Source organism: Garra rufa, chromosome 17 (genome assembly GCF_049309525.1).
Source record: "Garra rufa chromosome 17, GarRuf1.0, whole genome shotgun sequence".
Classification (NCBI taxonomy): Eukaryota; Metazoa; Chordata; class Actinopteri; order Cypriniformes; family Cyprinidae; genus Garra; species Garra rufa.
Genome location: NC_133377.1, coordinates 38,792,803 through 38,936,981, shown reverse-complemented (window position 1 = coordinate 38,936,981; position 144,179 = coordinate 38,792,803). Strand labels below are relative to the sequence as shown.

Sequence of the window (144,179 nt, the reverse complement as noted above, 5' to 3'; positions counted from 1 at the left end):
CACTTTAAGTATTACATTAACAATCAACAATCAAAATTACATTAATCAATTAGGCTGCATTAAAATAATTTACGCCATAACAGGTGAAAACAGCTACCTTTATTGCAATATTTAAATTGACTAACAAAAAAATTTAAATACCACCCTGATTAACATTTATGTATTTATGTTCATATTCCAGATCTTCCAGAAGTTGCCTAAATTTTTATTTAAGACCTTGTCAGTTATTGAACTAAAAATAAAGCAAGATGTTCTGTATTTTTTTTTAGAACAATATTTACTCAGAAACTGACTTATTGGTCAAGTTTGCTAAAGACAGTAGTCATTTTGATTTCAGTTACTTTCAAAATATAACACAAGAAGACATACATCTAGAATTTAGATAAAACTATAAACTAGATTTGTTATAAACAGGAAGGAGTTTTCAAGATCTCACTTCGGGCAAAGACAAATGCAAGAAGAACAAATCTTTTCACACATTTCTCTGTTTGGGAGTTTTGCTTGTCTGGTCTCTTCAATATTTTAACAGATTCAATCAGAAAAGTACTGCAAGCGGCTTCAACATCCCCAACTCCATCATTAACCACTTCATCTTAACTTCAATTGTCTACCTTAACTTTGACTGCTACTGAAGAGCACCTCAGCAGCTGAGAGGTCCCCAAGTTCTGCCTCATTCCCTCTGAGCTTTTCAAAGCTCAAGCTGATTAAGGCCTACTTGAGGTCTACCATGGCCCAAGAGCGTCTCAGTAGAATTTCTATTAACATCATTTGATGCAGTTATTGACGACTTCGTTACAAAGAAATCCAGGCGTGTTCAGTTTTCGAAACTGTTCTGCAATTCTAAATATAATAGTATTTTTTGTACTTTTTTGTCGATTTGCACTTTAAGGTGAGACACTGCAGCTGAATAGGGTAAAAAAAAGTTTTCATCTTATCCAGTTGATTGGTTACATTGATAATTGCAAAAATGTTTTGTATTACAAGTTTTCTAAAATGTTATGTCTAATTATGAAAATGAGGAATTATATAATGAAATATGCACTTATTTGCATACATTTCTAATACAAAAATCAAAACGCTGGAAAATTCTACAAAATTCTTGTTAATTTTTTTTTACATATTAGAGTCAAATGTTTTTACAGAAGGGATTTTGGGTATCTTATTTTGTCACTCCATAATTCAAAATAAAATTCGTACAGACTGAAAACAATATATATTTTAAAATTTTGGGGGGAATAAAATCAAGACAATTTTATAGGAACACATCCCTCTGTAAAAACTTGCGGGATATAGTCAGGAATAAAAATGCTGAAGTTTGGTGTGTGTAAGTGTTACTGAAGTGGATATTTATGGCTCAGTGTAGGAGAAAAACTCATTTTGAGAAAACGGCCTTTAAAAATATGTATTGTAAATTAAATCTATTGACAAAAATAGATAAATTGCTATAAAAACCATGTCCTTTGGATGTTTTTTTTTCACTAATCTGAAAAGACACAACCAAAAAGCCCCAAATCTCAAACTTCACAGGTGCATAAAAAAAGTGTTTTTGCCTGCAGTGTCTGCATTTAATTTCTAATTAAACTTTTGTGTGATTCTTCAGGTAAGTCAAATGTATTTATTATTAAAAATTATTTACTACTTACTTATGTTAATACTTATCAGTATGTAATGTTATGTTACGTTATATTCCCCTTCAGTCGTTTCACTATGACGTTACATATGGGAACTCGCCTGAGAGACCAATCAGCTCTGAGCTTTATAGAAAAGGTCAATGAGAATTGGCGAGTGGAATTTGCATGCAACGCCACTCCCCATACATACGGGTATATGAGATGGCGGCGTGCATCCACTCATTTTAGCTTTTTGCTTCAGAGCCTCGACTCACGAGCTTTCATTCATAAAAAGAAAACTACTACCACTACGAAAGAACACTGTTCTACGCTGTTGCTGTTATCGTTGCAGCCGGTCGGAAAGAAGTTTATGCTGAACTGCTGCCGCTGTCATCACCAGCTGATCCTGTGAGCCGGCTAGACCAGCATTCTTGCATTCCAATGAGTTTATACTGAGTGCATGGTTTCTAAAAGAGCAAATTTCTCTCACACGGCTGTCTAGAGTATTCCCTCGGGATGTCTTTCCGGCCGTGTGTCTCTGGGTAGTGGTGACTTTCTCACTTCTCTGTTACGAACATGATCGCTGGCTCGTGTGTTGCTGCAAGCGCACTCTGAGCCGGCTTTTGTGGATGGTTCGCACATTCATTACGAGCATATGAACCATGGCTGCGAGAGATCCCTCCGCTCGTTCGCAAGACAGCAGCCTTCATCCTCTTCTCGGCAGTGGCCAATCTCGCGCTGTTTCCAGAACTCTCCGCCGGGCAACCCCCCGTGGACTTCCAGATCTTCACGCAGTCTCGTAGAGCTATCAAAGCATGACGCTCCCTCATCAGCGTGGCAGGCATCCCTTTGATGCTCCAGAGGAGGACGGAATGTTTATCACAACATCAGAGGCGGGGCAATCGGCTGTTGAGGCGGACGACCCTGCTGAGCGACAACCCTTCGCGGCTGCCACACTGTTGGGAGCGAACGCTGAACAGTTGGCCATGTTTCTCTGGACTGCCTGGGAATTTGGGTTGGACATGTTAAGGCATCTTCTCCCATCAGGCTGGATGATTGTTTTTTTAGGGGGTGGAACACCGCACTGCCACATCCCAATGAGACCTTTTTCCTCGGAGATGCATGAGGAGCTATTTAGGATGTGGCAGCCCCTCACATGGTTCGCTTTCGTCCTTGCTCCTCACCCCTCACTACCCTCGTTCGCGGATGTTCGGAGACATGGATGTTCCTCTCGTGAAGAGTGTGGTAATAAGGCGATGTACAAGAGGCATCATTGTGGAAAAAATTATTACTCATCATTTATTTACATTTGAACAAAAAGTGGCATGTCCAAAATTACTCATACCCTTCTCAATAATCAATAGAAAAGCCTTTATTGGCTATTACAGCAATCAAACGCTTCCTATAATTGCTGACCAGCTTTTTGCATGTCTCCATTGGTAATTTTGCCCATTCATCTTTAGCGATGAGCTCCAACTCTTTCAGGTTGGAGGGTCTCCTTGCCATCACCCTGATCTTTAGCTCCCTCCACAGATTCTCAATTGGATTTAAGTCAGGACTCTGGCTGGGCCACTGCAACTGTCTGCTAACCATTTCTTCACCACTTTTTCAGTGTGTTTTGGGTCGTTGTCATGCTGAAATGTCCACTAGTGCCCAAGGCCAAGTTTCTCTGTAGACTGCCTGATGTTGTTGTTGAGAATTTTGATGTATTGCTCCTTTTTCATGGTGCAGTTTACTGTGATTAGGTTCCCTGGTCCACCGGCTGAAAAACACCCCCAAAACATTAGGTTCCCACCACCATGTTTGACAGTGGGGATGGCGTTCTTAGGGTTAAAGGCTTCTCCTTTTTTACGCCAAATGAAGGCTACATCATTGTGGCCAAACAATTAAATTTTTGTTTCATCTGACCATAAAACAGAAGACCAGAAATCTTCTTTTTTGTCCAGATGAGCATTTGCAAAGGCTTTGTGTGCCTTATCTGGAGAAGTAGTGTCCTCCTTGGTCTGCGTCCGTGGAACCCATCGGTGTGCAGTTTCCGTTGGACTGTCTGCCTTGAGATGTTGCCACCAGCAGAGCCAGATTCATCAGGATGGTCTTGGTGGTGATCCTTTGATTCTTTTATACTTTTTTACTATCCTCCCGGCCAGCACAGGTGTCACTTTTGGCTTCCAACCACATCCTCTAAGATTTTTCACAGTGCGGAAAGTCTTGTATTAGGATGCTCTAGAACAGCTTGGACTATTTGGAATGATACAGAACTTTGGATTTTCCCATAGACTGTGACAGTTTGAATAATTTTGGACATGCCATTTTTTGTTCAAATGTAAATAAAAGCTGAGAAATATTTTTTTTTTACAGCCTGAAGTCTGGAACTCATAGACATCACCAGATTTTGGGTTTCATCCCTGGTGATGCTCTGCCAGGCCTCTACTGCAACTGTCTTCAGTTCCTGCTTTTTCTTGGGGAATTGTCCCTTCAGTTTTGTCTTCAGCAAGTGAAATGCATGCTCAAATGTACTCAGGTCAGGTGATTGCCTTGGCCATTACATAACATTCCACTCCTTTACCTTAAGAAATTCTTTGGTTGCTTTTGCAGTATGCTTTGGGTCATTGTCCATCTGCACTGTGAAGCGGCGTCCAATGAGTTCTGAAGCATTTGGCTGAATATGAGCAGATAATATTGCCCGAAACACTTCAGAATTCATCCTGCTGCTTTTGTCAGCAGTCACATCATCAGTAAATACAAGAGAACCAGTTCCACCACCACTACCACCACTATGCTTCACTGATGAGGTGGTATGCTTAGGATCATGAGCGGTTCCTTTCCTTCTCCATACACTTCTCTTCCCATCACCCTGGTACAAGTTGATCTTGGTCTCATCTGTCCATAGGATGTTGTTCCAGAACTGTGAAGGCTTTTTTAGGTGTCATTTGGCAATCTCTAATCTGGCATTTCTGTTTTTGAGGCTCACCAATGGTTTACATCTTGTGGTGAACCCTCTGTATTCACTCTGGTGAAGTCTTCTCTTAGTTGTTGACTTTGACACATACACCTACCACTTGGAGAATGTACTTGATCTGGCCAACTGTTGTGAAGGGTGTTTTCTTCACCAGGGAAAGAATTCTTCGATCATCCACCACAGTTGAAAGTGGATTCATCCTTTTGATTCTCATTGAATCAGACTAATTCTAAATGTACATTAAATTATTGAACTTTAATTATTTTTGCAATACATTTGTTGTTCTGTTCCGTTTATCCTGGGGATTATTGCTGCTCTTTCTGATGTTATCATCATCAGGGAGTTGCCGAGAACAGAACGATACCACCAATCCAAACTGTATGTTAATTGTCAGTCATTTTTTATAATAGTGATCCTGACAGAATTATTTTTAAATCAAAAAGAGAGTTTATGAGGAACTTACCACTGACTGGTTTGAAGTCTGAAAAACAACCAGAGAAATAGATTTTGAGTTAAGCAGTTTCACCCATCAGAGCAGCAAAACACAATATACTCAATATAGTCATGATTTGCTACACCTTAAACACAACACCAATGACCACCAACAACACCAATGGAAACAGAATCTGAAGAATATGATCAGATAAAACATCAGGGCCCGTATTCACAAAACATCTTAAGGCTAAAAGTAGCTCTTAACTCAGCGATTTAGGAGAAAATCTTAAAAATAATGGGTGTGTCAGTCCTAAATTTAGGACTCCTACATTTTTGTTCTAAGAGTATTTCAAAAAGCATTTTAGCGCTAAAACTAGCTTCTAAATCTGGGAAACATTAGGAGTAGTGAAGAGGACTCCTAAGTCACTAAGACCAAATTACAAACTAGGCTTATCCTCTCTCCTAAAAAAAAAAAAAACATCACCGAAATTCTAATTGTTTCCACTACAAAAACCATTACAAATATTACAAACCATCAACTTTTAACCATTAAAATCATAATAGTTTCCTGTACTGTTTTTTGGGACATATTCCATCAGAATTTAGTGGTTTTACCAAGTCACCATTAGAAGGTGACCAATTATCAGTAGAGATTAACACAGGCACCATTACAGTTACCATTAAAACCAATGGAATTTCTATTTTAACCAGTAAAAAACTGACAAAATTTTGTAATGGTTTCCTTTTTTTTTTTTTTTTTTTTTTTTTAGCAGGGCTAAAGTGGCTGTTGCCGGCTATCTGCCTTGGATGTAAACATTTTAGGCACATGTTGCATTTATTGGCACACCTTTGTTTTTCCACGTGTCTTTGTTTTAGTTTTGGAGGTTATCCATACTCAAAATTTTCCATTGATTACACCCTTGTTTTCATTAACATGTTGGATATGTTCTTGAGTCCAATTCGGTTTTCTTTTATGTTTGCATGTCTTACTATCAGCCATGATTATTCTAGGCGGTCAATTAAAATGTTGATAATATGCATATCTAAATTGTTTATAAGAAGCACACATGTAAGAGGCTGACAATTAGCTAAACATATACTTGTTTAATTATTGACACTAAATGACATTAGTGGCAACATCTTTATTTTTCAACCTTTATTTGAATATGGCAACATAATATCGCCCTCTACAATATTTTATGAATAAATCTCTGACATAGACTCCTCCCCATCAGCCAATCACTGTGTGCATAGTTAGTTAGCATGCTGACATCATCCATGGCAACAAGGTCAACTCCGTCCTTACTCTTAGCTTAAGACTTCTCTCTTTTCCTTAGTAAGAGTTTGTCTCAGCAGCTTTGTGAATAGGTTTTAAGACAAAACTCTTAGCTAAAAACTTTTACTGCTATTTAGGAGAACTCTTAGTGACAAGATAAAATGTTTTGTGAATACGGGCCCTGATCATTAATCAACATTTTTGAAGATACAAAAACATGACATATTATGTTTGCAGAAGTAAAATCAAAATAAATGATCTCCACCAATGTTGTTGATGGTCTTCTCATCGAGACTCATCAATCTTACCATTATTAATCACAATCATTAATTACCATCTGTCACTATCTTTCTAAAGGTTTTGCCCTGGTGTTCGACCACACAGCTGTACTCATTCTTCTTCAGATCATCAGGTGTAACTCTGAGGGTGCTCATCCTCTGAAAGGTTCCATCTTCATTGGGAAGAAGTTCACCAAGATCCACATCCTCATCATGATCTTGTCCATTTCTCTGCCAGGAGATTGTTACTGCTTTGGGGTAAAAACCAGTAGCATGACATGTGATTTGAGACGAGGAAGACTTCTGCTGCAGAAACACCTGAGGAGAAACTGAAAGAGACAAGATGATTAACCCTCTGTTTGGATTCCTGTTACACCTTTGATGTTCCCAGACAAAAATGACCAGACTCCAAACAACTGCTTACAAATCTCTCATAATTCTTTTTTATCACCAAATATTGCATTCAATCTTTTTGTCAACTTGTTTTCTTTCATTTAGGACTGGTTTTGTGTTTCTATGTGCATCTGATTAATCATAGACCTCATTTGGTACCTCATTTTTTTGAGTGAAATAATATTTTTTGCACTGTTTATCACACTAGTGTGCTTTAATTTTAATTGGGAAGTTTGCTTTTAAATGCTTTAATTTTGTACAAAATTGCACAAAGTCACACTTGTCAAAAATGGCTGGCCATTGAAGGTGAATGGGGAAGAATGAAAGAGAAACAACTAGTGTTTAGGAGCATGTTGCACTTGCAAATAGAAAGGCCTTGGACCTGTTTGTGTGCTGGTGTTTTTTTGTTTTTGTTTTGTTTTGTTTTTCTGTCACAATGGTCATATATAGGGAGGTCAGGATATACAGTGCCTTGCAAAAGTATTCATACCCCTTCATTTTATTCACATTTTGTTTTGTTGCAGCATTATGTTAAACTGCTTTAAATTAGTTTGTTTCTCCACATCAATTTACACTCCATAAACCGTAATAATGACAAAGCAAAAACCATATTTGCAAATTTTACAAATTTATTAAAAGTAAAACACTGAAAAGGGTACATTGCATAAGTATTCATACCCTTAACTCAGTAAATAGTTGAAGCAGTTGGAGGCTACATGCTTCTGTGAACCTTCAATGCAGCAGATTCCCTAGATCATTGCCTTAACGCAAGTCTATCGCTGACCTCTACAGGCAGTTATCTTGACCTCAGGACTTGGTTTTTGCTCTGATATGCATTTTCAGATGTTAGACCTTTTCTGAGAGGTGTGTGCCTTTCTAAATCATACTCATTCAAATGAATGTGCCACAGTTTAACTCCACTCGAAGTGTAGCAACATCTAGAAGCAATATTAATGCTCCTGAGCTGAATTTTGAGTGTTCCAGAAAAGGGCATGAATACTTATGCAACTGGAATTTGCAAAGTTTGCAAAGTTGCAAACCTGTTTTGTGCTTTGTCATTATGGTGTATGAGATGTAGATTGATGGGAGGGGGGGGGGGGGGTAATTTAAAGCAGTTTAACATAATGCTGCAACAAAACAAAATTTGAAAACAATGAATGGGGTATGAATACTTTTGCAAGGCACTGTATATATAACTGAAATATAGCAGTTTTGGTTTGTTGTAGCATGAAATGTTATAATGTAAATAATCTTAATGTGTTTTTGTATGTCACGATGGTCAGATTTAACAGGGAACAGCATAAGTGTTACTTTGAGCCCCTTTTCAGAAAATAAAAGTATTTCAAATTTGCTTTTGTGCAATTTTGTACAAAATAAAAGCATTAAACATTTAAAAAACAATAATGAGATAAACAGTGGAAACTTTCATATTTTTTTTTATCTCATATCTTAAAAAGTTTGCATAAAAATGCTTTTTTTTTTTTTTTTTTCAAAAAACGAGGTACCTACTTTCAGATAAATGAGGCCTACGATTAATCAGATGCAAATAGAGACACAAAACCAATCATAACTAGTATTTCTTGGGGAAAAAATATATTCCCTGAATCAATTTGATCTGAACACAATCGGAGGGTTAAAAAAGATGAAGTGAGATCAGACAAAGCCTACAAAATTCAAATAAAATAATTTGCTTTACATGTCTTCTTATAATCTGAGCACAGTTCATATCAATAGCTTTATCAGATCATTATAAAAAGCTAATTTTAAAGTTTTATTGAAACCTTATTTTCTCTGTGTTCATAAAAAATTTATTCTTAAGTTATTTTGGATTATTGTTTCACACTCTCCAGGCTTCACGATTAAATGAAAATTCAATTTGCTTATATGTTGAGTTGTTGTATGATAAAAAGCCCTCATAAATTCCAAATTATGTATAATAATATACTATTCTGCTGAGAAATACATATGTTCACTTTATTTTGGATTACCTGTTTTCTGGCAGAACACTAGATAATGTACACAGACTCCCAAAATGTAAAATATGCAGGTTTATAACATAAATATCTCCTGCATGGTATTTACATTTTGTTCTCATTTTTAAGCAGATAAATGTTGTGTACTCTATTTCTTGCTAAAAATCTGAATGCAGTTATGATAAGCATTGACTATACAGTGCTACAGTGATCCAGCATCTGATATTATTACCTTTTCTCTTGTCCTTGCCATAACCCACATCCTTCTGTAGCCACAATCTTAAAGACTTGTTGATTAAGCAGAAAATATTGCAGTCTTCTTTTCCTACACAAAACCAAACATCCACATGAAGATGAGAGCAATTCCTAACTAATGGAACTGGTTGGTACTAATAAATACAAGCATCCAGGAAAAGTGAATAGACAAATATGACGGCATACACAGTGGGGCACTTAAATAGATGAGAGAGGCCTGTAATTTTCATCTTAGGTATACCTCAACTATGAGAGACAAAATTAGAAAAAAATCCAGACAATCACATTGACTTTGTTTGTTATTTATGGCTGATTTTTAAAGAACTTATTTGCAAAATATGGTGGAAAATAAGTATTTGATCACCTACAAACAAGTAATATTCCTGGCTCTCACAGACCTGTAACAATCAGTGTCACATCTGACTAAAAAACATCATTTTGTGTTGCATTAAATGCAGCTTTTCAGACACAGATTGCTATGCGGTTGCTCAGCGTTCTGTATAGTTTCTAAGGCATCGCTAGGCATTTGTACTTTGAAAAGCTTGCCTATATGGGTTTTAGACATGAAAAATAGATCAAGTGAGTAATCTCAACTCTTTTTAACTTGCCCACAAACAAATTAGCTGAAAAAAATTTGTGAAGATATGCTCATGGATGGAGCCTAAAACTAAGTACAAGTAATTGAGTAAATTTACAACTGCTCCAGTGCTACCTTCATTTCTGCACAAACAATTACAAAAATGTTTGTGATGATGCAGCATAAGATACATTATCAACAAAATATTTAAGCTAATGTAACATTAGCTAAATGGCACATTTTATAAAGTTCATTTAGTGTTTTATTTAAAAGTGTCACAAGATGATGTCGCTTTAATAATTTGTTACATAGATTAGGTCCACTTTAATGGTCTTGGTCGATTACATATTGGCGCAGAATAAACAGCAGCCAATGCGCATGCGCTGTAATCACACAGTGAAACCGAAAGTTGACCGAAGCTGTACCGATGTTGAAAAGACTCATCAATCTTCCCATTATTAATCACTCTTACCTTCTGTCACTATCTCTCTAAAGGTTTTGCCCTGGTGTTTGACCACACAGCTGAACTCATTCTTCTTCCACTCATCAGGTGTAACTCTGATGGTGCTCGACTTCTGAAAGGTTCCGTCTTCATTGGGAAGAAGTTCACCAATATCCACATCCTCATCTTGATCTTGCCCATTTCTGTGCCAGGAGATTGTTACTGCTTCGGGGTAAAAACCCGTAGCATGACATGTGACTTGAGATGAGGAAGACTTCTGCTGCAGAAACACCTGAGGAGAAACTAAAATAATAAAATAAAATAATTTGCTTTACATGTTTTCTTATAATCTGAGCACAGTTCATATCAATAGCTTTATCAGATCATTATAAAAAGTTAATTTTAAAGTTTTATTGAAAACTTATTTTCTCTGTGTGCATACACAATAAAGTCTTAAGTTATTTTGGATTATTGTTTCACACTCTCCAGGTTTCACGATTAAATGAAAATTCAATTTACTTGTATGTTGAGTTGTTATATGATGAAAAGTCCTCACAAATTCCAAACTATGTATAATAATATACTCTTTTGCTGAGAAATACATATGTTCACTTTATTATGTATTACCTGTTTTCTGGCAGAACACTTCTTAAACTAGATAATGTACACAGAAATGTAAAATATGCAGGTTTATAACATAAATATCTCCTGCATGGTATTTACATTTTGTTCTCATTTTTTTAAGCAGATAAATGTTGTGTGCTCTATTTCTTGCTAAAAATCCGAATGCAGTTATGATAAGCATTGACTATACAGTGCTACAGCGATCCAGCATCTGATCTTATTACCTTTTCTCTCCAGAGTGTCCTTGCCATAACCCACATATTTCTGCAGCCACTCAATGCATGTATTCTCCAGATATGCTTTCAGTTGCATTGCCTCTACTCTAGTGGAATCCCATTTGATTTTAGTAATCATAGCTTGAGGAACAGCAGCAATCCAGGTGAGAGTGCTCTTATCCAGGCTGATGAAGTCTTCTCCATCATAACCATAATGTATGTATCCTCGTGTGGAGCCATCATCATCCAGTTCACAGCCGTACATCAGCTGGAGTGTGTGAACACCTGAGAATAGAAAATCAACACATATTATTATATCACACTCACCATTCCTCATTTCCTCTAATTCAATCTTAAAGACTTAAATATTCCAGTCTTCTTTTCCTACACAAAACCAAACATCCACATGAAGATGAGAGAAATTATTATGAAGCAATGGAACTGGTTTCTACTAATAAATACAAGCATCCAGGAAGTGTCTGCTTAAAAACAGCTTTTCAAACACTGCTGTGGTTGCTAGGCATTCTGTATAGTTTATAAGGCATTCCTAGGAATTTGCTATAATGACCTGAATGGTTGCTAGAGTGTTCTGGTTGGTTGCTAGGCAGTTGCTATGTTGTTTTATTCAATAAGTGGATGCTATGTGGTTGCTAGGCAGTTGCTAGGGTACTCTGGGTGGTTGCTAGGCAGCTGCAAAAAGCGTAAAGTTTGAAGTAGTTCTAAACTTTAATTGCTTTTAAAATCTTGAAATGTAACTCTTCTTGTATTTTTTGAAGGAATTTCAAGGTACTAATGAATATTTATGCTATAATTACAATCAATTTTTCCCATTGAAAAATAATTTTAAACATCTAATATTTTCATCTTATCTAAAGCATCTCTGTTCACACATTTCACTTTTTTTCTCATGTTTCTAAAGTAGAACCAGTTCATTAATCTAAAAAAGACTGGATTAAAATGACTGCAAAGACAAACTTTATGTTGCTTGAGAAAGCAGTTTAAAAAGTGTGAGGTTTAAAGTTGTTTTAAATTTGAATTGGTTTTATAAGCTCAAAGTTTGAACACCTGAAATTGAATTTATTTCATTTTCACTAAAATCAATATAATAAATTTTTATCTGATTATACCTTTTCTTTTATATTTTGAGGGAATTTCATGGTACTAATGAATATTTATGCAATAATTATGATCTATTTTTCCTATAATAAATAAAAAAGTAAACATTTTCATCTCATCTAAACCATCTCTGCTCAAACATTTCACTTTTTCTCCTCTTTTGTTTTTAAAGCAGAACCAGTTCCTTTTTTTCATAAATATTTTGAGCCATAAAATAAGTAAATTGTAAAAGATTATCAATGTAAAATGTTAAAAAAAATATTACTACCTTACTATACAACAAAAAAGACAAAATTAAACATTTCTGTTCTTAGTGGATATTGTGGTAGGTTTGTTACCAACTTACCTGTTGACTGGTTGAAGCGTACCTGTGCGACTTGGATGTTGTTTTTGAAGATGTGATGCTGTCTAATATCAGTCTGAGTCTCTCTGTCCCAGTAATCTGCATCCACATTCTGTCTGATCCACTCTGTCTTTGGCACAACTTCCTTTGTGTTGCTGTCAAAGTACATAAACTGCAAATCATCAACCAGACCAACCACAGTGAACTCTGGGAAGTCAATGTCTCCAGACACAGCAGTGTAGAAGTATTTCAGAGAGTGTGTTTCTGGGGAAAGAGATACAAACAGAGAGAATTTCAGTCATCATCTCAAATTCACATAAAGCCTAGCTGTTCAAAATTCACACTTTAAGTGTTACATTAACACTAAAAAAAATAATTAGGCTATATTAAAATAATTTACGCCATAACAGGTGAAAAGTTACCTATATTCCAAAATTCAAATTGACTAACAAGAAAAATGCCACCCTGATTTACAAAAGGATTATAGCTTTAGTTGTTTGTTGTCCCTGTAATTATGTTCATATTCCAGATCTACCAGAAGTTGTCAGTTATTGTACTAAAATTTAGCAAGATATGCTGTATTTCTTAGAACAATATTTACTCAGAAACAGTCTTGTTAGTCAAGTTTGCTAAAACACAGAAGTAATTCTGATACCAGGTACTTTCAAAATACAACACAGGACATACATCTGGACTCTAGATAAAACTATAAACTACACTGTAAACAAAAACTGTAGAAATTACAGTATTACTGGCAGCTGGTTGCCAGTAACTTACTGTAGATTTAAATTTATGCTATTTACTGGCAACAGTTTGTTCAAAGTTAATTGAACATTAAACATTAACAAGTCTTTATCTTTACAGAATAAAACTAAAATAACAGCCTCATGCAAAGCATTCTGGGAACCAAAATCTGAAGGAAAAAAAACTGAAAAAGGTTGATGAAGATTTCTGGTTCCCAGAATGCTTTGCATTAGGTTGTTATTTTATAGTTTTATTCTGTAAAGACAAAGACTTGTTAATGTTTAATGTTCATTTAACTTTGAACAAACTGTTGCCAGTAAATAACATAAATTAAAAATCTACAGTAAGTTACTGGCAACCAGCTGCAGAACTACAGCAAATTTTTTACAGTGTATGGATTTATTATATATAGGTAATTTTTCACTTCAGGCAAAAAGAAATTCAAGAAGAACAAATCTATTATTGAATATATTACTTGAAATATCTCCAACAATAGAACAAAGAAAGTCAAGGCTATAATAATTATTTGTACTTGATTCATCTATTTAACAAGAATATTATAATTATTATTATTCATTTGTGCTACAGATTCAGTCATATGAAAGGAATTAAATGTAATAAGATTCTGGCATTGTAGGTCAAGTAAAAAAATATTGCTTTCAAATTACATGATTTTATGCATAATAGTAAACAGAGAACAGAAATGTTTAAACAGAGTAATTTTACACTTTTATCCACTAAATGAGCTCATTTCAAACTTGATGCCTGCTACAGGTCTCAAAAACGTTGGCACGGGGGCAACAAAGGGCTGAAAAAGAGAGCCCTGCGTCCCAATGTTCTTAAGTACTATTTTGGTTTAGAAAAAGTACACACTTCTGAGTGTGTAGTAGAAGAGTAGGCAAGCTTTGGGACGTACTAACACGTCACACAACTTTGTCTTTACCCTGTCACAGAAACTGGCCTGTCAATTATCTTGTCAGAGTTAACATCCTCCACATTTAATATGCGGTCCTCGGGAGATTTCTGGACCCTGAATTTCATTTGCTAAAATTTAAAAAAAAGTTCCCTTTGTCCAAATGGTATGAGATTTTGTAAATCAGTCAACAAATAAAAAATTTAATTGGAAGGATAGCTTGATTTTATGTTTGTGTGAAAAAATACTCAGGTTTGTGGTCTTTGGGGACTCCGAAAACAAAATGCAATTTTGTAATAAAATAATAGTTAAAAAAACAAAACAAATGTTTTCCTGTTTATTCCTCATGTGTGCAGTTTTTGGAGGATTTAGGATATTTTTAAAATATATATAAATTAATAAATAAATATTTTTTAAAGGATTTTATATATATATATATATATATATATATATATATATATATATATATATATATATATATATTTTTTTTTTTTTTTTTTTTTTATTTCACATGGTTTAGTATAAGATGTTTGCCCATCTTTTGGAAAATCCAGTTTTAAATGTAAAAAAAAAAATAATAATACTTTTACCAGTATGTGGCTGCAGAGCTTGCTTTTTGCTATTTGAGTTTTTTTCAGTTGAGTTCATATCTACATATTATGAAACACACAGGACTACATTTGGAGACCATAAAAACTGCTCTCTTTTAATTTGTCAAAAAAAAAAAAAAAAAACAGATGTTGTTGTTGTTGCACTCTTATGTTCATGTTGTGTACTGCTACTCAATATGTAATTGAACTGGTTTTGTTTCAGTACAAAAAATGCTACACTTTGACAAAAAGTATTTTTAATTGTTATAATATTTTGTAATTTCATATATATATATATATATATATATATATATATATATATATAACATCTGGCAAATTCTGACTTGATGTTACTTTTATTAGAAATGCCATAGATGTCTCCCAGAAGATAATAAGACGATGCACAAGAGGCATCATTGTGGAAAAAATGATTAGGCCTACTCATCTTTTATTTAAATTTGAACAAAAAGTGGCATGTCCAAAATTATTCATACCTTTCTCAGTAATCAATAGAAAAGCCTTTATTGGCTATTACAGCAATCGATCATATAATTGACATATAATTGACATAATGACATTCTTGGAGCACTGGACAGTAAAAGCTCTGTGGTTTTGGTGTTACTAGACCTGACCGCTGCATTTGACACTGTGGATCATGCTGTCCTCATCTCACGACTTCAACACACTGTCGGACTGCAGGGCATGGTTCTCAGATGGTTTTCTTCATACCTCACAAACAGGACTTTTTCAGTAATGCTTAACGACCTCTCCTCCTCAGCCGCCCCTCTGTCATCTGGTGTTCCACAAGGATCAATTCTTGGTCCTATTCTGTTCTCACTCTATATGCTGCCACTTGGTCAACTCATCTCCAGTCACAATGTCCGTTTTCACTTTTATGCAGACGACCTTCAGATCTACCTTCCTGTGGTTCTGAATAACCGTTCTGCACTGGACCCTCTCCATAATTGCATCCACAACATCAGAGAATGGCTTTCCCAGAATTTCCTTCACTTGAATGATGGAAAGACTGAGTATATCCTGTTCACCCCGGACTCACCCAACAGTTCCCTCACTTTTGGTCCTCTTACACCTCAGTTTGCTCCGACAGTGCGCAACCTGGGTGTTATTTTTGACAGTGGTTTGATTTTTGGTAAACAAATAAATGCAGTCGTAAAGGCAAGTTTTTACCAGCTAAGGCTCCTCAGTAAGGTCAAACCATTCTTGTCCCGAGCTGACCTTGAAAAGGCTGTCCATGCCTTTATCAGCTCGCGGATTGACTACTGTAATGCCCTCTACACTGGAATTAATCAATCACTTCTTAATCGGCTTCAATTGGTGCAAAACGCTGCAGCACGTCTCCTCTCCAACACCTCCAAACGCTCTCACATCACCCCTGTCCTTCACTCTCTCCACTGGCTTCCTGTGCGGTTCAGGGTGGAGTTTAAGATCTTGATGTTCGTGTTCAAGGCCATCAATGGTCTGGCCCCTGCCTACCTCGCGGAGTTGGTTAAGGTCTACCAACCAGCAAGAACTCTGCGCTCCTCTGAACACATCGCACTAGTTACGCCCAAGTTCAACTATAAAAAGTTTGGAGGCCGATCATTTGCCGTCCAGGGCCCTAAGCTGTGGAACGCACTTCCGGCACAGCTTCGCAGTAACACTGAGTTGTGTGTTTTTAAATCACAATTGAAGACACATCTTTACAGTCAAGCTTTCGACACGTAGCCACTGACTCGATTGCTGCTTTATGTTCCTTTTTGTGCTTGTATTTATTGTTGTCTGTTGTGATTCTTGATCTTATTCTGGAAAGCGCCCTGGGCACCTTTCTGGCTGTTGTAAGGCGCTATATAAAGAAAAATTGATTGATTGATTGATTGATATAATTGCTGACCAGCTTTTTGCCAGCTTTTGGTATTTTTGCCCATTCTTCTTTAGCGATGAGCTCCAACTCTTTCAGGTTGGAGGTTCTCCTTGCCATCACCCTGATCTTAGCTCCCTCCACAGATTCTCAATTGGATTTAAGTCAGGACTCTGGCTGGGCCACTGCAAAACGTTAATGTTTTTGCCTGCCAACCATTTGTTCCGCACTTTTTCAGTGTGTTTTGGGTTGTTGTCGTGCTGAAATGTCCACACTAGTGCCCAAGGCTTTTGCCATTTGGCTTCCGTCCGGTAATACTAGTAAACAGCAATCTATTGAAATATATCAGCTAAAGTGAAAAGGAAACGCCGTTCTGACGGCGTCTTTCCATCCATTTTGACCGCTCCCAGCGATTAGACGCGCAAGAAAAAAAAAGCGGCGCTGGCTTGTATTTTCAAGACGCGGCATGACCGCAGTTCTGGACTGACAACTTTTACTCAAGTTAGAAGTAAGAGTGTTTTGCACATTAACATTATACACACACACACACACACACACACACACACACACACACACACACACACACAGACAGACAGACAGACTGATTGATAGATAGATAGATAGATAGATAGATAGATAGATAGATAGATAGATAGATAGATAGATAGATACAGATGCTTTATAATATTTCACAAACATTTCGCAGAAATATTTTGACTTCTACATAGCTCTGTTTCAGAGAATAAAAGACAATAAATTATAAAATTTAAATAATCCACTTACTTGCGAAGACAAGATGACACCCCATGAGCAAAAGCATTACGGTCCTCATGGTTGCTTTATCACAAGAAACTTCCCCCTAAGTTTTTTTTTTAAGATTAGTTAAAGTCTCGGTGGTCGTCGTCGACTATGAAGGGCGTGCACAACTACTTCCGTCTTTTACCCTGCGTCCCAATGTGCGCACTTACCACCCTGCCCCAAATAGTATTGAAAATCACTACTATCACAGAATTTAGGATAGACAGTATGCATACTGGGACGCAGGCTTAGCCTTTTGTTATTACTACTCAGTAGTGCACCGATGGTTAATTAGAAGCTCTGCTGTGGTATAGCCTATCTGATTTGGTAATTTAACAATTAAATCTAAAGCACAGATTTCCAGCTTAGTCAGAACAGTGGGGAAAATTATGGGTACTCCTGCTCCCCTTGACAGGAGCTGTTTGAGCAAGCCATAAGCAGACAAGCTCTCTGTTAGCACACATGTGCTTTACTCAGAATATAGGTTGATGAATTCAGGGTCCCATTGTGTAGGAACAAGGGTTCCTGACCAAACAATATGTTGGGAATGAGAACGTGTTGGTTGGTGAGGGCTAAATTACATTTATGAATGTTGGTATATTTTCATAAGGTAATCAAATATCACATACACATTGTTTTTACTTCAAAAAGCGTATATATATATGGGTTTTAGACATGATTATAAAATAGATCAAGTAAGCTCAACTTTTTTTTTACCTTGTACACAAACAAATTAGCTGAAAATAAATGTGTGAATATATGCTCATTGATGGAGCCTGAAAATACGTACAAGTACTTGACTGGCCCACTAGATTTACAACTGCTCCCGTGCTACCTTCATTTCTGCAAAAACAATTACAAAAATGTTTGTGATAATGCAATAAGTTAATTTTGTTTGATGAGCATTGTGGTATGACTTAAAAGGTGCTGCAATTATGCAGAAATATTGAATGAAAACAACAAACATTCTCTAATGTCACATTAGCTAAATGGCACTTTTTATAAAGTTTTGTACAAATCCATCAACTTATTAAGTTCTTCAATCTACACAAATTTCCCCACCTGAAAAATTACAAATACTATACAAACATGAATAAAACTACACAGGCTATACAGGTTTGGCTATCTCTTGTTACCACACTACAACAGAAAATAAAAGATGGTATTTCCCTGTGTCCTTATCTGCACTCTGTTATGAGAAACCACGTGATATCATGGCAAAATCCTGGCCTTCTTTGACACGTCTGGAAAATTATTGTTGGTTTAGAGCGCCACCTAGTGGAGACTAATAGCTAGAAGAACGGCTAACATTGGCGTGTTTAGGACAAATATATAATTTTAGTTCGTTTAATGTTTAATTGAAGAGATCACAAGATGATGTCTTATTAATAGTTTGTGTTACAAAGATTAGGTCCACTTTAATGCTCTTGGTCGATTACATTTTGGCGCAAAATAAACAGCAGCCAATGCGCATGCGCTGTAATCACACAGTGAAAGCGAAAGTAAAGCTGTACCGATGTTTTGGGGAAAACCCGACGGATCTTTATCACCCCAAACAGAAAGTCTACACACAGTCATCGTTTTAATAAGCAGAGCGACGATGTCTGACACTTCGACCATATACAAGATATCTATCATCGCATTTACATTGTTTTGTTGTGGTAAGTTTTGGTAATCGAGACCACTTTGTCTTTAAAATATTAAGGTATGTGTGTGACAACTGAACGCAATTCTTATTCTCGTCTCTTACTTTGCAGCTTCCGGTTCTGCATGTCCGGTTCTGGAGTGCTGGTTTGTGCAGGAGAAACCCGGTCATGGAGGAGGTTTCTCAGTACCAATGAGTCAAGAGAAATCTCTAATGTTCATCAGAACTGAAGCCTACAGTGAAGAGAGCATATCTGCACTTCATCCTCCTGCAGACATCAGCACATCCAGGATTTACTATGTGACTGGTCAGTGACAGTATAACGTGATTTTTAGGACTTTTGTGTTGATTTGTGGACTGTATAATATGCATGTAACTATATGTAACAAGGTCTTACATCAAGTCAAAGAGGATTTGCATAATGTTATACTTTAAATAAATACTGTAATAATGTTTATTGTAATAGTTATGGTATAGTCTTGTAATATATGCTTAGTATACACTGTCAAAAATTAAAATACTCTATTTAAATGCCTTTATTACACCACTCAGATGCAAAACTACAGCCACAGATGACAGTATAATAACAAGTATTAGATATCTAAACTTTAATGGACTGTTCTCCCTTTAGATCCAGCTGGTACGTTCTGCAGTGCTCCTCTGAATCCACTGAAAGGCTCTGTGAACAAACCAAAGTGTGAGATTAACCCTTTCATGCCTCACGCCTCCATGGTCAGATGGGCATCTGCTCTCACTGACTCCGCCCAAAGTCCAGTCTACCTGCAAGCTGATTGGTTCTCAGTGGCAGCACAAGGGCTTGACGAGCAGCTGACGCTGTCCAATATCATGCGAGCGCCATCAGGTTCTAAAGAGCCAAACGGTAAAGAGCCCAAATTTCTCAAATGTTGCAGAAAAAATGATAAATATTTCATATTACTGCATACTGCCAACGTTGGCCCTGCAGAGTTTTGCTTCAACCCTAATCAAACACACCTAAACAACTTAATCAAGGTCTGAAGGGTTACTAGAAAGATACTGGCAGCGGCAGGTAAGATTTAATTAGGGTTGGAGGCTGAGCTGAACTCTGCAGGGCTGTGGCTCTCCAGAACCGGAGTTCGCCACCCCTGATATATACTATATATTTACATGATATATAATAAATAATAATTGTATAGTATATCACTTTAATTTCTTAGGAGCTAAAAGGCTTAAACTCTGCTCAACTCTTCTAATATGTGACCCTGGAACACAAAACTAATCATAAGGGTCAATTGAGATTTATACATTATCTGACCAGATTTGAAAATCTGGAATCTGAGGGTGCAAAAAAAAAAAAAAATCGAAATATTGAGAAAATCGCCTTTAAAGCGGTATAAATGAAGTTCTTAGTAATGCATATTGCTAATCAAAAATTAAGTTTTGATATATTTAAGTTTGGAAATTTACAAAATATCTGCATGGAACATGATGGAACTCAATATCCTAATGATTTTTGTCATAAAAGAAAAATTTATCAATTTGACCCATACAATGTATTGTTGGCTATTGCTAGAAATATACCCATGCTACTTATGACTGAATTTGTGATCCAGGGTCACATATATTAAGGGTCAAACACTTTCTTAACTTAATCTAGAATTTTTCCTGTTTTTCTTCAAGTCATTCTGAGTGTCTCCAGCAAAACTCCTGTGGTCCGCTCTAGACTGGGAGAACCGGTTTTGTTAGACTGTGGGTTCTGGATTGATCCGTCTTCTCCAGTTCACGGCTCTGGATTCTCTATTGAGTGGCGCTATCAGTTCAGGGGTGAAGGACGGCTGGTTCTCGCATACGACGGCAAAAACGATCGCTTTGCAGAGACATCAGAGACCGGAGCTGATATTGACATCACAGGCCTCTATGAAACAGGAAATGCATCTCTGCTTCTGGAAGAATCTCAAGTGAGACACTCAGGAACTTATATCTGCACAGTGTATCTGCCACACCTGCTGGCTCAGGTAGCTGTGGACCTGGAGATAGTTGGTAAGATGATTATATGCTTAAACTATTATGCTTATGATGCAGTAGCCACCAAGTTTATCAGCTACATTTGCTTCTTTCCAGAGCCTCCATCTCTCTCCATCTACCCGTCTCCTCTTCCTCTGCTGGTTCCTGGGCAGGTGCTGGTGGTTCAGTGTGAGGCGTCTGGTTTTGCTCCTCACACTCTGGATCTGAGCTGGGAGTTCAGGGGGGCTGATGGGACGTCCCGCTCTCTGGGTCAGGGCAGTGTAACGGGTCACAGACAGGCGTCTGATGGCACCTTCAGTCAGAGCAGCCGTCTGGAGCTGGACTCGGGGAAGCTGAGACTCGGTCGTGGTGGAGACGTCACCTGTGTAGCCAAACATGAGGGAGGAACACGACAAGCTTCTTCAACACTCAATGTGATCGGTGAGTTACACTGTCATAGATGTCTTTGAATGGGTTATCTGAAGTATTTTCTCAGATTTCAATGCATGTTCTATTAGCATTTTCAAAATAATACTTACATCAGTTTGAATGTATTGCATGTCTTGATTTGATGTTTTGTTGATCTCAGGTGTCAGTGCTCCTTCTATTGAAGACTCAATGGCGATGGTCGCTGTTGCACTTGTTCTTTATGGCATGATAAAGTTTCTTTCCTGGACATTCAGCTCTTCTGGTAAGTCAATTCAGTTTGATGACTACAATTTTTTATTTGTTTTTCCTCGTATAACTGCTTTAGAATTATTTGTTTTATAGTAAAAAAAAAAAATACACTATGTTATAGTATGTATAGGCTACAATTGTGTTTCTGAAATGGTATGCTTTAGTTCCCTTTTAAGAACAAAAATGTACAGATAATTTACTCACTCCCTTGTCATTCAAGATGTTCATGTCGGTCTTCCGCCGTAAAGAAATTATGTTTTTTGGGGGGAAAACGTTTTTGGATTTCTCTCCATATAGTGGACTTCAATGGTGCCCCTGAGTTTGATCTTCCAAAATGCAGTTTAAATGCAGCTTCAAAGGGCTCTAAGATCCCAGCTGAGCAATAAGGGTCTGATCTAGTGAAACGATTGGTAATTTTCTTTAAAAAAATAATATTTATACACCTTTTAACCACAAATGCTCATTTTGTCTAGCTCTGCGATGCACTTGCGTACTCTTGCAGTTTGGTTCAAGACAGTTAAGGGTATGTCGAAAATCTCCCTTCTCATTTTTTCCTGTAAATTCAAAATCATCCGACATCACTATTTTACCCCTTTTTTTTTTTTTTTTTTGTTACGGGCATTTTATCTTTTTTGCACGTTCACATTGTAAACACTGGGTCAGTACTTCTGCAGCAATGTAGGGTGATTTTAAATTTGTAGGAGAAAATGAGATGGGAGTTTATCGACATGCCCTAACTGTCATGAACTGGAGCGCACAGAGTACCGAGGTAAACAAGATGAGCATTTGATGTCAAAAAGGTGTATACTAATTTATTTAAGAAAATGACAGATCATTTTGTTAAATAAGATCCTTCTTCCTCGGCTGGGATTGTTTAGAGCTGCATTTAAACTGCCTTTTGAAAGTTCAAACTTATGGGCGCAATTGAAGTCCACTATATGGAGAAAAATCCTAAAATGTTTTCCTCAAAAAACTATTTCTTTACGATTGAAGAAAGAAAGACATGAACATCTTGGATGACAAGGGGATGAGTAAATTATCTGTAAATTTTGTTCTGGAAGTGAACTAATCCTAAACATTCACTAAAATGTGAATTTTATTTATGATTTGTTTGTTTGTTTTCATACAGACTCCGGCGACACAGATAAGGTAAATAACGTCATCTTTTTTGCTAAACTGCAGAAAACACTCAAAATGTTAACATTTCATTCATCTTTAGTTTTCATGTAAAACTGTCTGTTTGCTTATTGTTTGTCTCTCTCTTCTGTAGAAGGAGAAGTAAATCTGGACCTGAAGTTGATTTTAAAGGTTGAATAGAGTGAAGTCTTTGCTTCAGATTTTTAGACTGCTGTACATGTGTTTGGGTGGGTTTTGCTGTCCAAGTTTTAATTTAAAAGATTTTAATATCAGTTGTATAAAATGCTTGAAAAACAATTTGTAATGTAAAATGTAAATTGATTGTATTTTAAATACTGCAAGAGTGACGACTGAGCTTTGATAAACAGAACTTGTAAACTCAGTTGTTTACAGACATACTAGTTAGCATGGAGCTTCAAAGATGTAATGATCTATTTGTTAAGAATCATTAGGATGTTACCTGCCTTTCTGTTTCTTAATTCTTGAAGTCCCTGGAAGGAGATTAGGCAGCAGGTGTATTTTTTTTACTTTATGTTATAAACAGATCAAATAGAGGATATATGTGTGACACATCTGATCTTCCATTCAAAATCACTGTTTTATTACTTCATCTTCTCAAACTGAAGACCACGTTGCTACATTCTTTGTCATTTTTAAATGGTATTTTCTGTAACTGGTGCAAACAAAAAATAAAAAATAACTTTTTAGGTTCTAATGTCCTTATTTTCTAGGTCAAATGTGGTCCCTGTATTTGAGTGGCTTTATTGTGCGACCATGGTCTAAACATGACAAATACTGTTTATAAACCTGTATGATGTCAGAAAGGAAATTGAGGAAATGTCCCAATTTTGAACAGAAAGTGCAGAGCACAAAGAACACAAAGCCAAACAAACAGGGTGAACAGCAAAATTTAGGCATTTTATTTAAAAAGGTTACCATTTCATTAGTAAAAATTGATTTGTCAAACCAAGCAACATATGAAAATGGAATGAAATAAGCACTCTGCCGTGAATAATGTTGTCACCTTGTGGAAACATATACACTAACTGGTCAAAAGTGTGAGTTAGTATCTCTGAATGAACATAATCAGTCAAATTTCTAAGGATTTTGGGCCCAGGGTCAGTACTGATATCAAAAGCATATAAAGCTTAAACAAATCCTTCAAATCAATCATTGGCATTCTTGTTTTCCTCTTTGTCACTGAAGGGAAATATATACATTTCAAACATCTCAAAATGAACAAATGTCCATGAATGACTTTTAAAAACCTAAAAAGTAAAGGTTTTAGTTATTCACACTTTCTGTTCCCATTCCAGTACCTCAAGTCCTGTGTTTTATGTGCAGTTGCGTATGCACGAAGGACAGCACAATAAGCTGTCATAGCTGTCCATCCTCACCCCTTTTCTTCAGATACACCATATATCCAATGACACCAATGATGATCAACAGGACGACAGCAGAAACAATGATGCCAACAGGAACAGAATCTCCTGTTTGATCAGAGGAAAACATCAGATTACTCACAGACTGTGACTGGGTTATCGGCAGTACGTTTGTTTAGTTTAATAACATTTGTGACCCTGGACCACAAAACCAGTCTTAAGTAGCACAGATATATTTGGAGCAATAGCCAAAAGTACATTGTATGGTTCAAAATGATCGATTTTTCTTTTATGCCAAAAATAGTTAAGTAAAGATCATGTTCCATGAAGATATTTTGTAGATTTCCTACCATAAATATATCAAAATGTAACGTTTGATTAGTAATATGCATTGCTAAAAACTAAATTTGGACAACTTTAAAAGGTGATTTTCTCAAAATGTTGATTTTTTTTTTTGCACCCTCAGATTCTAGATTTTCAAATAGTTTCAAATAGTATATTGAACAATATTGTCCTATCCTAACAAACCATACATCAATGGAAAACATATTTATTCAGCTTTCAGACTGTATAAATCTCAATTTAAAAAAACTGACCCTTATGTCTTTGGTGGTGATTTTGTGGTCCAGGGTCACATTTCAAATGTGCAACCATATAAGAACAAGGTCTAAACATATACAGTTTACATGAGCAAAACAAATAATGTAACAGCAAGGTGATGATTATTTTTTGTTGGTCTATTATTTACTTTTAGATTATCTCCACTCTGCAGGTCAAACGAGAAATTACAATATCCTAACCTAAAATATAAATATTTTTTAAATAAACTCAGGCTGAGGTGTATGGCAGCAAACAATCTTGTGACCACACACACACACACACACACACACACACACACACACACACACACACACACACACACACACACACACACACACACACACACACACACACACTCACACTCACACTCACACTCACACTCACACTTCTCTCACCCCGGTTTGTTTTGATCTCTTTCTCTGACAGAATCTTTCTGATGGTTTGACCCTGGTGTTTCACCACACAGCTGTACTTGTTCTTCCATTTATCAGATGGTATTATGAAGGTGCTCGTCCTCTGAAAGGTCCCATCCTCATTGGGTAGAAGTTCACCAAGATCCACATCCCTACGATGTTCTTGTCCATTTCTCATCCAGGTGATTGTCTCTCCTTTGGGGTAAAAACCTGTAGCATGACATGTGACTGGAGATGAGGGAGACTTCTGCAACAGAGACACCTGAGGAGAAACTGCAGAAAGAGAAAATACAAATGATGCCAAGCCTCCAGCTGCTAAAATCATACAGAAAACAGACATGCTTGGTCTTCACTAAACATGAATGGACAACAGTAGCAGTTTCTTACAAGTTCAAGTTCATTTTATTTGTATAGCACATTTACAACAGCCACCAGGCTGACCAAAGTGCTTCACATAAAAGCAAGATTATAAAACATTCACACCAAAACAAACCCAGACATAAGTAAAAACAACCTGTTTAAACCCACTGTATTAACAGTAATCAATACACTAAAGATAAAAAAATAAGTTTTTAGCAAGGACTTAAAAACAGACAGAGAAGGTGCCGTTCTAATCTCTAAAGGCAAGGTATTCCAATGTCGTGGCCCTGCCACCGCAAATGCACGCACCCCTCTACGCTTGAGCCTAGTGTGGGAATACCAATAGAGCCTGTTCACAAGATCTTAGGCTTCTAGACAGAGAGTATAGATGAAGAAGTTCAGAGAGGTAAACATGGGCTAGGTTATGCAGGGATTTATATACAAAGAGGAAGTCTATTCTTTTTCATCCAAAAAGATTATTTGAAGTTAAGCAACTTGCTCAAGGGCAAAAATGATGATTATTAATGGCAATACCAGTTCTGAGTTTTAAACATTACAACACACCACCTTACATCTACATATAGACAGTATCTGCATTAACTCCTACTTTTATATCGATAAAAACTGATACTGCAGCACTTTTTATGTCATCGTTCTGTTGTAAAATTCCTGATTTCTAAGTCACTTTAGGTAAACGCCTCTGCTAAAATAATCTATTTAAATTAGTACTAGTCATCAAACAAGAATTCATGAGTTCTGTTTTCTTTTTTAATTATGTAATACAGAATAAATAATATAAAAAATAAAGCTGGGGTCGGGATGTTGGATGAATGGTGCTCTATAAGAAACATACAGTATGTCACAAAAGTGAGTACACCCCTCACATTTCAGCAACCTTTTTTCTCAAGGGACAATACTATAGAAATAAAACTTGGATATATTTTAGAGTAGTCAATGTGCAACTTGTATGGTAGTATACTGTCCTCTGAAAATTACTCAACATACAGTCATTATTGTCAAAATAGCTGGCAACAAAAGTGAGTACACCCCAAGTGATAACAGCAGTTTGTTTTTTAAGTATGCAAAGCCACCTTTCCTATTCAACATGTTTATGTTTTTGCTTGCTTGACAGGACCATACAAACTTGTGCATCTTGTATTAGAGAAGTTTAAATGAGGTGCTTTAAGTACAATTCTCTCATACTGACCACTGGATGTTCAACATGGCATCTCATGGCAAAGAACTCTCTGAGGATTTGAGAATTAGAATTGTTGCTCTCCACAAAGATGGCCAAGGCTATTAGAGGTTCAGTAACACCCTGAAACCACTAAGTTACACTACAGTAGTCAGGGTCATACAGAGGCTTTCCAAGATGGGTTTCATTCGGAACAGGCCTTGCAAGGGTCGATCAACGAAGTTGAGCACTCGTTCTGTGCGTCAGGTGCAGAACCGGGCTTCAAAAACAGATGCATGAGTGCTGCCAGCATTGCTTTGTAGAAGGTCAGCTTGTCAGTTTTCAGACCATACGCCACACACTGCAACAAGTTGGTTTGCATAGGCGTCGTGAGCCTCATCTGAAGCTGGCTCACAAGAAAGCCTACAAACTGTTTGCTGAAGACAACCTGTCCAAGAACATAAGAGACTATATGAGGCTTCATGAGTCTATAAGATAAACTTGTTTGGCTCAGATGGTGTCCAGCATGTGTGGCGATGCCCTGGTGAGGAGCACTAAAAAAATTGTGTCTTGCCTACAGTCAGGCATGATGGTGGTAGCATCATGGTCTGGGGCTGCATGAGTGCTGCTGGTACTGGGGAGCTGCAGTTCATTGAGAGAAACAAGGATTCCATTACGTACTGTACATTCTGAAGCAGAACATGATGCATTCCCTCCAGAAACTAGGCCGAACGGCAGTTTTCCAACACGATAATGACCCCAAACACACCACCAAGATGACAACTGCCTTGCTGAGGAAGCTGAGGGGTGGCCAAGTATGTCTTCAGACCTGAACCCCATTAAGCACCTGTAGGGCATCCTCAAGTGGAAGGTGGAGAAGCACCATGTGTCTAACATCCAGTAGCTCTGTGAGGAGTAGAAGAGAATCCCAGCAACAACCTGTGCAGCTCTGGTCAATTCCATGCCTAGGTATATAACAATGGTGCTAACACAATATATTGACACTTTGGACAACTTCACTTAGGGTGTACTTACTTATGTTGCCAGCTATTAACAATAATGGCTGTATGTTGGGTAGTTTTCAGAGGACAGTAAATCTATACTGCTATACAAGCTGCACATTGACTACTCTAAAATAAATATATCTAAATATATATTTCTGTAGAATTGTCCCTTGAGAAGATATACTAAAATGGTTGCTGAAATGTGAGGGCTGTACACACTTTTGTGATATACTATATATAATTATTTTCCACAAAGACCTTATGATTGGCAATGCTTCAAATAATCAAAGCCTAAAATAACAGAATGTGTTAATAAAAAAATGATTTAACACAACCTCTGGAGTACAATACTGTTTAGGAAAACATGCACATAATCACTCCTGAATAAAAATGGATGTACCTGTTTTCTCCAGGCTGCTCTTTCTGTACTCCACATATTTTTTCAGCCACTCAATGCACACAGTGCTGAAGTAATTTTTTCTACCCTCAAGATATGCTATGCTTATTATTCCACTTGTTCTGGGTGCTAAATCCTTGCTGCACTGGTGAAATCCATCTCATTTCTTTCAAATCCAGAGACATAAAGTCCTCTCCATCATAACCTTCCTGACGAAACCCATTTGTTACTCCAGTCTGATTATCCCACTCACAGCCGTACATCAGCTGGAATGTGTGGACACCTGAGGAACAGAGACAATCTATGTATATTGCATGAAAAACAATTCATAGAGTCACAGTCATTTTTGTCTCATTTAACAAAAAAAGAGACTACTCTTATTCTGTCAGCTAAACACTAACCATTTGCTTAAAAGTGAAGTTTGTTCTAGGGAAAAGGTCTAGCATCCTTTGTTTAACAGAGTGTTTTCACAACATCTCATCAGTCGGCCATATTGGAGGCACTGAATGTAAACAATGCCACTGAACCTAATGAAACTCACATATTTTGCAGATTATTGCTGCTGAAAATGGTCAATTATTGTCATGTTTTGGGCTGGACTAATCGGTCGGACCAGGAAAAACATTTGGAGTACTATAGACTGACAAAAGTTATGACAAATCAAAAAGAAAGTGCAAAAAAAAAAAAAAAAAACTGAGGAACAAAAGGCGTTTGTGGTTGGCAAACTGAACCAGTCAAGAATCTTGACAACATTTGTGTTTGTTCTCATCATTTCCAGTCAGGTAGGTGAAATATTAGGCTAATATCTTAATTAAAGGTTGTATCAGCGATTTCTAGGCTGAAAAACAAGGTGTCAATTTCAGCTGACCTTTCATCACGATCCGCTCGCTGCCTGCCCCATAAATTGTCTGTGAAAAAAACGCGTCTCTCTGGTCAGCCTAGGGTCCGAGATATGCCAAAAAAACAATCGGCACTACGAACCTTTCCACACATAAACAAACATTGTTCCAACCAATCAGCGTCAGGGGTTTGGTGTTGTGGACTTTCGCTCCGCCTCCCTCACATCCCTGCACCAGTAGGAAAGTCCACAACACCAAACCCCTGACGCTGATTGGTTGGAACAATGTTTGTTTATGTGTGGAAAGGTTGGTAGTGACGATTGTTTTTTTGGCATATCTCGGACCCTAGGCTGACCAGAGAGACGCGTTTTTTTCACAGACAATTTATGGGGCAGGCAGCGAGCGGATCGTGAAGAAAGGTCAGCTGAAATTGACACTTTATGTTTTAGGCTAGAAATCGCTGATACAACCTTTAATACTACTCGTACATATCTTTACCACCTATTATCTTCAGTTTGTTAAAATCTTGCACCCTTTTTTGCTTACCAAGTCCTCCTCTATATGATTTAACAGCTTCCACACACTTTTTCTCTGGTTTACACAGCATAAATTAGCAGTTTTCTTCTGTATCTAAAATGTCTAAATGAGTGTGTCTTCATGTTGAACATACCTGTTGAATGGTTGAACCGATCTTTTGCGACTTGGATGTTGTTTCTGAATACATGACGAGTTCCTGCTGCAAGCTTAGTTTGTGTGTCCCAGTATTCTGCTCCTTCCTTCTGTTTCATCCACTCTGTTTTCGGCACAACCTTCTTCGTGTTGCTGTCAAAGTATATAAACTGCTCTTCATTGACCAGACCAACAATTGTGAACTCTGGGAAGTCAATGTCTCCAGACACAGCAGTAAAGAAGTATGTCAGGGAGTGTGTACCTGTAGACCAAAAAATCTTCTTTAAATATATTTAGATAAAATTATAGGCTCCAAAACAAAACTGGACCCTACTGACCTCTATTATATGGAGAAAACAACAACAACAATAAAGAAAACAATATTCCATAGAGGAAAGAACGCCATACAGGTTTGGAATGACATGAGGGTGAGTACATTTTAATTTTTAAGTGAATTTTCCCTTTTTAGAACTAAATAACTGCAACAATCTCTGGCTACATTAGTTTTCAATATTGAATAAACAAATCCACAATGACATCAAATAAATCACACCACCACTTTCAGGTTACAAATGAAACTGACCTTGATTCTGAGACTTGTAAAGTCAATTCCAAAATATTATATTTTTAACATAAATTTATATTTGGCTATTAAATATAATTATTACTGGACTCCGTAGCTACTAAACATGGTTTTAGTGCATAGGTTTAAAACATCAAATCATACAGTTTGCTTAAACACAGTCGATTTTAAACTATTTACTCACTAGCACAGGTGAGAGCAACTTCAAGGAGCAGAAGAACTACAGACCACATGTTTGGACTTTGACTGAAAAACAGTTAGCATATGAAAATTATACCTTGCCTCAAGGTTGTCAATTCCAGCCAATAGATTTTTAGGACAAGTGGAACATCACCAATCACTATGAGGTTTTCTTAGACTAGAAAAAAACAAAACATTACACCTTTGACATATAAGTATGAATGGAAAATGTTTTGCACGAAAACTACCAATCAAAAGTTTTTTAACAGTAAGCTTTTTAATGTTTTTTTAAGTCTCATCTGCTCACTAAGCCTGCATTTATTTGATCCAAAATACAGCAAAACCAGTACAATTTGGAAATCTTTTACCATTTAAAATAACTGTTTTCTATTTGAATATATTTAAAAAAAAAAAAAAATTTATTCCTGTGATTTCAAAGCAGAATTTTTAACATCATTATGCCAGTCACATGATCTTTCAGAAATCATTGTAGTATTCTGATTTACTGCTCAAAAACATTTATTGTTATTATTATGTTGAAAACAGAGTAGATTTTTTGATGAATAGAAAGTTCAGAAGAACAGCATTTATCTGAAATAGAAATCTTCTGTAACATTATAAATGTCTTTATCATTACTTTTGAAGCATCCTTGCTAAATAAAAGTATTAATTTATTTCCCAAATATATTTATTTCAGATAAATGCTGATCTTGATGATGAATCATGAAAAAATATACTGTATTTCTACAATATTTAACTGTATTAAATATTGATAATATTATTAATAATAATAACAAATGTTTTTTGAACAGCAAATCAGCATATGATTTCTAAAGGATCAGGTGAAACTGAAGACTGCAGTAATGATGATGAAAATTTAGCTTTGATCACAGGAATAAATTACATTTTAAAATATATTCAAATAGAAAGCAGTTATTTTAAACAGGAAAACATTACTTTTGCTGTACTTTTGGATCAAATAAATTAAATATTACTGTTCAAAAACTTGACTAGTAGTGTACTAAATAAATATTTACTTAATGTGCTTATTAAGTACTTAATATTGAAATAATTCTGCTTTTTAAATCGTTAAGTTATTTGTGTATGAAGTTCCATTTTTATTTCCTTCCTTCACACAACTTGCTAATAAGGGGATTTCATCAATTATCAGTATCCAGAATTTATGAAACCATAAGGTGGTTATATCAAAGTGTTTTAATCCAACTAGTATGACCAATGAATGTAGAATTGGGTGTTTTCCAACTTTTACTAAAAAAAAAAAAATATATATTTGCCTGCCACAATTATTTACCAAACTCTCCAGCTTCTCTTTAATTGTGGCATGCTAACAACTGGTCTATTTAAGGGTTATTCCACGAAATGTGTCTTTTCCACTTGGAAAAACTGAAAAATAAAATGTTTAATATAAATATTTTTTAAAAATCCATGAAATGAAGACACCTTAAAATGAAAAGAAATTGTATTGTGCCATCTCAGGCTATGTAATTTATTATTTTATGACGATTTCCATAATTTCTACGTCCTATTTTGGTATTTTTGTCAACCCTGTTACTGAAACAAGAGTTACTTAATACTATTGTTTAATAAAACTCATATGCCACTGAATGATATAGGCATTAGCTCAATAATATAGTGAGTGTGACCTTTAAAATGTTTAAATTATACTCAGACAATCTTTAAAAACAGGGCCAAAGCTAATAAGTGTCAATGTCTGTTACTCACATGTCAGAACCTGTTATTCTAAAAAAACAAAAAAAAAACAAGTCACTTTTGATAAAAGCATCTGCTAAATGTAATGTAATGTTTTAAATTGTACATCTGATTATTTTTTAGGGACGCAAATGACACTGATTTCGTGGAATGACCCTTAAAATAAAATTAAATCTTTAGTAAGAAACCTACTTAAAAACATATCAAGAGAGCGGCTTAATAACATTGGACTACCTGTTGTCTGGTTTATATTATAAAGTTGCTAAAGTGAAACATACAACGTAAATCATAGAGGTCTAAAGTAAAAATAAGGTCTATAGACTCCTGATTACATTCATAGTGTTTCCAGGCTTTCTACATAACAACAATGAACAAATAAACATACCATAGTTACTTAAAGGAGTAGTTCACTCTCAGAGCAAAAATGTAGAGATAATGCACTCACCCCTTGTCATCCAAGCTGTTCATGTCTTCAGTTGTAAGGAAATTATGTTTTTTGAGTAAAACATTTCAGGATTTCTCTACATATAATGAACTTCTATGGTGCCCTGAGTTTGAACTTCCAAAATGCAGCTTCAAAGGGCTCTAAACAATCACAGCCGAGGAAAAAAGGGTCTCATAGCAAAACAATGGGTTATTTAAAAAAAAAAAAAAAAGACAATTTATATACTTTTTAACCTTAAATGCTTGTTTTATCTACCTCGGCAAGACGAGCATTTGAGATTAAAAAACTATAGAAGTTGTAAATGTTTTTTTTTTTTAAATAACCGATAATTTCGCTAGATAAGACCCTTCTTCCTTGGCTGGGATCATTTAGAGCTTTTTGAAGCTGCATTTTGGATGTTCAATCTCGGGGGCACCATAGAAGTCCATTATATGGAGAGAAATCCTGAAATGTTTTTCTCAAAAAACACCATTCTTTACGACTGAAGAAAGAAAGACATGAACATCTTGAATGACAAGAGGGTGAGTACATTATCTGTGAAATTGTTGTTCAGAAAGTGAACTACTCCTTTTAAGTAAGATCTCATCTTTAGATGGTCCAAAAAGACATGTTTTCCTGAAAAATAAATAAAAATAAGGATCTTACCGGCCTGTTTTCTTGCCCTTGACTCATGTGGTCCCTAGAATGACTTCAGGCTCCAGATAAACAGTTACTTCAAATTGTGACACAGGCTTAGCCTGAAACAAACAAATAGTAGGAACCTGATGAGTATCGGTTTTGTTTCTGTAGAAACAAAACACAAGATGCACATCTGAAGACAGGCAACGTTACGATTTTGTTTGATGCACATCATTTAACCGTTTACTGGAAAAACGTCCACCGAGTTTCTTCTGTCAGGGTCAGGGTCTCCTGTTCCCTGCGCGGCGCTGATAAGCATCCAAATTTGTTGCGTCGAAATCAGATCGCAGAAGAAACACGTCCCAGCGCTCAGCCAATGAGCGATCAGATTACTGGCCGCCAGCGAACCAGCGCGTCTCATGTTGAGCGGTACATAGATCCAGCGCTGAGTTTCAGGATCCGAGCGCGTAAGTTGTTTCTGATTGTCTTTTTATTGATTGATCGGCAACGAGGTTTTATGTAAATTATTTGATAATTGGTTTGTAAAGATAGCGAGGAACGTGAGGTGTTATGAAGTTACAATTCATGATTGATGTTTTAAGGCTTTTAACAAAACAACGGAAGGAAGCTGTAAGGTTACTGGCTTGACCGAATTAAAGAGCAACAGTCTCTAGATCAGCAGGCAATTTAAGCTAAAATATTATAATTGTATCCATATAATATCAGAATTTTAAGATGTCTTTGGCCTTAGTCATCTATTAAATATAGTTGCTATGAAATTAAATCAAAAAGGTACCATTGTAAATATAGTTACCGCCAAAACACCGTAGTCATTACATGTAATATTGTAAATATCATGAGTCATTATATGTCTCTTCTGTCTTTTGTTTGCTTTTAATTACAGTGGTGAGTAATACCACCCAAAACTTTTTAAACAACATTTTGTTTTCAAGTTTCTATGACATACCAACGTCTTTACGAATATTGATATTATTTAGCCATAATATTACGTTTATTAACACACGATTGTCTCAGGCATGCAGGTGTGTTACACTGATTCATATATTTTTCTCTAGGTACATAAGATTTTGGCATCTCAATTTGGACTGTCTTGGCCAGATAAATGCTCAGTGCTCAGGTATGTACAGAAAAGCAGAACACATAAATACTAAATACATTCATACATATTATGCAGATGTTGAAGTATTAAAATGCGTTTTGATATGCATTGTGATTTTAAATATAACCAAAATACACTACCAGTCAACTAGTAAGATGGTTATTGTTTTGTAAAGAAGTCTCTTCTGCTCACCAAGCCTGCATTTCTTTGATCCAAAGTACAGCAAAAACAGTAATACTTGGAAATATTTTTACTACTTAAAATAACTGTTTTCTATTTAAATATATTTTAAAATTTAATTTATTCCTGTGATTTCAAAGATGAATGTTTAGCATCATTACTCCAGTCTTCAATGTCACATAGAATTTATTGTTATTATGTTAAAAACAGCTGAGAAGAATGTTTTTCATGTTTCTTTGATGAATCAAACGTTCAGAAGAACAGCATTTATCTGAAAGAGAAATCTTATGTAACATTATAAATGTCTTTATTCTCATTTTTTATCATTTTAAGGCTCAAAGCTCATTTTATTTCAGATAAATGCTGATCTTTCTATTCATCATCAAGAATCCTAAAAAAAGTCCTCGACCGTTTTAAATATTGATAAAATAATAATAAATGTTTCTTGAACAGCAAACCAGCATATTAGAATGATTTCTGAAGGATCATGTGACACTGAAGTAATGATGCTGAAAATTTAGGTTTGACCACAGGAATAAATTACATTTTTAAATATATTCAAATATAAAGCAGTTATTTTAAATAGTAAAAATATTTCACGTTATTACTGCTTTTGCTGTATTTTGGATTAAATAAATGTAAATCTAAAAATCTTTTAACTGGTAGTGTATAAATATATCTATTCTGTTGTCTTGGTAATGGCATCAGTATTGCACAAAGAGTGGAATCATAAATAGTAACTGGTATGTTTCCAGGTATTGGTGTAGTTGAAATGCAGGCCTGACACCTCCACATTCGTTACTCCTCAGCAAATTCTTTCTCCTCCCTTCCGGATGGCCGGAGCAGTGATGGACAGCATTGTGATCCTTGACGATGACGATGAAGAAGCTTCCACGTCCTATTCTTGTGCTACAAACTGCCAGTCAAAAACGCCTGTGAAGAATCAGCCGCCGGCTCCAACACACATCACAAAGTCTCCATTCGCAAGCGCGAAGAAGGATGTTCATGTCCTGAAGGTGGAGAATGAAAAACTGTTTGCAGAGGTACTTTGGTTACAATATTTAAAACATTTATGTTTGTTATCCACAAATTAAGGCCAAAAAACACCATTAAATCAAGATACATTTGCACTACCAGTCAATAATTTGTAATGTTTTTTAAAGAAGTCTCTTCTGCTCACCAAGCCTGCATTTATTTGATCTAAAGTAGAGTAAAAACAGTACAGTTTTGAAATATTTTTACTATTTAAAATAATTTTCTATTTGAATATATTTTAAAATGTAATTTATTTCTGTGATGCAAAGCAGATTTTAAGCATTATTACTCCACTCACATGATCCTTCAGGAATCATTCTAATATTCTGATTTGCTCCTCAAATTTATTTTTTATTATTATGTTGAAAACAGCGGAGTAGAATTTTCAGGTTTCTTTGATGAATATAAAGTTCAGAGAACTATCTGAATTATAAATCTTTGTAACACTATAAATGTTTTTATCCAGGGTTCCTACAGGTCCTTAAAATCCTTAAAAGTTTGTGAATCTGAAAAAAAAATTCTAGAGCAGTTAAAGCGAGACACTGTAGGTGAATAGGGTAAAAAAAAACTAATAGTTATCACCTTACTTACCCGATTGATTGATTTACTTAATTGCAAAAAACTTTTTGTATTACAAGTTTTCTAAAACGTTAGGTTTAAATATGCAAACAAGCTATTATTTAATGGAATATGTGCTAATTTGCATACATTTCTAGTACAAAAATCTAAACACTGGATGAAGTCAGTTTCAAAATTCATTTAGTTTCTTTGACATATTAGAGTCAAAAGACTATATTTTTTACCATTTTTTTGGGGAATAAAATATAAAATCATGTAAATTGTATATGAACAAATCCCTCTGTAAAAACCTTCAGGATGTCGACAGAAATTAAAATGTAAAGTTTGGTGTGTGTAAGTGTCACTGAAGTGGAGATTTATGCCTCAGTGTAGAACAAAAAACTCATTTTGAGAAAACGGCTTTTAAAAAATATGCATTGTAATTGAAATCTATTGACACAAATAGATAAAGTGCTATAAAAGAAACCCTTAACAGTGTTTTTTTAATATGTTGTCTTTACACTAGTCTGAAAACCAGAAAGTCCAAAATCTCAAACTTAATAGGTGCATGAAAAAACAGCGTTTTTGCCCTTAGTGTCATCCCTTAAGTGTTTCCCACGGGAGGTACTTTGTGTTGTACTTTGCCATGATATTCACGCGCGCACAAAACTACTACGAAAGTATCTCAAAAATAGGCTGAAACCGCTGAAAACGTGATGCCTGGGAAATGCAAGTTTCAAGATATTTGGCTCACCAAAGAAGAAAACTTCATATTCATATATCTTAAAACTTCTGGTTTTAAGCTCTTTTCAATAAAATTCATGTTCTTCAGTTTTATGCAAGACAGAAATACGACAAATGGAATATCAGGGCCTGTATTCACAAAACATCTTAAGGCTAAAAGTAGCTTGTAACTTGCCGATCTAGGAGGAAATCTTAAAAACAATGGGCTGGTCAATCCTAAATTTAAGATTTAGAAGAAGAGTATTTCACAAAGCATTTTAGCACAAAAACTCCTAAATCTGTAAAACGTTAGGAGTAGAAGTAGTCACTAGGACAAACTCACAAACTATCCTCCCTGCTGAAAAAAAACAATAGAAACCATTACAGAAATTCTAATGGTTTCTGCTTCCTGTTGTGTGTTTTGTGACGTACTCCATAGTAGTTTTAACAAGTCACTAATAGAAGGTGAGCAATTACCAGTAGAGACTAACAGTTACCATTAAAACCAGTACAATTCCTATTATAACCAGTAAAACCATTACAAATTTTGCAATGGTTTCTATTTTAGAAACACGCTACATTTATTTGCACTTTTGGTTTTGGAGGTTAACCCAACTCCAAATTTTACTTTGCTTACATCATAGTTACTTATTCTTGTTTAACATATACATGTACTTGTTTAATTAGTGGCACGCATCCTACATTTTAAAATCTTTATTTGAATGTGGCAACATTTTTATTTTTAAACCTTTATTTGAATATGAAATCTCTGACAGAGACTCCTCCCCTATCAGCCAATCACTGTGTGCATAGTTAATAAGCAAGCATCATCCATTGCAATGAGGTCAACCCCACCCTTACTCTTAGCTTAGCTCTCACTCGAAATGTGTCTCCAAATTACACTCTTAAAAATAAAGGTTTCAAAAGGGTGTTTTTGCAGTGACGCTGTAGAAGAACCATTTTTGGTTTTCCAAAGAACCTTTCAATGAACATTTCCTAAAATAACCATTTTGAAAATTGACTATAAAGAACCTTTTCTGCATTTGAAAGGTTCCATGGATGTTCAAGGTTCATAGGAAAATTGATGCCAATAAAGAACCTGTATTTTTAAGAGTGTAAGTCCTTAAATTTTAGGGTATTGGACCTGGAAAGTCCTTACAAGGTCCTTGAATTTAAAGTTAACCAAGGTTAACAAATTTTTATAATTTCTTTCCTCCCAAAAATGAAACATTATACTGGCTCCAAGCGTTTAAATGATATACTGTACAGTGTTACCAAAGCTTTTTATTTTGGATAAATGCTGATCTTTGGATCTTTCTATTAATCAAAGAATCCTGAAAAAAATTACTCAACTGTTTTAAATATTGATAATAATAAAAAATGTTTTTTGGCAGCAGATCAGCATTTTAGAATGATTTCAGAAGTATAATGTGACACTGAAGACTTGAGTAATGATGCTTTGATCACAGGGATAAATTATTTTTTTTATTTGTTTTTGCTGTACTTTGGATCAAATGGTTGCAGGCTTGTTTGAGCAGAAGATACTTACAGTGGTATGCGGAAGTTTGGGAATCCCTTGTAGAATCTGTGAAAATGTGAATAATTTTAACAAAATAAGAGAGATCATACAAAGTGCATGTTATTTTTTTATTTAGTACTGTCCTGAGTAAGATATTTTACATCAAAGATGTTTACATATAGTCCACACTACAAAATAATTGCTGAAATTATTAAAATAACCCCCTGCAAAAGTTTGAGAAACCTTAGTTTTTATTACTGTGTGTGGTTACCTGGATGATCTACGATTGTTTTTTTGTTTTGTAATGGTTGTTCACGAGTCTCTTGTTGTTTGTCGGGGGGTGAAAACTTTTTGAATTTGAAGATCAAGGTAAATTGTACTTAATTTGTCTTCCGGGAAACATGCAAGTTTCTTCTGTTGCTAACGAAAGGCAGTACTAAATGGAAAAAAAAATCATATTTCAGCAAAAAAATAAAAATTTGCACATCTTCATTTTGTTCAAAAGTTTACACCCCCCGGCTCTTAATGCATTGTGTTTCCTTCTGGAGCATCAGTGAATGTTTGAACCTTTTTTAATAGTTGTGTTTGAGTCCCTCAGTTGTCCTGAGTGTGAAAAGATGGATCCCAAAATCATACAGTCACTGCTGGAAAGGGTTCAAATATGCAAAAGATGCTGGAAAATGAAGAATCTGCAGGACCTGAAGGATTTTTTCTGAAGAACAGTGCTCAGTTTAACTGTTCAAAACAAACAAGAGACTCGTGAACAACCATTACAAAATAAAAAAAAACAATCGTAGATCATCCAGGTAACCACACACAGTAATAAAAACTAAGGTTTCTCAAACTTTTGCAGGGGGTTATTTTAATAATTTCAGCTATTATTTTGTATTGTGGACTGTATGTAAATATATTACTCAGGACAGTACTAAATAAAAGATAACATGCATTTTGTATGATCTCTCTTATTTTGTTAAAATTATTCACATTTTCACAGATTCTACAAGGGATTCCCAAACTTTCGCATTCCACTGTATTTAAAAAACTTCAAAAGCTTTTGACTGGTAATGTACTTGAAATGGAAAAACTAAATTATAAATAGATTTTTGTTCTTATTTTAATCATAAACTGACATTATTTGGATTAATTTCTCAGTAAACAAGACTTATCTTATGTTATTTTGCTTCTCAACTAAATGTATCTTGATTTAAGAATCTTTACATTTGCACATGAAATACTTATGAAAAACGTCACTTTTTTTTGGAGTGAAATCCAAAAAATGTCAAGATTTCCATATACTAGTTGTTGGGAGTTATTAAAGCTTTAAGATGTATAAATACAGTTTGTTTTGTAAAATGAATTAAAAAGTAATGTAGATATGAAAAAAGTTCTATTTTCAAGGTTGGAAGCATTGCTAGTGCAAGAGATTTACATTTAGAGACCATACTTGGTCTTGATCTTTAAATTTACATTAAATTTACCATAAAACTGGCAGAAACACTGTTTTTACTTTTACCATATTATAATAACTGTATTTTTCTTCCTTTTTTCCCACTTCGAATCCAACCCAATGTTTGTCCAGTTTGTGGAACATTGCTCCAAATACTCCCAAGACCATCCAGAGGTCGTGACCTACCTCCAGACCAGATACTCGAAGGCCCTGCCGACTTTCCTGTCATCAGTGGAGTTCCGTAACACTCTTGGCCGCTGCCTCACACGAGCCCAGGCCAACACTGGCAAAACCTTTGTCTACATTAACGAACTCTGCACCGTTCTTAAACAGCACACGGCTCGGAAAAGGTCCTCCATACAGTCTGTCCCCTTGCAGACAAAACCTGAGCAAAAGAGCAATGGGACAAATTTAAAGGAGGATGTACAGGTTGAAAAAGAGGAGGAAAAGGAAGAAGGGGAAGAGGACACTAAGAAAACAAAAAGGGCTTCAAGGAGACAGGTATTACAGCAATCCATTCATTTATCTTAACACTATTGGTTTTCAAAAACATTGGTTCCAGTATTCTCTAAAGGGGTTTGAAAAAAAAAATCAGTAAAGAGTTTGCATGCTTTCATTTAAAGTGGGATGTGGGATAGTCCTATTTAAAAGTGTCTTTTTGTAAGAACGGAAATATTTGACATCATGTGTAATTTTATTGCCCTTTTTTTGAAGTAAATATTGTCCAAAGACTGTCCAAAGTAAATGGAATGCAAAATACGCCCTAAAGATACAATTGTATACAGTGTGTTTTATTTAATGAGGGAATGTACTATTCATCCAATAAAGAATGTAGCCAAATGACAGTACATACCAATATACATTGTTGTACAAAAATGTACTGGTAATTTTGACAGAAATGTACGTTAACCATAAAACAGAAGTGCAAATTACAGGTAAACCCCTATTTTTATGTATTTTTTACAGTGAATAAGTACCCAAGTGAAAAATAAATATACTCAAAATATAAAATTTTTTAATATACATTTATTTTATGCTAAGTATACTACAAATACATTTACATATTTATGTATACCAATACCCAATTGTAATTTTGGTATAGTAAACTGGTATGTGTAAAGTCTTTTAATTATGAACATCTAATTTTATACTTTATTCACTTTAATTGCGCAGAAGATCAGCGATCACACAATTCTCATAAAAAATATTAAACGTATTTATAGGCTTATTATTAGGAAAAAGTGCCTAGTCATACTACAAATAAAGTTCATTTATAATTTATAGTAAAACACGAGTGATATGTTAGTAGATATGTTATTGGCTTTGGACTATACTTAGTATAAAATAATTAGATATTTTATAATATGTGACCCTGGACCACAAAACCAGTCATAAGGTTAAATTTTACAAAACTGAGATGTATACATCATATGAAAGCTCAATAAATAAGCTATTGATGTATAGTTTGTTAGGATAGGACAATATTTGGCCGAGATACATCTATTTGAAAATCTGGAATCTAAGGGTGCAAAAAAATCAAAATCCTGAGAAAATCACCTTTAAATTTGTCCAAATTAAGTTCTTAACAATCCATATTACTAATCAAAAATTACACTTTGATAGGTAGGAATTTACAGTAGGAATTTACAGTAGGAATTTTACAAAAAATCTTCATGGAACATGATCTTTACTTAATTTCCTAATGATTTTTGACATAAAAGAAAAATCAATAATTTTGACCCATACAATGTATTTTTGGCCATTGCTACAAATGAAAGCAAGCGACTTAAGACATATATATTACATTTTTACTATGGTAGGCTTTTACAAAATCATATATCAATACTTACAAATATCTGTGCATGGGCATTGAAATGAGTGGAGAGATTGACTTTTACATTCAAAATGTGAACTATAATTTGTGTCTCATGTTCTGTTTCAGATTGCATACCTGGAAAACCTGTTGAAGGTTTATAATGAGGAGATCCGACGGCTGCAGGAGCGAGAGTTGAGTATAGACGATCTGGAGAAGGAGGACTCCACTTATATTCAGGAGCACAAGCTTAAACGCAAGGTAAGTCTGTTCATTCCTGCTTCAGCATTTCAAATTTGATTCATATAAATTGAAAGTTCAGGAAAAGTTGCCTTTGTACCTTGTTTTCAATAAATGGTCCTATATAGACAGAGTTCTGGAAGTTACTGTATGTTGTCAAAGTAAATCAAACCATTTTAATACAATAAAATGATTTTGAAGTAATAAGATTTTATTGCATATGGTCTTTAATGTTGTTTTGTGGTCTCAGATGATGAAGATCTATGAGAAACTGTGTGAGCTGAAGGACTGCAACACGCTGACGGGTCGAGTGATCGAGCAGAAGATTCCCTACAGTGGAACACGCTACCCAGAGATCAACAAAAAGGTTCTTCTTTTGCTTGAGAAATCACTTTACTCAAGATTAGTTCTCTAGATTCTTAGTACTCAAATTAATGCGTCATAATTTCCCTATTCCTCTTTCCCCAAGCCTATGATATTAAGGGAGTTTGCAAAACAGTCCAGTAAACAAGAAGTTAATGTTAAGTGACTAACCTTGTTTGATTTTTCATCAACAAAAATAGTTCAAAATAAAGTAACAGCTCAGCCGCTGCTGCGCATCTCTAAAAGCAAACATGAATGAAAATGCGTTAGAACTTAGTGCCACTGCTCTCAAATATTAGTCTGGAGCCCTGGTAATAAAAGTTAGCCATATTGAAGGTCATCTCAATTCTGTAATTGCACTGCAAAGAATGAGGAGTAAGGGGGCTTTCAGAAATGCTATAAACAGGGTGTTTCTTATCAAAAAAATTGATACAAATATAAATTCTCCTCCCCTTTTCTATCTCACAATCTGTAATCAATGTGGGCATTTTGCATTATTAATGCTTATGAATTTCTGAAATAATTAAGCTCCAACAGCATTAGGGCGTATCCCTTGAGCTCAGCTCTTGATGCTTTGAAGTCATACTTGCGTGATCAAGAATATTCCAATATACAAAAGTTTCTCAAGGATTCCTCATTTATGCATTGGACCAGAGATTGAGTGATTTGATTTATAAATTTGTTTGATTTGTTCAGTAGTCACTGATCACATGATTGAAACAGATGTTTGGTTGAAGAACCATTCTGTAAAGCAGGGCTCTACACTTACTTTCTTTTTTCTAACTTTATTAAAAGTATGTCATCTTTTGTCACATTTTTAAAAAATTATATTTTTTAGGCTTTTTAAAATTTCTAATTAAAACACCAGAATAAGAATAAGTTACCAATCAAATGAAATCAATATTAACAAAATTAATTATTTTCATGTTTAATGAGGCTCAGAGGTGGCATGAGTGCAATCAAATTCATAAATTCATGTTGAGATTAATGTTTTAAACAAAATTTTGAACACAGAAATATATACTGAAAATATACTTTAAAAATGAAACTAAATCTACCAGTAGGTGGCGCCAAGTCACTGATTTCATTACTGAATCATTCATTCTTTTAATTAGTTTGATTTGTTTAAAAACGCACATTCATTCATAAATGTAACACTGCTGTGTTTAAATGAAGATGTGCAGCGGCTTAGTTGTGATTTGTTTTGTGATATATTTTTGATGGTGAAATAGAGCAAAATCAGGCAAGTGTTATAGTCAAACAATGTAAGTCTCTTAATAATAACTTGTTTATTTAACTGTTGTATTAAATCAATATCTCATTTACAAACTCCCTTAAAAATAATTAAAAGTTGTCACTCAACTTTTAATCTCACAAATTTCCATTATATTCAACGAAGCACTCTATACTTCTCAATCAATCTCTTATTTACATTCTTTCTACAATTTGTTTATGAAAGGATTTGTGAGATATGTCTGTGATACATTACATTACTCAACGTTGCAAAAACACGTAGAAATCTTGAAGCTCACCTCAGCGCAAACACAAATATGCTGTTCCTAAATATTCTTCATAGTCGCCCACAGTACTTTTCGTTTGCAAATTCTCAGATTTCGTCAAGAATATCTTAATTTGTGTTCAGACGATGAACGAGAGTCTTACAGTTTTGTAACGAAATGAGGCTGAGTAATTATTACGAGAATTTCCATTTTTGGGTAAACTATCCCTATCAGATTTACTAAAAAAAATGTTTCAATGAAAAAATACACCCTTATAAAGGTAAAAATTGCTCATTGAATGAAATCTAGAGAGCAAATGTTACAAAAAAATAATTTTTCTTTTCGTTTTCTTGTCTTTACTGTTTTCTTTTCTCTTTGATTTGTAGATTGAACGCTACATTAACAGTCCAGAAGCTCTTCATAATCCACCGGACTACACAGATATGCTGAAGGTGGTTCAGCGTGCCAACGAACGCTACAAAATCCTGCTCAGCCGCAAACAGATAACACAAATCGCTCAAGAAGCCTTCAGAGAGACGGGCAACAAGCTGCAGGAGAGACGGCATCTTGATATGGTCTACAACTTCGGCTCCCACCTCACCGATACCTTCAAACCTAGTAATTCAATTCAGTTACTCTCTAATTCAGCTAGAAAACATAATCAAGTCATATTGTATTAGTCTTGTGTTTTACACTCACCAACGATTTCTGCACATTTCTGGATTGATATAAACATGGATGGACTCGAGGAATTTTTTGTGATTGTAAGTTCAGCATGTGAGGTGAATTTCTCTGTTTTTTTTCTTCAGCGTTAGACCCTGCACTCACTGATCCAGCACTAAATCGCAAACTCCGCTCAAACCGAGACGTGGCTCTCAGCAGCCTGGAGGAGGTGATCTCCAAATACGCTAATAAGCAGGAAGACATCGAAGTAGAAGAAATGAGAAAGAGACAAGAGAAAGACAGACTAAAAAAAGAGGTAAAAGAACAAAATATACTACCAGTCAAAAGTTTGGAACAGTAAGATTTTTATTTTTTATAAATCTCTTCTGCTCACATAGACTGCAAATAAAATCAGCTTTGAAATCACAGGAATAAATTACATATTAAAATGTATTCAAATAGAAAGAACTTATTTTAAATAGTAAAAATATTTCAAAATTGAACTGTTTTTGCTGTGCTTTGGATCAAATAAATGCAGGCTTGTTGAGCAGAAGAGACTTTTTTTTAAATTGAAAAACTTCTGACTAGTAGTGTATATTCTTATATTGTTTGTTTTGTCTTATAGTGATTCAAAGATTCATTTCATTGGTTTGTATCAGCTTCATGTATTTGGTTTATCTCCAGTAGAATCTGAAATGCCTTTAATTACAGAATTAAACTAAAATGTAAAATACTTAAAAGGTTGTCACATACATGCATACAAAAAATGAATATTAAAATAGTAAATATGTTTTTAAATATTGGAAGTAATTAGCAGAATCAAAATAAAAAAATAAAATATAAACCTTTTTCTTGATTCAAAGATACTGATGAAAGATATCATTTATAAATAAGATGAATATAAATAACAAAAATTGAAAATATTCTATTTTACATGTTTTAAAATATTTAAAAAAAATTATAATTAATTATCATACAAACAACAAATAATAAATGAACTTGTTTCTTGATGTAAATAATGACTTTATTTATATGCATTTATATTTTAAATAAACTATTTTTAAAAAAACACATACACTACCGTTCAAAAGTTTGGGGTCAGTAAGATTTGTAATAGTCTTTAAAGAAGTCTCTTATGCTCATCAAGGCTGCATTTATTTGATTAAAAATACAGAAAAAACAGTAATATTGCAAAATGTTTTTACAATATAAAATAATGTTTTTTATTTCAACATACTTAAAAGTAGAATTTATTCCTGTGATGAAAAGCTGAATTTTTATCAGCTGTTACTCCAGTCTTAAGTGTCACACGATCCTTCAGAAATCTTTCTAATATTCTGATTTATTATTAGAATGATCAATGTTAGAAACAGTTACCAAATATTTTTTTTTGAACCTGTGATACTTTTTTTTTTTTGTTTCTTTGATTAATTAAAAGTTAAAAATAAGCCTTCAATTCAAATGTTTGGGGTCAGTACATTTTTATTCTTTTTTTTTTTTTTTAAGAATTTAATACTTTTATTCACCGAGGATGTGTTAAATTGATAAAAAAGTGATAGCAAAAACTTATATTGTTAGAAAATATTTACATTTTGAAGAAAGGCTGATATTTTTAAGCTTTAATTAATCGAAGAAACCAAAAAGTATCACAGGTTCTTGTTTCTAACATTGATCATTCTAATAATAAATCAGCATATTAGAATGATTTCTGAAGGATCATGTGACACTTAAGACTGGAGTAACAGCTGATAAAAATTTCATCACAGGAATAAATTCTATTTTAAAGTATGTTTAAATAAAAAACATTATTTTATATTGTAAAAACATTTTGCAATATTACTGTTTTTTCTGTATTTTTAATCAAATAAATGCAGCCTTGATGAGCATAAGAGACTTCTTTAAAAACTATTACAAGTCTTACTGACCCCAAACTTTTGAACTGTAGTGTATATACAATATCTTTCTGTTTCTGCATTGTCCAAACCAAAGCCAGAATCTCCTTGAAACCATGAGTCTTGAATCTATTTGTCCTTTCGTCACAGGCACTTAATGGGCAACAGAGCGACAGCAAAGAAAAAGAAAAGGAGGAGCAGGAAGAAAAAGAAGAAGAGGAAGAGGAGGGGGAGGGGGAGGAGGAAGATGAAGAAGAGGACGATTCCTCTGATCCTGACATTGAAGAGGAGATCCAAGCCAGTCAGGAACAAGTTGGTCCGGGTAAGAAGTACATAAATCACCTTCATCTCCTTCCTTAATGTTGCTTTTCTGCCATTTCAAACCCAATTCTCATCAATTTCAGATGACGACGAAGAGGACGTCGAAGATGAGCAGATGAACAACAGTGACAATGATCAGCCCATCGATGCGAACTCTCCTCTGTCAATCAAATCCTCCGTACAGGATACAGAGGAGGATCAGGGCGATGACGATCAGCAGTCTCCGGCCAGCAGCACGCATGAGACGGGAGCTGTGGAGACGAGCGCAAACGGCAGACCTGTCAAACAAAGCCCTGCGTCCACAGAGGACTTCAGTCAAATAGAGACTTTAGAGCTTATGCCTACAGACAACACAGAACTTATTTCCTCTAAAAGCACCACTAACTGCACTGAGACTGTCTTCACCCATCAGGACACACCGTCAACCCCTATGAGATCAGCCAACTGCAGTCCACTACCTCCAACAAGCCCCTTACTAATCGACGAGATGGGCAACTACAAGAAGAGGAAACGATGCTCGACTGAAAACCAGACTGCTGCTTACAATGGGAACTGCACACAGGGCAGGTAAAATTGAATGAATCGTGCAAACTCACAATGGAAAGATGTTTATTTAAGCACTTACAGTTGAGGTCAAAAGTTTGTATACCCCTTTCAGAATCATTAAAAATGTTAACTTTTTTACTAAAATAAGAGGGATCATACAAAATGCATATTGTTTCTTTAGTACTGACCTGAATAAGATATATTACATAAGATGTTCACATATAGTCCACAAGAGAAAATAATAGTTAAATTTATAAAAACGGCCCTGTTCAAAAGTTTACATCCCCTTGGTTCTTAATACTCTGTTGTTGCCTGAATGATCCACAGCTGTGTTTTTAGTTTAGTGATAGTTGTTCATGAGTCCCTTCGTTTGTCCTGAACAGTTAAACTGCCTGCTGTTCTTCAGAAAAATCCTTCGGGTTCCACAAATTCTTTGGTTTGCCAACATTTTTGTGTATTTGAACTAGGGGTGGGCATAGATTATTTTTTTTTTAATCTAGATTAATCTAGATTAAATTTTGGAATTAATCTAGATTAATCTAGATTAAAATGGCTAATTTGAATTCTGCTGAAGGCATTCAGAATATGTGTGCTACCCAAATAATGACTTAAAGTCTTTGAGAATGGATCATAAAGCTCATAAAGTTGTTCTATGATAATTTGTTGATGAAAATAAATTATGTTCAATTAGATGTACTTGTGTTTACTAACTAACTAACACTGAAATTATTTTTTCTCCCTATTAGATTGTGTTTTTTTTTAACGTCAACACCTACCCAGCCCTTTTATTTTGACAGGTTGCCGTGAAGTTTCTGTGTCATACAATATGATATGATGCTAGTTTTCTCAAATGAAACGGTAAAAGTGACACTCACAGCAGTTTGGGAGATTGAGTTTATCTGTTCATGTGAGATGAAAATGCCAAAAATTACCGGGAGCATCACGTGTGTTTCAGTATGCGTGTAGTAAAAGCTCGTCTCCATCATTCATTCATACAGCTAGGCAAACGGAACATACCGGATTCATATTAAAACGGTCTTTTTGCATTTCAGTTTTCACATACACTAGTCCATATCGCGATTTGAATTAAGTGACTGACCAACATTTGATTTATGAATCCAAAAAACGACGAATTTACGTGGCATTTCGCTATAGTAGATTCGGTTTTTATGAATGGAGGACGACGCGATCCCGTCTGTGTTTTGGCGGAGGAGACTTAAACGCGCGACCATATTCTACAGTCTTCGGTATACATCCGCGTTAAACTATCAAGGTGAAAGTCATCATAGCTTGCGTAGTTTAGACCCAGCTCCCAACCCAAATTTGAGAATAGATTAACGGCGATATTTTTTTTATCGCGCGATAAGAGTTTCACGTTAACGCCGATAACGGCCCACCACTAATTTGAACCCTTTCCAACAATGACTGTATAATTTTGAGATCCATCTTTTCACACTGAGGACAACTGAGGGACTCATATGCAACTATTACAGAAGGTTCAAACGCTCACTGATGCTCCAGAAGGGAAAAAAAAAACGACGCATTGGTGAAAACAGAATGAAGATGTTACATTTTTCTTCGTATTTTGTCTAAATATCATATTTTTCATTTGGTATTGACCTTCAGAGGCAACAGAAGACACTTATATGTGTCTCAGAAGACAAAATTAGCTACATTTGCCCTGATCTTGCATCATATTTCTTTCTGAAGCATCAGTGAGCGTTTGAACCTTCTGTAATAGTTGCATATGAGTCCCTCAGTTGTCCTCAGTGTGAAAAGATCTCAAAATCATAACAGTCATTGTTGAAAAGGGTTCAAATCAGGCCTGGCTCTAAATCACTGAGGGTGCTTCTTAAATGAAATAATTCATGCTGAACAAGTTACCTCAACAAAAACTTGAGTGGATTCTATTTTAAACGCCTTTGATTGAAGAAATCAACAGATATGTGCGTGATTGACTACATTGCTCAACACAGCAAAACATGTTGAAACATAAACCAACCTCCAAAGTGCAAACCATAACGCACTGGATTGTTAGCTAAATCTACAATAAAATGTCATTATTACAGCTTTAACTGAGAGTGCTGTTGATTTTGTTTGAGGGTGCTCTAGCACCCCCGTAGAACTAGGCCTGCTTCAAATAAACACAAATGCTGAATCCACCAAAGATTTTAAGGGACCTGAAGGATTTTTCTGAAGAAAAGCAGGCAGTTTAACTGTTCAGGACAAACAAGGGACTCGTGAACAACTATCACTACACTAAAACACAGCTGTGGGTCATTCAGGCAACAACACAGTATTAAGAATCAATCATATGTTAACTTTTGAACAGGGTCATTTTTTTATAAATTCAACTATTATTTTCTCTAGTGGACTGTGTGCAAACATTTTATGTGAAATATCTTATTCAGTTCAGTACTAAATAAATAAACAATAACATGTATTTTGTATGATTCCTCTTATTTTGGTCACATAATTGACATTTTCAATGATTCTAAAAGGGGTTGCAAACTTTTGACCTCAACTGTACTATTAAATTACTATTTAAACTACTAACTTTTGAACAAACTATAAGAAAATCAAAATTTGTGCCAGTGGCACAAAAGTTCTATGGCTGCTGATCTTTTCTAGGGCAGATGTCCAGATTTTCAGTAAATATAATTTTTCTCTTCTTTTGAGTTCTTCCAGAGGAAGACATCCATATTGATTTGGAACTACATGAGTGTGAGAGCTTTCTTCATGCGGTGCTGTTTTTCTCTTTCTGTTTCTCAGTGATATTCCTCTGGATATGGGTGTGATCTGCTGTTCTGAGGAAGCAGACTTTACCAATACAAGGACTCCAAATCGAGTCCGGGCCAGAAGCTCACGAGCCACACCACCGCCTAAGAAAAATAAGGTGACTGCGTGTCTGTTTGGTTTTAGCTTTGAACCGGTGCTGTAAATGCATTTAATGTGTCAAATTGTTTATATTACACCATTTCCTGTAGCAAAATGCTGATTTTAACAGCTCAGGAATATATTAGCATGACAGTATTCCAATGCAACTTTTAATAAATTTAATTTAATTTAAATTTGGAAAAAAATCAGAATAATTATGTTTACTAGCACTAAAAACATTTTAGCATAACTGTATTCTCTTACAACTTTCTCAACTTTCTTCACTTAAAGTACTGCAGTGTTATTTTGGTATCATTTAGTACAGTATTGTAGTATTTATTAATAATAGTTTTTATTTGTATATTTTTCATTAAAATTTTAGTAAATTTTATTAGTTGTTTTTTTAAAATGTCTTTTACATTTTAATAGTTATTTTCATTTTTAGTTTTAGTAATTTTAGTACTTCAAACTAAAATAAGAAATGGAGTGTTTGCATCAGTGAATGTATTCACTTCTTTCTATTTACATTTTTAATCAATGTACACTACCAGATGTTTTTGGACAGTAAGTTTTTTAAAGAAGTCTGTTTTGGTGAACATTTATTTGATCCAAAGTACAGCAAAACCATAAAAAATTGAAATATCTTTACTATGTAAAATAACAATTTCTATGTGAATATATTTTAAAATGTAATTTATTCCTGTGATTTCTAAATATTAAGCATCATTACTCCAGTCACAGAAATCAGAATGATTCTAATATTCTGATTTGCTGCTGAATTATTAGTTTGAAAACCACTGAGTATTAATTTTTTTCAGGTTTCTTTGAATAGAAAGTTCAGGAAAATGGCATTTATCTGAAATCTTTTGTAACATCATAAATGTCTTTATCATCACTTTTAAACAATTTAAAGCATCCTTGCTAGATAAAGGTATTAATTTTAAAATAACTATAATTTATTTTCTAAAAAAATAAACTTATACTGACTCCAAGCTTTTGAACGGTATAGTGTATAATGTTACAAAAGCTTTTTATTTCAGAGAAATGCTGATCTTTCTATTCATCAAAGAATCCTGAAAAAAAGTGTACTGAACTGTTTTAAAATATTGATAATATTAATAAAACATTTTTGAACAGCAATCAGCATATCAGAATAATTTCTGAGGATCATGTGACACTGAAGACTGGAGTAATGATGCTGAAAATGTAGCTTTAATCACAGGAATAAATTACATTTTCAAATATATTCAAATAGAAAGCAGATATTTTAAATAGTAAAAATATTTCACAATATTACTGCTTTTTGGATCAAATAAATGCAGGCTTGGTGAGCAGAAGACACGTATTTAAAAATAATACTGTTCAAAAACTTTTGACTGGAAATGTGTTTTTTAACAGCTTTAGTCAACAATAGAACTGCACCTGAGCATTACATACAGCATTATAGGCATTATATTAAACAAAGTGCTGACTCCTGTCTTTCATGTGTTCACAGGTGAACGTGGCGACTCAGTGCGACCCAGAGGAAGTGATCGTTCTGTCTGATTCGGATTGAGTTCTGCCGTCACAGGGTACTAAGCTGACATCTCAGTCAGCGTCCTGCTCCGATAGTGCCTGCCAATGTGAACCGAGAACAAAAAATCTTTATTTTATGTTGGACTGGTTCAGTCAGGTTTTGAACCGCCGCCACGGTTTACTTTTTATACAAGGGGAAAATGGCATGCCGTTATTCATACAGGCTTTTTAGAGGTATTTTGGTATATTGTAAATGGGTCATGCCTCTAAACATTCTTACACCAGGGGGTTTATCTTGTATTGTATTTATGGTTTTAGTTTGAGGGTTTGGATGCAATCCTCATTTGTGCCAAGAGTCATGAGGGGAAGTGAGCTTTCCCTCCTCAACTCAATAAATGCTCTCATTTTGTGTAGTGTTTGACTTACATGTTGAAAACTTTGTACAGCCCACTGTGGATTTTTTTACACAGCTCTAGAAATAATTTCCACATAAGTGATGAACTACTTGACATGCTTCAATTTAGAACATTGGAAGCTTTATTTCCAGATTACGTCTTAAAGAAATTGTTCACTTAAAAAATAAAAATTCAGACAATAGGTACACCTTTTTTTGTGCAATACGGAAAAATATCAGTATTTGGATTTCAAAGGACTTGAGAGTAAATATTGACAGAATTGTCCTTTTGGGTGAACTGGTTCTTTAACTGACCTCAGGTGAGAAAGCACAAGAGTTTCTTACACTTTTTTAGTATTGAAATGATTTCTGTAAACTGCTGATGACTGATCTATTAAATTGATCAACATTGTCATATTAAAAATTGTTTTTAATTACACTGCCTAACTAATTGAGGTTTTAATTGGCATTAAAATGGACAAGGCACATCAAAAGAACAATTAAATCTACTAAACTGATGTAGAACATTCTATTTACATTTATTATTAACCAAGTTTATATTATATGTGCAAAACTTGCTCAAAGACCATCAGACTGGTGGATAACTATAGCATTTTTAAAATATATTTATGTAAGATGTTTAATGTTTTTTAAAGTCTTTTCTGCTCACCAAGCCTGCATTTATTTCGAAGTATGACAAAAACAGTAAAATTTGGAAATATTTTTACTATTTAAAACAGTTGTTTTCTATTTGAATATATTCAAAAACAATTATGTTGAAAACAGCTGAATATATTTTTTCAGGTTTCTTTAATAAATAGAAAGTTCAAAAGAACAGAATTGATCTGAAATAGAAATCTTTTGCAACATTATAAATATCTTTATCATCACTTTTGATCAATTTAAAGTATCCTTGCTAAATAATAGTATTAATTTCTATAATTTATTTTCCAAAATCTTACTGATTTTAAGCTTTTAAATTGTATAGTGTTATATGTGTTTTTTTTTTTTTTTTCAGATAAATGCTGCTCTTTGGATCTTTATTCATCAAAGAACCCTGAAACTGTTTTAAATACTGATAATAATAAATATAGCAGAAAAAGGCAATTAAGGTGCCAAGCATCAGAGCAACTGCAGCAATGAGTAATTGAAGCCAATTCAAGATTGTTTTAGTCAAAAAGGGTGAAAAAAAACGTAAATACAACCACTAGTAATATGATTTAAAGCGTTATCACTTTTGACCAACAGGTGGCAGTGTTATCAAATGTGGTGTATTCTGTGTGAGGTGACAATGGTACACACAAAGTTTGGTGTCAATATGTCAAAGCTTTGCAGAGATACAGCCTCAGAAGGAGTCTGGCATCATACCTCAAATTTGTTGCAATGTTATACCAAAATGGTTTTGTCTATCAACATGAAATCCATAACTTTTTGTCAGCTCAGTCTGAAGATGATCTGACTTGATTTGAATGAAAATCAGACTAGTGGTCAAGGTGGAGTAGGTTTTGTGATTTTTGGTCAAACCATAGAAAAGTTATAAGCAAAAATAAATAAATTTTCATATCACTTGACCACTAGGTGGCACTGTACCGAATATGTGCAGATAGCCTTAGGTCATGATCGTTATAACATTGTTATATAATATATATAACAATATATAATAATATTTCGGCTATATCCGAAATCGCCCCCTATACCCTCAAATAGTGCACTATTTGGAAATATTTTTACTATTTAAAACAATTGTTTTCTATTGGAGTGCACTATTTGAGGGGACGGCCATTTTAAGGGGTGTTCGAAAGTGCACTCATTCAATCCCACAATGCACTGCAAAAACAAGTGTACAACCGATGTACTCATAACGGCTAGATATAACCCATAATGCACTGAGTCGTGCCGCGCGCCGATTGAATTCCCGTGTCTCGCCAAAAGATGGCGCCCGCAGCTGAATCATTCATTTGCGCTCGTCCACGGTGTAATACAGCGTACAACACAGGTACAAATTCATTGTAAATCGATTATTCGATTTGTTTAACTAGAGTTTATACATAATTTCCGTGACATAGTTCAAGACAAATAGGAGGCGATTTCGGATATAGCCCAAGTTTGGTCTAAATATGGCAAACTGTTGCGAAGATATAGCCTTACATCCATATTCGAGAACAGTTTGACTAATCAACTTCAATTGAATAACTTTTAGCCAGCATGGTCTAAAGATGGTCTGCACCAATTTTGGTGAAAATCAGAGAAACCGTCTAGGACGAGTCAAACTACTAAAAATAGCGAAAAGACCTAAACCCAACAAATTTTAAATTTTGGTGTTCTAATTTTTCAAATTAGCATAAACATGAGTGAAACTTCGGACAAATAGTGGTGCTAGAGAGTTTGAGTTAAAGTCTATTGTTAATGTTGAGACTGTCCTCTATCTGTGTTCCAAATTTAATACCTTTCCCGCAAGCGGTTCAATGGGCTGCACTAAACTCGAGTGGAAGAAATGGAAGAAGAAGCGGAAGAAGAACGCCAATGGATACAAAAGGTGCCTAACATACCTTCGGTGCTCGGCCTCTAATAATAAATGTTTCTTAAAACAGCAAATCAACATATTAGAATGATTTCTAAAGGATCATGTGACTCTGAAGACTGGAGTAATGATGCTGAAAATGTAGCTTTGATCACAGGAATAAATTAAATTTGAAAATATATTCAAATAGAAAGCAATAATTTTAAATAGTAAATTTAATTCACAATATTACTACTTTTTCTGTGTGGTTTAGATCAAATAAATGCAGGCTTGGTTAGTGAAATTCTTAAAAAAAAAAAAAAAAAAAAAACATAAAAAAAAATATTTTGACTGGTAGTGTATATATTCACCAAAAAGGATGTTTTGCCCAAAAATGAAAATTATTTTCTTTCTTTCTTCTGCAGAAAACAAAATATAATTAAAAGAGTGTTTTAGTCTCTCCAATAAAAGCCAATTGAATGTTTTTGGACTCCAACAACGTTCTAATGGTGCGCATTATTTTCAGGCAAACGCACGGCGAACGTAGTTCCAGGCAACACTTTACCGCATTACATGTCTATATCACTTCGCCACACGATTTCAGCTATTTCAAAGGTCCATACAACCTAAAACAGCAAAATAACCAAAACCCATGACGGCACTCACAAAGCAAGTAAACAATAAGGTAAAAACGACAGATTATTTCCATGTTTTTGCCACGATATTACGTTTTATTTTGTACGGAAAGCACATACTGATACTGTATTTCTCCCACTCTCTCTTACAGATGCACACACATACAGTTAGCATATGCTGCTCTGATGATTAACAACTTTAGAACTACATGACATTTCACACCAGCGAGGTAACAATGGTGCTGTTCCTGAAGAAATTTAACTTACAGTTTCACTATTAGTAAAGACGATGCTGCCAGAGACCCACAGACTTGAAAGAGGTAATTCATGAGTTTAATCTCTCTCTCTTATGGCAAGCCGTATTTTAGCCTAAAATATACTAAGCGTTACTCGTCGTAATTGCATTTCCAATTACACAGCTCTCTTATTCAATTCTTACTGGTAACAATTCCAATTAGAGAGCTCTACAAATAATTTTTTTTACTAGTCGTATGTCTCCATTGACTTCCATTCATTTTCAATTACAGAGCTCTACAACAGAATTTTTTACTAGTAAGAATTACAATTAGAGAGCTCTCTAAATCAATTTTTACTAGTAAGAATTCCAGTTAGAGAGCTGTCTATTTCAGTTCTTACTACTAACAATTGAATTAGAGAGCTCTCTAAATGGAATTCTTACCAGTAAAAATTGATTTAGAGAGCTCTCCAATTGTAATTGTTACTAGTAAGTATTCAGTTGTAAAGCTCTCTAATTGAAATTCTTACCAGAAAAAAAATCTGTTGTAGAGCTCTGTAATTAAAAATGAATGGAAGTCAATGGAGACATATGACTAGTAAAAACTTGTAGAGCTCTCTAATTGGAATTGTTACTAGTAAGAATTGAATTAGAGAGCTCTGTAACTGGCATTGTTACTAGAAAAAATTGAATTATAGAGCACTCTGAATTGTTACTAGTAAAAATGCAGTTACGATAAGTAGTATATTTTAGACTAAAACAGTTTGCCATACTCTCCCTCTCTCTGTCTGTCGGCTTGTCTGTCGGTCGGTCTGTCTAAACTTCATTATTAACTGCATTAGTTTGCTATCAACGGCTCAAGTGTGGTTGCTAGGTCTAAAATGACGTTTTGGAATTGGCAACGAAGGCACTGGAAGATCTGCGTAAGAAATTAATCCTACTCACAATAGCGTTTTAAGGATATAAACCGGACAAATGTCTTGAAATATATCATCTGATCGATGCTTTAAGGTGTGATAACCATTGTATAAGCGGAATGATTGACTTCGGTTCGTTGAGTTCTACGAAAATAATGCACACCCGAGGTTTAACGGCTGCATCACGACCTCAGGTGTGCATTATTTTCTAAGAATTCAACGGCCCATCATCAATTATTCCTTACTTGATTTGTGCTCCACAGAATAAAGTAAGTCGTATGTTTGGAACAGTGAGAGAGTTACAACAATCAGAGTAAACTAAAACATCCAAAAACTGACTTTCAAACAGTAATAAGACAAGAAAGTCATAATTTGTGCACAACGTACTTTATTTCTCTTTCATTTGAAGATCTTGAATCCTGTGAAACCCTTGACATACTCTGTCCACATCAGGGAAATGCGTAGCGTGCTGTCGCTGTCACATATTTAATTCAGATTCACCACAACAGTTGTAGACAGAACAAATAGTTTTCTTATTTATCAGTACAAAATACAGATCTCCAACCAGTTTACTCATCAAGCAAGCACTGAATCATGCTTTTACCTACTGGTTATTTTTAAATTAGATTTCAGACGTTCTCTACTTCATGTTCACACTTCAGCTTTGCTCACTAATCTGAAATACACACAGGTTTGATATAAAAGTCATAATAATGTGTGATTAGCAACAGATATGTGATTCCTTCCAGCTCACAATCTTCACATCCCAGTTCATTTATTGTAATATATTGAATAGTTGCGCAAATGTTTGAGGTATATGGGTTCTGTGGTGCATCTGTGGTACAAGGCAACTACTGATCACTGCATTGACATATCCAAACATCCACTCAGGCGAGAAACAAGCCTTGACAGATCCCAGTCAGGATCTGTTAAATCATTTTCATGTGTCTTAAACGTTCTTGGCAGTTGCAGACGTTCACGCTGATTTGGCATGTCATTTGCATACTTAATTCGAGCTTTTCATCCATTCTTGGCCTTCATGGAAGGCAAACGTGTAAACTATCACTACTAGTACACTATAGGCTACATCTAAAATACCGCAGGAGTTCAGTAGTTGGATGCTAGGTGCTTGACCAATACTGTTTACTAAATATTGAGGAGGATGTGTTTATGGTCCCCCTCAATGTTTGTTGGTTTTACGGGTAAAAAGACATACTGTAAAGCCAAAATGCACTCTGAGCTGATTCATTTAGTTATCCAACTACCTACACACCCTGCACTTCCCTCCTCTTCAAGCAGTAAAGGCCCGTTCACACCAAGAATGATAACTATATTAGTGTTCACACCAAAGCACACAATGTGCTTGAGCTTTTTAAAGTGTAACTGATACTGACTGGCTGGCGTTTTTTAAATCTTTTTTTTAGCTTTTTTCATTGTTATAATAGTGGTGTGCTGTTGCTATTCTAGTTTTAAGGCCCGTTCACATCAAGAACTATGACAATATCTTTATTAGCATCCACACTGAAGTACAATAATGTTCTGTTTACTTTGAGTGTGCGCTGTAGTTATGTTGTGTACCACTTTAAAAGGCTTGGGCCTTTATCATTAGTTCCTTTTTGCAAACAAGCTTTTAGAGGTTAAGTTACATCCTCTTTGCGAACAGAGCTTTGGTGTTAAAATTATTGTCCTTTTTGTGAACAAGCCTTTATTGTTATAGTTATAGTTACGGTTTTTGGTGTGAACAGACCTTTATAGTTATCTTTAGAATTAATTTTGTGTGAAACGTACCTTTGTAGTTAACTTTAGTTATTTGAATGAGTTACCATTATAGATATTGTCCTTTTTTGTGACAAGCCTTTATAGCTATTCTAATTAGTTATCGTTATCATTATAGTTATCATTCTTTTTGCAATGACCCTTTATAGTTGTCCTAAAGGGTCATTATCGTTATCTGTTGTTATTGTTATAGTTATTTTTGGTGTGAACACACCTTTGTAGTAATCAATATAATTATTGGCCTTTTTGCAAACACTTATCATTGTAGTTATCGTCCTTTTTCGCAAACGAGCCTTGATTGTTATTGTTATAGTTATTATCCATTGTGAATGTACCTTTATAGTTAACTCTAAGTTACACTTTTAGTTAAAATTATCAATAGTTTTTGCAAACAATTATCGTTATAGTTATTGTACATTTTTGCAAACGAGTGTTGATCGTTATTGTTATAGTTATTATCCATTGTGTGAATGTACCTTTATAGTTAACTTTAAGTTTTACTTTAAGTTATAATTTTCAACCTTTATTGCAAACATTTATCGTTATCGTCCTTTTTCGCAAACAAGCCTTGATCGTTATTGTTATAGTTATTTTCCATTGTGTGAATGTACCTTTATAGTTAACTTGAAGTTGTACATTTAGTTAAAATTATCAACCTTTTTTACAAACAATTTTCGTTATAGTTATCGTCCTTTTTCGCAAACGAGCCTTGATCGTTATTGTTATAGTTATTGTATTGTGTGAACGTACCTGTACAGTTACCGACACTTTATACAGTGAGGGAAAAAAATGATCCTCTGCTGATTTTGTACGTTTGCCCACTGACGAAGAAATGATCAGTCTATAAATTTAATGGTAGGTTTATTTTAACAGTAAGAGACAGAATAACAACAAAGAAAATCGCATTTAAAAAAAGTTATAAATTGATTCGCATTTTAATGAGTGAAAAAAGTATTTGCTCTCCTATCAATCAGTAAGATTTCTGGCTCCCAGGTGCCTTTTATACAGATAACAAGAAGATATTAGAGCACTCTCTTAAAGAGAGACTCTCTTAAATGAAGTGCTCCTAATCTCAGCTTGTTACCTGTATAAAAGACACCTGTCCACAGAAGCAATCAATAAATCAGATTCCAAACTCTCCACCATGGCCAGGACCAAAAAGCTGTCCAAGGATGTCAGGGACAAGATTGTAGACCTACACAAGGCTGGAATGGGCTACAAAACCATCGCAAAGCAGTTTGGTGAGAAGGTGACAGCAGTTGGTGCGATTATTTGCAAATGGAAGAAACACAAAATAACTGTCAATCTCCCTCGGTCTGGAGCTCCAATGGATCGTGGATGGGCATGACCCAAAACACACGGCCAAAGCAACAAAGGAGTGGCTCAAGAAGAAGCACATTAAGGTCCTGGAGTGGTCTCCAGACCTTAATCCTATAGAAAATCTGTGGAGGGAGCTGAATGTTTGAGCTTCCAAACATCAGCCTCGAAAACTTAATGACTTGGAGAGGACCTGCAAAGAGGAGTGGGACAAAATCCCTCCTGAGATGTGTGCAAACCTGGTGGACAACTACAGGAAACGTCTGACCTCTGCGATTGCCAACAAGTGTTTTGCGAAGGGATCAAATACTTAGTTCACTCATTAAAATGCAAATAAACGTATAACATTTTTATAAAATGTTTTTCTGTTGTTATTCTGTCTCTCACTGTTCAAATATACCTACCATTAAAATTATAGACTAATCTTTTTTTGTCAGTGGGCAAACATACAAAATAATTTCTTTTCTCACTGTAGTTGGTATCCTTTTTGCAAACGAGCCTATATTGTTATCGTAATAGTTACTGGTTTTGGTGTGTTTTTGGTGTGTAGTTATCGTTATAATCATCATCCTTTTTGTAAACATTTGTCGTTATAGTTATTGTCCTTTTTTGCAAAAAAGCCTTAATACTTATCATTCTTCTTGAGAACAAGCCTTTATTGTTATTGTTATAGTTATTGTTTTTGGCATGAACATACCTGTATAGTTATCGCTATAGTTATTGTCCTTGGTGTGAACGAGCCTTAAGACACCAAAGTGCTGAGGAAACTATATCTTGTCCTTTGAGAGTGAATATACTGTATATAGTTGAGTGACAGTACAATAAAACTTCACATCAAGAACGGACCGAATGAGTTACAGTAATGTACAACTCTGTACAACATAATATCGTACAACATAATAACAGAATGGCACTTCAGAGCAACAGTGAACGAATGTTCTGTGCTAGTGAGGCAGCTTGAACGTGATGGCGACCGCCCCGTATTCCTGGCCGGGATACGCTTCTGACAGTCCCCATAGCAGCCTGGTCTTTAAGTAGATACATACGTGAGCTAGCAATGGGCACTTGGTCATTGGTATTAATTTCGAACACACATGGGACATCTTGTATGGCGCACTCACCGACATGAGGTAAAGAATCAGACAATTGTGAACGTAGTCCCTTGAAAACCGAAGACAAGTGTTCTGGTTTTGCAGGACGGTGGTTTCACGAGGGAAATGTCTTATGTGACGCTGCTTTCGTCAACGCTACCCTCACAGATGTCTTCCGCACATCCGCTACGATTGCCACCAATGCCCAAAACACCAGAACCAAGGCCATGTGGCCCACTTTGAGAACTGATTCCAATAAGAGGCCCTGAAGCGGCCATGTTGAGACAAGAGACGCCGTTGCTGCTCATTGAATGTTGTGGAGACAAAACGGGGATCCCACTTCTGACACCAATGCTACCTTGATTGGTCTCGTTGGCTGACGGGAGCTTCATGTGATGTGGTGGAGAAATTACAGAGCTTTCGGATCCCGCTCTTGCTTCAGCCCTGCTGCGCCTCTCGCAATGCGAACGATGCCTCATGAAGCTGTCACGCCACATGAACTTCTTCCCGCAGCCGTGGCAGTCGTAGGGTTTTAAACCGGTGTGGGTTTTCATGTGCTCGGTGAGGTGGTGCTTCATCTTGAACTTCTTGGCGCAGACTGGGCAGTGGAAGGGCCGCAGGTCTAGGTGCATGTTGATGTGCCGGTCCCGCATGCTCTTGTGTGTGAACGTCTTCCCGCAGTGACACATGAAGACCTTGCCTGAATTGCCAGCTCCGCTGCCGTCTAATCCTTCCATCCCGCTACCTAATGCTCCTTGGCCAGGTAAATGGACCGCTCCGTGTTCGAGGTTCCCTTTTAGAGACACCCCGGACATGCCTCCCGCGAGCCCTAATGGAGATGTAGACTCCAGGGCGGCTTGATTGTACAGGAGAATCTGGTTTCCCTGCATATCCAGAGGGAAGAGCTGAGCTCTGGCTGCCGTCGACTGAACCGAACCGAGCAGGGTGGACACACTCCTACTAGAGCATTGACCGGGATTCTCAGGAGGGTGTTGAGAGGACGCCTGGTCGATCAAACCCCTCTCAAACTTGAGGTAGTCTTCTGAGGACTGGCAATAGTCAGCCTACAAGAAAAAAGACATTTGAGTAATCGAGGATGTTTAAGAGGTCATCAGATGCAAAATTCATCCCAGTGTTTTTTTTATTCCATAAATCATGAGCACTTTCTCAGATTAAGTCATTCACAGATTTTTGGCAGAAGACTTAGTTCTGCACAGGCCCCTTCTACATCTGTTGACTGACTCTGGTGTTCTAGCATAGACCCGCCTTGAGTGACAATGCAAGAGCAGAAGTAGACAAGAATGTATTCTAAGCGATTGAGGTGTTTTGTTGTTGGATGTAATAATGAACATAGCAGTTGTCATTTACTCCAGATCTATCTAAATGTGTCTCTGTTCATGCAAATCGTTTGTGATCAAGCTTCACTAACAAAAGAAGTGAGTAAAAGGGTTTCTTTGCACTTCATATTATGTTTGCATGGGGTGATCATACGTCCTCTTTTCCTCGGACATGTCCTCTTTCTGGCTGGGATTTGTAAATCACCCAAAATGTCTGGGTTTCTGCTTTTGCTTTGTACTGTTGCCATTCATTGTGTGCGTTTTTTGTTTTAAAGCCTTGCGCGGGACTGTTTTCTTAATCCCGCTACCGCAAACATTCTAATATTGAATATAATTTTCATACATCAGTGAGTCGCTATCAATATGCAGAGTATTTAAATAATTTTGGATGCAGCTCGTGTTGGATGTAGGGTTACCAAATCCACACTTTTTCCATGGAATTGGGCTGGTAAGACCCTTCTTCCTCATCTGGGATCACTTACAGTCCTTTGAAGCTGTATTTAAACTGCATTTAAACTCGCAGGCACCATTGAAGCCCACTATATGGAGAAAATCCTGAAATGTTTGCCTCAAAAAACATAATTTCTTTACGACTGAAGAAAGACATGATCTTGGATGACAAGGGGTGTGTAAATTATCTGTACATTTTTATTCTGGAAGTGAACTTCTCCTTTGAGTTTATGCAAAACTACTGACCTGTGCCTCCATTTCAGCATCTTCTCTGAGTCCAGAGAGGGTCCTAACGTTTGATATATTAAATGGCCTGTCCCTCTCTCTGACCATTTCCATCTCCCTTTCCTCTTCATCGTCTGCTCCTTCCTCACCTCCCGACACTACGATCAGGTCGTCGTCCCTCGAGTGCTCCGTCTTCACTACCACCCACTGTTTTCTCGGCATGATGCTTGGCTGACTGTATGACGGCCGCTTTTGGGGTGGAGAGGAGTCTCCATCTTGGTAGGATGAAACTCCAAAACTGTCACTCACCCCAACCTCTTGATCAGAGACGGAGGTTGCGACCTTTCGCTTGCCTCCCCGATCTCTTTTCCTGGGAAACAAGAGCTCGTCATCATCTTCTTCGTCTTCTTCGATCATGAAGCCTTCCTCTCCGCCGGATTGCATGCAGTAGGTCGGGGTGGAGTGTACGGCACCCTCTCCCACTGCTCCGGTGGTCCCCATCGTGCTGCCGAAGTTTGCGTCTCTGGGACTGAAGTAATTGGTGCTGCTCGGTGACTGGCTCTCACTAAATGAAGGTCGGCTGGGAGGTTGAGGAGTCGAAGGTGCGTCTCCTCCATCCGCTTGGGCGACCTTGTTGGGGCCACCGCCACTCTGGCCTGCGTTCTCCTTGTCTCCAGATCCCTGAGGTCCACTGGAACCTCCCCTGCCCTCTTTGAGAAGCTCAGTGCATTTGTCCACAATGTGCCACATTTGGAGCACACTGCCAACAGTGAGGTAGTTAACGATGTCTTCGCGAAGCATTCGCAGTTGGCCGGTGTACGCGCAACTGAGGACACTCTCAAAAGCCAGGGGGTCCATGACGGCCGGGATGGAAACGGTGGACATGTTCTTTAGCAGCACCTGGAACGCAGAGCAAAGACTGTGATGTGGCTAATAAACATGACACAATTGAAACTGTTATGCATTTTTTAAATTACTAATATAGATTGTAAAAAAAGATTCTGTGTCTGTGAAATGTTACAGAACTTGGCACCTTGGAAGCTGTCAACATATTGTCTAACAAGATTTTGCACTTGTCTGATACACCACCAGTCAAAAGTTTTTGGACAGTAAGATTTTAAAATCTTTAAAATTAAAAAAAAGTGTTATTTTTCAAAATAACTGCTTTCTATTTGAATATATTTTAAAATGTAAATTATTTCTGTAATTTTAAAGCTGATTTTTTTTAGCATCATTACTTCAGCCACACGATCGTTCAGGAAAATATTTTATGACAACAGATGAGTAATTTTTTTAGGTTTCTTTGATGAATAGAAAGTTTAGAAGAACAGAACTTATCTGAAATAGAAATCTTTTGTAACATTATAAATGCCTTTATCACTTTTGATCAGTTGGAAGCATCCTTGCTAAATAAAAGTATTCATTTCTATAATTAAGGTGTGGTGAGCAGAAGAGAATTCTTAAAAAAAAAAAAAAAAAGAAAAATCTTACAGTTTAGAAACTTTTGACCAGTAGTGTAACTAAAACTGAAATAAGAATTACTACATATAATAACGATTTCATCCATATATAGTTGATTTCAATAACTTTAGTTTTTTAAATTGATCAGAATATCATTTAACTAATTTGATTTAAATACTAGCGTATTATATATTTTATTAAACATATTTATTGTTTTATTTACACTACCAGTCAAAAGTTTTTGAACACTAAGATTTTTTTTAATGCTTTTTAAAGATAAAACTCAGCTTCAAAATGGCAGGAATAAATTACATTTTAAAATATATTCAAATAGAAAACAGGTGTTTTAAATAGTAAAAAAATATTTACAAATTTTACTGTTTTTGCTGTACTTTGAATCAAATAAATGCAGGCTTGCTGAGCAGAATGTCTTTAAAAAACATTAAAAATCTTTTAAATGGTACTGTATTTCTTCCATATATAGTTTATGCAACACCCATGCTTGTGCTCAAAAATAATTTGGATTATCTTGATTTTTAAGCTTTTTTCATTAAATACTCACATATGCAATTCATTTTGTTAATAAATCAGAATGCCATGTACTTAATCTGATTCAAATACTAGCTTACATTTAAATAACATTACATAACTCTGGTTAAAGGTGTGTTCACACTTCATGTTTGGTTCGATTAAAACAAACCCTGGTGCGATTGCTCGTGCTATGTGACATAATTTCATGAAGGGATGAAGCAGTGTATTGAAAACATAACGAGCAGAGGGCAAGTGTGGAGTAACGAGGTGGTAAAGTGCCTTTAATTAGCTCTTTGTGAGTTCGTAGGTGGTGAAAATAAAATAGTAGGAATTTCCTAATAATAAATCCCCTGTCAGACATAGCAAGGGGATGAGGACCTGTAAAATCAGAGTGATCTTCAATACATGTTTCAAGAGATCTTTTAGACCATCTAGGCCTCAATGTACCTGGTCGTGGAAGTAAGGTGATGATGCAGCCAGCACACACCGATGGGCCTTGAACACCTGGCCCTGAACGTGGATGGAGAGGTCACAGAGATGGCCTTCTTCACGCTGACGATTCAGGCTGTCCAACACGGAGGCCTGCACACTCGGGAAGCACACCTGCACCACTGAACCGGTGGCTGAACCCGCAGAGTCACCATAGCCTTGGTCTGCCGTGGCCGACTGCATTCCTGCAAGAAGAAGTAACTCATTTCAATGCAAACTTAACATTCCTCCCAATTTGCAGACCAAGTACACAGAAAGTGTATAGAGTGTTTTCACGAGGCGTCATCACTGAATGTAAACAATGGCACTGAACCGAAAGAAACTTGCATATCTGCTAATTATTGCAAAATATATATATATAAATTATTGTCATGTTTTGAGCTGTACTAATCAGTCGGACTAGGAAAAACATTTGGAGTAATATAGACTTCCAAAAGTTATTAAAAAAAAAAAGAAAAGAGTGCAAAACACTGTCTGAGGAACAAAAGGCATTAGTGGTTGGCCAAACTGAACCAGGATTTCCAGGGCAAGAATCTTGACAAAATTTGGGTTTGTTCTTATCATTTCCAGCCAGATAGGTGACATATTAGGCTAATATCTTAATTCATAATGCTTCATATCTTTACCACCTGTTAAGTTTAGTTTGTCAAAATATTGCACCCTTTCCTGCTTACTAAGTCTGCTATATGATTTAGCAGCTTCCACATGTTTAGACACATTTAGACAGATTAGCAGAACGTATTCAGTAGTACTTCAACCAGGGGCGCCGCTCGCAATTTTGGGCCCTATGACAAAATATGAGGTTGGGCCCCCCCACCACACAAAAGCAGATCTCTGGGGGCCCCTAAATGGCGTGGGCCCTTAGAATTGTCCTAACTTCCCCCCCTTAGCAGCGCCCCTGACTTCAACCATAATCCATGCTGTTGTTTACATCTGAGTATCGCCAATGTGGCTGTGCATCCGGATAACTGACCAAACCCTTTAGCCTATAGTGCATCATTTTTTAACACAGCAGCAGAATAAAGTTGCCAGTCATGTTTTAAATTGCTGAATATGGTTACATTCACACTCAGTTCAGTTATAAACCAGAGTGACAACCAAATTACTGAACATTCTGGTGCTCATTTGCACAAACACCAAATTAAATTTACTTTGAAAAGGAATGACTTCCAGTCACTTTCACATGCGAAAAAGCTGTTTATATAATAATGATATACTATATATTTAATAACTGTTACATAAACATATTTTAGATATGCAAACAAACAGCTGCTTAAAATGGGTGTTGTGATTTCCCTCATAAAATAATACAATCGAGCTTTATTTCTCTTTGAACCTAACAAATGGTATTGCAGGTCCAAAGAACAAGGGGCACTGCATGAGCACTTTATTTATTTGCGTGTTGGATAGTCTTTCCGTTTTTCTAATAGTGACAAATATCATAAATATAGCGAATATAGCCTTAAATTCAGTAGAGTATTTCGCTGTCTTCAAAGTTGCATTAGTGTTTGGTCAACAAATAGTCCTTGGCTTTCGCCGGGTCGCTGTCAGCGTGTATTAAAACCAAATTCGCCACGTATAAACTCGCAGAGCCCCGTTTAAAAGTGTTCGCGTCAGAAATCAGGGGGTTCTCGCGCCGCTCTTATTTACATTAGCCAGCCGCTACGAAGCCAATCCGTGTGGCCTTAAGAAGCACGGAAGCGGATCGTCTCATAAATCAGACTCTTTTTATTAAGCAAAACGTCTTACCGACTTAAATATTTCCCTCAGGCACTCAAAAGAGGGGTTTTCATCATGATAGATCGACGTTTCCCACCGTTCGGGAATGTCGAGCGTAATGGTGGACTGACATCGGGTTTGGAGTCTGGTTTTACCTTTAAGAAATCCCAGACAGCTGCTCTAGACTCGGCCGACTAAAAAGAGAAGCAAACACTGGGTCCTGTTCTCGATTGTCATGGCAACAAGTGCTGTTTTTAGAGGATTAGAAACCATAGAAATGTTCAAATTTGAAATATTCAATAACAATCAAGCTGTTTATACGGCAGTAGCTATGCTTTATCTAAAACAATTTTACCCAAAATAATAAATTTTACTAAGGATTATCAATGCTTTTCATTCCACTAGTTTCTAAGAGGCTTTTCAGTAATGCCCATACATGAATTTCACTTAGGTTTAGCAATGTTTTTAATGTCACTAGTGTTTGTAAGATGTTTCAGTAATGCATATGAATGAATTTTACTAAGGTTTATCAATATTTTTAATTTCACTAGTGTTTTCAAAAAGGCTTTTCAATAATTACGTGCTTAAGTGCTTTAAGCTTCCTTCGTTATTTCATGTTTTTTTTCTGTAAAAAATAAAACAATAAAATAGAAAAGTAAAAAAAAACGATACTTAAAATTATGGACCAAAGATTAGTATTTACACTGGAAATGAGCATTTGTGCACTGATTTAGTCTACCACATCGGACTTACATTTTTACAACATTTGGCCAGCAAAGGATTATTATTTTAAATATATTAAAGTTATTAGGCAGTGGCTATTTGTACCAAGCCTAAAAAGCGACAGATGCTATACCAAGTAAAAAAAAAACCCACATAGATTTATACCAAATGCAAAAAGCAATATTACACTAAGTGTAGATAGTGATAAATTCCATTTACAAATAGTAGTATTTTCTGTCATTTACACTCCTTATTGCAAATAGTAGCAAGTATCTGCTTCTCAGTATTTAAGTAGCCTATATTATAAAACCGAGTGCAATAATGTAGTACGTGTAAATGATAATAAGTATTAAATAATGATTCTGCCTTATTGGAACAATAAATCCCTCCCAATACCTACCTGATACTTTCAACTTTTCCTTTCACTTTTATTAAAAATAAATGCCTTTCCGATGTGATGTGATATGTAAAAGGGATAACGAGTTTGGCAAATGGCGGACTTGAACTCAGGTCGATCGCATCCAAAAAAAAAAAGCATATAATACGCGTGCGTTTTTTCGCTACTGACACTGTTGTTAAACAGTCCTCTTTTTGTAAACTTGTCTACTCCAAACACATCGGTGGGTGGAATTAGTGTAAATAGCCTGTGCCAAAAAAGCAGGGCTACTTGCACTTAGTGTAAATACACACTCCAAAACAGACTATAACTACAGTGGGATATTTCTTAAACACTGAAACAAGCTTTGAGTTTGTGAAATTGAATTTCTTATGAAAACAGTAGCAAAGTTAAAGTCAGTTTTATTAAGTATTTTGACAAACTATTACCATGAACATTTGTTTGCATAAGAGCGTTTTCATTTGCCTAACAAAACTGAGCTATATCCTGAAGAACGAAATTGTCCAAACTTTAAACACTTGGCATCATAATGAGGCTCATCACTGCATTACATGCCAAAATAGAAGCTTTATTGATCCCCCATACAAGATGAAGTAAATTTATGCATTTGGTGGCTGTAAAACATTAATAAAAATGGCCTGCTAGTAAGAGAACATTAAAAATGCATCACAGAAATATAAAAACATACCGGAGACAGGAGAGATTAGGTTAAGTGAAATAATTGAAGCTCACATAAAAGTTTAAAATATTTTAAAAAAATTGACTACAGTGGAAATGACAGCTGATCTACTTCCGATTAGCTGAGGCTGTTCCAATGACACAGTCGTTCACCTGCAACACAATAAATGTGAGTTATAAACAGAGACTTTCATTAAATAAACATTGATGTGATCACATGAGATCACTCACCTTGCTAGCAAAGCGCAGAGAATTCAGCGACTCGCTGAAGCTCTCCTCCTCAGGTGCGATATTCGCAAACATCAAACTGTACAGAGAAGAACACAAAAAAAAAAGAAAAAAAAAAAAAAAAAGAAATGAGTCACATGTCCCTTTCTGCAAACCCCTAAAAGAAAACACCACCCCAGGCTACAAATCAAGCATTATGCTTACGTTTTGCTGTTGCCCCCAAGGCAGCTCTGGAGGAGGTATGTGAGCTTTGAGTTACGGTAGGGAATAAAGCTCTCCTGCAGATGTTAAGGAAAATGAGTGTGAAATCACTATTGCACAGGAAGTAATATAACTGAGGAAACCAGCTATAGCTTACTATAGTTTTGGGTTTAAAATGAAGTTTCATTTTGAGAGGTTCACATTCTCCATTAATTTAGAATTGACTTCATACATTTAGTTAAAGACATACCTTGCTGGCCAAAGCGGCGATCACAATTCCCAGGTTAGTGAGGGAAGAGTTGATGGCGGTCATCTCTTTGAATCGTTCTCCTTGAGACTGACTTTTCTGCACTCGCTCACTACCGGCCAAATCCACCAGACACAGTGTGGCTGTAGAGCAAATCAATAGACAAAGTCAGGAATCAATGCCAAACATAACTACGGACAAACTCAAAATCAAGACTACACCAAATTGGACCTCTGCTTCCCTTTATGAAGCGTAGTTTATCTATTAAAGGGAACCCTGGGTATTACAACTTGAATGTGTCTTACTGAAATATGTAGTAGAAAACCCATGAAAGACTTATGGCATTTAAAAAAAAAACAAAAAAAACATAAGTTAAACATGTAAGCTACTGCCGCTACCTATTGCCATTTTTACAACAACTCAGAAAAATAATATACTGATACAATGCCACATTGTACTAGCCTGACAAGCCAGACCCACATAAATGTAGGGTCTGGGCACTCTCCATAGACAGCGCTCAACCGGAGGGGCGGGATAAACGGTTGTCTTTCAAACTCCCTCTCCACGCAATAGGATAGCGCTACAACCAATCAGAGCAACGAAGAAGGTGACGTAGTCAACTCCAAATACATCCTTCTTTTGTAAGAACGACCTCAGTGCAGTTTCTTGTTCTTTTCTCAGAGAAAAGCTTAACTCCAAGTCTCTCAGAGTGGCGGCCAAAGCCGATTCGAAACAAAGTTGTTCGCTAGCAGCAGTCATCGCTCTCTCCCTCACGCGTAATTCACGGAACCAGAGAACGTCTGACGGAACTAATGGTCGCAGGTCAGTCGTCATCATGTTAAGCCCGCCCACCGACTCGTGATTGGCCCGGTCGATTTTGGATTTTTGGAAATCTCAAGTGAACGGAGAGTTACTAGACTGCCCTTGGAAGCAAATGTAATTTGCTGCCGCTAGGGGCACGTCTAGATTCTAGGCTAACATTGTACGGCTTTTGGTTATAGTTTTCAGTCGGAGGGCAACAAGACAAGTGATTTAAGTCTTCACTGCTTTCCTAGCGAAAAGAGAAGAATGAGATGTCTGTGGGTAATTAAAACTTCCTAAAGAAGACTTGAGTATTTGTTCTCTCCACTTTAGCCCTGATGTCTATGAGGCTTTTAGTGGACCACAGCTACTAAAAGAGCTTACAAACGGCAGAGACAAGAAACGCTAGATACCATCCTGACAGGATAACGCAGATGCTTGTCATGACACTGAAGTTTCTCAGCACGGATTTCACTCGATATCCAGGGGTCTTTAGACTCCTTGAGGGGAAAGCCAATGATATGACATTTGGTTTAAGCCTACACTTGCATCCATTGCCACCTGTAAGCTCTTTTCAGTAGTTGTGGTCATTGTATCAGTATTTTATTTTTAGAGTTGTGTTGCAGTAAAAATAGCAACAAATAGCACCAATAGCTCACCAAGCGCAACCATTTCACATCATAATGCCCACCCATAGCCTACAATATGTATAAAACAATGTGAAATTTTTAAATAATGCAAATATTTCATGGGTTTCCTACTACATATGTGACCATGGACCACAAAACCAGTCATAAGGTTAAATTTTACAAAACTAAGATTTATACATCACATGAAAGCTCAATAAATAAGCTTTCTATTGATGTATGGTTTGTTAGGATAGGACAATATTTGACCGAGATACATCTATTTGAAAATCAGGAATCTGAGGGTGCAAAAAAATCTAAATACTGAGAAAATCACCTTTAAAGTTCTCCAAATTAGGTTCTTAACAATGCATTTTACAAATCAAATTACATTGATATATTTACAGCAGGAATTTTACTAAAAATCTTCATGGAACATGATCTTTACTTAATTTCCTAATGATTTTTGGCATAAAAAAAAAAAAATCTAAAATTGACCCATACTATGTATTTTTGGCTATTGCTACAAATATACCTCAGCGACTTAAGACTGGTTTTGTGGTCCAGGGTCACATATTTCAGTGAGACACATTTGTTATATTAAGGCATGGAAATCAAAATACCCAAGTTTCCCTTTAAATCAAGGTATCCTTTGACTCTTACACTTGCACTTGGTGTCTCGATCAGAGTTCTGCCCCTCGATGTCTAGCTGGAACACAGAGTGAGAACGTGAAGAGTGATCGTTCATGCATGTGCGGGCTGTGGAGCGGTTCTGGTTTGCCAGCATGATCAAGTTGAGCACCTAAGACACGGGAGGGGGACATGTATAAACAAATTAAACAACTGTTACTGTAAATTTCAGAGTAGAGTCATCTTAAACTGATAGCTCACCCAAAAATTAAAATTCTGTCATTACTTACTCTCATGTCGTTATAAACCTGTAAGACCTTCATTAGTCTTCTGAATACAAATACCTTTTTTTCCCCCATGAAATCCGAGAGCTGACCATCCATAGACAATTGCTGAATCAAGTTATTTTAGTTTTGCACAACAAAAAGCATTCTCGTAGCTTCATAAAATCACCACTGATGTCACATGGACAATTTTTAAATTGATGTCCTTATTACTTTCGGGACCTTAAATTTGGTAGGACCCTTGCTGTCTATGGAGGTTCAGAAAGCTCTCAAATCTTATCAAGAAAGCCTTAATCTGCATTCCAAAGCTCTTATGGGTGTGGATTGACATTGGGGTGAGTAATATGTGACTGATGATATTTCATTTTTGGGTGAACTATCCCTATATCACTTTGTGATATGACATATGAGCAGTACCTCATCTTCATTGTTGACCTTTTGGTAGGTCAGGTTGGTTACTGTGATCTCATTATTGGAGACCTTCCTGATCTCATGCTCAGGTCGCTTGTTTGGTTTTCCTGTGTAGAGAAGATCTCGAAGAGTCTCATTGTAGATCTCCACAAAGCTGGCAGTGAAGGTGTACTAAAAAAACCAACACAGAAACAGTCTATTAATATAAACCATGAGGCGGCCAAAAGCAACTTAATGTCATTTAAACAACAAATATTTCCTATGAAACTTCTACATCGCCCTTACCTGCCACCCTTGCTCACGGAGTGCTTTGGCAGATTTGAAGATTTGCTGGACAGCACGCGGAATGACTCCCCACAATTCCTCCAGATCACCCCCCTCCATAGTAAATGTCTTCCCACTGCCAGTTTGGCCATAAGCAAAGCAACAAACGTTGTACCCATCCAGAGCAGACTGCACCAGCAGGGAGATCTCTTCAAAAACCTCACGCTGAGTGGCACGAGGCCCAAACACACGGTCGAAGCTAAAGTTATAGCTCTTCTGAGTGTCAGCCGTGCGACCTGTGTGTGACTGAGGAAGAGAAGAGGAAATTGTAATGGCTGTCAGTCATATTCTATAAAGTTATACCAGTGTCAGATTTATTGTTTGCATGGTAGTTTGTTGTTGTAGAGACATCAACTCCACATGTTCATGCTCTAAACATAAACTGTGATTGGCTGCTTTGCATGTCAGTCAGTCCAAGCCTTCTGTCCTCAGTCTAAAGGTCTGGCTATGCAAGATTAAACCAAACTTAACATCCATAAGACCAGAAGCATGATGGGAACATTTACCTCTTCCGTTTTGGCAAGTGTAAGAGCCTTGTTGTCATGGGCCGGCAGCTGAATGTGAGGAATATCAGACTGATTGCCAGTCAGCAGTGGTCGAACTCTACAAAACACTCGGATGTTGCCCTAAAAAGAGAGTGTGAGTTAATTAATGCATGTTCGAACATACATGACTGAATACATGAGCAAGATTTTGAACAAGCTTACTTTAAGAAAAAGTAAGCCAACACCAGAAAAATCTGGTGATCAAATTTTTAGGCTGTAGTTAAGAACTGTTAGTTTTATGGACAGTTAGAATGTTTTGTATACGCAGACAAGGGCTTTATGATGGACCTGTTTTGAATGTTTTGAATTTAGAAAAATGTTTTATTTCTTAAACATGTTTGAAGTTCTTAATAGATTTCACTGTTGCACATTTACAGTCTTTTTATTTTTTTTTACAGTAATGTGCATTTTGCAGTTTGTTTACATGGTGTACAATGGATGCACATAATTTTGAATTCTTGTTACAGTGTTCATTTAAAATAAAAGTTGTTTAAAATAAACAATTGTGCACCCTATTATTAATGTTGATGTGTATTTCAGTAATAAACTTAAGTAGGAGAGTTTCAGTTACCAGCATTTATATCAAAATATGGATCCCATGTCTGCAAAACTAACATTTTAAATGAAATATTGATAGCTAATCGATATCGAATCGAAACCATGAAAATAAGAATCGAATTGCCAAATTGGTCACAATACCCAGCCCTAAGAACTACAGCTCTCGACCTGTGGTTAGAAGCATAGTTTCTTGTTAGTAAGACATATGAGCTCAATAAATTATGCTCTTGGGCAGAATACGTAAGCTAACATGCAGTACAATCTTTATCTTCCATTGAATATAAATATAAATGCATGTTAATCTATGTTCATCCTCTAAGCGTTGTTTATGAATAGTGCGCGTGTGCACAAATGCCTAAAGGAACCCCAGAGTATGACGTAAGAGAGAACACGAGATGAATCAAACATCAAATAAAGTGAAATGACAGGGAACAAATAATAGTAAATAAGTCATTAGGTGCCATGTTCAATATAGCTGCATTTTTGAGATCTCTAATCAGTTAAATAGCAGAAGTTATTTCTCTTTGACGTCATTAAAAGCGGCCCTAGTTGTTGAACTAATGTGGTTCAAACGACGGAGATGCGACGATGTTCGGGAAACACTCGTGACTAGCTAGTTCGTTTCCACAACAATGCATCGTACTATGGAGGTTAATCAGTGAGTTACATCGTTGTACGGGAAACGCACCCCAGAGCAGTTTCAGCAAAAAAAAAAAAAAATAGGTTCATTGGTTCCTCTTTTCGCATCAACAGGCATGTTTACCTGACGCTGTCAGTACTACTTGCTTAACTTGATCATTTTTTTACATTAACTGAAATAAGCCGAAAAGGTATGCAGTTTGAAATGTGTGAATTTTGCATGAAAAAATTAAATGCTTTGTATCTATGATATTTGTCGTTCAGTAAGGCACTTTTCAAGTACCTGTTCAGGAATATTGCCATTTTTAAGGGTTTTCTAGGCCTTAAATTTAAAGCACTTTAAGCACCTTGTACAAACTCTGAATATAGCTTTACATTACTCTCATTCATACAAGCTCACTTTGAGTTCTTGAATAGTATTGTGGAGCTTCCTTCGCTCCATTTCTCCAAGGTGGAGCTCTTCCCTTTGATTAGCCACCGTTTCCTCAAGGTTCCTGACCAGTTCTTGGCTCTCTTTCAAACTGCTCTGACACTGCCTCAGTGCAGAGGTCTGAATGGCAAGCTGAGTCTGAGAAAGAAACATAAAGAGTTTGACAGAATCCACTGATGTTAATTCAAGGTATAAATGTGGCCCTTACAAAAATAAATGTTTACCTGTATATTGCGAAGCTCAGACTCCAAATGATCCTTGAGTTCTTCCAAAACATTATGCTCTTGGGTTAGCTTCTTGAGGTCTTTCTTGAGACCATCTCTCTCTGTAGAGGTTTGTGCCAGGTCATCTTTCACAGTAGCCAGCTTTTCCAGCTCCTCTTCACAATCCCTACAACAGAATCAGGATTATTATGAAGACCACCAGGTTCTGATTCAATATGGAGTTACTTTTTACTTCCTTACCTGAGGCGCTTTTTGAGACCATTGTTCTCGTCTTTGACTTCAGCGGCTTGCTTTTGGGCTTTGGTTATGGAGTCCTTCAGGTGATCATTTTCCAGATTTACTGATTTTATTTTGCTTTGGTAATTCTGGACTTTGTTCTCCATGTCACTCACTTTGCCCTTCAGGTCCCATCCTGGCCTCCGTGATGCACCTACCGCTGCTAAAAGTGGACACATCAGCCATTTTATTATACTGTATTTTAATATGTACAAACCAATAAAGGGGGGAAACGTTTGACAGAGACGCATGCGTGTTTTACCTTTAGGTACTGCTGCAACAGGTTTTCTCTGGTCACCTTGATGCAAAGACAATGTTGAAGTTAAGTTGACACATTGACGGTAAGTGAGTAATGTTTATGACCAGTTAAAGAATGTTTTACAATACCTCTTGCAGGGGCAACGGCCACTGTTGCAGCTCCAGTTGGACGAAGAGGTTTGGCTGAAAAAGGAGAGACAGAGAACATTAAGACCCCATCTGCTATTTTAGTCAAACAGCCCCTAAAAACGAAAACGAGAAGTTAAGTTTCAGTATAACTTACTAGGTGCTTTGACTGGCACAGGACGTCTTGGGGGCGCAGCACTAGGCGCGGGTCTGAACCTCGGAGGCGGTTCTGCATCTACCTTGCGCATTTTCTTCTGGAGAAAAGTAGGGAACTTTTTCCATTAAATATTCAAAATAATCCTTGTGATAAAAGCATGAGGAAGGCAAAACTGATTGGACTGAAAACACACCTGCGCAGGCTGCTGTTGCTCTCCATCCGTACTGTTGGTGTAAGCCCGTTTCCCAGACATGACAGGGAGACGGGATGTTGTATTCTGCAGAAGAACCAAGAGAACATCATGAACAGACTTTCAAAACGTACATATGACTGTAGAGCTAATGAGAGATGCACAATCCAAAACAAGAATGATGCATTCAGCAGTCCAACCAAATTGCTGCTGAGGTGCATAATATTTTGTACTGAACAGCAATGACGAGTAGCTTGGGCTACATATGCATGCTTGCAAGTGGATAACAAACAAGTTTGAAAACATATGTTTCCTCGCAATTTTGGGCTTCTGTTCACACAGAGATGACGTTTTCTTCAAGGAAACTGAGCTTTTTTTACTACATTTTAGTGTGGACTGCAATAATCAAAGGGTATTTGAAAAAGACGCATGTTGTACCAATAGATATCCATGTTTATATATGGGCCATTCTGAATTGAATTGGTCCAAAGTGCTGTCAAACAACTAAAAACACATTTAAAAAGTATTCAGTATCAAATATGAGAGGTTTTTGAAGATCCTTTTATGATCTACTGAAACCCACAATAATATTTAAAATTTTAGTAAGTTTAAAATCTATAAAAACATCATGTGTTCTGCATTTTTTTTTTTTACATCACTACAAAAACAGCGCATGTTTCAGTCCATTGGCTGATTTTAACTAGTACACCCCTACATTTATGATCAGGAAATAATCTATGCATCACTTTTTCTCATAGCTATGAGGTGCCAGTAGATAAGCAGTAAAGCACTGTCATTTTGAGGTAAATGTGTTTAAAAGTATTAAAACATTTGGCGTAACTTTAAGAAATGTCAATACCGAACACCATTTCTTTTTTAATTTAAGTTTTTTCGGGGGTGATGTTATTCCATAACATGTAGTTTTTATGTGAACAACTGTTCAAAACTGTTAACCATTTGTCAAAGCATATTTGAGCTAGGTTCAAAAGTATCTAAAATTGATACTACCAAAACATTTGGTGGCATTTCAGTCGTGACAGCTTTGTTTTTTTGGGTGCTATCCCATAAAATTGTCACTACCGTAACAGTCATGACCAAAACATGTCATCATTGTTTCAGTAGTGACAAAAGGAAACACATAATCCTCATATTTGGGGAAAATAAACAATTTGAGTACAGTTATGCATTTTTTGTATTTTAGTGTGTTTAAAGTTCTGTATATGATACTAATACATTAAGGTCACTACTGAAAATGTGCAGTCATGACTGAAACATGCAATGTCAAATGTCAAAAAATAAAGTACACTGAATTATCAACGAAGATGTTATGATAGTCTTTGGTTCAATGTATATTCAAACTAATGAATCCATAAGTTTAAAATCAGTAAATATTGTTAATTTAAATTGCTACTGATTTACCTCTGACAACTTTAATAAAATAGAACAAAATATATAAGCAATCTGCATAATCTCTCGTCTGTATAATCTCAGTGAACTTTTGAGGTTTTACACATACAGTAAGGCGAAACTAACGTTTTCCTACGTTTCAGTGTGGATGAGAAACTTTTGGAAAACGGTAGTGTGGATGGAGAGCATTTTAAAACGAAATTAATCGGGATTAATGTAGACAAAGCTTGTATCTCCCATGCATTTCAAACTCTTAAATTACCTCTTTGTTCATGGATCCTGTTCAATTCTTCTTTAAGCCAAGCCCCAAAAAACATAACATGTTAAAAAGATTAGTTAACGTGATTTCAAAATAGCTTTACCCATGAAGCGCATATTTGAATTAATAAAATTAAATTAACATTAGCGATAAACATATGTAACGTGTATAAACAAAAACAAACAGTCGCTCAAATACATCACGGCTTCACCGATGTCATTCGCGTAACCTTACAAAATAAACATACAAATCCATGCAATGTGCCTTATCTTAACATCAAAAAATAAAACATAACTTATCGTACTTACGGTTAATCGTATATAAACAAACACATAACGACAAACCTTTTATACAGGGAATAGCGAATTACACTTGCAGAAAACACACCCCAGCGCTATAAGCTCTCGCAGCCGTTTGAAATTCAAAATTGAAATCCTGCGCGTAGCCGCTTTACCCGCTGACATTTCATTGGTCGGATCGGAACCAATCAATACAAAGCATCCAACAACCCCCGCCCCCAATGGGCGGAGAAAAAGAGGTCCTTTGGCACCAACCCACTCAGTCCAGTCAGCAGGACATAAATAAATATGGAAATAAATACATGTGGGAATAAATAAATATTGAAATAAATAAACGCATGAATAAATTCATTTAGAAATAAACAAATAAATACATTAATTAAATTAATGAATGAATAAACGACAGAATAAGTAAATGAAGGTTAAAAACAATACAAATAAATGTAAAAATAAATACAGGAAGTAATACATAAAGGAAAAAGGTAATAAAAATAAATTAAGGACTGATTTTTTTATTATTTTTTTTTTTTTTTACAAATTAACTGTACTTGTTTTTATCAAGGCATTTATTCTTTATTTATATTCCTGTTATTACATTTATTTATTTATCATTTCTCCAGATATTTCATGGTCAAAAATGTTTTTCTAAATGTTCTGACAGCTTTATAGACTTATAAATATAGCAAATAGATATATTTACATTTAGTCATTTAGCAGAGTCTTTTATCCAAAGCCAACAAATAGCAATAATATGTAAGTTCTGTAACATAACTGTAAAAAGTTTTTTAATAATAAATAAAAAGAAAACAAGTAGATAGAATAGAAAAAGAATAGGGAACACTAGACAAAATAAAACAAGCCAGAAGAATTAAAAAAGAATAGAGAATGATATGTTAGAGGGTCATTTATATAATAAATAAAAAAAGCAAGTAGATAGAATAGAAAATGAATAGAGAAGGTTTGTGTTAAGAGGCAATAATATTATATATATAACAGAACAGCATAGACACATTTTATTTTCCATAATGATCTTTATTAAGGTTTTTTTTTAAGACAGCAGAGCAATTAAATGTACAGGAAACATTTTTAAAAGGAATGACTAAAATATATATTATACACTACCAGTCAAAAGTTTTTGAACAGTAAGATTTTTTTTTTTAAGAATTCTCAATAAACCTGCATTCATTTGATCCAAAATACAGCAAACGCAGTAATATTGTGAACATTGATCTATAATAGATATAGATCAGTGATTGTGAAATATTTTTACTATTTAAAAAACAGCTAAATTTTCAGCATCATTACTCCAGTCTTCAGTGTCCTTCAGAAATCATTCTAATTTATTTGCTGTTTAGAAAACATTTTTTTAATTATTATTATCAATAAGTATATCAACAGTTGAAACACTTTGATGACCAGAAAGATCCAAAGATCAGCATTTATCTAAAATAAAAAAAGTGCTTGTAACTTTATACACTATACCATTCAACACTTTTATAACACTTTTATTTAGCAAAAATGCTTTAAATTGATAAAAAGTGATGATAAAGACATTTATAATGTTACATAAGATTTCTATTTCAGATAAATGCTGTTCTTCTAAACTTTCTATTCATCAAAGAAACCTGAAAAAATTCTACTCACCCGTTTTCAACAAAATAATAATATTTTTTTTTTTGAGCATCAAATCAGAATTTTAGAAGTTAGTAAGTTGGACTAATGATGCTAAAAACGTCAGCTTTGAAATCACAGAAATAGATTAAATTTTTAAATATATTCCAATAAAAAAAAACTGTTATTTTAAATAGCAAAAATAATTCAAAATGTTACTGTTTTTGCTGTACTTCGGATCAAATAAATGCACGCTTGGTAAGCAGAAGAGACAAAACTATTAACTTCTAACTAAATTACAGTATTAAGATACTCATTTTTCATATAAATATCCATACTCATACTAGTTTTTCACATTTCTTATTTATAAAAAGACAAATGACAAGCGCGCAAATACATAACTGAAAAGAAAATTATTTTTTGTCGAGAAAAACATGACCTCACATGGCGGAAGTGGTTTTGTCGGTAGGCTTGCTATGATTTTGACCTCATTTACAGGAAGTGTAGTCGAGCGGAGTCGGACAGCCCTTCGCGAGAGAAAAAAATAGAAAAAAATTGAGGGAAAAAAATCGGTGAATCCAAGGGGTTCGGGCGGATTTGGACGAAGTTTCCGAACTGTCCCGGCCCGGAGGAGCCCTGGGGGTTGAAAGGGAATCGCCAGCACCGGTAATTAACACAGAGTTATAAGTCAATTGTGAATTCTTTCTCCAAATTTGAGCAACTCACGCGGGCGCTTCTCCCCCTGTCTCGCCAGCCGGAAGTCTGCATGAAGCTGCGTCTCTCTCGCATTGGCGTCGACGTTTTTTTTCCTCTCTTCGTTTTTTTTTTTATGCTCGAGTTTTTTTTTCTTTTTTATTTTCTCAGCGAGACTAACCGAGAGAGGGATGGAGGCATAGGGGCATTATTGTTTGCAAGCGGAAGTTTACATGTTGCATAGCTTTTAGATAGTGCTTCTTTCTTTGCGTGCATAACAAAAGCTGACATTTTAATGGAGGCTGGTTGAGGAAGCCCTGATATCATTAATGGATGGTTTTGTGCCTTTCCTGATGCATATGCTTTTAACATCGTCCCATTAGACAGAAACATGCTAAATGAGCTGTCATTGCAGCAAAACACGCATGCAACCCTTAAAAAAGAAATAAAACGCGGCGTTTTCGCTTCCATTGATTTTATTTAGGCGTGCATACGAAAGTAAAGACGGTGGTAGGTGTGCACAGAAGTTGACTAAGGGGTCTGCACATTTGCTTTGCCTATGATCGGCGGTCGCAGACTGATTTGGCGCAGGATCGAGAGGCGATGCTTTTGTTTTGATGCCTATTTATAGCGCCAGCGAATCTCTATGCAACTTCTGCATCTTTCGCGCAGTTAATGTGCGGTGCAGTTGCAACAGAATTGTGTGTGTGTGTGTTTGTAAAGAAAATGAAATATCCAAAGAAACAAACAAACAAAAAATCAAAGTGTTATGTTTTTACTTTACCTTTTTAAAACCTTTTTCTTTCAACTCCTAAAACAGTTTAACCTGGTCTGCTGGTTTCTCAGGGTGGTCAGGATGGTCTGTTGGCTGGTTTAAAGTTGGCATGAACATTAAAATTTACCCTATCTGTTTTTAAATGCATATAACAGCTCTATTGTGAACAGTTAATATGTGTGTGTGTATTTGTAATGTATTATCAAAATGTCCTCTCAGGTGACTTTTCTCTGGTGACATACATAGTCCAATCAGTCTTGAAACCCCGCCCCTGCAAGCTTGCAATCATGTCTCCTATTTTGAGTGCAACGCCCACATCTCAAAATCCAATTAAAGGAACACTCCACTTTTTTTTGGAAATAGGCTCATTCTCCAACTCCCCCCCGAGTTAATAAGTTGAGTTTTACCGTTTTGAAATCCATTCAGCCGTTCTCCTGTTCTGGCGATATCACTTTTAGCATAGCTTAGCATAAATCATTGAATCCTATTAGACCAATAGCATCGCATTCAAAAATGACCAACGAGTTTCGATATTTGTCCTATTTAAAACTTGACTCTTCTGTAGTTATATCTTGTACTAAGACCGGTGGAAAATGTAAAGCTGCATTTTTCTAGGCTGATAAGATTAGGAACTATACTTCCATTCTGGCGTAATAGTCAAGGAAGTTTGCTGCCGTAAAATGGACGCAGCAGGCGTTGGTCATTTTTGAATGTGATGCTATTAGTCTAATAGGATTCAATGACCTATGCTAAGCTATGCTAAAAGTGATATCGCCAGAACAGGAGAACGGCTGAATGGATTTCAAAACGGTAAAGCTCAATTTATTAACTCGGGGGGAGTTGGAGCATGAACCTATTCCAAAAAAAGTGGAGTGTTCCTTTAAAGGAGAAGTTCACTTTTGATTAGTTTGCATTTTTGTCGCAGAACAAAAATTTACAGATAATTTACTCACCCCTTTGTCATCTAAGATGTTCATGTCTATCTTTCTTCAGTTGATAAGAATTTTTTTTTTTTTTGAGGAAAACCTAAATCAAGATTTGAATTTCCAAAATGCAGTTTAAATGCAGCTTCAAAGTAGGGATGCACCTATTGTTCGGCAACCGAAATTATTCGGCTGAAAATCGGTATTCGGTATTCGTCCTAAAAAATTATACCGAACAATGATGTGACGCGATCAAATAGAGGCATGCACTAATGCAGCAAACATGTCAACAGTGTGGAAGCATTTAAAACTCTCTGAGAAAGGCGCAAACAGTACAAGCACAGACAGCGAGAGACTGTTTAGTATCGCATCACATGTCTTCCATGAGAAGAGAAAGGGGTGGTTGTTGCTGGTTACATAATGACTGAAATCGCAAAATGGGCTTAAACCATTAGTAAATAAACTACAGAATGTTATGTTGTCTAATAGACGCACAAATTGTATTTATTCTGACAGCACTGCACAAGCTTGTTAGCCAGGGTTCAAAGTTAAAAGCGTGAGGGAAATCTGCACTGAAATAGCGTAGTGAGAATCATTCATAAATCTGCTGCTGTCAACAAAAAGTAGTATTGAGGTCTTCTTGTAGGTTTCCACCAAAATAAAAGTCAACATTCATAAATGTTAGTATTGTAATTTTACTGTTGTTCTGTAAAATAAAATAAAAAAGTAAGACAAAAATAATGATAATGTCTATTAGAATGTTAAAAATGTTCAGTGCTAAATAAACATTTTTAAATAGTTGTTTGGTAATTGATTTTTTTTTTTTAAAGCAAGACAAAGCTGTAAAAAGCACATTTTGGTTATTTAATTTATGCAATGGTGAAAAAAATTGGCAAAATACTGGAAAACCGTGCTCGGTAATCAGCCTTCAGCCCAGTGTGTAATTTTGTTCAGCTTCGGTTACAATTTATATACTTTTTAACCACAAACATCTTGTCTAGCTCTGTGTATTCCTGTTTATGACAGTTATGTCTAAAAACTCCCATCTCATTTTCTCCTCCAACTTCAAAATCGTCCTACATGCAGAAGTACTGACCCAGTGTTTACAAAGTGAACGTGCAAAGATGATCAAACGCCCTTTGAAAAAAAGGTAAAACAGCAATGTAGGACGATTTTGAAGTTGGAAAAGAAAATATGTTTTTTGACATACCATAACTGTCTTGAACCAGAATACACAGAGTTGACGCAGAGCTAGACAAGATGAGCATTTAAGGTTAAAAGTATATAAATTGTATTTTTTTTTTCTTCAGAAAATGACGAAACGTTTCGCAAGATTAGATCCTTTTTCTCTGGCTTAGAGCCCTTTGAAGCTGCATTTTAGAAGATCAAACTTGCGGGCGCCATTGAAGTTCACTATATGGAGAGAAATCCTGAAAGGTTTTCCTCAAAAAACATAATTTCTTATCGAATTATCTAAAAATTTTTGTTCTGGAAGTGAACTACTCCTTTAACAACCCATGCAGAGAACTAAATCCCGTCCTACGTTTAGTCTTTTTTGGTAATCTGTTACATTTTGATCAAGGTTATTATTGTTAACTTAACCTAATGGGAAATTTAAACATCAAAAGTGGCACAGAAGAACTTCTGAAGTAGCATTTAGGTGTCTGCGCAGTTTAATGCTGCTTAGAGGAGGAATAAATGCATATACACAACAATCACAGCTGTATTATCCACCTTTTTCGTCCTGTAAGAGTGGATATGGCCATTTGTAAATTTTATGGTTCTGGTTTCCGGTCTCATCTATGTTCAGCTATTTTTAGCTGTACAAAACAGCTATTTTTGGTGCTTGATATTGCAAATTGGTGTGTCTTACCATACTATTTTAGTGTGTTATCTTAATTGTGAGCACTCTGGGTTGTAGTGCAAACAATTACTGCACGTTGTTATTCTTCTCGTTATTTCCGTATAGCGCAGTGTTTCCCTAACTTTTTTTCTGGGGACCCACATTTTAAAGTCGATAAATCCTTGTGACCCAATAAACATTAGGCCCATATAGTTCATATATCACGAAGAGAATTTATGCATTAACAAAATATGTATGACCATTTTTAAGGTCAGTTAAGCTTCCACTTAACTATTTAAAAGAGATACAGATATTTGACAAAGCACATTTTTTTTATTTACCTGTTGTTGATAATATGTAAAATGCAGAGGTCAAATGAGAAAGGAAGAGTTGACAAGGCATCTCATTGTTTTCATATTCTCATCATTACAGTGTACACAATTTATACTTAATGAGACAAAGTGCAAAATAGGGCAGTTAATCATTCCCATCATCAGTAAAACCAGACAGAATCAATACATGCCTTTCATATAACATTCAATGCTTTGCACATCTACCAGAATAATATGAACATTAAGTTAAATCAAAAACAAGTTTCTTACTGAAATATTTGTTGAGAACTTTTTTATGCACCCACTGTGACCACATTTAATCAAGTAAGATACTTTGAGGCAAAATACATAATAAAAATAAAAATAAAAACGGTGGATACCAAAAATGCTTTTTAATAGTTATTTATTATTTCATTAAATATTAAAAAGTAATTTTAATGATACTAAATAAAAAGTCACACTTTTATTGAAAGTAACACTATAAAATTGGACAGACAATATATGAATATTATATATTAATTTAATTATATATATTAGTTTTAGTATATATTAGTATATAATATATATTAGTATATATTAGAGCCTCTTCTGCTCATCAAGCCTGCATTTAACTGATCCAAAGTACAGCAAAAATAGTAAAATTTTAAAATGTTTTTAGTATTTGTTTTGTTTTTGAATATATTTTGCAGTGTAATTTATTCCTGGGAGCAAAGCATTACTCCAGTCTATCGTTCTAATATGCTCATTTATCATTCAAAATAAGTTATTATTATTATTATCAATATTTAAAACAGTTGAGTACATTTTATTCATGATTCTTTGATAAATAGAAATATCCGAAGATCAAATTATATCTGAAATAAATAGCTTTTGTGACATTATACGCTATACCATTCAAAAGCTTTAGGAAAGAAATTATAGAAATTAATTCTATTGTTTAGCAAGAATGCTTCAAATTGATCAAAATTTGTGATTAAGACAAAAGATTTCTATTTCTTCTAAACTTTCTATTCATCAAAGAAACCTGAAAAAATCTACTCAGCTGTTTTCAGCGTAATAATAATAATTAAAATGTTTTTAAGCAGCAAATCAGAATATTACAATGATTTCTGAAAGATTATGTTATCCGAATGTAATGATGTTGAAAACTCAGCCTTAAAACGATAGGAATAAATTACATTTTAAAATATATTCTAATACAAATGAGTTATTTTAAATAGTAAAAATATTTCAAACTTTAAAAACCTTGCCCAAAATCCTTAAGATATTAAGTAAAGATCATGTTCCATGAGGATATTTTGTGAATTTCCTACTGTAAATATATCAAAATTTAATTTTAGAACTAGGAACTAAGAACTTAATTTGGACTAAGAACTTAATTTGAACAGCTTTAAAGCCATTTTTGCACCCTCAGATTCCAGATTTTCAAATAGTTGTGCAAATACAATAACAAACATTACATCAATGGAAAGATTATTTATTCAGCTTTCATATGATGTATAAATCTCAATTTAAAAAAACTGACCCATATGACTGGTTTTTTGGTCCAGGGTCACATATGACAAGAACTCAGAGTTCAACTGTGTCAGAACAAGTTAATCTTGATAATCACAAATGAATTACAGTCAAACCTAAATTTATGTAGATATCTTTAACCTTTTTTACATTATCGCAGTTTATTTGCTATAGTTTAGAAAATAGCAATAAAATACCACAAGAAATCAAGAGTTAAATTGTGTCAGAACAAATTCATCTTGATAATGTCAGATAACTTTGATAGAAAGGCATGTAAAAAAACATGGTCAGGTCAAATTGTCAAATCACATTTTTGAATGAATTTCACTGGTGGTCCACTCTATGAAGAATTTTTATATGTCACAGTTTACTTTATTTTGCTATCCTCACTTACGTAAATGAACTATAGTGTCCTGCACCCACTAGTAAAAAACAAACAAACAAACAAAAAAAAAAATTATATCTGGTGTCTGAATCATTTTTGGTTTGACTATTTTGGTTTTCAACAGTGACTATTTTTGTTACGCAGACCTGGCAACCCTGGCAACCCTTGCGAAACGCACATTCATAGAGCAGAGCGTCACACCGCACATATTTTCATCTCATATCTTCAGACATTTTCCTCTTTCGATCGAAAACCAAAAATGCTATTTTTGGCTGATAATTTTCAGTGGCCCGAAATGTTGGTGCATCCCTAACAAAGACTACAACAGTGTAGCAATGTGGCCAAAATAACACTGATTTCAATGTGCATTACAAAACAAAACAAAACTAAAAAATATCTGTCACTTGTAGCATTTCATCTTGACTTTAAAAGGTTTTAGTTGGTCTAGTTGGCCGACAAGTTAAACCAGCTGAGTACCAGATGGCTAGACTGAGAGACCAGCAAAAAATCTTAGGCTGGTGTTTTTCCTGTATTGTGCGGGCTGAGTTGGCATGCATGCATTTTATATTTTCTTTCGTGCATGCTTTGTGATTCCTAACCCAACACACGCCTCTTTGCAAAACATCCACCTGAAAGATGCTCCCAAGTCCTTCGCCTAAAAACAAATGAAGCCCTAACTGTCAAAAGGATGAAGGTGCATGATATTTGGCTGGTGTTTCAAAGATAATATACTATGCAAGGTACTCGGGTGCCAAAATAAATAGAGTACAGTCCAAGCAAGTGAATAAACCCTCAGGCCACTGGAGAAACATACGGGCGAGGTGTCATTTCACAAGTGTTGCCAAAGGCAGAGTGGGTTTTTTACAAGTTATGTTGCTTTTTAATTGCAGAAATAATGGAAGATTCCCATTTCAACTCATCATACTTTTGGTCTCCCGTTCCAACAGTGCAAGGACAGGTAGACACCTTATTATTGGACTCTCTTGTACAGTACATCGTTGTGTCTTTAACGGACACACCATGCTTCTAGAGCACAATCTAGTAAATCAAAAAATCAAAACAAGCATACCAGTCCGGGATGGCTAACACCAGCCTCGCACTGATCCATGTGAAACTTACACACTGGAAGCTCTGCACCAGCATCCGGAAAAAAAGTAACCGTTCACTCGCTGCTCTCTCTTTCTTCCCCTTCATCCTTCATCTGCGTTTATCTCTCAATCCATCCTCCTTTTCTCTTTCCTCCTTCCCTTCTTTCCCTTGTTTTTTTTTCATTCATTCCCCCTGCGAGTTTAGATTGAGAACGCCATGTTTCTGAATAAGATGAAAGAGCAGCTGGGGCCGGACAAGGGCGCTGCTTTTCCTCATTCATCTGCGGGGCACTACCCTACGGCCGTGCTGACGGTGCCGGGCTCGGTGGCCATGGACTCTGGAGGCGTCGGGAGGGTGCCGAAGCAGGAGGGTGGAGGAGGAGGGAGCGGGACGGCGGGGACGCAAATAGCTGGTGTAGGAGCGCACCTGCACCCGCCTCACACGTCTCAGAACATCACGGTGGTGCCCGTCCCGTCTACTGGCATCATGACGGCAGGTGGGTATTCCACATATACACTGCTGCTCATCAAGACTGCATTTATTTGACCAAAAATACAGAAAAAATTTAAAATTGTGAAATAATTTTGCAATTTAAAATAACTGTTTTCTATGTGAATATATTTTCAAATGTAATTTATTCCTGTGATGCAAAGCTAAATTGTCAGCATCATTACTACTTCAGTGTCACATGATCCTTCTGTAATCATTCTAATATACTGATTTATTATCAATGTTGAATTTAGCAATTTTCTATCAACCTGTGACTTCTTTAATAGATTCTTTGATCAAGAAAAGTTGAAAAAGAATAGCATTTATTTGAAATAGAAATGTTTTTTAAAAATGTAAACTACTGTTCAAAAGTTTGAGGTCAGTATATATTTTTTTCTTTCTTTTTTTGAAAGAAATTAATACTTTTATTCACCCAAGGATAAATAATCAAATTGTTAAATTGTAAAATTAATAATAAAAAGAGATAGCTTTACATTGTTAGAAAAGATTTATATTTTTAATAAATGCTGTTATTTATCAAAGAGTCCTAAAAAAGGTTCCAAAAAATATTTGGCAGCACAACTGTTTCCATCATTGATAATTCTAATAATAAATAAGTATATTAGAATGATTTCTGAAGGATCATGTGACACTTAAGACTAAGTAGCAGCTGATGAAAATTCAGCTTTGCATCACAGGAATAAATTATATTTTAAAGTATAATAGAATTATACTTTATAAGACCTTTATTTTATATTGTTAAAATATTGTGCAATATGTTTTTTTTCTGTTTTTTTTTTATAAATGCAGCCTTGATTAGCATAAGAGACTTCTTTCAAAAACATTACAAGTTTTACTGATCCCAAACTTTTGAAGGGCAGTGTATATACACCTCCAGATTTTTAAAGTACTTCTGCTCATCTAGCCTGCATTTATTTGATCCGAAATACAGCAAAAGCAGTAATATTTTGAAATAATTTTACTGTTTAAAATAAATGCTTTCTATTTGAAAATATTTTCAAATGTAATTTATTCCTGTGATCAAAGCCAGATTTTCAGCATCATTACTCCAGTCTTCAGTGTCACATGATCCTTCAGAAATCATTCTGATATGCTGATTTGCTGTTCGAGAATTATTAACACTATTATCAATTATATTATCAAATGTTAGTGTAATAAGGTTATCAGAATTGGTCAAACCAATGTGTTCCTCCTCTGTCTTTCAGCAGGGTTAGTGATCACGACTCCTCAAGGGACACTGGTCACTCCTCCTGCCTCCTCTCAGTCTTTTGTTTCTGGACCACCCACAACAACCATGATTGTGTCTGCTTTACACCCAACAAACACAGGTAAACAGTTTTACTCACCTTTCTGACTCTTCCAGCATGTCCACATTTTAAACATGCTGCAGTTTATACCTTCCATACTTGGGGTTAAAATGATGGTAAAACTAAAAGAAGAATATTAGATATTAGATATTATTTGGAATGTTATGTACAGAACTTTATATTTATATTTTAAAATGTAATTTATTCCTGTGATCAAAGTTGAATTTTCAGCATCATTACTCCAGTCTTCAGTGTCACATAATCCTTCAGAAATCATTCTGATATGCTGATTTGCTGCTCAAGAAACATTATTTTTTATCAATGTTAATGCTTTTTTTATTTGAAATTGAAATATTTTGTAACATCATAAATGTCTGATCAATTTAATGCATCCTTACTGAATAAAAAACAACCATGCTTTGTAACAAATCCACCATTTTCTTCCACACAATTACTAATGGACTTATTATGCTCCATTTTTGCACAGTAAATAGTAACACTTGTGTTATCAGGTCTTAGTTCCATTTGATTTATAATGTTCTTAGTCATAATATTAAAAGCATGTGTTTGATTGCACATTTCCTTCTTATATAACAACAGATAATACACCACACATTGCAGAATATTGATTATTCTCATAATTGTTTTTCATGCCACTTATACTGTCTGAAGGAGCAGACAGACACACACACATATGCTTGCTTACTCAGCCAGTCTGAGAGCCAAAGAAGCTGTAGGAAGTGAAAGTGAGAGTGACTGGGAGGTAGTGAGAAGGGATGGATGATGGATGCATAGAGAGAGGGACAGCGAGCTCTATATGTTGAGTATGTTTTGCTCTTTTCTGTCAGAGGCTGTCCGGCCCCCTTCCCTCTATCTCCACAGCCACTGTAAGTATAATAGCACATGTACATCACCAGAAACCTGCAGCCAATCACACTCACATCACTAAAGCACTTTAAATATCTCTTAATTCAATTTGGTGGCGGTTGATTTTAAATGGCAATAACACAATCCTGTCAGCTTGCTGCTTGCTTTGAATAGATTTAGGTTACTTTTAAAAATCCAAATACGAATGGCATTATTTCATGTAATACAGTCATTTGGCTTTAAAATTGGGTCAGACATATTAGATTATTGTTTGGGAAACCACAATGGTTTGCCATGGTAGAACCTTCAATGATCTGTATGGAATTTAACTGTACTAAGACATAAAAATGCCATAATATGCCATATATTTAGAAAACATGCCAGTTTCCCCAATAGTATCTTGACACACTGGGTTTTGCATATTGCAGCCATGGAAGCCAGCAAACATTCCAGGATTTTTCTCCATATAGTGGACTTTAGTGGGAATCAAGTGTTCAAGAGTTTTTCACTCTACCATACCTTTTTCAAACGAAGTACACAGACAAAGAACTAACTGTGCAAATATTTTCCAATGTGCAGGATGAGCATTTGTGGTTAAAAAGTATATCTTTTTTTATTTAGAAAATGACTGATCGTTTCACTAGATAAGGCCATTATTCCTTGACTGGGATTGTGTAGAGCCCTTTGAAACTGCATTTTGGACCTTCAATCCGTTGATCCCCATTCAAGTCTACTCTATGGAGAAAAATCCTGGAATGTTTTTCTCAAAAACCCTTAATTAATGGTTTACCAAGGAAGACCCTTGAATGAGCTGTATGTAATTTACTTGACTGAAATAAAGCATAAAAATGCCATAATATGTTTGCAGATATTGAGGAAACATGCACGCTTCCAGTTTACCCAATAGTATTTTGACACTTCGGGTTGCCAGTTGGTAGAAAAAACAGCATATTGCAGCCATGGAAGCGAGCAAACATTCCAGGATTTTTCTCCATATAGTGGACTTCAGTGGGGATCAAGGGGTTAAAGGTCTAGCGATCTAGCGAAATGATCGTCATTTTGTAAGAAAAATACTAATTTATATTCTTTTTAACCACACGCACTCATGACATAGGCAGAAGTACCGACACAGTGTTTACAAAGTGAACGTGCACAAAAATCAAACGCCCTTTACACAAAAAAGGTAAAACTAGAGCTGGGCGGTATGACCAAAAATTTATATCACGGTATTTTTCAAAATTATACGGTATCACGGTATATGACGGTATTATTATTTTTTCATGCATGACTAGGTGTTAACCACATTTCCTAATAAATTAGAGAATAATTACTGCAGTATATTGGCTTACATTGACCGGACTAGTATTAACCCAGGTTTGATCGGTCTCACAAAATGCTGTTGTTCACAAAGAAGTGACAGTGGCACTCATAATTGTAATGAGGTGAAGAAATCAGAATTCATGATTTGCAGTCAAAATACACAACACTTTATTGTGCATTCTTCACAAGTTCACATTTACAAGTCTACGCGTTTCTCTTCCAGCAGGAGGCGCTGTCAGAATGGTAGTATACAAAGTAGCGCAACAAATGATTTTGAAACGTGCAGCGCTCATATTTATTCAATGGATAGCCTTTTGAAGTTTCATCGCAATTCTTGTCTTTCAGTCCCCACATTTTAGACCACCTGAAATCATAATTATGACTTTCATAACCCCCTAATAACACTGCAGTCATCAATGAAAATTAAGAGCTTTATTTAAGACTTTCAAAAACAAACCTTACACAAAATACGTTTCTTTTTATTTATTTTTTCCACCATGTTCGGGGCACAAGAAAAATATTAAGGGACTAAATTAATATCAGCATATGAAGTATAATCGTCTCTCATTGTCTGAAAGAATGCACATCAGATGCTGAAAGTCAGTTTTTACTTTCACTTTACCATATTGATCAGTTTCCACGTTGCTTGTGTGATATCCATTAAATATTAATAAAAATACAGTATATAGAAAAGACATATCTTTAAAATATTGCGACGTAACACCAACGTAAAGCGATTGTTTTTCTCTCACTGAAAGCTACATCTGTCTGCGCACAATGCGCCGATCTCTGCTCTCATCACTGTAGACACACCCCCTCTTGAAATTTCGGCATTACAAGTTTTGCAAATCGCTAACCCTGGGTCTTTCTCAGATATACTGAAATACGTCCACACCTCAGATGTGTTGCTTCAGACAAGCACGTGCAAGCTGCGGTTTCTGTTTGCGTCAACATACGTGTTCCCAGCGCTTTGTACGCACACACTCACCGGTATTGGGGTATACGAAAAATGAATATCATTAAAAAAAAAAACACCGGTATTCGGTATGAAAAGGTATACCGCCCAGCCCTAGGTAAAACAACGATTTCAGTCGATTTTGAAGTTTTTCACTCTACCTTACATTTTTTAAACAAAGTACACAGACAAAGAGAACTAACTGCACAATTTTTTTCCAATGTGCAGGACGAGCATTTGTGGTTAAAAAGTATATATTTTTTTTTTTTCTAGAAAATGACTGATTGTTTCACTAGGTAAGAACCTTTTTCCTTGGCTGGGATCGTGTAGAGCACTTTGAAGCTGCTTTGAAACTGCAATTTGGACCGTCAACTTGTTGATTCCCATTCAAGTCCACTATATGGAGAAAAATCCTGGAATGCTTTTCTCAAAGTTTTACCAAGGTAGACCCTTGAATCAGATGTATGTCATCTATTTGACTGAAATAAAGCATAAAAATGCCATAATATATTTGTAGATATTTACCCAATAGCATTTCGACACCTCCGGTTGCCAGTTGGTGGAAAACACAGCGTATTGCAGCCATGGAAGCCAGCAAACAAACTGGGTCAGAGATCCCACCCGACCTAAAAAGCCTCAGCATCCATCTAATCAGCTCTATGATGAGAGAAATATTGAAACACAGATAAATCAACTCAACAACATACAATTCCATTGTCAGGACTTGGGAGAAACAATTCTGTTAAATTGCAGTACCCATTTCAACCAGTAGCTGTCAATATTACCTAGTGCACCTTTAAAAATTGTCTCATCAATGTTTAGGGAACATTTATGAATGTTTTATTCAAATTCATTTGACTGAATAATTGAGTTGATCAATGTCAGTATGAAGGATTTCATATCAGACTTTTAAATTTCAGACATTTCTTTGAAGGGAGCACTAATGTTTCAAACTCAGGAAGAAATAATGCAGGTTATGTTTTATAATCAGTATTATATTGCTCTGTTTTTTGCCCCACTGGCACAAACAGACAAGAAAGAGGACGGCAGTATTCCACCCGCCGTAGTCATGCCACTTCCCTCAAAGCGGGGCAGGAAGAAGAAGTCCATGATGCAGAGGGGAGGTCCTGTTTCAGCACATGCGCTCGCCACAGGAAGTGATGCGCTGATTCTTGCACACCTAGCTGCTGGGGGACAGGTGAGATGTCATTATTATACATTCATGTCAATAAGTTATTGTTTATATTACACTGTCCTGCATCATATTCACTCACGTTATTTTTACACATTATGGGCTGCTGATTTCAAAATGGGTGCCTGTTTTGCTCAAGCATGTCAGACTTTCTCACAAAATATGATGAATTTTGTTTTTTGTGGCAACCATTTGTAAGATGAAAAAAACTTGCATTGTAAGTTCATTTCCAGAATGAAAATTTCCTAATAATTTACTAACCCCCATTTTGTCCAAGATGTGCATGTCTTTTTTTTTTCTTTAGTCGAAAAGAAATTAAGGTTTTTGAGGAAAACGTTCCAGGATTTTTCTCCAAATAGTGGTCTTCAATGGTGTTCAATGGGTTAAAGGTCCAAATAGCAGTTTCAATGCAGCTACAAAGAACTCTACACAATCCCAGCTGAAGAATAATGATCTTATGATCTAGCGAAACGATTGGCTATTTTCTAAGAAACATACCAATTTATATACTTTTTAACCACAAAAGCTTGTCTTGCAGTGGTTACATGGGACGTAGGTGTAAATACCAACTCAGTGTTTACAAAGCTAATGTGCAAAGGAAGTCAAACACCCTTACAACAACGATGTGAGACTATTTTAAAGTTGGAGGATTATGCAGTGCATGAAAACGCAGATTCACATCGCAGAGCTAGTGCAAGACGAGCATTTGTGGTTAATAAGTATATACATTTTATATTTTTTTAGAAAATGACAGATTGTTTCACTAGATAAGACCCTTATTTCTAGGCTGGGATCGTGTAGATCCCTTTGAAGCTGCAATTTGGACTTTCAACCTGTTGGCCAACATTGAAGTCCACTATATGGAGAAAAATCTTGGAATGTTTTCATTAAAAAACCTTATTTTCTTGTAAAGTTCATTGACATTAAATGGAGTATTTGGCATTTGTCTACTTGTTATTTTGATAAGCGCATTAGAACTGATACAAATAAGTAATTTTAAAATATTCATTCTTGTTTTGTGAAAAAACATACATGATGGAAAGTTTTAATTCATGTTTTTAAACTCGGCATTAGGTGATATGTGACCCTGGACCACAAAACCAGTCTTGAGTCGCTGGGGTATATTTGTAGCAATAGCCAAAAATACATTGTATGGGTCAAAATTATAGATTTTAATCATTAGGAAATTAAGTAAAGATCATGTTCCATGAATATTTTTTTGTAAAATTCCTACTATAAATATATCAAAATGTAATTTTTAATAAGTAATATGCATTGTTAAGAACTTAATTTGGACAACTTTAAAGGGGATTTTCTCAGTATTTTGATTTTTTTTTTTTTTTTTTCTCCGCATCCTCAGATTTCAGATTTTCAAATAGATGTATCTCGGCCAAATATTGTCTTATCCTAACAAACCATACAGCAGTAGAAAGCTTATTTATTTGTATACATCTCAGTTTTGTAAAATTTAACCTTATGACTGGTTTTGTGGTCCAGGGTCACATATTAGGACTTTATTGGTAATCAGCAAATGCAGATCTATGTTATTGTCCAAACAAGCTGTCATTGATAAGTCACTTTAGAAACGAGGTTACATTCTTAAAGAATTTAAAATAGAGAGAAGTAAACCAAATTGGGACACTTTATTAATTTAGTTTTATGGTTTGTTAAAAAGATACTCAAAACATGCTTCCCTAAATTGTCTATTGTACTAAAGGTGTTGACTGATGCAAAGTACAAGTTGCATGTTAGGGATGCTCCGATCAGGATTTTTGCAGGCGATACCAAGTACCGATTTTGTGTCATGGTGATCGGCCGATACTAATGCAAATTACGATGCTTTGAGCTTAATATTAACTGATATGTAATCTCTCTGATCAACATTCATTTTTTTTTAGATAAAGTATTACTTGGAGGTTGATTTTATTATTTTGTTACATTTTTACAGTAATTATGTAATATATGTAATGTTTTAACAGAGTTATAAATAATCACTCATTATACAGCGAACATTTTATTATGCCTTCAAAATTGGGTTTATGCTTAAGGTGTGCAATTATTTTCAGGGTAACGTGCACAGCGAACGTAGTTCCAGGCAGCTCTTGACTGCAGTACATGTCCATATCACTTCGCCAGAATTTCAGTTATTTTAAAGATCCGTACAGCCTAAAACAGCAAAATAACCAAAACCCACAATGACACTGGCCAAACTAAATACAGTAAACAAGAGGATAAAAACGACAGATTACTTCCATGTTTTAGACACAAAATTACGTTTTATTATGTACGGAAAGCACATAATCAATTTTTTCCACTCTCTCTTCCTTACAGATGCACACACATACAGTTTGCATACACGCTTATGTTGTTAGCGCTGCTCTGATGATTAACAACTTAAAAACTGTGACATTTCTCACTAGCGAGGTAACAACGCCACTGTTTCTAAAGAAAATTAACTTAAAGCTTCACTTTTATTAGAGACTGTGCTGAGAGGTGCACACATTCAAGAGAGGTAATTCACGAGCCTAATCTCTCTCTTTCTATGCGTCTCGCGGTGGCTCGTTCTTAAGTGCCGAATCAGGTTAGTGGTATTAAATGTTTTGGACAATGCTCCTGCACGTGAGATTTCTTTGACATAGTATTTCTTTGCCCTAGTATTTCCAGACTGGCGATTGCGGCGCCAATTCATTTACATCCTCAAGTTTAGTGAGTACCGATCGAGTCATAAAATGTGATTATTGGCCGATACCGATCTCCAGGCTGATCGATCGGAGCATCCCTGTTGTATGTATGTATTAAGATGCTCACTTAATTTTTTCGCTTTTACAGCACAACACGAGTGACCCATACGACCTTTCCAATGATGAGGATGATCATCAAGGCAAAGATGGGAACAAGTCATACAGGTGCATATTAGTGCTTAAGGATTCTTAGTTTGAAATGTATTAAATAAATAGCCATTTTTATTTAAAGGAACACTCCACTTTTTTTGGAAATAGGCTCATTCTCCAACTCCCCTCGAGTTAATAAGTTGATTTTTACCATTTTGAAATCCATTCAGCCGTTCTCCTGTTCTGGCGATATCACTTTTAGCATAGCTTAGCATAGATCATTGAATCCTATTAGACCAATAGCATCGCGTTCAAAAATGACCAACCAGTTTCCATATGTTGTATTTAAAACTTGACTCTTCTGTAGTTATATTGTGTACTAAGACTGGTGGAAATGCAAAGCTTCAATTTTCTAGGCTGATAGAATTAGGAACTACACTCCCATTCCGGCGTAATAGTCAAGGAAGGTATTACTGCTCCTGCTTCAGCCTTATTACGGCAGCAAACTTCCTTGACTATTACGCCGGAATGGAAGTGTAGTTCCTAATCTTATCAGCCTAGAAAATTGAAGCTTTGCATTTATATAACTACAGAAGAGTCAAGTTTTAAATAGGACAAATATCGAAACTCATTGGTTATTTTTGAACGCGATGCTATTGGTCTCATAGGATTCAATGCTAAACTATGCTAAAGCTATGCTAAAAGTGATATCGCCAGAACAGGAGAACGGCTGAATGGATTTCAAAATGGTAAAACTCAACTTTTTAACTCGGGGGGGGGGGGGGGGAGTTGGAGAATGAGCCTATTTCCAAAAAAAGTGGAGTGTTCCTTTAAAGAGACCCTTTTTACAATATGTAATTTAAGTCTCAAGTGTCCCCAGAATATGTCTGTGAAGTTTCATCTTAAAATACCCCACAGATTATTTAATATATCATTTTGAAAATGCCCATTTTGAGTGAAAGTGAAATGAGCCCTGTTTTCCAGAATAGGACTTTGCCTTTACAGCTTGTAACAGCTTTATATATTCTATTTGGTTCTGATTGACTCTATTGATGTCTATCGTACTGAAATCATGTGTTTTAAGCCATGTTAGTTTAAACTTCACACATTTAAAGCATGCGGCTGTCACAAGACATGCGAGTACTAAACTGAGTTCTCTTTCATATCTTATTGCGCTTAAACTGTCAAATACACAGTTTATGTTAAAAACTCAGGAGTTCCAAAAACAAACAGTCGGTTATGTCTGTGACGGTAAACAGTTAGGAAAGAAATCACATGTTTATATTAAATCTGTGTTGCAGCAGCGTAATATACAGTAAATAAATTAATAAATCCTCTGAGGCTGGGACTCTAAATAGTGTTCTGTGCTCATCTGTGCAGCCAACAACAGGACAGTTAGCATGCTTTCCTCAAACCTTTGACATGTTGTTGTTTGCAAAATCAAAATGACGGCGCCAATGGTGGAAACGTGCAGATTAAGGGGTAGTAATATTATAATCAGATACCCTTACCACGCTCGTTTTTTCATGTCTTACCAAAACTAAGTTACTGGGTTGTCTTTTTTTTGCGTTTTCTGGGTTGGTAGATACACTGAGGACCCAATTACAGCACTTAAACACAGGAAAAAGTCAGATTTTCATGATATGTCACCTTTTATATTTGCAGGCTTGATTAATTTTAGTGTATTCGTGCTTTTACTTGAACTTTTAAGTCTGTCTTTACTTTTCCTGTCAGCTTGTAAGGGAGCGTCTATAAAGATGATAAATGGAATGCAAATGGAATTCATGAGATACATTGTGTTACATTTTTCGGTACAAGTTCTTAAAAGTGTCAAGGCTGTTTTAGCGTTTTTAAAAATGCAAATTTTGTGGGAGTTTCGAATGCAAACGCACATGCTGATTTTTCTCTGTAGGTGCCGGATGTGTGCGGTGACGTTCTTCAACAAATCAGACATGCAGATTCACGCCAAGTCACACACGGAGGCGAAGCCGCACAAGTGTCCTCACTGCTCCAAATCCTTCGCCAACTCCAGCTATCTGGCGCAGCACATCCGCATCCACAGCGGCGCCAAACCCTACACCTGCTCCTACTGCCAGAAAACCTTCAGACAGCTCAGCCACCTTCAGCAGCATACACGGTACGCGTGTGTGTGTGTGTGTGTGTGTGTGTGTGTGTGTGTGTGTGTGTGTGTGTGTGTGTGTGTGTGTGTGTGTGAGACTTACTGAAGGATGCACTGCTACACCTGCTACAGGATGGAGCCAGGGCTTTGAGTAGTTGGCTTAGTCGTGTTTTCGTTTAGGATTAGCATGTTTATCTTTCATGTCTTTCTCTTGATACCTTCCTGTTCTTTCCTTTCCCATCCTCATGCGGTGACATTTGAGCTTGCGCACACTTCTAGTGATGAACTGGACAATATGTGACCCTGGACCACAAAACCAGTCATAAGGTTAAATTTTACAAAACTGAGATTTATACATCATATGAAAGCTTAATAAATAAGCTTTCTATTGATGTATGGTTTGTTAGGATATGACAATATTTGGCCGAGATACATCTATTTGAAAATCAGGAATCTGAGGGTGGAAAATAAATCAAAATACTAAGAAAATCACCTGTAAAGTTGTCCAAATTAGGTTCTTAACAATGCATATTACTAATCAAAAATTACATTTTGATAAATTTACAGTAGGATTTTTACAAAAAATCTTCATTGAACATGATCTTCACTTAATTTCCTAATGATTTTTGGCATTAAAAAAAATCAAAAATTTTGACCCATTCAATGTATTTTTGGCTATTGCTACAAACATACCCCAGCGACTTAAGACTGGTTTTGTGGTCCAGGGTTACATATACGATCTGCAGATAGAAGCAGGTTTTTGTCTCATGCTAATCACATCACCCATCTGTTTGTCTTATTTCACACTTTCTTTGGTTTTTATTTACTTCTTTTGGAGCCCCGTTATTTTATTTTTGTCGACACTGCATACTTGCACTTTTTTATTTAATGTTTTAAATGTTCTTTCTTGTGTGGACTGGGTAAAATATAGTTTTTCCAATTAACCAATCTTCATATATATTAATAGACACCATTCAAAGCTTTTTTATACTCTTTTATGAAGTTTTAAGGAATTGACAATAATTTGCTGGGTGATATGGCCAAAACAATTGTTGCAATAAAATGTCACGATAACTTCCGAAAATGTTGCTCCTAAATGAAAGTTGTAGAAACCAGACTTGCGGTTTTAAACTACTCTTTATGGTCAGAACATAAATACTTTTTTGAATTCTTTATACTTTTCTTGTGATTTTTTCTTAACTAAATATCCTAATAGAAAAATTCATTTCTTAGTTTCTCAGTGTTCTAAGTAATATATTGTTTCAAATCATGAAACAGGTTCATTTTGCCTTACTTTGACGCGTATCTTCAACACAGTTCGCAGTGCAGGCTGCAGTCTTATTAATACTTTTTGTCCCTTAGAAATGCACTTTGACAGTAGCTTGGGTTGACAGTATGACGATATGAAAATAAAGTTGAAATATTTTCAGAATAAAGTCAAAATTATGAGAATAAAAGTCAAAAGTCGAATAGCCTATTTTGAGAAAAAAGTAGAAATTACAGGAATAAAGTCAAAATATTTTGAGAATAAAGTTGAGATATTTTGAAAATAAAGTAGAAATGACAAGAATAAAGTAGAAATATTTTTGAGGAAAAAAGTCGAAGTTAAAAGAATAAAGTCAAAATATTTTGAGAATAAATTCAAAATGGCCTATTTTGAGAATAAAGAATAAAGTTGAGATATTTTGAAAATAAAGAAATGACAAGAATAAAGTAGAAATATTTTGAGGAAAGAAGTCGAAGTTACAAGAATAAAGTCAAAATATTTTGAGAATAAAGTAGAAATGACAAGAATAAAGTCTAAATATTTTGAGAAAAAAGTAAAAATGATGAGAATAAAGTTGAAATATTTTGAGAACAATGTTGAAATGGCCTATTTTGAGAAAAAAGTCGAAATTACAAGAATAAAGTCAAAATATTTTGAGGAAAAAAGTCAAAGTTACAAGAATAAAGTCAAAATATTTTGAGAATAAATTCGAAATGGCCTAATTTGAGAATAAAGTTTAGATAAAGTAGAAATTACAAGAATAAAGTTAAATATTTTGAGAAAAAAGTCAAAATGATGAGAATAAAGTCTAAATATTTTGAGAATAATGTCGAAATGGCCTATTTTAAGAAAAAAATCTAAATTACGAGAATAGAGTCTAAATATTTTGGCAATAAAGTCGAAATGGCCTATTTTGAGAAAAAAAAGTCCAAATTACAAGAATAAAGAAATATTTTGAGAATAAAGTTGAAATTATTAGAATAAAGTCAAAATATATTAAGAATAAAGTCAGAATAGTCTATTTTGAGAAAAAAAATCGAAATTACGAGAATAAAGTCAAAATATTTTTGAAAAAAAACAAAAAACCCAATTTTGACCATTTCCATGCACAATACAGACTATACTCTAAAAACTTTTCTCTCGTAATTGCTACAACTTAATTTTCGTAAGTTTGAATTCATTCTCAAAATATTACTTTATAATTGTAATTTTGAGGGGTTTTTTTCAATAGCTTTTTTTTTTTACTTGCCACTAAAACACTGTTGTGAATACATTGATAATATAAAATTCGATATGAATAGCCCACATTTCTGCCACAATACCATGGTACAGTTAGTGTTACTATAGTGAATCCATGGTAAACGATGGCGATTTGTAGATTAAAAAGCTGTAGTAGCTGATGTAGATTAGTGCATAAACATTATATCGATGTTTTTTATTTAGTATTGTCCTGAATAAGATATCTGGGAAATCTGTCTCAATACACAGCCCTATTGTTTATTTGATGTCATGTCGTAAAATTCAGGGTTATTTTTAACTACAGTTTATGAACTACTTCTGTGGTGATATTAATTATCACAGACAATCATTTTAAATCATCCCTTAGTTTGTAAATGCTAATAGGAACTCTATTTATGGTAAATACACTTTAATGGAATCCTAGGAGCCTGGAAAGCTTAAAAGCATGTCATTTTGTCTCCATTTGCTTCTGTATTTGTCTGTTTCTTCTCTACGTTATCTGGCTTGTGTCATGTCTTCTTTCTCTCCTTTCCATGTCATTTTTATGCTGCTGGGCAAGAATGAGTCTTTAATTGAATTCTGTCTCTGTTTGACTTCAAGAAGTCTGTTTCATCTGCTCTGGTTTAAAGGCTCTGAGTAGTTTCACATTATCCGATAGTTAGGGAGGGGAAAGGAAGCTGGTGAGAGAGAGAATGAAAGAGAGAGAGGATAAGATGAAGTGCCTTGTGTTTTTGTGTGCTGCGTTTCATAACTCAGACACCACAATGAGCACCGTCACATTGCTATAAGCATGAAACCTACAACATGTTTTATGATACGATCATGATTTGATCCAAGTAGGGCTCGTTTTATTGATTCACTGGTAAATCTCTCTCTGTTTTTTTTTTCTCTCTTTTCATCCCCTTCCCTTCATCCCTTGTTAGAAACCACACAGAGGGCAAACCGCACAAGTGTCCTCACTGCTCCAAATCGTTTGCCAACTCCAGCTACCTGTCCCAGCACATCCGCATCCACAGCGGGGCCAAACCCTACACCTGCTCCTACTGCCAGAAAACCTTCAGGCAGCTCAGTCACTTACAGCAGCATAACAGGTAACAGACAGGGGCAGACAGAATCAGTAACCAACCATATACAGCAGCCATCCTGCTCCTCTTCTGGCATTTTTCCCTCTTTCCTTCCTCCTCTGTTGTCTGTGGTCTGTTATGCTGTAGTTGGGAGGATTGCGTAGGCTTCCTGTAAATTTATTTTAGACACTGAAGAATGTATTCTCATGTGATTTGGAAATGTAGATCAAGCTTTGTAATCAAAAGCTTCTGTTTTGTTTTGCAGGATTCATACTGGTGATCGGCCATACAAGTGTTCCCATCCCGGCTGTGAGAAAGCTTTTACCCAACTATCCAACCTCCAGGTAACCATCTTCAGCTGATTTATAGATTGTTTCACACATTTCAGCTTTTTACATTCAGTATCTCACAGAAGTGAGTACACCCCTCACATTTCAGCAACCATTTTAGTACATCTTCTCAAGGGACAATACTATAGAAATGAAACTTGGATATGTTTTAGAGTAGTCAATGTGCAGCTTGTATAGCAGTATAGATTTACTGTCCTCTGAAAATATCTCAACATACAGCCATTATTGTCAAAATAGCTGGTGACAAAAGTGAGTACACCCTAAGTGATAACAGCAGTATGTTGTTTAACCATGCAAAGCCACATTTTCCTATTCATCATGTTTATATTTCTGTCTACTTGACAGGACAATACAAACTTGTGTATCTTGTATTAGAGCAATTAAAATTAGGTGCTTTAAGTACAATTCTCTCAAACTGACCACTGGATGTTCAACATGGCATCTCATGGCAAAATACTCTATGAGGATTTGAGAAGTAGAATTGTTGCTCTTCACAAAGATGGCCAAGGCTATTAGAGGTTCAGTAACACCCTGAAACCGAGTTACACTACAGTGGTCAGGGATTTCCAAGATGGAGAACAGGCCTTGCAAAGTTGATCAGCGAAGTTGAGCACTCGTTCTGTGCGTCAGGTGCAGAACCTGGCTTCAAAAAAACAGATGCATGAGTGCTGCCAGCATTGCTTTAAAGATTGCAGAAGAAGATGGTCAGCTTGTCTGTGCTTAGACCATATACTGCACACTGCAACAAGTCGGTTTGCATAGGCGTCGTACCAGAAGGAAGCCTCATTTGAAGCTGGCTCACAAGAAAGCCCGCAAACAGTTTGCTGAATACAACAAGTCCAAGAGCATGAATTACTGGAAGCATGTCCTGTGGTCTGATGAGACTATAAGATAAACTTGTTTGGCTCAGATGGTGTTCAGCATGTGTGGCGATGCCCCTGGTGAGGAGTACTTGTCTACAGTCAAGCATGGTGGTGGTAGCATCGTGGTCTGGGGCTGCATGAGTGCTGCTGGTACTGGGGAGCTGAAGTTCATTGAGGGAAACAAGGATTCCATTATGTACGGTACATTCTGAAGCACAAAATGATGCCTTCCCTCCAGAAACTAGGCCGAACTGCAGTTTTCCAACATGATAATGACCCCAAACCCATCACCAAGATGACAACTGCCTTGCTGAGGAAGCTGAAGGTGGGGTGGCCAAGTGTGTCTCCAGACCTGAACCTGGAGATCACACCAGTGTGAATGTAATTTACACTAATAAGCACCTGTGGGGCATCCTCAAGCGGAAGATGAAGAAGCACCATGTGTCTAACATCCAGCAGCTCCATGATGTGATTATAGAGGTGTGGAAGAGGATCCCAGCAACAACCTGTGCAGCTCTGGTCAATTCCATGCCCAGGATGATTAAGGCAGTGCCAGATAACAATGATGCTAACACAATATATTGACACTTTGGACAAGTTCACTTAGGGTGTACTCCCTTTTGTTGCCAGCTATTTTGACAATAATGGCTGTATGTTCAGTAATTTTTAGAGGAAAATAAATGTATACTGCTATTGACTACTCTAAAATATATCCAAGTTTCATTTCTATAGTATTGTCCTTTGAGAAGATATACTAAAACTTTTGCTGAAATGTGAGGGGTATCACTTTTGTGAGATACTGTTTTATTAAAATACGAGATGCACCAAAATTTTGGAAGCCGAAAATTAACAGCCGGAAATGCTGAATGCAGTGTATTAATTAAAAAACAGTATCATTAAGCTTTTTGAGTTAAATGAAAATGTTTTCAAAATTATTTAATAAAATAACAAATATTTTGAATATATTATGAATTTTCTGCATCATTACTCCAGTCTTCAGTGTCACATGATCCTTCAGAAATCATTCTAATATGCTGATTCGCTGCTTAGGAAACATTGCTGATTATTATCAATAGCTGTGTTTCCATTAACCCTTAAATTGCGCAAAATGAAATTGTGAATTGAAAATATGCCTAATTGAAACACATCAGTTGCGCAAAAACTGAGTGTAAGTATTTACACTCGCATGAGGTGGTTTTTCAGAAAATTCGAAAAAGAAATTATTTCGCAAAACAGCAATGGAAATTTTTCACATTTACAGATCACAATCGATTAAATATATAGCCAAAATCCCACAGAAATCCGTTGCCATGACTTATCGCGAGAGGAAATAATTACGTTTTTGTCGCATAACATCGATTAATGGAAACAACGTCATTTTGCAATACTTTTTAATCGACATTTTTAAAACATCTGCAAAGTTTTGCGCAAATCTATAATGGAAGCGCGCCTATTGTTGAAAACAGTTGTGCTCCTTCATATTTTAATAGAGTCTGTGATATATATATTTAGGATTATTATATAAAAGAAAGTTAATTTCTATGAAACATGAAATTTTGGAGAACCTTTGAAACATTTAAAATGTATTTACTGTCACTTTTTAAATGTAATTTCTCATAAGAAAAAAAAAACATAATTTCTTTTAAAGAAAAAACCTTACAGACTGAACGTTTTGAATGTTTGTAGTGACCAAATATTAGCATGCATTTATGTCATTAAAAGGTCTGTAAACATACATGCACTAAATGCATTACATTTGCATTACATTCCTTCTGGTTCCCATCCATAACTGTCACTTAGTTGTAATTGCATAAATCATTGCAAAATATACTTTTGTAAGTGTTATTAATTAATTCAGACCATTATAAATATTTTAGCTTGGTAGCTATCTAGCAACACGTATTTGTAACTGTGTCAGCTAAAAATCTTCTTGTCAATTAACATCAAGGCCACCCTCATGACATTTACTTACTACTTTTTTTTTTCAGTCTCATCGAAGACAGCACAACAAGGACAAGCCATACAAATGTCACAATTGCAACCGCGGCTACACAGATGCGACCAGCTTAGAGGTGCACTTGTCTACACATACGGTGAAACACGCCAAACTCTTCTCCTGTGGCCTCTGCAACCGCTCCTACACATCTGTAAGATCACACCCACGATACCTAAATCATTGATACTCCATCTTGTCAATCTTCTGCTTCATTAACCTAAAATTATAGATATGAGCTTGTTAGAGATGCCAGAAATGGTAAATAATTATTTAAAGGCAACTTGATAATTATGATACTTCATAATTATTTTACGCAATTCTTAATCATGATTATTAACTTTTTTTGTCATTCATCAGAATTATTGCACTTCGACATAAGCATGAATCAAGAAAAAGTTAACACACACAGTTAGCTCGCAGATTTAGTCGCAGTGAACGACGGCGTGCAAGAATACAGGCTGGCTTTATTACACTTATTTGAGCAGAATCTCAGCAGAAATCACTAAACTCCAGCTTATGTTTGCTGGTGTTTTTAGCTCATCAGATCTTTTTCTTTAATCAAGAGAGAATGCGAACACATGGTTGACAAGTTAGAAAGATTCAGTAAACCACTGAGCAGAAAATGTGTTGAATTATGAAAAAGGGACATTGTAAATTGCATAACAAAACTTTTTGCATTCATGCAGTTAAAATGAAAGTCCGGTCTTCGTATAAAACCTTACTGATATTGCAAAAGATATATTATTATACGTTAAGCAATATATCAATTATACGTTAAGCATTTTCTTTATGGTTTTCTGTAGGAGAAAAACGTATAACATGAAATTCACTGCATTACGTTCATACTCTAGGTTCAAATGTATATACCAGATTTGCCCTTTTTATATCACTGTTTTTCGTCCATCTGCATTAAGCATTTTTTATAAAGGTTTTCTATGGGAGGGAAAATGTTTAATGCTATTTACCATGCTGAGTTCATATTCTGACCACGTCTGCTTGCCTATATATAGTTTGCAACATCATTAAGGTGCATACCGAGTTTGGTCTTTTATCATCACTGTTTTTAAGCATTAAGTCACATTAACCATTTTCTGTGCGTTTTCTACAGGGAGAAAAAACTACTTAAATTGTCCATTGTCTTAGCAGTAGATAGGGTTTATGACGAGAAGTATGAGGAAACAATTGTTTGTTGCTGGTTATTGTTCTAGGACATTGCAGTTTGAATCTGCAAAATGTTAATTATTTTAACAAAATAAGAGGGATCATAAAAAATGCATGTTATATTTATTTAGTACTAACCTAATTAAGATATTTCACAAAATACATTTACATATGGTCCTCAAGAGGAAAATAATAGTCACTTGTTCTTCAGAAAAATTCTTCAGGTCCTACAAATTCTTTGGTTTTTCAGCATTTTTGTGTATTTGAACCCTTTCCAACAATGACTGTATGATTTTGAGATCCATCTTTTCACACTGAGGACAACTGAGGGACTATTACAGAAGCTCACTGATGCCTCAGAAGAAAACAATACAATAAGAGCTGGGGGTGAAAACTTTTGAACAGAATGATGTGCACATTTTTCTTATTTTGCCTACATATCTTTTTTTATTTTCATTTAGTACTGCCCTTCAGAAACTACAGAAGACACTTACATGTTTCCCAGAAGACAAAATAAGTTACATTTACCTTAATCTTCAAATTCAAGCAGTTTTCACCCCCAGCTCTTAATGCATCATGTTTCCTTCTGAAGCATCAGTGAGCGTTTGAACTTTATGTGATAGTTGCATATGAGTCCCTCAGTTGTCCTCACTGTGAAAAGATGGATCTCAAAATCATTGTTGGAAAGGGTTCAAATACACAAAAATGCTGAAAAACCAAAGACTTTCTGGGACCTGAAGGATTTTTCTGAAGAACAGCAGGCAGTTTAACTGTTCAGGACAAACAAGGGACCCATCAACAACTATCACTAAACAAAAAACACAGCTGTGGATCATTTAGGTAACAAAAACAGTATTAAGAATCACTAAACATTTGAACAGGGTCATTTTTATAAATTCAACTTTTTTTCTCTTATTCTTATTCAGCTCAGTACTAAATAAATAAAAAAAACATGCATTTTGTACGATCCCTCTTATTTTGGTAAAATAATTAACATTTTGCAGATTCTGCATACCTCAATTGTAAGCTATGTTACTAATGTTGAAATAAAGCAGCTGTGACTGGGGGATTTTCACTATTAAATCCTGGCAACCCCAACCAGCGTGTGGTGGCTTGTTACCATTGGCAAAATAATGCAAATCCCAAATTAAAATGAAGTACCTTCAGGATAAATAACCAGTTAATAAATCGAGAGAAATCACAATTAAAATATGATTCATCATGCAGTTGACTTTCTATTTGTGTTATTTTTCTAGGAGACGTACCTGATGAAACACATGCGAAAACACAACCCAGACCCACTGACGGTAGCAGCCGCAGTGGCTGCCCAGCAAGCCCAGCAGGGCCAGAATCCGGGTCAGCCCTCGGGCGGGGGAAGCGGCAGGGGTCGTGGGCGAGGCAGGGGTGGCGGAGCCGCGGCAGCAGCACAAGCGCAGAACCAGGCCAACCCCACACCACCAACCAGTTACTCTGTTACGGAGGGAATACCCTGCCCTTTCGACCTGCATCAGTACAAGACCGTGTCGGCTGGAGAGATCCAGTACAAACCGGTCACTGTGGCCGACCTGACGGCCCACAAAGACCTCTGCCTCACCGTCTCCACTTCTGCCATCCAGGTGGAGCACATGAACTCATAGAGGAACTTGAGGAAAATGAGAGCGAGGAGGCGGGGTGGGGAGAAACGGACCATGAATTGGGAAGGAAATAAAACACTGCCTTGGGACAGAAGAGGATTTCCAAAAACAGACTGGCAGGAGGGGGAGGGCAGGTTTGCCAAAAGAGGAGAAAAGGAGAGATGGAGGAGGAGCATGTGAACTCTCATGAGTTGTCTTTCTTTAGACTTGCTCTGCAGTGTCACAAAAAAGGCCTTAAACTGTCATAGTAAGCAGTTATTGAAATATGCATTACCCAGCTACTATAGATCGCAACGGTGAGGTTACAAAAGTAAAAATCCCATTCATTTTCTCCATAGGGGAATTGATTTTTGATAAATATTTACAAACCATTGAAGACAGACCAACTGTGAGCTACAAATTGACCCCAAAATTAAACTTTTGTCATCATTTGTGACCCTGGAAAACAAAACCATAAGGGACATTTGAGCTCATAAGCTTTCCATTGATGTATGGTTTGTTAGGATTGGACAATATTTGGCTGAGATACAACTATTTGAAAATCAGGAATCTGAGAACACTGAGAAAATCACCTTTAAAGTTGTCCAAATGAAGTTCTTAGCAATGCATATTACTAATCAAATCTTAATTTTTTATATATTCACAGTAGGAAATTTACTAAATATCTTCATGGAACATTATCTCTAATGATTTTTGGCATAAAAGAAAAATGTATAATTTTGACCTAAACAATGTATATTTAGCTTTTGTTACAAATATACCCGTGCTACTTAAAGCAACACTAAAGAGTTTTGTTTTTTTTTACTTAAAATAATGTTTCCGAACTCGTGAAAGTGGTTCATCTACTCATAACAGGGTGAAACGGCACTTTCGTATTCGCTTTGCTACACTCCATCGGCCATAACAGCACTATGTAAGTTTGGCTCGTCGGGTAGCGGTTTTGTAGTTCAAATGAGACTACAAATGCGACTTGCTTTACGGCAAAATAAATAGCAAACAATGTCATTATTACGTTTTATTTCGTTTTCATACTTTCATAAAGTCATGCAACATACTCTACCTTGTCACTGGACATCGTTATTTCCAAAGCCGGTACTGGATAGCCTCCAAACAAATAACGTGCATGTGACGGTAGGCTAAATTATTTACGACAGTGGTAATGGACAATTCCGCTTCTAACCTGTATAGGGATAAAAAAAAAAGTTCTATGGTGTTGCTTTAAGACTGGTTTTGTGATCCAGGGTCCCTCAATTTGTTCCAAATCTGTATGTTGAACACCAAAGAAGATAATTTGAAGAATGTTCTGTTAAGTACGTAGTTTAGTACTTTTGTCCCATTTGTAAATATATTTTTGCTTCAAATCAGTTTTAATGACATGATTAACCACGTAGCCAGTTGGTTTGCTCCATGGCTTATAACTCTTAAAGACTAAAATCCCCATGGAAAAATCAAATGGGGAAAATCCTTTCAGCCAAGACCATTAAAAACCGGTTGAAAAAACAGTAAATGGTAAATTTGTCAGGTCTGAAATGGCAATCTGTGAACTTCCCTCAGAAATTTGCTTAAAGTGCTTGAAGTATCTGAAATTGACTTTCTGAAATTTAAAGCCTGGAAACCCCTTGAAAATAGCATTATTCCTGAAGAGGTACTTGAAAATTCATGCTTCATGATTCATGCTTCGGTTTCAGTTCGAGACTTCGGAGTGCGTATGGCAAATTGTGAATCCTTTTTTCTGTTTTTTTTTTTTTTTCCTTAAACAGTAGAAAACCTCAAACAATTGACGCAGTATAGTTTTAAAAACAACAAAGAAAGAAAGTAATAATACTAATAATTTAGTAGTAATATTTCTCATGTGCTTCACTTTATTTTTTCCATTTTGTTTAATAAGTATTAATTAGTATTTTTATTTAGCTATTTATCTCTTTTTTTAGAATTTAAAAGAGAAGACATCGTTTGATAAGTGGGATCTCTGATTGAAGTCTTTGAGACTCAGGAAAAATCTTGAAAAATCCTTGAAAGTTCTGGAATTTTATTTTACAGTATCTGTACGAACCCTGTTCTCTAATGAGGAACAAACAATGTCATAACTGACTACTCAACTTGCTTATAAATACATCACTTCCAGATTTGAGAACATATTTTAACATCCAAGTAATTTTATTCAGCATCTTTATGCCATTTTGATGTAAAGGTCAAAATGAAAAAAACTGATAGTAAACAATCAATTGATTCCATTTCAGACTGACCGAGAAAATAATAAAGCACTGTTAGTATAATTAAGCAAATTTATTTTACATCAGTGATCTTTTTTTCTCTCTACTAAGAGGAACGGATAGCTTTATAAAAGGGCGATTAAGGTTAACAAAGACTAGCACATGCTTATATCGAGCTTTGAAAACCAGCAAGTTTACTTTTTTTCTCTACATTCTTAAAAATAAAGGTGCTTTAAAAGGTTCTTCACAGCGATGCCATAGAAGAACCATTTTTGGTTCCACAAAGAACCATTTGGTCAAAGATTCTTTAAAGAACCATCTCTTTGCTTAACCTTTTATAATCTGAAGAAACTACTTTTGCCACAAAGAACCTTTTGTGAATCAGAAAGGTTCTTCAGATGTTAAAGGTTCTTTATGGGACCATTTAGACAAAAAAACATTCTTCAATGGCATCGGGAAGCACCTTTATTTTTAAGAGTGTAAGTGATAAATGTTACAAATGCTGGTAAACAACTAGTTTACATTACAAAGTATTTCACAGAAAGATATACGCATCTGCAGCATTTGAGCTTGAGTTAAATTACGGATGTTCTTCCAAGTCCGTATGACTTTGTAAGCTCTTATGAAGTTTTAACGCCTTGTATGACACTGCTTTGCAGGCCTGCTGATTGACATTTCGAGCAAACGTGCAACTGGTTTGTCACTACCAGCCGAGATCTGTTGGAAAGAGGTGGCTAAGACTGCACTAAAGGGGAGAAGGATATCCAGAAGCTAATGGTTTTGGGAGATGGCACTTAAAGGAACTTTTTTATTCATTGTTTCTGTTTTCGTCATTACATTTTAGCCATTTATCATATGTATTTTTCTATTGTCCTTGTGTATGTATGTTTGTATGTGTTTGAGTGTGCGAAGGGTCGATGGAAAAGCATGTAAGAGAACATTTAAAGGAGATGAATGTGTGACAAAACATCTATAAAGTTTTTTTCTGTTTTTTTTTTTTTTTTTTTTTTACCTAAAGAGTTAGTCATTTTATATTTTCTTGACCCTCCCCACAGAGTTGTTTTTTTGGTTTGTTTCCAGAAAGGAAGGGAGGGGGAAAAATGTGCAGAAAACAACAATTTGGTTACCAGGTACTATTTAGTAGTGTTTTTTTAAAACCTTTAATACCAGTTATTATATCAACTTTGTTTTTTTATGCAATTATTATCATCATCAACATTATACATTTGGGAGTTACTCTGTGTGTGTGTGAGTGTGTGTATATATAGAGATGACGTGTTCATTAAAAAAGGGAAGGATTGTCTTTCTGGTCCAGCTGAAATATGATTTTTAAAAAATGTATTAGAGGCAACATTAGAGATCAGAGTATGGGATGTTAACATATTGCTAAACCATCCGATCACTGACCTACATGATGCCATCTGTGTCCAGTAAGCAGCCGAGTGATTGGCTGATCCTCCATATATAATCCTTGTTGTATCCATATATGTCTTTGGAAAATAACACGGTTCTCAATATTATTATTAATGTTACTTCTGTCACTCCTAATACTTATTATTAACTACTCTTTAAGATGACTTTGCTGTATAGATCAACACTCATTCATCTTGACGTAACTGTTTCTCCTAATATGAACAATAAAAAATGAAAAACATTATTTGGAGTCGTCATGTTATATTCCAGTGCAGTGTTTTCCAATTAGAAATTGCTGTTTAACGTTTATTTTGGACATTTTAGGAGGTTAAAAATATATTTTTGCATGAATATTTTTTCTATTTTCTCAGTAAAAAGTCATAATGGAAAGGCCTGATTTGATGTAATTGTTAAAGCTGAGTTAAAACTTTATTTTTTATACAGCATCTTTAAACCAGAATTTAGGTTAGAACTTGTGTTGGTAGTTGGAAAGCACAAAATTAAGATTTTTGCTCAATTAAGGCAAATTCAGGAATTTAGACCAAGAAAAAATAGTGATGACTATTGAATGCATATCTATAAGCTTGAAGATTGAAATAGTCTTTAAAGAAAAAAAATTCTCAATGAGTTTTGACTCTAATTTTAAAATAAACGGGGCCAATCAAAATAAGGGTGCGTCGTGTATTCAGCCAATCAGAAGCTCGTTACCAGGCAGGAATCGACGTTTTAAAGTTCAAACTGTAATGTTTTTTTTTTTTCACGAACATCGATGTGAGGAACGACTACAACTGATAACAAACCAGGTCTAATAAGAGACATATCGCTATCATTGAGATTACCATATATAATTGGATCAATTAAATCTTAAATGGTATATTTTTTAGGCGGAAATCTCATCTCTGATTCGGCTGAATTGATGGTGAATCTTCTCAGGGCGCTGCTTTCAGAACCTACACCAATGGTTTAAAAGGGAAGTGCTTGTCTTTATCAATACAAGTTCACTATTTTTGTAATGTATTCATGAAAAAGGTTAATCTGTCATTTGGATTTTTATAGTGTTTTTCAAGTAATTTTTATGGGGTTGTCCTGTTCTAGTAGACAAAATAAGATTTCATCAAGGTATTCAGCCAATCAGAAGCTGGTTACCAGGCAGATTACACAGGAATCGACATTGATAACTACTTCTATAATATATTCATGAAAAGTTTAAACTGCTATTTAAATTATGGTAAAGTATTTTTAAAGTCATGTTACAGTGTCAGCGTTTTCTTGTCAGGCTAGTTGTGGTGATCTGATTCAATGATTCATTCATGAACAAAATGATTTGTTCAAAACAACGATTTATTTAGAAATGAACAACTGTGATAGTTGATTGTGTTTTGACTTTGTGATTTTATTGTGTCATTGTGTTTTAGTCAGGCTAGCTGTGGGAATCCGATTCATTCAATGATTCAATTGTGAACAAACTAATATAAATAAGTGATTGAATCGTTCACTCAAACGATTAGTTTAAAACAATGATTTATTCAGGAATGAATGAACAACTGCTGTAGTTGATTGTTTTGACTTTGGAAATATTTCCTAAATAGAAAAAATAAGATTGCATCACAGTTTTCAGCCAATCAGAAGCTGGTTACCAGGCAGATTACACAGAAATCCACATTGACAACTATTTCTATAATATATTCATAAAAAGTTTAAACTGCCATTTAAATTATGGTGAAGTATTTTTAACGTTTTGGTGTCGGCGTGTTAATGTCAGGCTAGTTGTGATCTGATTCAATGATTCATTCGTGAATAAAATGATTCGTTCAAAACAACGATTTATTTAGAAATGAATGAACAACTGCCTTAGTTGATTGTGTTGTTGTGTTCTAGTCAGGCTAGTTGTGGGGATTTGATTAATTTGTAAATTAAACAAACTAATATGAGTGACTGAATCGTTCACTCACGTGATTCGTTCAAAACAATACTTAATTCAGGAATTAATGAACAACTACCAAAGTTGATTGTGTTTTGACTTTGTTCGGAACTATTTTCCAAACAAAGAAACTGGCAATATTGTGTGTATGTAAGATATTTAATATCAACTTCATATTTAAATGTTGTATAAAAACAAATGTTTTTTTTTTTTTTTTTTTTTTGCAATTGACCAATAATATTAACAAATGCAAGATAATCCAGTGAAGACTTGGAAACAATTATTAAGTTCCACGTTTACCCATAATACTTTTATTGTTGGAAGTTGGAGTAAAATATAATGTACTCACCTTCAACACACAATCCAAAAATGACAATGCGAGTCTGTAAATGTGGTGTCTTTGTCCATATAGTTTCAGGTGGATGGCAGAATTGTAAGGCAGCTGGATGGCGTATGCATTAGTGGAGTTCAAGTTTGTCAAGCAAAGAAGACTTAAGATGCGAGTCATGATGACCAGCACCTCAAAAATGGGTAAGTGAGGGGGTTTAATATGGTATGACATCAATAAAGCAAATTCAGAGTGGCTGCATAGGTTTCAGTAAGCTGAAAAGCACTTTACCATGTTTACATTTCCTAGGGGTTGGCATTCATTAATTTAGACTGAACAAATAGCAATTTAGTTAAATGTTTATTTAAGTAGGGAGGTTACTTTAAGGCATCAAAAGCAAACATAGACAATACAGTGGTTTGGTTTGTTAGTCTTTGCATGCATGCTGAAACAGATGAAACCGCAACAGGTAAAATAATGCTTTGTTTACATAATTGTATAGATACTTTGTATAGAGTAGAAAAAAAGCATCTATTGACAAATACAGCTTTTCTTTGATCACACTAACACAGCAGCCCTAGCCTACACAGCATAATAATAGATCTACCTAATGCCTCATCTAAGATGCATCCCACATCAAAAGTATTAGTCAAAAACAATTAAACATGAAGATTGTACAAACAAATACAAAAGTGACATACATTTGTGGTTAGTTCAGATTGCATTACACACAACATTTATAAAGTACCATAACATTGTTCTGTCAACATATCATTAATGTCATGTTGGTAATTATTAAATCTAAGCGAGACATTTGTAATTAGTGCTTGTGAATTACAAGTGCGTATGTATCTAATAAAAAAGTTTTATGATGTAATCAAAAACAATGTAGTGTGACCAATATTAAATACTGTATAATTATGAACAAAACATAACTTTTAAACTATTTTGATCAAAATTCATCCTTTTACTTATTTATAAACTGTCTAAAAACGTAACAACTGTCTGTCTAGTCCTAGAGTACACTAAATGGCCATGATCATTTTCACCATAGCCTGCTTTAGGACAAAACAGTACAGATGTTTGAATATATATATATAAAATCACACCCTCCAATCATGCATGAAAACACTTCAAACTATACACAAAAACCTTCAAATAACATTTGTGAAATAAATAAGTTACTAATAGAATAATTACTGGTGTAAAGTTCTGCATAACACAAAGACGTCTGATTGTTCATTTGAATAAACACTTAAAAACAGATGGCAGTGTCTTCAGGTTTCATAGCACAGTACCATTTGAAGCAGATGATTATGTCTAATATAGCTTAAATACACTGTTGAGGTAAAGTGAAAATATATCCTATTCAACCCACAGAAACAAGTAACAAAACAGCATCAATCCTTATAAGTGTTTTTTCCCTTCATGCTACTTTGGCTTCCTAAATGTTAACTAACGGAAAGCTCAAATACAGTGAAATGCTCTTAGTGCACTACCAGCACTAAAAAGTGCTCTATGAGAAAAACTACTGGTGAAAGAAACATTTCAAGAAAGTGTCTAATGGCGTTCAACGGATCCTTGGACTTCACTGTATTTTTATGATTGCATTAAAAATATAAAGAATAGCATTCTTCCCTGGAGTTTTAGATTAAAATGCACTTTGGGTTTTGGCAGCATGGCAAGACAGACAGGAAATGTGAAGTCGAGAGAGAAACATGGGAAAGGGAAAACCAAAAAGATGCAGTGTGAAGGTAAAGAAAGATAAAAGAAGAAATAAATTGTCACAGATAAAGGAGAGAGACATTTAAATGATGAAACTGAGAGAAATGTGAGAGTAAGAGAAAATTGTACAAGGAAAGCTCAATGAAGCATGCGTACAGACATGTCACATTGGAGAATTGCTTCAACCAGTTCGGGCCACCTAAAGAGGAAGAGAAATTCTGCGTCAATGATGAACAAACTCAATTCTAGGGCTGTCGTCGACTAGAGATTTTTCTGGTCGACAAGTAGTCATTCATTTTAAAGGAGAAGTTTATTTCCAGAACAAAACTATACAGATAATGTACTTACCCCCTTGTCTTCCAAGATGTTCATGTCTTTCTTTCTTCAGTCGTAGAGAAATTGTGTTTTTTGAGAAACATTTCTGGATTTTTCTCCATATAGTGGACTTCTATGGTGCCCTGAGTTGGAACTTATAAAATGCAGTTTAAATGCAGCTTCAAACAATCCCAAATGCAGTTGTAAACGATCCCAGCAGAGGAAGAATGGTCTTATCTAGCTAAAATATAGATTTTTTTTATTTCACAATTTATATTCTTTTTAACCTCAAATGCTCATCCTGTCTTGCTCTGCCTGAACTCTGTTTTTTCGGGGGCAAGAAAGTTAGGGTTTGTCAAAAAAAAAAACTCCCATCTTACTCCTACATCCTACATTGCTGGCGCGATAGCCTTGTGGGCAGCATGCCAACAGACAGCTCCGTTGCACTCCGGCCATCCGTGTTCAAATCCCTGTTGTGAACTTTTCTCAGAGACCAGGAGACGTTTTGGATATCTTGAAGCAGAAGTTTCTCTTTATTGAGATCCTAGCTGTTCGTTCGCTGCAGTCATCAAAAGTCGTCTACTAAGGCATATACATTACAGTTTATATACCTTTCCAGGGGGAGGATTACATAGAGGTGGAGTCAATCTAAACAAAGCATGCAAATGCAGTACAGGAATCAGCCCGTTACCAGAGTTCCCCAGCCCTGATCTCATTATCATAACAGTGTCATTCAAAGGCACAGGTGCTAATTCAGTCAGTCTGACAGTATTGCCCATACCTTAACATTATCATAGAGACAAAGGAATAGCTGTAACAAAAAGGTTAATGTCTCAGACACCTGGGCTGCCTGATTTGAGCTTCTTCTAATGTCAGCATCTGTACCTCTAAATTCAATGTACTTAACTTTAGATTTATCTGTGATGCCATGCAAGAATCCAGGGTCAGCATTATCACAAACAGATTCTTAAATTTGTAATCCCACACCCGACTCAAAGACCTTTTCCGATCCTGCCCCTATCTCTCTCCCACTTTGCTTCCTGTCATTACTGATCTGTCCATCACAAAAAAGGCAAAAATCCTACATCGTTGGAGAAGTACCAACCCAGTGTTTGCAAACTGAACATGCAAAGATGCAAAGGTAAAACAGTGATGTAGGATGATTTTTAAGTTGAGGAAAATGAGATGGGGAGTTTTTTTCGACATACCCTAACAGGCAGAGCAAAACAAGATGAGCGTTTGAGGTAAAAAAATAAATTAAAATAACCAATCGTTTCGCTAGATAAGACCATTCTTCCTCGACTGGGATCGTTTACAACCGCATTTGGGATCGTTTGAATCCGCATTTAAAATGCATTTTGGGAGTTCAAACTCAGGGCACCATAGAAACCCACTTTATGGAGAGAAATCCTGAAATGTTTTCTTCAAAAAACTATTTCTTTACGACTGAAGAAAGAAAGACATGAACATACTGGATGACAAGGGGGTGAGTACATTATCTGTGAATTTTTGTTTTGGAAGTGAACTTCTCCTTTAAGCGATTAGTTGACTAATCACACAGTTATTAATAAACCATTTTAAATCATAATAATGAGCCTTTAATTGGCTACATAGCCTACTAAGCCTCAAGCGCAGACACGAAGCTTGCCGCGCCACACCGGCAGGAGTAATGATTATGAATGTGGAGGCTGCATTAACATTTTAATAATTTATTGATAAACCAGTGCTTGCTTTGTTTTCGTTTAAAAGATAATGTCATCTCCGTAGTAGTGGATGCGCCTGTATGCATATTTCATACAGATTACATAATTCGAGAATACTTGTTTTCCATTTGAATTGGTTAATTTAAAAATGGACGTTTCTTTTGCACAAATTCAGAGGCTGAGACAGCAGAAAGCGCATCCTATTTGCTTTCATTATGTTACATAAGTGCTATGTTTTGTTGTTATTGTGAGTGCACACAAATAAACAGAGTTTTTAGAGATTCGAAAGATGCATTACACTTATCTCTATGACCAAAATGACAGAGTATTTTAAGAGCAAGTGACTGCATCTGTCATGCAGTAAGTGCACTACTATTCAGCTTCCACACTCCGCAGAGACACAATAGCGCACATTTTTGTAGGTTAACATAGATTGAGCAGCCATGTTACCACTACTAATGTTACTTGAATATTTCAAATATTAGACATATTTGATTATCATATGAATGATAGGCGAGCAATTGGATGTCCTCCCCGATGTACTGTATTACCACATAGACCAGCATATCTGTCCATCACAGACTGGGTGAGTTTGCCACTTTCCTTGGATTTAAAAAAAAAAAAAAAAAATGCAACTGGGCAAGTAATAAAATTTGGTCAACCAAGCCTTTTCTTGTCGTTTAATGGTTAGTCGACTATTAGGGGGCAGCCCTAATAAGTTCATGATCGTGTGAATGAAAACATTCTTGAAATACAAAAATAATGTTATTTAAGATACTGTTTTTACCTGGGAAATGCTGACGCCGGTTAGCTTCTCAATGGTTTCAGGCAATTTGGTCATGATGTCAAGCACTTCACCTGTCAGCTTGGCTGCACCAATATCTGAACCTCCACTGGAAACCATTGTGACCTTATTGGTAGCTGACAGAGGCTTACTGATCTCCTCTGCCATCTGAAAGAAGACAATTTTCCATTAATACAGGATGTCAACTCAAACGGCATCAAACGGTTATTTTATCTGTTTTTTGCGATCTGTTTTTTTTTCTTCTCACCAGTGGGAGTTTCTCCAGCAGCATGTCCACCATAGCTCCTTCCTTGTAGTGCTGGAAGGCCTCAGCCTTTTTGGCCATCTGCTCGGCCTCGGCACGACCTCTAGCTTCCACAGCGTATGCTTCGGCCTCTCCTTTCATCTGCAGAGAGAGTTCATGTGTTACACAAACTTTTTTGTTTTGAATATAGTAGGGATGTAACAATATCAAATTCTCACGATACAATAATATCTCGATATGACATCCACCTTATGATATTATTGCAATATTAAAGGTTGTATCAGCGATTTCTAGCCTAAAACATAAAGTGTCAATTTCAGCTGACCTTTCTTCACGATCCGCTCGCTGCCTGCCCCATAAATTGTCTGTGAAAAAACCGCGTCTCTCTGGTCAGCCTAGGGTCCGAGATATGCCAAAAAAACAATCGGCACTACCAACCTTTCCACACATAAACAAACATTGTTCCAACCAATCAGCGTCAGGGGTTTGGTGTTGTGGACTTTCCTACTGGTGCAGGGATGTGAGGGAGGCGGAGCGAAAGTCCACAACACCAAACCCCTGACGCTGATTGGTTGGAACACTGTTTGTTTATGTGTGGAAAGGTTGGTAGTGCCGATTGTTTTTTTGGCATATATCGGACCCTAGGCTGACCAGAGAGACGCGGTTTTTTCACAGACAATTTATGGGGCAGGCAGCGAGCGGATCGTGATGAAAGGTCAGCTGAAATTGACACTTTGTTTTTTCAGCCTAGAAATCGCTGATACAACCTTTAAAACAAGTATGTGTTTCACTTTGAAATGTGCAGCAAAAAGAGACTTAAAGCAACACCAAAGAGGTTTTTTTTTACCTTAAAATAATGTTTCCGAACTCGTGTCAGTGGTTCATCTACTCATAACAGGGTGAAACGTCACTTCCGCATTCGCTTTGCGACCCTCTATCGGCCATAACAGCACTATGTAAGTTTGGGTCGTCGGGTAGCGGTTTTGTCGTTCAAATGAGACTACAAATGCGACTTGCTTTACGGCAAAAAATAAATAGCAAGCAATGTCATTATTATGTTTTATTTCGTTTTCATACTTTCATAAAGTCATGCAACATATTCTACCTTGTCACTGGACATGGTTATGTCCTGGATAGCCTCCAAACAAATAACATGCATGTGACGGGACGGTAGGCTAAATTATTCAAGACAGCGGTAATGGACAATTCCGCTTCCAACCTGTAGAGGGAGCGAAGTTCTTTGGTGTTGCTTTAAAGGGATTAAGCCATATTGTGCTTTTGGTTTTAGTTCGTTTGACAGATAGCATAATGGCCCAAAACACAACTTTGAAGACCTTTTATGTAATTTTTTTTTATAAACTACCCTTTTTGCCTGGAAGACCTATTATTTCATATCGTCATGTGACCACGATAATATCAAGAGATTTTTGCTATTGCGATACCACAATATTGATAATACCATTACACCCCTAAAATCTAGCCAAGAAAATGGCTGATCACTTACTTTGATAGATTCGGCCTCAGCTTCTGCCTCCATGATTAGCTGAAGACTGTTGAAGAGCATAACATGGCCAGGTGGTGTCACTCATTATAGAAAAACTTATGAACAATTTAGTGCTGAAATTATTATAATAATAATTATCCACACTATATGGCGTTTTGAAACAAACAGGTAACTGAGAGTGCTGAAGAAGCATCTATCTCACCGTTCGGCTGCCGCCAGTTTCTCAAGCCGGTATCGTTCGGCCTCGGCTGGTTTCTTGACTTTGGCCTCTAGCTCTTTCTCCTTGCGTGTGATCTCCTGTTCTTGCAGCATGATTTGTTGCGAGCGCTCCACCACCATCACCTGCATCTTCTCCTCCTCGATCTGCTGCTTTGTCTTGGCCACCTATTGTAAGAGTTACACAGGAGAATGAAGATTTACTGAATACATGTAATGTATATGTAATGTATATGTTTCTTTACTCACAAATCATGTCACTTATGTTTCTAAAATAGGTATAACTTTTAAAGGAATAGTTCATGAAAGTATGCATTTCTTTCTTTTGCTGAACACAAAGATATGGAATCCCTTAGTTTGCTGATAACCAGTTTTGGTAACTGCTTACATGGTGTTTTTTCCATTCAGTCGTAGACATTGGGAACAGAAACTGCTAGTTACAAATACTATTCAAAATGTATTTTTTGTGTTCCACAGATTAAATAAAGTCATACAGGTTTCGAACGACATGGGTGGGGAGTAAATGATGATTATCAAATTTTTGAGTGGATTTTTCTTTTATCAAGAACCCAAAGGACTCTAAAAAAGAACTATGAAGACTTGTATTAAGACTTGTAGAAGTATTAGGACTTGTATGGCTTAATATGACAATGTATGTCTCTTACTGAAATATGTAGTACAAAACCAATAAAAGATTTACGCAATTTACAAAATCCACATCGCTTTACACATGGTAGGTGCCATTATGATGTGGAACCTCAACACTAATAAAACACTGATATGATGATCACAGCTACTGAATGAGCTTACAGATGGCAATGGATATAAGTGTAGTTTTAAACCCAACGCTGTGCCATCAATTTTCCCTACAAAGTGTCTAAATGCCCCGATATCGAGTGCGGGTCTTTAGGAAGTTTTATTCGTCCACAGGCATCTTCCCATTCTTTTCTCCCCTTCCTATCGCTAGGAAAGCAGGGAAGACTTATATCGCTTCTTTTGGTGCCCTTCAATTTTTTTTTCTGAGTTGTGCAAAAAAAAGCAAAAGGTTGCACCAATAGCTCATCAAGTGCAGCCATTTCCAAAATATGTATAAAATATTCATACATTTTTTCAAATTACATGGGTTTTCTACTACATATTTTAGTAAAACACATAATTTCCATGTATAAAGCCATATAAGTCTAAATACCTGGGGTTCCCTTTAAAGAAAGTCTTTCACAATGCTAACTGATAAATAACCAAAACAGTTAAGTTGTAGGTTTACCTGGAGCTGATATGCCATTTCAGACTCTGCTTTTTTGGTGAAGACCTCAATGTCATAGACAGCCTTTTTTAGCTCATAGTCTCTCTGTGCCTTAGCCATCTCGATCTCATTCATGTACTGAGCAGATACCTTCTCCTGAATGGCATTGGCTTCCTACAGAGAGAAGAGAGAGAGGAAAAACAGAGACATTAACAATAATACTGATAATAATAATACTGATATTTAGAAAAAAAAAAGCTGTATGTGGAACTAAGTTCAGGAAAGGCTCACCCTGATCACTGCATCTCTTTTGTTCATGGCTTCCCCAATTCGTGCATCCTTCTGCACTTGTGCTGTACGGGCCTTTCCCAAAGAGTGTAGGTAGTCCTGGAAAAAAAAAAGATTTGATTCACATCTCTTATTTGCAATAAAACTCTAATTTGAACTCAAGTTTGATAAACACAAACAGGCCTAGCCGACCTGATCATCGTGAACGTCTTTCAGCGTGTAGCTGACCACGCTGATGCCCATGTTGACAAGGTCGGATGAAGCAACCTTGAACACCTGCTCGGAGAACTTCTTTCTGTCTTTGTAGATCTCCTAAAGGACAAACAAAAAACCCACCATTCTCAATGAAGTCAATATACTGTGCTGAGGACTGAAAGTGTAGATTTTTAATATAGGGTTTGTACTAGGTGCTTAAAGTGTTTAAAGAACTTGAATTTGACCAATTGAAATTTAAGGCCTGGAAATATTCCTGAAGAGGGACTTGAAAAGTGCAGGAATTATTGAAAGACAATGTATCTATGAAAGTGTTTCATTTTGGCAATAAGAATGTATCTTTTCAAGCATAATCTACGCCAATTCAAAAAACATCATACCTTTTTTGCATATTTTAGTTAATATCAGCAAACAATCAAGCCATGCAAGTAGTATTACTGGCTGAAGACTAAAAAAGAAGAACAGATGAACCAAATCAATTGAGTCTCTCTGATTGATTCAAACTCGTGACTTTGATCATTCATTTCAAGCGATTTACTAGCAAAAATCAGATCAAATTAAAAAAGCCATTCATTTTCAAATTTCGACATTGCTTGTAACAGTTTAAAAAAACACGCAGTGATGGGTATAACAGCTTTCGAAACTCCGAATCAGGTAAACCATTATGTCGCAAAATGATGTTTCAAAATGCTCCAATTGGATTGCGTATCATAAATTATTTGATTCAGATTGGGACTTCAAATCTCGTACCGCAAATTATTTGATTTAGATTGGAACTTGTATCACTAATCATTTGATTCAGATCGGGACGGGTGCATGATTCATTTCGCAAATTGAATCATTTGTTTTAGATTGGGATTTTGCATATTGTGAATCATTTGATTTAGAACAGAACAGATTCATGATTCATTTCATGAATTGAATCATTTGTTTCAGATTGGGACTTCAAATCTTGTATTGCGAATTATTTGATTCAGATTGGGACACGCCTCACAAATCTTTTGCTTCAGTTCGGAACTTCTGAGCAAGTTTGCAAATCGTTTGCTTTAGATCAGAATTTCAGAGCAAATCATTTGTTTTACATCAGGATTTCAGAGCGATTTCACAAATCTTTTTTTCTGATAAAAAAAAAAAAGTCTAGTTTCTCAGTAGAAAACATCAAACCATTAAGGCAGTACAGTTATAGTAGTAGTACTTTGCATCTGCCTCATTTTATTTTTTGCCATTTTATTAGTTTATCTATGTCTCTTTTTTGGAATTTGAAATAGAAGACATTATTTGATATATGAGATCTCAGATTAAAGTCCTTGAAAATCTAAAAAGTAGTGCCTTAAAAGTTCTTGAAAGTCCTGCAATTTCATTTTACATTATCTGCACAAACCCTGCGAATACCGTATCTTGTTTAACTGCTGTTTGTGATGTTGCAGAGTGTAGTACATTTGTAGGTGGGCATTTTCTCTGTGCACATGTCTATTTACCTCCACAGTCAGATGAGCAATGATGGCTCTCTGGTGACCCTCCAGTGTTTCCAAGGCAATGTGGGCAATCTCACCCTCTGACTTTCCCAGAAACATCTGACACGCTGCAGCCAACATCTGCTTATTTTGCCCTTGAATCTTCATCTGTAGGTGAGAGACAGTTCAGTTTAGCCACATAAGTGTTTTTTTAGAGAAAAGTTATTAAAGATATTGTTTTATTAAACGACAAAAACCGCTTTCTTAAACCCTCTTAAATGAAATGTTGTTTACTGAGATAGTTAACCTGTGCAATTCCAGTGACAGAGATGGGTACTCCATGACGTGTGTAAACTTTATCACTCTTTACATTCAGCGTCAGTGTGTTCAAAGAGATCCTGTGATGGAAGAGAGAGAAAAGGCTGAGATTTGTTTATGCAAACCATGCATACATATATACACAAACACAGAGAGTGAATAATACCTTTGTATCTGCTGAACGCATGGAAAAACAAACACTCTCCCACCAGAGATCATGAGTGGTGGAGAGCGGCAGAAACCTGAGACAGGAGGCACACATGTGAAGATGTTTACACGATTTATACTGAAAATATCTGCCTATAATAATATTTTTGTGGTTTAGTCTTACCCGACACCACCATTGCTTCATTGGGACCGCAAGTGTAAAACATTTTCACACTATGGAGAAACCAGAGAAATGAAAGTAGAAGAATTCTGTTAAAATCACTTTAGAATTATATTTAGAGGAAAAAAGCAATCAACAGTGATTTATTTCTTAATGCCTCACATAACAACTCTATTATTCTGCTCTTAGTGTGGTTTTTTTTTTACTTTACATAACTTTAACAACAAATTAATTCCAAGACACATGCATATATATTTTATATACAGTTAAAGTCAAAAGTTTACATACACCTTGCAGAATCTGCAAAATGATAATTGTTTTAGCAAAATAAGAGGGACCATACACAATCCATGTTATTTTACTGACCTGAATTAAGATATTTCACATAAAAGACATTTACATATAGTGCACATTGCACAAAAGAAAATAATAGTGTAATTTATTTTTAAAAATTACCCTGTTTAAAGGTTTACACACACTTGATACTGTCTTGTTGCCTGAATGATCCACAGCTGTTTTTTTCTTTTCTTTTTTTGTTCAGTGATAGTTGTTCCTGAGTCCCTTGTTTGTCCTGAACAGTCATAACTGCCCACTGTTCTTCAGAAAAATCCTTCAGGTCCCACAATTTCTTTGGTTTTTCAGCAGTTTTGTGTATTTGAACCCTTTCCAACAATGACTATATCATTTTTGAGATCCATCTTTTCACACCGAAGACAACTGAGGAACTCATTTTCAACTATTACAGAAGGTTCAACCTCACTGAAGCTCCAGAAGGAAACACAATGCATTAAGAGCCAGGAAGTGAAAACTTTTTGAATTTGACGATTTGTGTAAATTTAACTTATTTTGTCTTCTGGGGAACATGTATCTTCTGTAGCTTCTGAAAAACAGTACTAAATAGAAAAAAAATGTGATATTTAGGCAAAATAAGAAAAATGTACACGTCCTCATTCCATTTAAAAGTCTACATCCCTGGCTCTTAATGCATCGTTTTAAGATAAATGTTTAACCCAACCTTGGTTTTATTTAACTCAACTATTGCTTAAATATGACTTTATTTCTTGCTTAAAATGAACTTAAAATAGGTTGGAAATAAACATTTATTAATATGTACAATAAGTGAACATATAGTATTAGTAATTTGAATAAATAATAATTAAATACTAAACATTCTTTAAATTGCTCATTAATAAATGTTCACCTTTTGATTGTTGCTGATGGCTTTAGTAATTATAACCTATTTTGGGTTCATTTTAATCCAGCCATTTAATAATACTTAATAATTGAGCTAAATAAAACTATACCACAAGGTTGGGTTAAACATTTAACCCAAATGCTGGGTCAAAACAACCCAGTCGCTGGGTTTGTCCATATTTCACCCAACAATTTTTAAGAGTGAAAGCACAATATCTAATCATAAACCCAATAATGCCTTTAAGTAGTATCGATTAATCGATGCGTTTTCGCTTCTCGAAAATGGTCGGCTTGTGGTCACTTATTAAATACACGTTTACCTTAGAATTTCTGGAGAAAACGCATTTAATTCCATTAACTTATTCAAGGGTCCTAAGCGTGCATGGCAGATGGTAAAATACGAGCTTGTAATATCTCTCTCCTTGTTATTCACAAATAGCTTTGACATAAATACCTATTTACTATTCTTTTTTGTTTTATATTGTATTATTATTGTATTATATTGCATTTTTGGACGGATGGAGATGTCTGCGCAGATCTCAATAGGAGGTGCCCTTTAATTAGATTAGTATAATAATATTAAAACGAATACATTTTGCTTATGTTAGCCTATTGACGCAACAACACCAGGCTGTATTTTCCTCATGCTTAAAGTCAAAACTTCCGAAATAACAGATCAAATCAATCGCTTCGTACAAATATGCAATATTGTATCGGCAGTGAAGAGAATGAATCCAATGTTTACATCCAGCACGTCACGACAACGTAAAAGCCATCGGAATGGACTGCATCGAAAATGGGAAAATAATTGTACAGAAAAACTCTTACCGTTGGGTGAATGGATAGAAAATATTAATCGAGTTGATAATAACACGATATCTGGATTCTTTTCAAAACGGTGTAAGACAAGACGCAGTAGGCTGTAACTAGTAGCAGCGAATGATGGTGATAGTGATGGCGCCCCGCCCGGATCACACACAGGCATACTGGCGCCATCTCATGGAGCACTTCTTCCTAACATGTGGAGCTCAAAGGTATTGCAGGAGGATTGTGGCCTAGGCTAGATGAATTGAAATCGGTTTCAGATCTATATGGGGGGGCTGCAGACCTGGAGCAAGGCAGATCTACGGCCCAGACAGTTTTACGGCCCAGGCAGTTTTACACCCCTGTTGTTCCTGATGCGTCCAGTAGGGGGAGATTGATGTACGGCGAAATAACATAATTCAAATCAACGCACACACTTTACACATTAATACACATTCATTCATTAACATTCATAGATGTTGACTTTTTTTGTGAATTTAAATTTAAACGCTACATTAACACAGCAGATAGATCATGTAATAATGCACTAATGACACTTAGTTAAAGATATGATTTTAACTGTTGGTATTCATAGCCCACAAAGGACAACTGAATTGCAATTAAACGTAGGCTAATGTTTTTGTAAATTGAAAAATGAATACACAGTTGGATCAGATGGATGTAATGTGATCCGCTGTGACCTATTTACCGTATGTTTTCATATAGAGAGATTGTGTGATAAAGTTACATTCAGATAATAACCTAATTTATCCCATCAGACACACAGTGATATGGGCCATTAATAAAATATATGTTGTATTCACTACTGGTTGTCCTACAGCTACAGAACTTTAAGACAAACAGAATTTGCCCCTTTCTAACATTCCAAGGCCATTTCTCCATTTGAGAAGAAAAAGACAACTTTTGTGAACAACACTTTATTTACACCATTATTAATGACAAACAGTGATGACCCTAGTGCCTGTCGATCTTCTTTAAGTGTAGTTCTATCCTCATGTCAAAATACTCCCTCTCACTGATAAAAAAAGAAAATGGTTAATTGTAAATAATATCAGGATGTCATGTTTGATCGTTTTTCCTTTATACATTATCCCTGCAATATCTTGTTGATGACAGGTCCTCCTCTCTCCTCAGCCTCTAGGCTACAATTAATATATAATTAGCCAGCAAACAATAAAAATGCTCTCTTTATATTAATAAAAACAAGATACACCATAAATAAATGAGCACTAACTATTACAAACATAATAAAACCACATTAAGTTCAAATAAACTTTAATTAGGTATTAGATAATCTCATTTATAAAAGAAACAACTCAAACCAAATTTTTACATTCAAACAATATGGGACCAAAGTTTTTAATGAGGGATTTATCATGTTTGTGATTGTTGGTGCTCAATTATTGATAGTGAATAATTTGTTTTCTAACATATATAAACTTAAGAAATACTCTTTTAGTTGTTTTCTGTAATAAAAATACAGGTATGTGCCAAAAAATTAGAACATCGAGGGAAAGTCCATTTATTTCAATAATTTGTTTCAAAAAAATGGAACTTGTATGTTATATTAGTTCACTACACACAAAGGGAAATATTTCAAGGCTTTATTTCTTTTAATTTGAATGATTATGATAACAAAAAAAAAATCCAGTATTTGATAAAATTAGAATATTTAATGTGACCAATAAAAAAAAACGGATCTTAAACCCCAAAATGCAGACGAGCTGAAGTTCAAATATCAATGCAACTTGGGCTACCATAACACCTCAACTGTGTCAAAGGCGTATCGCTGCCTTGATGCTGTAATTAGTGAAAAAGGAGGCCCAACAAAAGTACAGAGGACATAATACATTACGTCAACACACTTTTCAAAAGGCCAATGTGTTTAAGATCCTTTTTATTATTGGTCAAATAAAATATTCTAATTTTGTCAAATACTGGATTTTTTTTTTTTTTGTCTTTAATTCATAAAAATCGAAATTGAAACAAATAAGGCTTGAAATATTTCCCTTTGTGTGTGGTGAACTAATATAACATACAAGTTTCCCTTTTTGAAACAAATTATTGAAATAAATGAACTTTCCCTCAATATTAAATTTTTTGGGACATACTTGTATACATGTATACATGCCTATCAATCTGTCTTTTGTATATTCATATCCAACATGTGAATCTAATGTTGCTGCAAAATCCATGTGGAGTGTGAAAAGAATAAACAATCAGAAGAATATCTTACCAGAAACTGTCAGGTTTCCCAGGGATAAAGGACTCAAATGCAGAAATGACTCAAGTAGATTTATTCAATATATTCAAAAGATCAGAGTCCCGACAAAATCCAAATCCAGACAGGTGACCACAGCATACAAGGTAGCTCGCATAGACAGGAACGGGCGAAAGTCGATATCCGAGCCCGAAGTCAATTCTCTCAAAGCACAGTCCTCCAGAACGGGCAACGATAAGATTCCAGATAAACAGTCTCTCCACACAGGTTTAAGAATCTCTCACACTGGAACGAGTAAATACTTCATCCACAAGCCATTGGGCCAAAAATTGCGGAGTGGTCATCAAGAGGAGTAACTGGATAAACAAAAAGAGAAAAAACAAAACATAACAACCAAACGGGACAGCTGAAAAAACGTAAAGTCAAAGCGACAAAACACACTAGCAATGAAAAACGAACATAAGCAGAATAAATAGGAAAAAACTAAATGAGATAATGAGATTCAGCTGGAAGCGCATGCACAGCCGCGCTGATTGCAAAAAACAATCAGCTGTCAGCGGCCGACATGCGGAAAAGAAAAACAAACATGCAGGAGAAGTGGCAGATCAAACCTACGACCTGACAGTACCCCTCCCTCCAGGGACGCCACCTGGCGGATCCCTGGCGGAATGGGACTGATGGAGATGAAAATCCTCAATCAGCGTACGGTCCAGTATGTCCCGAGCTGGGACCCAAGATCTCTCCTCCGGACCATATCCCTCCCAGTCCACTAGATATTGAAAACCCCGTCCACGGCGTCTGGAATCAAGAATCCGTCTGACAATGAAGGCAGGTGCGCCCTCAATCATCAGCGGAGGAGGTGGGAGAGGAATAGAAACAAGAGGAGAATGGGGAGAACGCAAGACAGGTTTAATACGAGAAACATGAAAGACAGGGTGAACACGACGGAGGGAATTAGGCAGACGAAGCCGCACCGCCACCGGACTAACAACCTTGACAATAGGGTATGGTCCAATAAATCTAGGCGCCAACTTACGTGATGGAACCCTAAGTGGCAAATCTCTAGTAGAGAGCCATACCCTTTGCCCACAAACATAATTCGGGGCCGCAGTCCGATGGCGGTCAGCCGCTCTCTTGGTGCGTCCCCCAGACCGGATCAGTGCCCCCCTGGCTCTGCTCCAGGTACGGCGACAACGCTGAATAAATGTCTGGACTGAGGGAACGGCAGCCTCGACAGCCTGGGAAGGAAACAAAGGGGGTTGATAACCAAGACAGCACATGAACGGGGACAACCCAGTCGAAGACACCGGCAAAGAGTTATGGGCATATTCAGCCCAAGTTAGCTGCTGACTCCAGGAGGAAGGGTTGTGGGAAGCCAGGCATCGGAGCATCCGCTCAAGATCCTGGTTAGCGCGCTCGGTTTGGCCATTGGTCTGTGGATGAAATCCTGAAGACAAACTGGCGGAGGCACCCAGCTGTCGACAGAATTCCCTCCAAAAATGGGAGACGAACTGGGGCCCCCTGTCAGAGACCACATCCTCCGGAAGACCATGAATCCGAAAGACATGGTCAATGACCACCCGAGCGGTCTCCTTAGCAGAGGGAAGTTTGGGAAGGGAAATGAAGTGGACCGCTTTAGAAAAACGATCCACCACAGTAAGGATCGCAGTATTGCCACTGGATAGAGGGAGACCAGTAACAAAATCCAGGGCAATATGCGACCAGGGACGGGAAGGAATAGGGAGGGGATGAAGCAGACCAACGGAAGATTGATTAGATGTTTTATTTTGAGCACAAACCTTGCACGCCCCCACGAACTGACGAATGTCCTTAACCATAGCAGGCCACCAAAAACGCTGGCGGATGGCTGCCAGCGACCTCCTCACCCCTGGATGACACGTGAGTTTGGAGGAGTGGCCCCATCGCAAGACGGCGGTGCGGACCGAATCAGGAACAAACAATCGACCCGCTGGGCAACCCAAAGGGGTTTCAACTCGAGCCAATGCCTGTTTAACCTGCTTTTCAACACCCCAGACGACAGCCCCTACCAAACAATCCGAAGACAAGATTGTATCAGGGGGGGGGTGTGTCGCCAGGGCTGTCGAACTGCCGGGACAAGGCGTCAGGTTTGCCGTTCTTAGAACCTGGTTTTGTAAGACAATACAAAATTGAAACGGCCAAAAAATAAAGCCCAGCGAGCCTGTCTAGCATTTAAACGCTTAGCAGACCGAATATATTCTAGATTTTTGTGATCGGTCCACACCAGAAATGGAGTAGCCGTCCCCTCCAGCCAATGACGCCACTCACCCAAAGCCAGGCGTACTGCCAGCAGCTCTCTATTGCCGATGTCATAATTTCGCTCTGAGGGAGAAAGGCGATGAGAATAATAAGCACACGGATGCAACTTATTATCCTGAGGGGATCTTTGGGAGAGAACTGCTCCGACACCCACCTCTGAAGCATCCACCTCCACCACAAATTGTCTGTTAGAATCCGGCAAAATCAAAATTGGAGCAGTAGTAAATCTGAATTTCAGATCATCAAAAGCTACTTGAGCAGTATTAGACCAACAGAATCTGATATTGGTGGAGGTTAGTGCTGTCAGAGGTGCCGCCACCTGGCCAAAATTCCTGATAAAGCGTCTATAAAAATTTGCAAAACCAAGAAATTGTTGTAACGCTTTTCTAGAGCCAGGTGTCGGCCAATCAGAAACAGCTCTCACCTTCGCAGGGTCCATGCAGATCCCCTCCGCCGAAATGATGGATCCCAAGAACGAAACCGACTGGGCATGAAAAGTGCACTTCTCCGCCTTCACGAACAATTGATTCTCTAGCAGCCGCTGAAGCACTCGTCTGACATGCTGAACATGTACCTGAAAAGAACGGGAAAAAATCAAAATGTCATCCAGGTAAACGAAAACAAAATCGTTAATCATGTCCCTAAGCACGTCATTGACGAGCGCTTGAAAGACAGCTGGGGCGTTGGCCAACCCAAACGGAAGAACCAAATATTCAAAGTGCCCTGTAGGTGTATTAAAAGCTGTCTTCCATTCGTCCCCCTCCCTCATCCGGACAAGATGATAAGCATTACGCAGGTCCAGTTTCGTGAAGAACTTTGCGCCCCCCAAGACCTCGAAGGCCGTAGACATCAAAGGCAGGGGGTACCGGTTCTTAATAGTGATGTCATTCAGCCCCCGATAGTCAATACAAGGGCGCAAAGAGCCATCCTTCTTCTTCACGAAAAAGAAACCTGCTCCTGCCGGAGAAGAGGAGGGACGAATCAGACCTGCTGCTAGAGACTCTGATAAATATTTCTCCATGGCCTCACGCTCAGGTGCGGACAGGGAGAAAAGACGTCCGCGAGGCGGAGAAGTACCCGGGAGGAGATCAATAGCACAATCATATGGTCGATGAGGAGGAAGAGAGACAGCTCGGGACCGACTGAAGACCGCACGCAGATCACTATAAATAGTAGGCACTTGAGATAGATCTGCCACCTCCTCCTGCAACACAGAAGAAACAGAAACAGGAGACAAAGCAGAAACAAGGCAAACAGCATGACAACGAGAACTCCAAGATAAAATACTATTATCTGCCCAATTTATATGCGGATTATGAAGTGAGAGCCATGGGTGACCCAACACAATCGGCACAGAAGACGAATTAAACAAATAAAATTCTAACTCCTCTCTGTGATTCCCGGAAGTGATAACACTCACCGGGCCAGTAATGTGGGTGACAGTCATAAGTTCATGTCCATTAAGAGAATGGGCTGTAAGAGGAGAGGGAAGATCGAATACAGGAAGACCTCTTTGGTGAGCCCAAGACGCATCTATAAAATTCCCCTCAGCTCCTGAATCAATGAGTGCAGAGCATCTGATGACAGAATCATTGTACAGAACCATGGCTGAAATGATAGTGCGAGAGCCAACTGGTGGAGAGATAGAAGTGCCGCCCGCCAGGACCCTCCTGTCTACTGACGGGCGCGAGCTTTTACTGGACAAGCAGCAGCCATATGACCTTGACCACCGCAGTAAAGACAGAGCCCCTTAGTGAAACGACGTTGCCGCTCCTCAGCAGATAAACGCATCCTTCCAATCTGCATAGGTTCCGAACTTGGTACCTCCACAAAAGAAGAGGAAGAAGAAGAGTCAACACGTGACCAACTGGTACTGCTCCGCACTTTACGTCTCAATTCCATACGAGCATCAAGACGAATTGCAAGCTCGATGATGTCATCTAAATGATCAGGAGGATCGCGGGCATAAATCTCATCTTTAAGATCCTCCTCCAAGCCGTCCAAAAAACGCGCCGCTAATGCTGAAGAATTCCATTCACTTGTAGCCGCGAGCGTCTTGAACTCTATAGCATAATCTGCTGCAGACCTCTTGCCTTGACACAAAGCCGCTAATAAGCGAGATGCTTCCTTTCCAAACGCAGATCTGTCAAAAACTTTAATCATCTCAGCCTTAAAAAGACTGAAATCATCACAGCAAGGAGAGCGAGAATCCCAGAGAGCCGCGCCCCAATCGCGAGCTCGTCCCGTCAATAGAGAAATAACATAAGCCACCTTTGATTTATCAGCGGCATAAGTCTGGGTCTGGAGCGAAAATACCACCTCACACTGAATGAGGAACGAGCGACAGTTAGTTGGTTCACCTGCATAGACAGGAGGATTATTAATACGGGGCTCGTGGCTGGTGGTATAATGTGACGCCGGCGAAAAGGTCTGGTGCTGGTGCTGAACCGGCTGAAAGAGACGCAGCTGCTCCGTAAGCCCCGAAATCTGTCCGGCCAAAGCGTCGATATTCTGACGAGCCTGAGCGAGTTCCTCCGACTGACGGCCCAACAAAGTTCCCTGAAATTCGACAGCCGCTCGAAGCGAGATCTCTTCTGCTGAGTCCATAATGGCTAGTGTGTGATGTCAGGTTTCCCAGGGATAAAGGACTCAAATGCAGAAATGACTCAAGTAGATTTATTCAATATATTCAAAAGATCAGAGTCCCGACAAAATCCAAATCCAGACAGGTGACCACAGCATACAAGGTAGCTCGCATAGACAGGAACGGGCGAAAGTCGATATCCGAGCCCGAAGTCAATTCTCTCAAAGCACAGTCCTCCAGAACGGGCAACGATAAGATTCCAGATAAACAGTCTCTCCACACAGGTTTAAGAATCTCTCACACTGGAACGAGTAAATACTTCATCCACAAGCCATTGGGCCAAAAATTGCGGAGTGGTCATCAAGAGGAGTAACTGGATAAACAAAAAGAGAAAAAACAAAACATAACAACCAAACGGGACAGCTGAAAAAACGTAAAGTCAAAGCGACAAAACACACTAGCAATGAAAAACGAACATAAGCAGAATAAATAGGAAAAAACTAAATGAGATAATGAGATTCAGCTGGAAGCGCATGCACAGCCGCGCTGATTGCAAAAAACAATCAGCTGTCAGCGGCCGACATGCGGAAAAGAAAAACAAACATGCAGGAGAAGTGGCAGATCAAACCTACGACCTGACAGAAACGGCCATCTCATGCAAACTAAAGACAAAACAAAAAATGTAAAAGACAATTAAATAAGTGAGACAGAGCCAGCAGGCCTACATAAAATATGAGCAGCTAAAGTTAGCTAAAAATGAGCCAGACAAACTATCAACCTGATCATCAGTACTGTCTTTGCAAATAAATAAAGATGTCTATTATCATATTGAAACAAATCGATTGAGACCTTTGGCTAATCGCATATAAATATCGAACAACAATAACTTAACGAGTAACGTTATTTAACATACCTCTTTTTCGTCGACTTCTTGCTTTTTAAGGCAGTTGGCGAACACACTTCTTTTTCGTTTTGCTTCTAGATTTGATTTTGGTTTGATTCGGTTCTGATGGCTCATATACTGTGTTAATGTAGCGTTTAAAATTAAATTCACAAAGTCAACATCTATGAATGGGACGTGTATTAATGTGTAAAGTGTGTGCGTTGATTTGAATTATGTTATTTCGCCGTACATCAATCTCCCCCTACTGGACGCATCAGGAACAACAGGGGCGTAAAACTGCCTGGGCCGTAAAACTGTCTGGGCCGTAGATCTGCCTTGCTCCAGGTCTGCAGCCCCCCCATACTCTTTCAGATGCTGTTTGCGGTAGTGGGAGTGCAGGAACGCGATAATTGCTGAATCTTTAACTATTAAAAAGTATGTCATCCTTTAATTTAAATGCAGCTGTCATAATGACATTTGTGACTTGACCACAAAACCAGCCATAAGTGTTAATTATTAAAATTGAGATTTATACATCATCTGAAAGCTGAATAATCTTATAAATAAGCTTTCTATTGATGTATGGTTTGTTAGGATAGGATAATATCTTGCTCAAGATAAAACTATTTGAAAATCTGTAATCTGAGGGTGCAAAAAAAAAAATCAAAATACTGAGAAAACCGCCTTTAAAGTTGTCTAAATTAAGTTCTTAGCAATGCATATTACTAATCCAAAATAAATGTTGATATATTTATGGTAGGAAATGAACTAAATGTCTTCATGGAACATGATCTTTACTTAATATCCTAATGATTTTTGGCAATTGCTACAAAAATACCTGTGCTACTTAAGACGTTGTGGTCCAGGGTCAGATTTACAGCTACTTATAAAAGTAATGCATTACAATATTGCGTTACTCAATTAAAAAAAAAAAAACTAATTGTGTGGACAGAAGAGCTTTCAATCAATAAATGGGGGAAAAAAGGTAACTCGGATATTGTCTTGTAAATTAAAAAGTAATGTGTTAATTTACTAGTTACTTAAAAAAAGTGTTCTGATATGATATCACATGATAAACAATTCACACTGCCTTTCTGTTTTGCAGCTGCTCAGTGAGAAGACATAAAGAATTTTTTCTACGTCCTCATGTTTGGTGCCAGAGTCTGGATACTGATGTTGCTATTGCCATCTTTTTCAGGAAATATCAGATTTTTATCTGATATCCAAAGTTATTCTAATAAGGGAAAAGTTGTGTATTATCATAGGAATGTTTGTGAGGTCGCAGAAGCTCATTCATAAACCCTAAAGGTCCTTGCACACTGTATCCAAAATTTTTGCATGTTAAAAAATAGATACAACGTCACGTTGTTTCAATCATGTTTACACATTTCCTCTGAAACATTTGTCCTTCTTTAAAAAATCTGGATCTGCTTCAATTTTCTGAGTTTTTTGCATGTGTAGCAAGCATTTTAAGAGCCACCTTGATGTTCTGTACATGACGAATATGTTAAAACACATACGAAAATTTTGGACTCAGTGTGCAAGGACCTTTACTTGTTAACAGTAGTGGTGTAAACTGATAAAAATTTCCCATTGGCCTCAATTCATCCCACACTGGTGACATGCTTCCCTCCAGTGTGAACTCTCATGTGTCTCACAAGACTTGGTTTATTAGTGTACCTCTTTACACAATGAAGGCAGTGGAAAGGCTTCTCTTCAGAGTGCATTCTCATGTGATTTTGAAGTTGTTGTTTCAGTGTGAAAGTCCTTCCACACTGCTGGCAGGTGAACGGTTTCTCTCCAGTATGAGTTCTCGTGTGATTTTTAAGGCTGTGTTTCTCTGTGAAACACTTTCCACACTGTTGGCAGGTGAAAGGCTTCTCTCCAGTGTGAATTCTTGTGTGCCTCTCGAGGCTTTGTTTCGATGTGAAACTCTTTCCACAATGAGAGCAGGTAAAAGGCTTCTCTCCAGTGTGAATTCTCATGTGAACCCTAAGGCTATGTTTTATTGGGAAGCTCTTTCCACACTGTTGGCAGGTGAATGGTTTCTCTCCAGTGTGAGTTGTCATGTGCCTCTATAGGGCTTGTTTCGTTGTGAAACTCCTTTCACACTGTTGGCAGGTAAACATTTTCTCTCCAATGTGAATTCTCATGTGAACTTCAAATGTTTGTTTCACTGTAAAGCTCTTTCCACACTGTTGGCAGGTGAACAGCTTCTTTCCAGTGTGAGTTATCATGTGCTTCTCAAGGACTTGTTTCGCTGTGAAACTCTTTTCACACTGTTGGCAGGTGAAAGGCTTCCTTCAAGTGTGAGTTTTCATTGTGACTCCGAAGGCTTGATTGTTGAAAGAGATATATCCCACACTGATGGCAATTGTCTTTCAGTTCCTTCCGATCAAAAAATCAACATTAAAAGATGAATATAAATAAATCTGTACAAGGACAATAAAGGTAAGATAGGCAAAGTAATTTAATGGCAGACAATTATTATTTTTTATATTTGATATACTTTAAATCTTTCATGATTATTAATATTTACAGTATGTTGTGATTCCATTAGATGCACTTTACTATAACATGTTAGGTGCAATTGTTCAACATTGGCAAAACATTTTTGTTTAGTGAGAATACATGGTCATTTTGGATGGCAGTTAATGAAGAAGTATGTCTTTTTGCCTAAAGAATGTCGTAGTTATGTCCAGTGTTGGGGGTAACACATTACAAGTAACACAAGTTACGTAATCAGAACGTAACATATTTCGTTTTAATTTGCAAGAAAATATCTGAATTACTTTTTTCCCATTTGTTGATTGAAAGCTCTCCTGTCCCCATGTTGAGAGAAATCAGGAGTAAGATGTTACTTAGGTGTTACTTACTGAACATGCATTAGTTCATCTCACACACACACACACACACACACACACACACACACACACACACACACACACACAAAAACAGATTCAGTATTCTTCAAAATGAACAAAAACTGTTAAATGCAACTCGGATTATGATGCGAACCTGCAATAATATGCTAAAACAAATATCCTTCCTATGTATTTAATCCCATTTCATTAACCAGTGTCTGCTGCTGATCTTGGATAATTCAATTCAAACCATACTAATAAGCAACATTTACTCAAGATAAACTAACATTTGTTCTTCTTTTTATTATTGTTTAAGAGTGTTGAACTTTTTCTTCTGCATTCTACTACGCAGACTTTTGGTGTGAATGGGCTTTTACATTTGCCAAAAATATAACTTTATATTCAAAACAAACAAGCAAGCCCTGCCCAGATTTTACTTTCTATAAAAAATAACTAAGTGATGTATTGAGTTACTTTTTAGGGAGTCCCACAATACTGTAATACATAACTTTTAAAAGTGACTTTTCAGAAGATAACCAGCCTAAATTGTAATAAACTCTTTAAGTCATTGATTTTAGTGGCTGAAACCAATGAGTCATTTGCATCCCTTAGTATTAAAACACAGGTGGTTACCGGTGTTGGAAAAAGTTACTCCCTAAAAAAGTAACTAATTAATGTTACTTAATTACTTTTTATGGAAAGTAATGTGTTATGTAATTTTTGTGTTTTGAATTTAGGCAGCGTTTGCTCGTTTGTTTTTAACATAACATCTTTTATTTTCGGCAAAGCCCTTTTACACCAAAAGCCTTAGGCTAAAGGAAATGTAAATTCACATCTGTAAACTAGAAAGTAGAATAAAAAAAAAAGTAAATTTTATATCTCGAGTAAAATCTGCTAGAAGCATGGTTGAATTGGATCAATGAAGGTCAGCAGCAAAGAAACTGCTTAATAAAATGGGACTACATAAGGATATTTGTATTTTTTACCACATTATTGCAGGTTTGTGTCATATTCTGTGTTGCATTTCACAGTTTTTATTCATTTTGAGGAATACGGAATCTGTTTTTTTGTGATTGAGATGAAAAAGTAACATCTTCACTGTGTGCATAATTATTAGGCACGTTGATATTGTGATATTAAAATCGACACCTCTTGACTGGCAAGATGGCTGCGAGCGGAAAACCAAAAAGTGTAAGTGAGTTGTTCAAAACCTTTCTTTTTAGTAAACTCTGTGTACACAAACAATGTTCTCAATGCTCGAGTTCATGTGTAGAGACCCAGGCGATGTTTCAAAGCAAAGTTTCATGGTGTGTCGAGCCTTCTAAGTGTTGTAAAAATATTGATTTTGATGCGCTCAAAGTTATGCCCCTAGTACTCCCATTCACCGGCCACTTACCACAAAACGAAATCACGGTCAATCTCAAAAACGGCTCGTTTGTCGTAATTATGCTTTTAGATATAAGTTTGTCTCGTTTACAGTAAAAAAAAAAAAAACAGCCCAGGTTGCATTTTGGCAATAGTTATCCTTTAATGCCATATATGCTTTGCTAAAAAAAATGTTTGCACTTGCAGAACTTGTTCGATAGGATGAGCAATTGCAAAAGTTATATGTGTGAGTTTGATAATGGTGAAGAGAACATTTTGCAACATCAAGCAGAGGTGAACCAGTCGAAGATTCCAATGAAGAAGAGGAAGACTACTAGACCCAGAAAAGTATTACAAAAAGGTCTGAGGAGTAAACTACTCTTCAGATGCTGCCTGCATTATGCTTGAAGGACACCAAGTTTTGAAAGACCTGGTATTGCGTGATTCCTAGTTGAAGGTTCCAAGTTACCTGAAGCAAATTAAAAATAACATGGCTTGGCACAATGTTGCAATTATGAAAAAGGTTAGGCAATGACAGAAGCCAATGACAGAAATTTTCAAAATGCTTACTTCATCACCAGTAGATGATGACAGAGATGGTGTTGTTGCAATAACGGACCCACACCCACCTCAGTCAGCTACAGAAATACAGGAACAGCGGATAATGATCTAAATGAAAGCAGGCTGGATAGCCGTGTGAAAATAAAGTGTACTTGAGTGCACTAAAAAAATACTTACATACAAGAAAGTACATTAGTAGTACAATCCTATATTTTGTGCTAAATAAAACTGTAAAAATGATACACTAGTTAAAAGTATACTCGTTCATCATCATCCTTCTTCTTCTCATCCTCTTCCTCTTTCACCTCCTACTCTTCCTCTTCAAAATTACACATTACTGTATGTGGGATATTGATTGAAAAAGATGGATTGGATTCACAGTTACACTTGTACTAGTGGTATTACCAAAAAAAAAACAAAAAAAAAAAAACATTACAATGTTATTTTGAAACAGAAATGAAAAAGAAATATGGCAGCATGGTAAAAAATAAAAATGAAAATCCACTGTCAGAATTTGTAACTCCTGTGTTGTCCTCTGTCTATATACAGTACTTTCCAATTGAAGGTTCATGAGATGTACCTTTGAGCTATTTCAGAGAACTGCTTTATCATTGGTTGATCTATTTTAGCTTCATTAATGAAAGTCAAGATTCATTTGAATAAATCGCGGCAAATTTACAAAAAGTCTAATAGAATTGTGTAGAATTTATGATTGACAGTTATAGTTTTTTACAGAAGCTAGGACACATTTCTCAATACTTAGGTCACTTTTGCAAAACTCTTCACACAGTGAGCACAACAGAAGTCTATGAGGGCTAAACTGAGGATCAATTATCATTGTTTTGGCACAAAATGCATTCAATGACTACATCTCTCAAATTTCATGAATTATTTTCTCACTCAGACACAACAACTGCCAAAAATCTTTGTACGTACAGCACATTTTGCACGTGCTTACATGCTGTTTTCAAAACTGTTAAACTTACGTTCAAAACAATAACATAATGCAAAACTGAATAAGACAGCAAAATTCAACAGCAATATTTTATTGAAACATATTTCAAATTTAAAAATGCAGTTTAACCAGCCACAGCTGATTCTCATGGTAGATGAACATCTACACAGGTGTTCTTGGATATTGGAATTACTTTGTAATAAACATACAGTTTTTTACAGACGCTAGGACACATTTCTCAATACTTAGGTCACTTTTGCAAAACTCTTCACACAGTTCTCCTAACCGACTTTCAGCTTGGCAAAGCAGTTCATTTCACATTCAAAATGCACTACAACTACCAAAACACTTGATTCAGGTCTCAAATAAACTCTTTCTTCCAGAACACTAGCAAAGGTTGACAGCCAACAAACACACTTTGTCACCCACAAAACAATGACCTAAAAAACACTAACAACATGTGTTTTCTTGTGTAAAACCAGGACACATCTCTGTTTATAATTGAAATATATATTGTTTATAACTGCAATATATATTACTGAATCAGACATGATGCAGAATTCCTCAATATTTTATGTTGTTTATTCATTTTTATTTTTTTTGCACTAAGTAATTCCAAAATACAATAATTTGTATACACACACCATCCACTGATACAGATACAATAGTAATGCTAATCTACTCGCATTTTTAGATTTGAAATATGTTTCAATAAAATGTTGCTGTTGAATTTTGCTGTCTTATTCAGTCTTGCATTATGTTATTGTTTTGAACATAAGTTTAACAGTTTTGAAAACAGTATGTAAGCACGTGCAAAATGTCCTGTACGTACAAAGATTTGTGGCAGTTGTTGTGTCTGAGTGAGAAAAGAATTCATGAAATTTGAGAGATGTAGTCATTGAATCATTTTGTGCCCAAACAATGATTATTGATCTTCTGTTTAGCCCACATAGACTTCTGTTGTGCAAACTGTGTGAAGAGTTTTGCAAAAGTGACCTAAGTATTGAGAAATGTGTCCTAGCGTCTGTAAAAAACTGTAACATAATGCAAGACTGAACTAGATAAAAAGTTTGTTAGCAAACTTTAAGTTGGCTTGAGAAAGCCTAGCCAGTAAGTTTTAAGTAGTTTTAAAAGCTTTTAGTTTAAAGAAAGTTTAAAGGTTTTCAGTTTGAAATAGTTTTAGTTTGATTGATAAAGTTTGAAGATAGATAGGCTAGATAGATATAAATTTATAGAAAGATTTATAGATATAAATAGTTAGAAGATATAGTTTGAATGTGAATAGATAGATATGAGGTTACTAGGGTACCCAGGGTGGTAGCATGATTAGCTAGTTGCTAGCATGATTTTAGTAAGACTAGCAAGTCGCTAGCATGATTTTAGCATGACTAGCAAGTCGCTAGCATGATTATAACATGACTAGCAAGTCGCTAGCATGATTTTTAGCATTACTAGCAAGTCGCTAGCATGATTTTAGCATTACTAGCAAGTCGCTAACATGATTTTACCATGACTAGCAAGTCGCAAGCATGATTTTAGCACGGCTAGCAAGTCGCTAGCATGATTTTAGCATTATTATAGCATGACTAGCAAGTCGCTATCATTATTTTAGCATGACTAGCAAGTTGCTAGCATTATTCTAGCATGACTAGCAAATCCCTAGCATGATTTTAGCATTACTAGCAAGTCGCTAGCATGGTTTTAGCAAGACTAGCAAGTCGTTAGCATGATTGTAGTATGACAAGCAAGTCGCTAGCATGATTTTTAGCACGACTACCAAGTCGCTAACATGATTTTAGCACGACTAGCAAGTCGCTAGCATTATTTTAGCATGACTAGCAAGTCGCTAGCATGATTTTAGCATTATTTTAGCATGACTAGCAAGTCGCTAGCATGATTTTAACATTTTTTTAGCATGACTAGCAAGTCGCTAGCATGATTTTAGCAAAACTAGCAAGTCGCTAGCATTATTGTAGTATGACTAGCAAGTCGCTAGCATGATTTTAGCATTACTAGCAAGTTGCTAGCATGTTTTTAGCACTACTAGCAAGTTGCTAGCATGATTTTAGCACGACTAGCAAGTAGCTATCATTATTTTAGCATGACTAGCAAGTCGCTAGCATGATTCTAGCATGACTAGCAAGTCGCTAGCATGATTTTAACATGACTAGCAAGTCACTAGCATGATTTTAGCATGACAAGCAAGTCGCTAGCATGATTTTAGCACGACTAGCAAGTCGCTAGCATGATTTTAGCACGACTAGCAAGTCGCTAGCATGATTTTAGCATTATTTTAGCATGACTAGCAAGTTGCTAACATGATTTTAGCATTATTTTAACATGACTAGCAAGTCGCTAGCATTATTTTAGCTTGACTAGCAAGTCGCTAGCATGATTTTAGCAAAACTAGCAAGTCACTAGCATAATTTTAGCAAGACTAGCAAGTCACTAGCATGATTTTAGCAAGACTAGCAAGTCGTTAGCATGATTGTAGTATGACTAGCAAGTCGCTAGCATGATTTTAGCATGACTAGCAAGTCGCTAGCATGATTTTAGCACGACTAGCATGTCGCTAGCATGATTTTAGCACGACTAGCAAGTCGCTAGCATGATTTTAGCATTATTTTAGAATGACTAGCAAGTTGCTAGCATGATTTTAGCATTATTTTAACATGACTAGCAAGTCGCTAGCATTATTTTAGCATGACTAGCAAGTCGCTAGCATGATTTTACCAAAATTAGCAAGTCGCTAGCATAATTTTAGCAAGACTAGCAAGTCGCTAGCATGATTTTACCAAGACTAGCAAGTCGTTAGCATGATTGTAGTATGACTAGCAAGTCGCTAGCATGATTTTAGCAAGACTAGCAAGTCGTTAGCATGATTTTAGCAAGACTAGCAAGTCTTTAGCATGATTTTTAGCATGACTAGCAAGTCGCTAGCATGATTTTAGCACGACTAACAAGTCGCTAGCATGATTTTAGCATTACTAGCAAGTCGTTAGCATGATTTTAGCACGACTAGCAAGTCGCTAGCATGATTTTAGCATTATTTAGCATGACTAGCAAGTCGCTAGCATGATTTTAACATTACTTGCAAGTCGCTAGCATGATTTAGCATTATTTAGCATGACTAGCAAGTCACTAGCATGATTTTAGCATGACTAGCAAGTCGCTAGCATGATTTTAGCATTACTAGCAAGTCGCTAGCATTATTTTAGCATGACTAGCAAGTCGCTCGCATGATTTTACCAAAACTAGCAAGTCGCTAGCATAATTTTAGCAAGACTAGCAAGTCGCTAGCATGATTTTACCAAGACTAGCAAGTCATTAGCATGATTGTAGTATGACTAGCAAGTCGCTAGCATGATTTTAGCAAGACTAGCAAGTCGTTAGCATGATTTTAGCAAGACTAGCAAGTCTTTAGCATGATTTTTAGCATGACTAGCAAGTCGCTAGCATGATTTTAGCACGACTAACAAGTCGCTAGCATGATTTTAGCATTACTAGCAAGTCGTTAGCATGATTTTAGCACGACTATCAAGTCGCTAGCATGATTTTAGCATTATTTAGCATGACTAGCAAGTCGCTAGCATGATTTTAACATTACTTGCAAGTCGCTAGCATGATTTAGCATTATTTAGCATGACTAGCAAGTCGCTAGCATGATTTTAGCATGACTAGCAAGTCGCTAGCATGATTTTAGCATTACTAGCAAGTCACTAGCATTATTTTAGCATGACTAGCAAGTTGCTAGCATGATTTTAGCACGACTAGGAAGTTTGCTAGCATGATTTTAGCAGATAGATAGATAGATAGATAGATAGATAAAGGTTTGAAGATAGATAGATAGATAGATAGATAGATTAGATAGATAGATAGATAGATAGATAGATAGATAGATAGATAGATAGATAGATAGATAGATAGATAGATAGATAGATAGATAGATAGATAGATAGATAGATAGATAGATAGATTAGTTATTAGTTAGAAAGAACATAGATAGCTTAAAGCTTAATTGAGTATCAATGGCTTCTAGCAGTTTACATTACACATAGTTCAAACAGACATGGACTTTTGGTCAATGAAAGTCTATGGGACCTTTTTATGATTTTAAATATTAATTTTTAAGAAAAGCATTACTAGCAAGTCGCTAGCATTATTTTAGCATGACTAGCAAGTTGCTAGCATGATTTTAGCACGACTAGGAAGTTTGCTAGCATGATTTTAGCAGATAGATAGATAGATAGATAGATAGATAAAGGTTTGAAGATAGATAGATAGATAGATAGATAGATAGATAGATAGATAGATAGATAGATAGATAGATAGATAGATAGATAGATAGATAGATAGATTAGTTATTAGTTAGAAAGAACATAGATAGCTTAAAGCTTAATTGAGTATCAATGGCTTCTAGCAGTTTACATTACACATAGTTCAAACAGACATGGACTTTTGGTCAATGAAAGTCTATGGGACCTTTTTATGATTTTAAATATTAATTTTTAAGAAAACCATAACTCAAAACAGTCTGAAAAGATATAGCAATCTAAGTTAGAACAGTATGAAGATCTGACCCGAGTTTGGAGTATGTAGCTTGAACGGTCTAGGAGGAGTAGGTGTCTAAATATTTTCCGCTTTCCCAAGCCAACTTAATAAGACAGCAAAATTCAACAGCAATATTTTATTGAAACATATTTCAAATTTAAAAATGCAGTTTAACCAGCCACAGCTGATTCTCATGGTAGATGAACATCTACACAGGTGTTCTTGGATATTGGAATTACTTTGTAATAAACATACAGTTTTTT

The 144,179-nt window shown here is 36.1% G+C and overlaps 7 protein-coding genes and 1 pseudogene across 14 annotated transcripts in view; 3 read left to right on the top strand and 5 right to left on the bottom strand.

Annotated features, from left to right (window-relative positions):
• The window catches only part of LOC141289542 (uncharacterized), a 24,888-nt gene extending 7,366 nt beyond the window's left edge, over positions 1-17,522 (bottom strand). For 2 of the 3 annotated variants that reach the window (XM_073821656.1, XM_073821657.1), the window contains exons 1-7: positions 17,385-17,522; positions 12,500-12,760; positions 11,047-11,322; positions 10,229-10,501; positions 9,157-9,249; positions 6,615-6,887; positions 5,033-5,050 (exon numbers count right to left, since the gene is read on the bottom strand). In XM_073821656.1, the coding sequence (XP_073677757.1) occupies positions 5,033-5,050; positions 6,615-6,887; positions 9,157-9,249; positions 10,229-10,501; positions 11,047-11,322; positions 12,500-12,760; positions 17,385-17,433 (1,243 nt within the window). In that variant the 5' untranslated portion in view covers positions 17,434-17,522. The remainder of the gene's footprint in view (positions 1-5,032; positions 5,051-6,614; positions 6,888-9,156; positions 9,250-10,228; positions 10,502-11,046; positions 11,323-12,499; positions 12,761-17,384) is intronic. The other variant, XM_073821658.1, reaches the window with a different exon arrangement.
• A 1,379-nt stretch (positions 17,523-18,901) lies between these two features.
• tapbp.1 (TAP binding protein (tapasin), tandem duplicate 1) lies at positions 18,902-23,557 on the top strand. The gene is made up of 8 exons (XM_073822026.1): positions 18,902-19,060; positions 19,157-19,351; positions 19,676-19,924; positions 20,704-21,063; positions 21,145-21,468; positions 21,617-21,718; positions 22,835-22,854; positions 22,976-23,557. Exons 1-8 carry the CDS (start codon positions 18,916-18,918, stop codon positions 22,985-22,987), a joined length of 1,407 nt encoding a protein of 468 aa, XP_073678127.1. The 5' UTR covers positions 18,902-18,915; the 3' UTR covers positions 22,988-23,557.
• A 182-nt stretch (positions 23,558-23,739) lies between these two features.
• LOC141289229 (DLA class I histocompatibility antigen, A9/A9 alpha chain-like) lies at positions 23,740-30,496 on the bottom strand (annotated as a pseudogene).
• A 3,162-nt stretch (positions 30,497-33,658) lies between these two features.
• On the top strand, positions 33,659-52,357 carry daxx (death-domain associated protein). 2 transcript variants are annotated; one of them, XM_073821324.1, is made up of 12 exons: positions 33,659-33,704; positions 34,314-34,375; positions 35,293-35,580; positions 39,952-40,320; positions 41,762-41,893; positions 42,123-42,239; positions 44,121-44,352; positions 44,544-44,713; positions 46,440-46,611; positions 46,694-47,177; positions 49,929-50,052; positions 51,529-52,357. In XM_073821324.1, the coding sequence occupies exons 3-12, from the start codon at positions 35,371-35,373 to the stop codon at positions 51,586-51,588; spliced, it is 2,070 nt and encodes a 689-aa protein (XP_073677425.1). In that variant the 5' UTR covers positions 33,659-33,704; positions 34,314-34,375; positions 35,293-35,370; the 3' UTR covers positions 51,589-52,357. The 2 variants fall into 2 exon arrangements, with proteins under 2 accessions (XP_073677425.1, XP_073677424.1); XM_073821323.1 differs by having other exon boundaries at positions 33,670-33,704; positions 35,347-35,580.
• A 4,252-nt stretch (positions 52,358-56,609) lies between these two features.
• On the bottom strand, positions 56,610-66,774 carry zbtb22b (zinc finger and BTB domain containing 22b). Its single transcript, XM_073822293.1, has 4 exons — positions 66,656-66,774; positions 64,865-65,091; positions 62,447-63,325; positions 56,610-61,477 (listed from the first exon to the last, which is right to left on the bottom strand). The coding sequence occupies exons 2-4, from the start codon at positions 65,087-65,089 to the stop codon at positions 60,545-60,547; spliced, it is 2,037 nt and encodes a 678-aa protein (XP_073678394.1). The 5' UTR covers positions 65,090-65,091; positions 66,656-66,774; the 3' UTR covers positions 56,610-60,544.
• A 1,408-nt stretch (positions 66,775-68,182) lies between these two features.
• Positions 68,183-77,651, bottom strand: kifc1 (kinesin family member C1). 2 transcript variants are annotated; one of them, XM_073822139.1, is made up of 17 exons: positions 77,589-77,651; positions 77,248-77,274; positions 75,582-75,665; positions 75,389-75,485; positions 75,235-75,288; positions 75,110-75,145; positions 74,812-75,010; positions 74,572-74,737; positions 74,318-74,485; positions 72,682-72,801; positions 72,137-72,421; positions 71,858-72,022; positions 71,190-71,328; positions 69,103-69,242; positions 68,856-68,929; positions 68,655-68,730; positions 68,183-68,576 (listed from the first exon to the last, which is right to left on the bottom strand). In XM_073822139.1, exons 2-17 carry the CDS (start codon positions 77,257-77,259, stop codon positions 68,532-68,534), a joined length of 1,860 nt encoding a protein of 619 aa, XP_073678240.1. In that variant the 5' UTR covers positions 77,260-77,274; positions 77,589-77,651; the 3' UTR covers positions 68,183-68,531. The 2 variants fall into 2 exon arrangements, with proteins under 2 accessions (XP_073678240.1, XP_073678241.1); XM_073822140.1 differs by having other exon boundaries at positions 77,248-77,277; positions 77,589-77,650.
• A 973-nt stretch (positions 77,652-78,624) lies between these two features.
• znf384a (zinc finger protein 384 a) lies at positions 78,625-111,251 on the top strand. Of its 4 annotated transcripts, XM_073821557.1 has the most exons (12): positions 78,625-79,820; positions 86,511-86,578; positions 86,914-87,205; positions 88,425-88,547; positions 89,375-89,413; positions 92,700-92,866; positions 95,690-95,766; positions 97,604-97,828; positions 101,240-101,407; positions 101,646-101,724; positions 104,582-104,740; positions 107,007-111,251. In XM_073821557.1, exons 2-12 carry the CDS (start codon positions 86,516-86,518, stop codon positions 107,385-107,387), a joined length of 1,773 nt encoding a protein of 590 aa, XP_073677658.1. In that variant the 5' UTR covers positions 78,625-79,820; positions 86,511-86,515; the 3' UTR covers positions 107,388-111,251. The 4 variants fall into 4 exon arrangements, with proteins under 4 accessions (XP_073677658.1, XP_073677660.1, XP_073677659.1 ...); XM_073821559.1 differs by lacking the exon at positions 86,511-86,578; XM_073821558.1 differs by lacking the exon at positions 89,375-89,413.
• Positions 111,252-113,606: 2,355 nt separating this feature from the next.
• Positions 113,607-125,776, bottom strand: flot1a (flotillin 1a). Its single transcript, XM_073821894.1, has 13 exons — positions 125,638-125,776; positions 123,619-123,668; positions 123,454-123,529; positions 123,277-123,367; positions 122,994-123,137; positions 121,495-121,614; positions 121,306-121,401; positions 121,036-121,188; positions 119,758-119,939; positions 119,556-119,601; positions 118,055-118,192; positions 117,790-117,954; positions 113,607-115,183 (listed from the first exon to the last, which is right to left on the bottom strand). The coding sequence occupies exons 2-13, from the start codon at positions 123,659-123,661 to the stop codon at positions 115,166-115,168; spliced, it is 1,272 nt and encodes a 423-aa protein (XP_073677995.1). The 5' UTR covers positions 123,662-123,668; positions 125,638-125,776; the 3' UTR covers positions 113,607-115,165.
• Between the last annotated feature and the right edge of the window lie 18,403 nt (positions 125,777-144,179).

Bases quoted from the DNA above. Each gene is read 5' to 3' on its own strand.
- kifc1 (XM_073822139.1), bottom strand. The intron at 75,146-75,234 runs GTATTGTAAAAC...CTTTGCATCAAG, and splicing joins GGCCGTTGCCCCTGCAAGAG to GTGACCAGAGAAAACCTGTT. The intron at 72,023-72,136 runs GTAAGGGCGATG...TGGTTTTTTTAG, and splicing joins TCCGTGAGCAAGGGTGGCAG to TACACCTTCACTGCCAGCTT.
- flot1a (XM_073821894.1), bottom strand. From the start codon at position 123,661: ATGTTTTACACTTGCGGTCCCAATGAAGCAATGGTGGTGTCGG. The intron at 121,402-121,494 runs GTCGGCTAGGCC...TTTTTTTTCCAG, and splicing joins AAGACGTTCACGATGATCAG to GACTACCTACACTCTTTGGG. The intron at 121,189-121,305 runs GTGAGCCTTTCC...TTCTCTCTGTAG, and splicing joins AAAGAGATGCAGTGATCAGG to GAAGCCAATGCCATTCAGGA.
- znf384a (XM_073821557.1), top strand. From the start codon at position 86,516: ATGGAAGATTCCCATTTCAACTCATCATACTTTTGGTCTCCCGTTCCA. The intron at 95,767-97,603 runs GTGCATATTAGT...TTTTCTCTGTAG, and splicing joins GATGGGAACAAGTCATACAG to GTGCCGGATGTGTGCGGTGA. The intron at 97,829-101,239 runs GTACGCGTGTGT...ATCCCTTGTTAG, and splicing joins CACCTTCAGCAGCATACACG to AAACCACACAGAGGGCAAAC.
- zbtb22b (XM_073822293.1), bottom strand. From the start codon at position 65,089: ATGCAGTCGGCCACGGCAGACCAAGGCTATGGTGACTCTGCGGGTTCA. The intron at 63,326-64,864 runs GTACATTGAGGC...TCTGCGTTCCAG, and splicing joins CACCTTACTTCCACGACCAG to GTGCTGCTAAAGAACATGTC. The intron at 61,478-62,446 runs GTCAGTAGTTTT...TTTTTCTTGTAG, and splicing joins ATGCTGAAATGGAGGCACAG to GCTGACTATTGCCAGTCCTC.
- tapbp.1 (XM_073822026.1), top strand. From the start codon at position 18,916: ATGTTTTGGGGAAAACCCGACGGATCTTTATCACCCCAAACAGAAAGT. The intron at 21,469-21,616 runs GTGAGTTACACT...TGTTGATCTCAG, and splicing joins TTCAACACTCAATGTGATCG to GTGTCAGTGCTCCTTCTATT. The intron at 21,719-22,834 runs GTAAGTCAATTC...GTTTTCATACAG, and splicing joins CTGGACATTCAGCTCTTCTG to ACTCCGGCGACACAGATAAG.
- daxx (XM_073821323.1), top strand. The intron at 35,581-39,951 runs GTACTTTGGTTA...ATGTTTGTCCAG, and splicing joins ATGAAAAACTGTTTGCAGAG to TTTGTGGAACATTGCTCCAA. The intron at 50,053-51,528 runs GTGACTGCGTGT...ATGTGTTCACAG, and splicing joins CACCGCCTAAGAAAAATAAG to GTGAACGTGGCGACTCAGTG.